General features: G+C 38.0%; 4 protein-coding genes across 15 annotated transcripts; 2 read left to right on the forward strand and 2 right to left on the reverse strand.

The window, feature by feature from the left end:
• Positions 1-9,521: 9,521 nt before the first annotated feature.
• LOC139765577 (uncharacterized) lies at positions 9,522-20,230 on the reverse strand. 3 transcript variants are annotated; one of them, XM_071693157.1, is made up of 8 exons: positions 19,985-20,230; positions 18,806-18,968; positions 15,415-15,502; positions 13,315-13,452; positions 12,997-13,144; positions 12,317-12,447; positions 10,941-11,071; positions 9,522-10,109 (listed from the first exon to the last, which is right to left on the reverse strand). In XM_071693157.1, exons 1-8 carry the CDS (start codon positions 20,034-20,036, stop codon positions 9,866-9,868), a joined length of 1,095 nt encoding a protein of 364 aa, XP_071549258.1. In that variant the 5' UTR covers positions 20,037-20,230; the 3' UTR covers positions 9,522-9,865. The 3 variants fall into 3 exon arrangements, with proteins under 3 accessions (XP_071549258.1, XP_071549259.1, XP_071549260.1); XM_071693158.1 differs by having other exon boundaries at positions 13,327-13,452; positions 19,985-20,228; XM_071693159.1 differs by lacking the exon at positions 19,985-20,230 and adding an exon at positions 19,700-19,930.
• A 1,187-nt stretch (positions 20,231-21,417) lies between these two features.
• Positions 21,418-68,922, forward strand: MED14 (mediator complex subunit 14). The gene is made up of 26 exons (XM_071693160.1): positions 21,418-21,703; positions 24,210-24,402; positions 25,871-26,003; positions 27,953-28,094; positions 29,645-29,802; positions 31,379-31,540; positions 33,477-33,608; positions 37,423-37,620; positions 37,839-37,986; positions 39,987-40,194; positions 41,988-42,147; positions 44,305-44,509; positions 48,673-48,836; positions 49,131-49,304; positions 50,473-50,704; positions 51,375-51,563; positions 52,266-52,453; positions 53,990-54,181; positions 55,786-55,995; positions 56,733-56,988; positions 58,215-58,321; positions 62,338-62,442; positions 62,825-62,983; positions 63,254-63,388; positions 66,029-66,163; positions 67,575-68,922. Exons 2-26 carry the CDS (start codon positions 24,239-24,241, stop codon positions 68,679-68,681), a joined length of 5,163 nt encoding a protein of 1,720 aa, XP_071549261.1. The 5' UTR covers positions 21,418-21,703; positions 24,210-24,238; the 3' UTR covers positions 68,682-68,922.
• A 5,743-nt stretch (positions 68,923-74,665) lies between these two features.
• Positions 74,666-96,291, reverse strand: LOC139765579 (uncharacterized). 2 transcript variants are annotated; one of them, XM_071693162.1, is made up of 15 exons: positions 96,134-96,291; positions 93,513-94,610; positions 92,459-92,607; positions 89,109-89,244; positions 88,256-88,440; positions 87,758-87,910; positions 86,990-87,137; positions 85,510-85,619; positions 83,736-83,870; positions 83,247-83,435; positions 81,780-81,933; positions 81,007-81,201; positions 78,884-79,023; positions 77,936-78,114; positions 74,666-77,654 (listed from the first exon to the last, which is right to left on the reverse strand). In XM_071693162.1, the coding sequence occupies exons 1-15, from the start codon at positions 96,258-96,260 to the stop codon at positions 77,162-77,164; spliced, it is 3,591 nt and encodes a 1,196-aa protein (XP_071549263.1). In that variant the 5' UTR covers positions 96,261-96,291; the 3' UTR covers positions 74,666-77,161. The 2 variants fall into 2 exon arrangements, with proteins under 2 accessions (XP_071549263.1, XP_071549262.1); XM_071693161.1 differs by having other exon boundaries at positions 76,582-77,654; positions 92,459-92,883.
• Positions 96,292-96,489: 198 nt separating this feature from the next.
• SecS (Sec synthetase) lies at positions 96,490-119,152 on the forward strand. 9 transcript variants are annotated; one of them, XM_071693164.1, is made up of 11 exons: positions 96,490-96,563; positions 103,174-103,317; positions 104,327-104,456; positions 105,248-105,391; positions 108,038-108,196; positions 110,574-110,737; positions 111,225-111,325; positions 114,016-114,137; positions 114,862-115,047; positions 116,302-116,433; positions 118,811-119,152. In XM_071693164.1, exons 2-11 carry the CDS (start codon positions 103,204-103,206, stop codon positions 119,035-119,037), a joined length of 1,479 nt encoding a protein of 492 aa, XP_071549265.1. In that variant the 5' UTR covers positions 96,490-96,563; positions 103,174-103,203; the 3' UTR covers positions 119,038-119,152. The 9 variants fall into 9 exon arrangements, with proteins under 9 accessions (XP_071549265.1, XP_071549270.1, XP_071549272.1 ...); XM_071693169.1 differs by having other exon boundaries at positions 96,520-96,550; XM_071693171.1 differs by lacking the exon at positions 96,490-96,563 and adding an exon at positions 96,711-96,729.
• Positions 119,153-121,896: the final 2,744 nt, after the last annotated feature.

Below are 121,896 nucleotides of genomic sequence, written 5' to 3' on the forward strand. Positions count from 1 at the left end.
CTCTCGCGTTCGGACAGTTACTGAGGAAAGCAGCAGGTGGGGGTCCTGGTGGTGATGCCTGACGCTGTCTACTGGCCTCCTATTGGCTCAGAGACTATGTGCGGTATGTATATAGACTTTGCTATTGGCTGCTGGAATTCTTCCATTTTGGCCCCTTGGTATTAAGACGAAATAGTGTGTGGGGTTTGGCTGTGTTCTGGTTAAGGTTGCATTACTCATGACAGCAAAAGGACAATCTTCGTCTGTTCCTGACGGAAACCTCGCTAAGGCGGAAAAAAGGGAAGTATATATTATAGAACCCCAGTGCTTTTCTCAAAGATGTCCTGGGGACTCCTGTAGTTTCAGGGGTATGCTACACTCATTGGCAGGGAAAGGACGGACTTCTCTGAAGTAAGTTCTCTAACGAGAATATTCTATTTCGTCAACTGACGATGCTGTACCCTCGTCAAAAGTAACTTTTCACTTATGGTGTAACCTCATGCAAGCGGAATCCGGTAACGGCAAATATATCTGTACCTGACTCTACCTGCTTGAGGTTTATATATATATATATGGTAATGTAATGCCTATAGGGAATATACATGTATGAAAATACTGTACATTACAAATACGGAGCCGAACTCGTGCCTGTTCAGGTGTTGAAATTCGTAATCACATCCCTGTAGGAAACTGCCGCGTTACCACCTTACACTGTTGGAGGTCCCTAGTCTCAACGTCCTAACTCTAGTAGTCCTGTCTCTTGTGCCATGTCATCATCTTCCCACAGCCCTCCAGCAGGTCAGGGCTGTAGGGCCACTTGAGCCGAGGTACCAACACTCTTATGATCGTTTCAGAAAAAAGCGATTTCGCTCGGTATCTATCATCCAGTATCTACCACTCAGCTACCACCTACCCCACCCGGTACATACCGCTCGATACCTACCATCTGGTACCTACCACACAGTCATTACATGGACGAGTAATTCCAAGCGAAACTAAAATCATGTTGTTGTTGTTTTTGTATGTGTAAGAAGAGGCGTTTGTAGGGATTACACGGGAAGGATCTTGGGCAGGAGAGGAAAACGGCTTAACCCACTTAGCTTGTGAAGATGTTAGAGGATGCTAAAGTACGATTTCCTTATAATCTTATTATTCATCATGTGTTATTTTCCTTCATTTCATATAACACTGCCTGCTTCTCCGCTTTCTCTCATAATCTAATACAATTATGAAGACCGTCGCGCGTTATGGCAGTGTTCCAACAAATTTATCATTAATGGATCATCTATACTGCTAACTGTTATCGCAATTCACTGTCAGGCTCTTTTACAAAGAATTTTCATCAGAGATGATATTTCTTATGGAAGAGCGACAACAAACCTTAGAAATTCATCTCCCAGTAGCCTAGTCCATTTGTTATGGCAACGGAAAAAATATCGCTTGATTTGAAGGTTAACAGATAAATAAACATGTCGAGTTCAGGGCATAAATTACAAAGCAATATTTCCCTCTTTGTGTGATATTTCATTCGGAATTGATAAAAAGGTTTAGAAATATTCAAGTAAATAAAACTGCAAATAGGACTTGCTGAAATGTTTACTGCCAAGGAACCCTACCTACCAGGTCTCCTCAACCTACTTCATCACTCTACCCACCAGCAGGTCCTCCCACTGTAAACATCAGCAGGTCCCCTCGCCCTACACACCAGCAGGTCCCCTCACCCTACCAATCACCGAAGTATTAGTAAGTTGTGTAGGATCAAACCTGGTCAGTTCGGATGCAGTGTGTTCTCTGTTGATAGAAGGTTCGACACTCGTAGGGAAAGAGGAAATGAAGGAAGGAATGAAAGAAAAAAGAATTGAAAGAAAGGAAACAAAGGGTGGGTGAGAAAGAATATAGAGGTCAAAAGACAAGAGATTGAAATAAAGAAGCGTAATATTACAACTGCATGCAAGAACTTATATATGTTTATACTCACGAGCTTGAGTGTTCACTCTCACAACTTAAATGTTTGTATTCAAGAGCTTACGTGTCTGTACTCAAACAGTTTAATTGTTCGTACTCAGGGGCCCAACTGGTTGTATCTAAGGCCTTAACGTTGCAACCAATGGCCTAAATTACAGTATCTAGGGTCTTAACTTGATGCAAACAAAGGCGTAAATTTTTGTGTTTAGAGGTTTAACTTTTACCGAATGGCTTATACTATAGTATTTAGGGGTCTTCAGCTGAAAAACTCGAAGGCTTAAGTGATCGTCCTTAAAGGCTACATAACAGCCACAGTTCCGAACATTGGGTGTGCTGTCTTCAACGTACATGTAACTCCATACAACACTTGCCGTTACCTAACCTAAAAAATGTATTTGCTATCTTTTATTCCACGTCGTCTATCGTTCCCCTCTGTGTCTTGAAGTCTCTACGCTCCTCCTCACGCACCTTTACTCACTCCCAGGAAACATTAACTGGTTATAGACACTCAATACAAAGCTTACTTAAGTGCCTCTCGTAAACGGGGAATATGGTCAACAAAGCAGCCCTCGCTATCCCATAAGAATATCAAATCATACGCTACCACTTTTTTTAAGTCAATTATGAGTAATGATATCCTATTTCGTTAAACTGATTATTAATAAATTATCACATAAGCCAAATTATTGATTCATACATTAAAATAGCATTAGATCTCCCGTCTTCTTAAAACGCAATAAATACACAAACTATCTCAACTTATTAGACATCTTACTTTTCCTTCCTTTCTTTTCTCGTCATTATTCAGTCTCATAGATCTCCCGTCTTCTTAAAACGCAATAAATACACAAACTATCTCAACTTATTAGACATCTTACTTTTCCTTCCTTTCTTTTCTCGTCATTATTCAGTCTCATTTGCCGTTGTCTGGTCCTGTGTGCTGACCTCACACCTATCAATTTACTACAGCTTAATAACTGTTGCTGCTTCTTCCTGAGCCTTACGTGATCCTAGTCAATAATCACACTGCCACATGGGCGTATGGGAAGATCATCCCCTCCCCCCTCCCGACCTAGTCATGGACAAACGCTTATTGCCATATCAGACATCCAATTGATAATGAGTCCACCACACACAATAACTAACCGGCTGATCCTTGCCAGTAATGGAACCGCGAGTACACAAAGAAATGAGGCCCCACAGGGTGTACAACTTCCTCCTCATACAGAACAAATACTTTAGTATACAAATAACTATATATAACAAATATGTAATGTTCATATGTAAATAAGTCAACAATTTTTCCATACAGCGCCTGAAAGTCGAACCCAGGCTATCGAGAACAGTATGGCAGACAATGTACCATTGCGCCACTGACGGTACAAAACCAATCTTTCCATCTCTCCTGAGCTCCTACACTACATCCCTAGGATTCCCGCCCACACTCTGTGGGCCTGCAGCGATAGACAACTCAGAAAATGGTAGAACGGATCCATCGCTGTCCGCCCATTTCCCCGGTAGCCTGAGTTCGACTCTGGAGCGCTTATTGGTAAGAAAAATTTATATACTAATATATTTGTTTATCCCGAAGCCCCCCCCCCCAAAAAAAAATATATCCATGCCAGCAGAGTGCATCAAACCTGATGATCTGGGCCACACTCAGCTTTTGGCCAACGGCAGTAATATCATCAAAGACGCTGACGCCATTACCTTCTCCAACTCCCACCAAAATTATACTTCAAACGCGCGCCAATAACACCTATTTTCATTAGGGCCGTTTACAGGCGTCCTTGGCAGCAACCATCCAGCCCTTCTCAGCAATTTATCCAAAAGTTGCCATCTATACACGCATCAAAACGCCACACATGGGAAACTTCATTACTAATTCCGGGAAGCGAGGCTGGCTGGCTGGCTGGCCTCGGCTTCCCTGTGGTCTTACCATACACGCTAGCTGAGTTCCTTGTTTCCCTCGTCTCGTGTTAGAATGGCTTCCTCCAGGCAAGTTTGTATAATATATATATATATATATATATATATATATATATATATATATATATATATATATATATCCCTGGGGATGGGGGAGAAAGAATACTTCCCACGCATTCCTCACGTGTCGTAGAAGGCGACTAAAGGGAACGAGAGAGAGAGAGAGAGAGAGAGAGAGAGAGAGAGAGAGAGAGAGAGAGAGAGAGAGAGAGAGAGAGAGAGAGAGAGCTGTGGTTTCGGTGCATTATTACATGACAGCTAGAGACTGAATGTGAACGAATGTAGCCTTTGCTGTCTTTTCCTAGCCCTACCTCGCGCACATTTGGGGGAGGGGGTGCTTATTTCATGTGTGGCGGGGTGGCGATGGGAATGAATAAAGGCAGACAGTATGAATTATGTGCATGTGTATATATGTATATGTCTGTGTGTGTATATATATGTATACGTTGAGATGTATAGGTATGTATATTTGCGTGTATGGACATGTATGTATATACATGTGTATGTGGGTGGGTTGGGCCATTCTTTCCTCTGTTTCCTTGCGCTATATATATATATATATATATATATATATATATATATATATATATATATATATATATATATATATATATATATATATAATTTTTTTCATACTATTCGCCATTTCCCGCGTTAGCGATGTAGCGTTAAGAACAGAGGGCCGAGCCTTTGTGGGAAATTCTCACTTGGCCTTCTTCTCTGTTCCTTATTTTGGAAAATCAAAAACGAGAGGGGAGGGTTTCCAGCCCCCCGCTACCTCCCCTTTTAGTCGCCTTGTACGACACGCAGGAAATACGTTGGAAGTTTTCTTTCTTCCCTATCCCCAGGGATAATATACATATATATATATATATATATATATATATATATATATATATATATATATATTCTGCGTGTCGTAGAAGGCGACTAAAAGGGGAGGGAGCGGGGGGGCTGGAAATCCTCCCCTCTAGTTTTTTTAATTTTCCAAAAGAAGGAACAGAGGGGGCCAGGTGAGGATATTCCAAAAAAGGCCCAGTCCTCTGTTCTTAACGCTACCTCGCTAACGCGGGAAATGGCGATTAGTTTAAAAGAAAGATATATATATATATATATATATATATATATATATATATATATATATATATATATATATATATATATCAGATTGGGGAAGAGCAGTGTGGTTTCAGAAGTGGTAGAGGATGTGTGGATCAGGTGTTTGCTTTGAAGAATGTATGTGAGAAATACTTAGAAAAGCAAATGGATTTGTATATAGCATTTATGGATCTGGAGAAGGCATATGATAGAGTTGATAGAGATGCTCTGTGGAAGGTATTAAGAATATATGGTGTGAGAGGAAAGTTGTTAGAAGCAGTGAAAAGTTTTTATCGAGGATGTAAGGCATGTGTACGTGTAGGAAGAGAGGAAAGTGATTGGTTCTCAGTGAATGTAGGTTTGCGGCAGGGGTGTGTGATGTCTCCATGGTTGTTTAATTTGTTTATGGATGGGGTTGTTAGGGAGGTGAATGCAAGAGTTTTGGAAAGAGGGGCAAGTATGAAGTCTGTTGGGGATGAGAGAGCTTGGGAAGTGAGTCAGTTGTTGTTCGCTGATGATACAGCGCTGGTGGCTGATTCATGTGAGAAACTGCAGAAGCTGGTGACTGAGTTTGGTAAAGTGTGTGAAAGAAGAAGGTTAAGAGTAAATGTGAATAAGAGCAAGGTTATTAGGTACAGTAGGGTTGAGGGTCAAGTCAATTGGGAGGTGAGTTTGAATGGAGAAAAACTGGAGGAAGTGAAGTGTTTTAGATATCTGGGAGTGGATCTGGCAGCGGATGGAACCATGGAAGCGGAAGTGGATCATAGTGTGGGGGAGGGGGCGAAAATTCTGGGAGCCTTGAAGAATGTGTGGAAGTCGAGAACATTATCTCGGAAAGCAAAAATGGGTATGTTTGAAGGAATAGTGGTTCCAACAATGTTGTATGGTTGCGAGGCGTGGGCTATGGATAGAGTTGTGCGCAGGAGGATGGATGTGCTGGAAATGAGATGTTTGAGGACAATGTGTGGTGTGAGGTGGTTTGATCGAGTAAGTAAAGTAAGGGTAAGAGAGATGTGTGGAAATAAAAAGAGCGTGGTTGAGAGAGCAGAAGAGGGTGTTTTGAAATGGTTTGGGCACATGGAGAGAATGAGTGAGGAAAGATTGACCAAGAGGATATATGTGTCGGAGGTGGAGGGAACGAGGAGAAGAGGGAGACCAAATTGGAGGTGGAAAGATGGAGTGAAAAAGATTTTGTGTGATCGGGGCCTGAACATGCAGGAGGGTGAAAGGAGGGCAAGGAATAGAGTGAATTGGAGCGATGTGGTATACCAGGGTTGATGTGCTGTCAGTGGATTGAATCAGGGCATGTGAAGCGTCTGGGGTAAACCATGGAACGCTGTGTAGGTATGTATATTTGCGTGTGTGGACATATGTATATACATGTGTATGGGGGTGGGTTGGGCCATTTCTTTCGTCTGTTTCCTTGCGCTACCTCGCAAACGCGGGAGACAGCGGCAAAGCAAAAAAAAAAAAAAAAAAAATATATATATATATATATATATATATATATATATATATATATATATATATATATATATATATATGAGGGCAGACTATGAATTATGTACGTGTATATATGTATATGTGAGTGTGTATATATATATGTATACGTTATGTATAGGTATGTATATGTGCGTGTGTGGACGTGTATGTATGTACAAGTGTTGGAAAGGATCACAATTTTGCATGTGATCAAGATATTCCTATGAGTCCACGGGGAAAATGAAACACGATAAGTTCCCAAGTGCACTCTCGTGTAATAATCACATCATCAAGGGAGACACAAGAGAGAAATATAAGTCAGTTGATATATATCGAAGAGACGATGCTAGGACGACATTTGGTAAACGAAAGTGCACTTGGGAACTTATCGTGTTTCATTTTCCCCGTGGACTCATAGGAATATACATGTGTATGTGGGTGGGTTGGGCCATTCTTTCGTCTGTTTTCTTGCGCTACCCTCGCTAACGCGGGAGACAGCAACAAAGTATAATATAATATACAATATTATATATATATATATATATATATATATATATATATATATATATATATATATATATATATATATATATGGGCTGTCTGACAACAGCCCGCTCGTGCCAGGCTTAATCTTGGAGAACTCTTACACAGAAACATGCAAAATAATGTACAATTTAATAGAACAGTTGAAGTTTCGATGTCCGTGTCTAGACCATCCCTTGTGATCAGGAGCTAATGTGGTTAACATCACTCCTAATGTAGAGACTAGCCCGTGAGAGGTCAGGAGCCGATGTGGCCAACATCTTCACCCACGATAACGTCTAGGCCAGCCATTATGTGGTCAAAGCTGATGTGGCTGATATCTAAGCCAGCTAGTGTGATGCCAAACGTTAGGCCTCTAACCATTCCTGCAACTCATCTCCTTTTATGGTGGTATCATCTTTGTCGCACTCCTCTGGACTTATTTCTGTGCTCCTTTACTTTCTCTTACCATTTCTTTGTACTTCTTGAAATAGTTTAAAACTGAAAAGAATTTCTGTTTCGGCCAAATGTATGATGTGCACATCCTGCAAAATATTTCCTCATCCATATACACGAATGCAGCCAAATGAATGATGTGCACATCCTGCAAAATATTTCCTCGTCCATATACCTGAATGCAATTCTATTTACCAGCAAAGCTTTTGTCCTTAAAGTGGTAGTCACCGTGATGTGCCTCATGGCTCGGACTGTGACCATTCCGCTTCTTCATACAAGAATGCGTCATGTGCAAAGTAGAGAATAATGAGAATTGCATCATCTTACAAGGAAACCTTGTCACATCTGAAAGTTCGTCGTAAGCGTGGTTGATGAAATTCAACCTGAGTAAATGCAAAGGAAAGAATGCCTTGACATGAATATTACTTTGAAGTCGAAATTGTAACTAAACAGTCGCCAATACGTCATTCTTGCAACGGGATGGGCGAGGAAGTACTTCTTCAACAACAGAGCTGTGGACTTGTGGAAAAACTAGGTGGGTAAAATATGTGCTGTACATATATTGTTGAAAATAGCATTCATCAATCCAATAGAAATAGCAAAGGTATTTATGTTTAATGAACCAATCCCTCTGAATAACAGGCTGAATTATATCATTACTGAAAGGTTACACTGCATACCTCCAAGGTCCATGGCTACCTATCACTTACTAACTATGGAGGAGAGAATATGTAATACAATACATACATCAGGAGAAAATTAAATATATATAATTCTTTCTTTCTTCTATACATAGTTGTCGCTGATTGACCAATCAAAGCAGGTCCCACTACATGAAATGGTACTTAACCACCCTTATGTGCCCTGCTAGTATGCTCTCACGAAATGAAGAAGAGAAAAAAGAAACAAAAGTGCATGTGTGAAGTGTCCTTGACTCAACAACCTGACAGAACTCTGGCATCACCAACACCTTCTGTCCACATTCTTGACATGTTTAAAGATATTCCTCCTCACACTAAGACACTGCCAGCTGTGGTTTGATAACTGTTATCTCACAAGTCACAGAATACAAGTATATATGGATCAAGGAATGGGGTAACTTTAAGCAAGTCGTTATGCAACCATACCTCCTTCAGTGCCCAGTGCTGGATCAGCACAAGCAGATAGTGCCTATCATGGTGTCCCTGGTTGAGCATTCCTACGACAAGGCCATTACTAGCGTGCGGGTCATTAACAACCAACCACCTGCAAGGAAGAAAAAGAAGACTGCAATTCGTGTGAAAGGAGTAAATTTCTTTTATGAAGACGAGAGTATCCAGGTGGTCAAATGGATAGAGCTACTCTTCTTACTTGGGACTGATAAGGTGTTCCTATATGATCTGAGTATCCATCCTAATGTATGCAAGGCCATGTACTACTACTAGGCACAAGGACTAGCACATGTCACATAGTTAACCTTACCTGGTGAGCAGCCCAACCTTCTTGAACTCATAAATTTGTATCTCAAAAGTGAGAGAATCCTATGTAGTTGTCCTTGATATAGCCAAACCTTCTGAAAGGATGTGGCATTGGGGATCTCATCTCTTAAGTTATCTCATGCACCTCAGGAAAATCTAGAGTTAAGAAGAATGAGCTATGTAATTTAAATGTTAACAAATGTTATAGATTACCAGAGATTGTATATTTGTGGACAGAATGCCAGAAGTACATGTGTGAGTGAGGCAGAGAGAAGACAGCTACCTGGGTCAAATGAGTGCAACTTGACAACAACTAAAGTGCTGACTCACAACACAGCTGTCACAAACCCTCCTATTACCAAGGCAGGTGGTACTGGTAATATAGCTCCATGGTCGCTGGCTGCCTACCAACTACAACCTACCTCTGTCTGATATTAGAGGCCTAACAGTCTGAAGACACTTTACCAAGCAGTTTCTTAAGTTTGAACTAAAACCAATGATACTACAAGTGAATATATAATGTTTAACTATCAGAGGTGTGTATACATTACCTTATTCAAAGAAAATAAAACATTTTTCAGAAAAATGCATTTATTAACTACGGTGACATAATCCAAAGCTCAGATTAAACTAGTAAATCTGCATTATACCCATTACCTGAATAACAACAGAAAATGACAAACAGCATAAATGAAATAGGTAAGCACTTATGCAGGCATCAGTCATCCTACTGCACAGACTAAATCCTAACACCACCGCCCATATACAGGAGGGTACACACAATTACTAATTACTCTTGCATATTAAGCCTCCTCATAAACATACTCCCTCATTGTCTACTTTAAGAGATGAAGAGAAGATGAAAGACAAAAGATATCAATGATCAAGCATTCCTAAATCTCTTTCAAAACAATATTTCATTTAAGATATTCCTGTGCTGACTTTCTGCAGAAGTGTATGTCTTCCTGAAGCCTTACATATTCCTTTAACAGATCTTGAAATCTTGGATCAAGTCCACTGTAGCTCTTCATCTCATGCTTAAGTCGTGTCAAAGCTTCATCAGTTTGTGTTCTGCGTTCATCCAGATGAGACGAAATAAGTTTCAGTGCTGGTACAGATTTGCTTGTATATGTGTTGACAAGGATTTCTAGTTCTATACACCTAGAAAATTCACATATCTTAGAAAGTTACATTATAGCCTGTAAACCAGATATACATTAGTGTGGCCTTTATATACAAAGATTTTCAGTAAAGAAGATTAAGCCTTAAAACAACTAAAACAATCAACACACACAATGTTGGCTGTACAAGGATTAAAGGACACTATTATACCAGAGGAATCTTAAGGCATGAGTCCCTCTCCTAGATGTGAAGCACTGTAAACAGATCTCAAGCAAAATAAATCTTTTGCCTAAAAATTTTAGTTTCTTCATCTGAGACAGCTAAGAGCTTGACTAAAAATTTTGTTTTGGGAGGCAGTAAATTCTTAATCAAATTCCTAATGCATAAGGTCTATCTGTCTATATCCCTGATGCCTGTTTCCTTCTGGAACTCCTGCAAGGGGGTGGCCATAGCAACAAAGTCTTCATAACTAGTGACCTCCAGTGCATCAGGTAACACAAAATGCTCAAAGAAAAGAGAGTTTTGTATTAAGAAAAACCAGTTCTCTCCACGAAGTAGCCTGCAAGCTAATGAAAATCTGTTTTCCTCTTCGGAGAGTCAATAGCTTCCAACATCCCCTATTCTAATGTAGTTTATAAATCTAACCTTTTGCAAACCAACCAAACAGTGGTTGCAGCACCAACTCATTCTAGAAGACCCATCCAGTCAGCTACCCCTTCCCAGTGATAATGCTATCATCCTGCCAACTGCCCAGCCACACAGGCTGACCACTACATAATTCCCAAGACAAGGATTTCACTCTGACAGTGACTAATCACAGAAAAAAAAAATTTTTCTGGCAGAAAACATGACCTTAGATGTGAAACCTACTTCAATTTGAGCAGTTGAACAGAGACTGTGAGAGTGCAGCTTGTTAGGTGTTGTGATGGGTAGCGAGACAATCTCTGTTTCGACATAAGTGCCTTGAGCACTTGCCCATACTCCAAGAGTAGAACATGCACCTGTAAAAGAAAATAATCACACTTAATTAATACTCTTCCTCTATCAGTCTCTCTCAGTCTCTGTCTACTAGTCCGACTCTCAATATGTCTGTCTATAACCCACTATCTTTAACTCATTTCTAAATCTATGTTCATATTCTTTCTCCCTCTAAAAACATCCAGAGGAAATTTAAATCACAGTAAAAGTGATATTCTAAGACCAATCTAGGACCATTATCAGGTGTGAGAATAATTCTTAATAAACTGAAGCAGCCTCATTATCCAGTAGTTCCAAGCTTTCTTATTCTGGTTTACTTTCACAAAAAGGCAGACAGGTATGATTTTAAAAACCCACAGAACTAAGCAATGGCACTGGGATTGATATGCTGTGGTATACAAGAGACTGAACCTGGGCATGTGAAGCAATGAGGGGAACCATGGAAATGTCTGTGAGGCCTAGTTGTGGAAAGAGAGCTGTAGTTTCAGTCCATTACATATGATAGCTTGAAATTGACCATAAGCAAATGAGGCCTTTCTTCATCTGTTCCCGGCACCATCTTGCTGACATGGGAAATGGCAATCACATATGAAAAAAATAAATAGAACAAAATGAATTAGATTCATTTGGTACACTGGGGAGGCTTGACTATGAACAGAACCATGGCATATGAAGTGGCAGGATCTGGTTTCAGCCACAGGATGGATAAATACAAATGAGACTGTTGGTCATTTATTTGCTCCTGATGCTATCTTGCTAGGATGGAGAAGCAGATGTGTATAAAAAGTCTAGGATTATGTCTACTAACTCAAGCAAAAGAACAAGTATATAATAAAAATAATTTTTGAAGTACAGTAAAATCTCCAGTCAGAAAAGAGGATAATACTTTTATCATTTGGGTTGTGAAAGACTTGAAGACTGCTCAACTGTGAAAAGAATGAAAGACAAAACGAATCCTAGGGAAGTGAGTGTCTTCAAAAACAAAGTATCATAATCTCATATGCTTTGGGAAATGGGGTAACATTAAATTCATGACCTAATGAAACCCACATATAACACAGCCAAGTAAGGGTAAAATGAGTTTGTGTTTGTATTGTGTATTCTGGATATGGACACAGTCATCTCTAGACCATATGATAAGCTAATTTTTAGCCTTGAAAGATAACATATTTTGTTAAAGGTAAAATGTATAAACTTTTAGTATCAATCTTTGTCCTAAATGAAATGAACTAATTCAATAACGTACTGTAAGAACAATATCCACTCACCTGCTGGAAGAGACAGTCAGTCTGTGTAATGAGATGCACAAGTTTGTTCCTCTCCTCAGCTATCTGCCTTTTCATGCTCTCCAGGTCTTCAGCAATTATGACAACATCATCTGGGTCATACTCAGAAAAACCTGTAATGAAAACATGTATATGTATATTAGTCAGCCTTACTCAGCATTGAAAATTAAATGAAAAGCACACCACGTTAAATGTGTCAGTGGTGAAAAGAATTTGCAAGAGGTTTTGGTTCAAGATGGATGGATTAAGAAAAGGATACATCTAGTTTTCATGGCTAGATTAAGAGATACAGATAATTCCCATGGCTAGATTAAGAGAGGAATACATCTAATTCTGTGGGTGGATTAAGACGGATTCATCAAATTCCAATTAAGACATGGAGACATTAAATTCCATACTTAAATTAAGACAGGGTTAAATAAAATTCCCAGGAATCAGTTAAGACAGGAATACATCTAATTCCATGGTTGGGTAAAGACAAGGATAAGCAATGTAGAGAATTTGCTTGGACATTTTTCTTCAATCTTTTGGGAAGTGCAGTATTGGTAGCCCCTTCCAGCAGATCTTTGTTCAGACTTAAAAATGAACATCATCCAAACAATGCAAAACTGTAACTATGGATCTATTGCCAAAATTTAAGCACATAACAGAGCAGTACACACCTTTGGGATCCTTAAATGATGCAATCTTAATCCATTCCTGTTCAAGTCTCTTCTCTAATATCTTGACAAATTTCTTAAGATGATTATCAGACATGAGGATCTCAGCTCGTGCCAACAAATGTTCAGTGGTTATGCCAAAGGCCGTGCACTATAGACAGAAAAACAATGTTATATACTACCTGCATACTGAATGCTAGATATCAAAGATACTGCTTTTATTTGTGTAAGAAATGTGTCTGCAAGAATCATACTGCTTTTATTTGTGTAAGAAATGTGTCTGCAAGAATCAATGAACTGTTGAACTGGCAAATTTCATACATGTATATGCACCTGTTTGTTCGTGGCTAGTGCTTCCAACTGACTCTCACAGCTACCTTCACTTGACATGTGCTCGACTAACTTCAAGTGATCCTGTAGCTCTGACACTATCAGTGCTTCCAACATCTCTTTCATGTCCTGGTTTTAAAGGAATCTATTAGCAAAAACACATGATATGATTTCAATATGATTGTAAATGGTTTGTAAGTAATTACTCTATGTAAGTATATCCCTGGAGGTCTCTTTTTTCTATGATACCTCAAGAGGACCTAGAACCCATTAAAAAGATATCTGCAATGTGTGTACACAACAATCTTAATTTCACATGACACTAACAGTAATAAGGTGAGCTAATAATGCAATCCTATCCCTAATAACATTGTAAGTAATGCCCTAATCTATAATCTGCTACATCCAAAATGAAAATATTAGGTACTCTCAGCTGTTAAATCACGTTAAAATCGTTTTCTTTTCAAAGTGACCATTAAGTAGCAACAAAACTGAGAATTATCTACTAAAAGTGAAATGGACATCAAATGAAAAGTTCTTTGATGTCTTGATAAATGGAAACTATTCCATACATCAAGAGTCTCCTGAACTGTAATAAAACCTCCATAACTAAAATTACTGTAGGCAAAGAAACTGTCGTTACATCAAAGTGATATCCCTTAACCATATTTTTTCAGAAGTGTATTTCTAAATATCTAAGTCCCCAGAACTCTGGTGTCAATAGCTTTACTTTTATCTTTATCTTTTATGACTGTCATTTCAAACTTAACAATCTGATTAAACTGTTCACATAAATCTAAACAGTAGACAGAAAGGGTTTAAGAACTTGCATTTGAGAATAAGAGACTGATGTTCCAGATTTTTTTATTTATGTAAGCTGAGACGGCATGGACAGCTGAGGCCCTAATCAAGGCCATCTCATTAATGTTTTATGTATATATATATACATGTGAAGCGTCTGGGGTAAACCATGGAAAGCTGTGTAGGTATGTATATTTGCCTGTGTGGACGTATGTATATACATGTGTATGGGGGTGGGTTGGGCCATTTCTTTCGTCTGTTTCCTTGTGCTACCTCGCAAACGCGGGAGACAGCGACAAAGCAAAAAAAAAAAAAAAATATATATATATGAAGAGGGATGAAGAATGTGTGGAAGGAGAGAACGTTATCTCGGAGATGGGTATGTTTGAAGGAATAGTACTTCCAACAATGTTATATGATTGCAAGGCATGGGCAATAGATAGGGTTGTCCAGAGGAGGGTGGTGTTGGAAATGAAATATTTTAGGACAATATGTGGTGTGAGGTGGTTTGATTAAGTAATGAAAGGGTAAGAGAGATGTGTGGAAATAAAAAGGGTGTGGTTGAGAGCAGAAGAGGGTGTGTTGAAATGGCTTGGTCATATGGAGAGAATGAGTGATGAAAGATTGACAAAGAGGATATAAGTGTCAGAGGTGGAGGGAACAAGGAGAAAGCAGGAGACCAAATTGGAGGTGGAAGGGTGGAGTGAAAAAGATTTTGAGCGATCGAGGCCTGAACATACAGGAGGGTGAGAGGCGTGTAAGGAATAGTGTGAATTGGAACGATGTGGTATACCAGGTCAATGTGCTGTCAATGGACTGAACCAGGGCATGTGAAATGTCTGGGGTAAACCATGGAATGGTCTGTGGGGCCTGGATATGGATAGGGAGCTGTGGTTTTGGCACATTACACATGACAGCTAGAGAGTGGATGGGCCATTTTTCGTCTCTTTCCTGGAGTTACCTTGCTGACACAGGAAACGGTGATCATGAAATTAGAAATATATATAAATATTATCCCATGGGATGGGGAGAAAGAATACTGCCTACATATTCCCTGCATGTCATAGATGGTGACTAAAAGGGGCAGGAGCAGGTGGCTGGAAATCCTCCCTTCCTGTATTACATTCCAAATGGAAGGAACAGAGCAAGAAGCCAAGTCAGGAATTTACCCTCTAAGGTTGTCATCAATTCTTCATGCTCACGTGGGAAATGGTGAGCATGTATGAAAAAAAAGTCCCAAGATAACAATTCAAATTTGACATTCCAATGCATAAAAAAACTTTAACTAACCTTTGTTTCTTTCTCTTTATTTGTGGACTCTTCACAGAGAACACTGTGTGTGAGACGATAAAGTGTGGCTTCCTCAAGGTATTTCTGCCTATAAATGTATATAGAAAATAAAATATTTCAGCAAATTGTAAGTAAGAAAAATATTTATAGTCAACTGACTGATCCTAGCTTTCTGAGATGGCATTGCTATTTATTAATCTTAAGAATGAGTCAAGATTTTATTAACTTGTCACCTGCACAAGCACCCTTAATCTTAAGGAGAAAATGAGTTCACAGTTCAGAGAGATATTTCTAGCATACACAAAGATTATATTTTAAGTTAAATTTTTATATTTTCTGTTTTTTTCTGAAGTTACAGGAACAAGTTCATTACACATATTTCCTAACTTCAATCTTACCTTACCTGAACTGCTATTGCTATTCAATGTATAAAGTATTGTTTGGTGTTTGAATAAACATCAACAAATAAAAATGAATACTCCATACAGTTAAATCAGATAGGCAGAAACCTTAACAGGCAAGGCTACTGAACTACCTGTCAGTATAGCAAGGCTTTCAGTCAAGATGATTTGGACTTAAAACATTTGAGAATTGGGATACATTGATTGTCTTGCAATACTGTGCTTCAGCTTAGACACGGAAATGCAGAAATTTTTAACTATATATCTTTAATTTGCTTTTCTAAGTATTTCTCACATACATTCTTCAAAGCAAACACCTGATCTACACATCCTCTACCACTTCTGAAACCACACTGCTCTTCCCCAATCTGATGCTCTGTGCATGCCTTCACCCTCTCAATCAATACCCTCCCATATAATTTACCAGGAATACTCAACAAACTTATACCTCTGTAATTTGAGCACTCACCCTTATCCCCTTTGCCTTTGTACAATGACACTATGCACGCATTCCGCCAATCCTCAGGCACCTCACCATGAGTCATACATACATTAAATAACCTTACCAACCAGTCAACAATACAGTCACCCCCTTTTTTAATAAATTCCACTGCAATACCATCCAAACCTGCTGCCTTGCCGGCTTTCATCTTCCGCAAAGCTTTCACTACCTCTTCTCTTTTTACCAAATCATTTTCCCTAACCCTCTCACTTTGCACACCACCTCGACCAAAACACCCTATATCTGCCACTCTATCATCAAACACATTCAACAAACCTTCAAAATACTCACTCCATCTCCTTCTCACATCACCACTACTTGTTATCACCTCCCCATTTGCGCCCTTCACTGAAGTTCCCATTTGCTCCCTTGTCTTACGCACTTTATTTACCTCCTTCCAGAAGGATCTGGATCTGGAGAAGGCATATGATAGAGTTGATAGAGATGCTCTGTGGAAGGTATTAAGAATATATGGTGTGGGAGGAAAGTTGTTAGAAGCAGTGAAAAGTTTTTATCGAGGATGTAAGGCATGTGTACGTGTAGGAAGAGAGGAAAGTGATTGGTTCTCAGTGAATGTAGGTTTGCGGAAGGGGTGTGTGATGTCTCCATGGTTGTTTAATTTGTTTATGGATGGGGTTGTTAGGGAGGTAAATGCAAGAGTTTTGGAAAGAGGGGCAAGTATGAAGTCAGTTGGGGATGAGAGAGCTTGGGAAGTGAGTCAGTTGTTGTTCGCTGATGATACAGCGCTGGTGGCTGATTCATGTGAGAAACTGCAGAAGCTGGTGACTGAGTTTGGTAAAGTGTGTGGAAGAAGAAAGTTAAGAGTAAATGTGAATAAGAGCAAGGTTATTAGGTACAGTAGGGTTGAGGGTCAAGTCAATTGGGAGGTGAGTTTGAATGAAGAAAAACTGGAAGTGAAGTGTTTTAGATATCTGGGAGTGGATCTGGCAGCGGATGGAACCATGGAAGCGGAAGTGGATCATAGGGTGGGGGAGGGGGCGAAAATTCTGGGGGCCTTGAAGAATGTGTGGAAGTCGAGAACATTATCTCGGAAAGCAAAAATGGGTATGTTTGAAGGAATAGTGGTTCCAACAATGTTGTATGGTTGCGAGGCGTGGGCTATGGATAGAGTTGTGCGCAGGAGGATGGATGTGCTGGAAATGAGATGTTTGAGGACAATGTGTGGTGTGAGGTGGTTTGATCGAGTGAGTAACATAAGGGTAAGAGAGATGTGTGGAAATAAAAAGAGCGTGGTTGAGAGAGCAGAAGAGGGTGTTTTGAAGTGGTTTGGGCACATGGAGAGAATGAGTGAGGAAAGACTGACCAAGAGGATATATGTGTCGGAGGTGGAGGGAACGAGGAGAAGAGGGAGACCAAATTGGAGGTGGAAAGATGGAGTGAAAAAGATTTTGTGTGATCGGGGCCTGAACATGCAGGAGGGTGAAAAGAGGGCAAGGAATAGAGTGAATTGGAGCGATGTGGTATACCGGGGTTGACGTGCTGTCAGTGGATTGAATCAAGGCATGTGAAGCGTCTGAGGTAAACCATGGAAAGCTGTGTAGGTATGTATATTTGCGAGTGTGGACGTATGTATATACATGTGTATGGGGGGGGGGTTTGGGCCATTTCTTTCGTCTGTTTCCTTGCGCTACCTCGCAAACGCGGGAGACAGCGACAAAGTATAATAATAAAAAAAATAATATCTTTAATGTCTAAAAGTCTCTCTAATTAATGCATTCTATCATGATTTAAGTTATTTGGGTACATACCAAATATATTCGAATTTTTTTTACTGTAAAATACTATTCAATTTGCATCCCACTCTGAAAAAGCGTGTTCATTTGTGTTCACTGCTACCCTATTATTTAATGAATCCACAGTAAATGTCGGTAATTCAATAACCATGGATGCACTACAGTTGAAACAATTGTTGGATCAGGGAGACAGCTTATCACCCCTCCCTCTAACTCTCAGTAGCCCTCATTCCATTCCAACGCCACCTCAAGCTCTCATCACTGCATTTTTTGCAAATCTGTTGGTCACTTTCTGTATTATCTCTAATATGGCATTGTTTGCTGAATCAGATTAATCAGGGGCTAATGTAGAAAACCCGAAGGCCTATCCCTTTCCCTCCCAGTAACCCTCAGTCCACCCTATCCCATTTACAGCAAAAAACTTCATCACCATATTTTAGTACAGTACCTTCCTCAGTAAGTTCTCTTTAAATACTGTCATAATTACATCATGACAGAGTGTGGCATGTTATGTGGGTGGAAAGCTGTCATTTCAGGTGCAGTATAATCTATCCATAGGAGCCACACTGAGAAAAATTTGGTCAGGAGCATAACCTTCTCACATAACATGGGTTTCAATAGTTTGACTTATAACAGATTTTGCTCGTAACAGGCTGTCCAAAAATGTAATCCTAGGAGTGACCTTCCTTCCTTAACAAAGGAAAAATCTTGCTACCCATTCAGTATTACAGTACCTGGCATACTTCATGGAATGCATGGCATGTGTAAACTGTGTATTCGTTGTCTTGTGCACACCAGTCGGTGTGAGACGGTGACTGAGGTCTTCCAAGAGATGGCTGAGTTTTGGATATTTGTTGACATCATCTGGTCCAATGTACAACGGCAGGCTTCCACTCACTGTCAAAAAATCAAAATTTTTCTGTTTTGATGTACATTCTTAATGAGTTTCCCTAATTTCATACGTACAAGGAATTACAGCCATGATAAACTATGGAAACAACTACTTAACATCAAAGTTTCATCATGAATTACTGGGCAATTAACTTATAAAATAAATTAAAATCTTAGAAAGTTACTGATCATGTTTCCAATAAGCCCCCTAAATTTGACAATCTTCCAAAAGATAAATTGCTTTTGATGCCCACACTGTGATTACTTACTGAAGGTCTATATAATGACATCATGTTACTTCTACTACCTGTCAGAAGTACATTTATATGCTTTTACGTCCAGCTTCCATAAGTTACTTCTGTTATCAGTACCTAGACAATGTATTACTTGGTAAGCTACTCTGTCACATAATTACCGTGTGGCTGTAGGTAGCTCAAGTATGGTCAGTTTCCTCTTTTCAACTTTAAAGGTTTGGAAGTGTCAACTCTCATATCTTCCCTAACAACTATAGCACCCTTTTTTTTAAAGGCAAGTTTCCATTTCCTCTAAATTCTCAAGATATCTTTCCTCTTCCCTTACTTCCCTCTCGTTGCGGACGCTAGTCCTTAACTTGAACCTTTAAGATGAAGAAAAAATGAAATCATACCACATACATATATCATGTATATCACATAACTTATGTTAGTAGAATAAGTCGAAAGGGAACTCGCGAGACCCCGGTTGGTTGAGTGACTAACCTGGCGTTGAGCTGGTATCCTACCATGATGATCATCATAGTTGATTCTACGAAATGTATGAGGGGTCATGATATAAATGAAATGTCAAGTGAGAGAATAAGGCACTGGTCTTATCTATGGACAGAGGAGGCAGCAGTATGTCCATTACTTGACACCTCGGACAATATTGCAATAATCACTAGGGACGTCTTCATACATACTGGCATTTATACCAGAAGACTCAAATAAATACACTCCAATTCCGCCAACCATCTGCACAATTTGAGAAGTTAAAAAGATACTTGCACTGGTTAGCGAGAGCCTCGGCCGAAATGACAGGCGAGTGGGAACGATTCATGGTCCTCCTTAATGAACTCAAGTGTCTTCAAGTTTTGTCCTACAATACATCAGAAGCCTCGGCTGCCACGTTATGTTTTCAAAACATTACAGTCTGCAGTGAGATATATATTGTGTAATTCGTGTCACGTCAAGTTATAATGCTTCTCACGGCCTCGCCCTTAAAAGAGGCGCGAAACTTCCTATTTTATACAGGACTATTTCTTTTTTTTTTTTTTTTGAAATATCAGGGTGCCATATCTTTTTCTTTATCATTCGTCGAAAAGAAAAAAATCAACACTATCATTGCAGTTATGCACATAAGATATCAATGATTACTGACGATACTAAAGACAATTTTGAAACGGATGTATTAAGAGAAAAATTTATCTGATATCGACTTTTGACTGACATATCCAAATTCTTTAAACATCATCAGTGAAATAATGCTTTAATGAATACTCGTTTGTATTCAACAACATGAATAGATTTGCAAAAAAGGTTATACGTCCATATTTCATCCAGCTAGCGAACAGCAAAATAGTACTGCATAGCACATATTTTTACCCCATTTGTGATCACCCTGGCCTGTCTTATTCCTGTAAAGATCCACACGGTGTTTACTGTGCCTGGATCTTCCTTTTCTTGTATAAATCTAAATTCCTAAACACTAGTTTACATCATCTAGATTCAGTTGTGAATTCTTTCTAAAACACGAAGCACAAAAATCCTCTGAAATATGCAGCTCATCGGAAATTACATGGCCACAAGGCCTCCAGTTTCTCTACATTATTCAGTCTAACACTGAAAATTTCCTTTTGGGTTGGTATAGTTCAGTTTAGCTCTAATTGATATATATCAAGGCTGAACAGTTATTTCTATCTACAAATCAAATCCAACTGTCTAAAGATATTCGAAGACATCTTGGGGTAAAAATATTTTTTTAGAACATATTCCTTACAGAATAATAGCTCTCTTTTTGTTGGTCATGGACATTTGTGAACAAATGCACATTATGCGTTGCTTCTGGTGTCACTTGTTCAGGATGGTCGTTGCCTGGGGTCGCTCGCTTGATAACTACTGAAAATGCCGGAAGGAGTTTCTGCAGAACTAAATGATATATATCATTATATCTATTACCACTTCTTGTTTTTTTCATTAGAAAGACACAATGACACAATAAGATTTTGACACAGACTATGGTTTTTCAAAGTTTGATTAAATCTTAAAACCTAACGTTTGGTAATTTTATTGGACATATTAGTGTAAAATTCGAATACAAACTTATATTGAAAAATACATTAATCATCAGAATGTTATTGTTTGTTATAAGCCTAAAACCTTTAATCTGTATTTATATATATATATATATATATATATATATATATATATATAGATATATATTTTTTTTTTTTAGATAACTAAAAGTGGAGTGTTGATGTTTACTATAGTGGCGGTGTAGAGTACAAGTGACGTGATCTTAGAGGCCGAGGTATGAGGGAAATTTTACGTTTAAGACAATCACAAGTCATGTGAAGGCGCCGGAACTAGCCAAACTTCTTGTGAACTGTGCAAATAAACCAGGAGAAGCATACCGTAAGCGGGTAGCCTTGTTCGCTGCCTCACTGTTCAAAATGTTCGTCCAGTGCAGGACAGTGAAAGGACTTCTCGAGGGCGAACACTGAACAGGTAAAGAGGGGTCAAGTTCTCTGTACAGACTCGACTTAACAATAAATGAATATTAAAATAGAACCAGGGGTAAGTGTAAAGAAAGGGCACGGTGAATTTCGCTTTAGAAATCGACGAAAATTTGTAGTTGTTTCCTTGCCATAAGTGGGCTCCAGTGGGTCGTACCGTATTATGCAGACTAGTTTGTTTTCTTTATTGATAAACAGCAATTAAGCCACACTCTGAAATTGTTTTAGGGTACTTGGTGATTTTATTGATTAGTGTTAGTGTTATGTATAAGAATGCAAAAAGTTGCAGAGTTTGATGTAGAACAATATGCCCAATCCAGCATCATTAATAAAGCAGTATTAGGAAAGGTTATGTAATGGTATTCATTATTATTACTACAACAAGAATCCCTTTACAGGGGTTCCTGCAGCTTCAGTAGTAGGTAGATGATGGATTCTTTAGTGTAATGGTCAGTGAGATTTGTATTCTGATATTAAAACCTAGCTTATAGCATAACCACAAATGCAGACATATAAAAATAAGGTAGAAATCAGTTCTGCCCTTACGGAATGATGTGGAAAGTTTTTGTAGGTTCTCGTGTTTTGAAATATGATTTTACGTTTTCCCGCATTTGTGCCTTTTGTGCCATGAAGTTATTTATCTTACCCGAAAATTTCCAGTATTTTCAGTCACTATCAAAGGACAACACTCTACCTACTTATTCTCCGTAATGTTTTGGTGGTTAACCTCATTACTACATTCCACTCGTGTTGGTTGTCCCAGGTGTCCCTGGGAAACTACTGTCTACCCACGTGGAGCATATGTTTGAGCCATGCAAGCCTGCATCATTGCTTTTCTCTTCTCTTATTCTTAAAAGCCCTGATATTCATCTTGGTGATCTAGGACTGAGATTGGCAATTGACAGTAACATTTAAAGCCATTTTGGGTGGATAATGAACAGTTGTTGGCCAAAAGGTCAAGAAGTCGTGGTCATGAGACAGTGTCTGGTAAATAAACTTTCTCTGATGTAAAATGAAGTTTGAAAAATCCTGCATAGAATTTTGATTATAAGATATACTATTTAGATAGGGAAAAGTTTCACAAACAAAAATGACAATTTTGTACATATAACTTCCAGTTTAAAAAAAAAGAAGGGAATACAAAATTGGATGAAAAATTGTGTTAAAACCGGGATTTTATTGCCATTGCATTTCTCTTTGCAAAAGGTCAAACAGTAGGAATTGGGTTAAATGTTTAGTTTATTTGTGTACATTTATTGATATATTAAGGAACTTACTTATGTGTCTGGAATGATTTTGTAAAGTGAATCATCTGTTTCCTAGTATCATCACTGGAAGTAATTCAGTGATTATGTACTTATACCACTCTTACCAAGATTGGTAGTTTTTAAACACTGCATGGGCTGGGATAGGTTAGGTTATGTGCCATGTACTCCAGTTTCTGTTTCAGAGTCCTCACCATTTTTGTGAAACTTTTATGGTTGGTAACAATATATGAAACTAAGACCTACATGTAATCAAGTGTTCCACTAAGGGAAGCAAACTGTTTCATATGGTTTCATCACTGTATTGATACATGAACATATTCTGAAACTACACAGTTGCATTTTGGTGGTAACTGATACAGCCTGCCATATTGTATGTTTTCAGTTTTTGTATGTTTTGCCTTTAGTGTCTACCTGAAGTTAATATTCAGATTTTTTCATGATTTTGTATTTGTTTTGTACAATCACCCGCATGTCTGATGAACTTGGTTAGAGATCACCTTCAGTGAAATATCTTACAGTGCTTGTTGAGCTAAGCTTACCATAGTAAGAGAGGCTTCTTCCTTAGTAGAAAGTAGTGTGACTTAGAATGATTGTGTAGTTTGTGTTGTACATTGATTGTTATGTTGGTCTTATTTTTTATGCCACTGTTTGCTGTTAGTTACCATAGTGTTTTCATTGTGTTTTGTGTCTGGGAATGTTTCAGTAAAGTATCATAATACCAGAGTTAGCCCGCTGGCGATTGCACCATGAGTGAAAAGTCATCATCGACAAGGCTGTGTCATTATCAGTGGATGGAATGGAGTACAGTCTTGTCTAGGACTCGCTCCTAAGGAGTCCATCATTTAACTAACCCTTCATGGAGATTGAGGCATGGTCTCTTGATATATCCAGATATGACATGGCTGCTGTCATCTAAATCCATGTGTGTAGCACCCTCCCACCATTTTTTTTCTTTCTTTTCTGGGTAACCGGGCCATGTGGATATTTCTCTATGCTACTTCATGGTGATATCTGACATCTGCATTTGCCTCTAGTTGGTAAAGGAACAAATGGTTCCTTTTAATGCTGGTAGGAAAATTCAATATGTTTGGTGGTTCATACCCTTGCTGATCTGTCATAATCTGTTGGCAGTTGGGACTTAAAGGATTAAGCATTGATGTTAAGCCTCACTTTACTTTTATTACTCCTTGGTTGACCTTTTTTTTTTTCTAATTATGTGTTGACTTTCAGATAGTTAAGGTGTCATCAACCAAATCAGAATGACACCCTCTCCAACACCAACTCCACTGGAGAGTGGGAGTGGTGCAGGCCCCATAGATACTGTGGGGTCTGTAGGAGGCCAGATGGGAACAATATCACTTGGTGTTCTCATTCAGTACATTAACCAGAGGACATATTCTGACCTGCTAAACTTGGCAGAAATGTAAGTAACCCTCTTTGTTTTTCAAGTTTACAATTGCTTAAGTAGAATCTGCATTTAATTCATTTTGTTTTATTATCGGAAATTTTGACTGAAAACCCTGATCAGAAAAAAAACATGAAAAGTTTTTCAATAAGAATAGTATGTATAAGTTTTAGGAAACGCTATGTCATTATCCTTTCACATGGTATGTCTTGGTATATTCATTGATTATCAGTGAGAAAATTTGAAGGGATCATTCACACATTAGCATATTTGTGTTTGACCTGGTGGTTGTTGTAGATGTATCTTTAATCAGACTTTATGGCATCTGGTTATAGGCCTGGATGACCCACACAGCCAGCCAAGCTAAGGAGGTATGATTTGGAGGAACTCTTAGAATTCACTGTTGAAAACTTTACGAGTTGACTTATGAAGCAACATTTGTTGAATGATTGAAAATCAATCCAGTTTTGCTCTGATTGTTGCCCTATTGTTGATTTTACCTTCAGACAAGTTGTAGATTAAGTATGGTTATGAATGATGTACAAGTTGTTGATAAAATATTTTTGTTATTGTCATCAAGCATTATTTAGTCTACATTGTGAGCATTTACTAAGAGCACTTACTCATCAGTCAGTGCATTCCATGAATGGCTGCATGAGATGGGATATAACTTATAATTTCATAATACATTATAGTATTATGTTACTGAGACAGTAGATACCAGCCTCTTTGATAAAAGATGATAGCTCAGTTGACTGAGTGAAATTTTGATCATGGCTATGCTCTATAGGTCCACTGGAAAATTAACTGTATAGTTTCTTTCTGGTAAGAAATCTGACATCTCATAATTTTTTTCTTGCAGAAATTTTGGATTCTTTAAAATTCATGAGAGGCTTGAAGATAAATCCAAGTTTTTTAACGATATTGCAAATTCTAAATAGAGAAGCTCATCATTTGATTTTTGGACATGAATGTGCCTGCTGTGTAGGTATAATGCTTTTCTAGAAAAGTTAAGGAAGCAAAATGGTTTATGTTATAGCAACATCACAAAAATTGATTTTAGATTTGAAAGGAACATATTAAAAGCCATTCTTTAGACCTTTACATGTTTTAGAGGATGATACCTACCAAGTGAGGAAGGTTAGCCTAACCCAAGGTCGTAGCACATAGTGATTAAATCTGGTATTTACCCTTGTGATTAACACATTTCATCTAGGTGGTTCTTCCATTGAATCTAATCTCATCTACTTTTAAGTCACCCTTTTCTTTTCACTATGTAACTTTGACATGGATGAAATCTCGTAGTATATAAGGATGTAAGGATGAATGAGCATTGGATTGCATCATGTCATCTTTACTGTGCTCTTTTGCTGAAAACAGATGTTATCAGCTTAAAAGAATGCATATGAAGTGTTAACAAAGAATACTGAAATTTGGTATCATTTATAATATACAATAGAATATAATGCCCTTTTTGTTTTATCAGTTTGCCAAGAAAGAGTGACATGGAGAAAAAAGTGGACATAGTTCAGTATGCTCAGAAAACGAGACAGCTGTATGTACGCCTCCTGGCACTGGTCAAGTGGGCAGCAAGTGCTTCTAAAGTCGACAAGTGCTGTGTAAGTTCTAGGTTTAGTTATCTTACAGCCTGTGTATAAGACTTACTTGATGTCTGCATACACACGTAAATAAAGATTAACTTCACTGAATTCTTCCCTTTTTTCTTTCTCCCCTTTTTCTTTAATCCTTGAAAGTGAGCTGGGGGTTGCACAGTAATAGTAGAGCTAGCCTTACATCAGCTTTTGATTGAAAAGATATCATGAAAGCCTCAGGAGTGCATCAAGTGGTGCCGTCGCCATACATTGATTGATTTCTTCCTTTCTTTCTTTGGCTTTTCCCCATTGCTCCGCAAACTAATTTCCACTTTTTTTTCGAATATGACCATGGTTGATGGCTTAACCTCAGTTTGTATATTATCAGCATTAATATTTCTTAAGAGTCTCTTCTATCATCTGCTCTCTTCCTTTTCTTTATCAGTTACTTATTCCTTCCCATAAAGATAAGTTATCTGAACACTGCCATTATAATTATGCCTTCCTGGCTTTGGAAGAGATCTTTGTGGACTACAAATGGTATGATAGATCAGCTGGATGATTAAGCAGAGATGGGAAAAGTTAAATCATCATGTGACTTTGGGAACCCTTCTGTAAGAATCGTCAGATGACAGTAAAGGTATCTTAAAGGTTCATAACAGGTGAATCTTTTGTCAAGGCATTTACAATGTGACAGTTTTATGCAAACTAGACTTCCTTTATTTGGCATTTCTGTTAATGTAAGTTCTTTGATAAATAGATTCCTTTTCATTTATTTCATCACAGTAATTGATGATAGAACCATTTCTGTTTGCGTTGGTGTCTGTTAGGATTTGTCCTGGCGTACACCATATTTCTATTCTTCATATGTGAAGTTTTTCAACTTCTAGTATTCTTTTGTACTTTGTTAACAATACCACTCTTATTTTCTGGCATATAAGATGCACCGTAATTTTAGAAGGAAACATCAGCAAGAAATCCTTCAGCTCATATATGCATTTCATATTTATTCGTACCTTCTTAAAAAGAAAATCCATTTAGCATGCTTAGACCAAGTTGTTTCCCAAATCTGTAACATTAAGATGATTTCCCTGCAAAATCACTGATACCACATACTGATCACTGATTCTCTCATACCTGCTGGGACTGGCCCATTTCTTTTGTGTAATGATAAGTTTGATGGACATAAAATTGCTAGTAACTTGACTTCAGATGACAACTAGGGTGCCCTTTAGCATGCAGGATGAAGGGTGACTATTATAGACATTTCACAGAGGAGTTGTATCATATGACAGAAAATACACTTCATATCACTAAACTCCCCTCATTACTGCTATATTCATTGTTTACATGCACTAAATGATTTTTCCTTCATTTGGACCTGTGCAGCATCTCAGTTTTAAAAGTCACTCATTTCTCATTATCAGATATTAATCCATCCCTTAAGTAACATAAACATGCATAGTGTGATGTCTCTAAACTTTGGAGAGTATTTTAGCCAGAGTGGTATCAGAAACCTTCCTTCTTATTAACTCTTACTTTATTGCTACTCTTCAGTCATCCCTTCCCACTACCATAATCTTGTTTCCTTCTCTTTGTTTTGCAGGTACTATTTCAGCCACTGACCTAACAGTTTGCTAGCCTCTTCTTCACATAATATCTGCTTGGAGACCATCCACATGAGGATTAAGGGTTATGGTATTTTCTTCTTTCCTCATGCAGCAAAACTTGAATTCTCTTCTTTTGTTTTGCTTTCCCTCTTCCTATAACCTTTACACCTTTGATCCTTTAACATCAGGCAAAATTATATAGACTACTACTCAGATGAGCAAAATATAGAATAGAAAATTTTCCTTCATGAATTGATAGACTGGTATACAAAAGTAGAAAAAAATAGAAATCAGACATAACTTCCTATGTGTTGGCCTGGTAATGAATTAAACATAATACATTTTACATTACTCTGTTACTTCCAGCACATAATGAACCTGCTGGAGAAACAGAATAACCTCTTCACAGATACAGCAGACAAGTTGTATCACATGACCAAAGAAAACTTGGTCCGTGCTCGCCTTCCACATTTCCACATCCCTGCAGCTGTTGAGACTCTTACTACAGGTAAGTTTTGTAGATACCTCTTCTGTGAAATCTGAAAATTTAATGTTTACTATGATGCTGCGTTGATGTCTAATATATACAACTTGTGAGACATTAGCTTAAGTACAGTGTCAAGTGAAATTAGGTGTGCATTCTTTATTGCTGTTACATGCTTATCATTTTTGCATGGGAGGATGCCATGGTAGGAGATAGAGGTATAACTATTGATGATTTACTTTTGAAAGCCCAAGGTGATAGAGATATATTGTTTTTTAAAGATGTCGATTTTCACGTGTTTAATGAATTGATCAAGTCAGTCCAGTACATGTTTGGTGGAAATTTATCTTTGTTTGATAGTTCATGTATTTTTACTTTTGAATTAGTTATAGCAGATCATGAAAGCAGATAATATTCAAATGTTATGAAGAGAAACAGTGGCAATAGAGAACATTCTGTTCGTGAAAAATGACTGGAATGAAAAAAAAATTCCAAAAAAGGCCCAGTCCTCTGTTCTTAACGCTACCTCGCTAACGCGGGAAATGGCGAATAGTTTGAAAGAAAGAAAGAAAGAAAAAAAAATTGTTATACCAGATTTTGTCTTAGATTCACTATCTGTGTAATGCTATTCCTCCTGTAGGAGATTTTGATGAGAGTAATTGATTTCTTAATTAGTAAAAGTTTCAGTAAGATTTAATGTTTTGAACATTTTAAGTGAACATTCAAGAATAAAATCAAGTTAGATGAACAGTTTGATCTTCCGTAAGAGTAGGAAAAGCCATGATTTGTGGGACAGTCATGCACTGGCATCATTCCTTCAGTTCACTGCCATTTTTCATAATCACACATTATTAACCACAAAATCTTATACTTTGTCATTTCTGCACTTATTCAATGACATTCATGTAAAACATCAATTCAGAAAGGTGCAAGTACAACATTTAGGTTTGATTACTGTAGAAGTCTCCCTTGATAAAAATGGGGTGTGTTCCTGGAAAAGATCATTTAATATGGTCTTGCTAAGCAAACTTAGGCTTCCATTGTCAGAGGGTTTAAGTTTCAGTTCCCATTCCCAGAAACCAGTATTCCCAGTTTTGGCTGTTTTAACACTACGCTAGAGTTGCCCTCTGCCAGTGGCCTGTAAAGGGTGAGGCTCTAAAGGCTAAGAAGCAGCACTAGATTGCATTATTTATGGAGACTTGTAATGTTGTGGCCACCCCTTTGAGGGAGTTCCAGATGGGACCAGATGTCAGAGATATAGAAAGATAGGATGTTTTGGTAAAAGCAAGGCACTGAAAATGCATACATCTAAACCGGTATTTCAAAATCTGCTTATCATGGGTTTTCTCAGCTTCAAGGCTTTGCTTTCATCAGTAGCAGGGAAAGGATGGGTTCTTCTAGAGTAAGAATTTCTTCGACAAAATAGTGCTTTAACAAAAGAACCATGCCAAATGTAACTCGCTCACAGCATAACCACGAACAGGCAGAGTGTAGTAGTGCCTCTGTGTATGTATGTATGTGTAACAGATAAGTTATGTATGTGTTTATGTCTGGCTTCATCAACTTTGTTTCAGGGTCATATGATAGGTTACCACTAACTATCCGTCAGCGTATTCTTCTTCCTGAACCTATAACCCCTATGGAGCGTAAGCAGACTTTAACCCGTTTGGAGCAAATCATTCAGCATCGTTTAGTAACATCAGAACTTCCACCACAAATGAGAACAAGCAGGGTGAGTAAGGAAGATAAGCAGTTTTTATTTGTAACTTTTCTCTGTGTATGCCAAACTTGGGTACCCAGCCTTATACATGCAGGCCAGGAAAAAAGGGCAGGGATGCCTGAAATCATGAGGTCTAAATACTGTCCTGCTACACTTGCCAAGAAGATATACATTGATAAAGGTACAAGATGCTGACTGGAAGAGATGGTGTGAAAGAATCGATTTGATTTATAGATTCTGGTGAAGATGCCAGAGGAATAATTTGTGATTGTATGCAAAAGTAGTATTTTCTGAATGGATAATATGGTGTCACTTGATGATTCAGCCTAGCCTGCAAAGTGAAAGAGAAAGAAGCAGTAATATTAACAGTCTTATGCAAAAAAACACTTTGATTCTAGAAAAGCAGCTAAAATTATTTTAATTGCTGATTGTTTGAGAAAAGGTTTGATGATAAATTATCAGTTAGCAGCCTTCCATTAAAATCAAGCTAGTAAGGGCATAATTGAATTCCCAGAGTTCTTTAACACTATTTTAACACTATTTATAGATGAATGGATTGTATTGGTACTTTGCAAAACTTTGATTAGTCAGCCTTCTAATGTGATAAAGTTTGCCATTCATTTGATTGATATTGCTCATTTCCTGTAGAATGGGTGGTCTAGCGATGAAGCTGGTGAAGATATTAGTAACTGGTTATTAAGATCTGGCCACAAATGGTAGGCTATAACAGGATGTTTATCCACATATTGTACATTAATGATGCTGGCCTCGCTATCTACACCTTCTGTTATCCATCAATGAAACAGAGATGTATAATTAAAGCACACTCATTGCTTATGCCATTTTGTGTATATTGGGATTGTGGGCGAGCCCAAATTTGTGGCAGTGTTATACATAAAACATTGTCGAGTTTTTGATTATTTGAAATAAGCTAAACACTGAGTTTCATTTTAAAACATTTAGGTATTCAGTTTTACAAAAAAGGAATTAGTGAGGAACTAGCACAACTGGAGACTCAAAAGACAACTAAGAATGTAATTATGATGAGCCAAATGATTGTTCATAGATGCTGCACGTTAGTTTGCCTATAAAGGTGTTCATAGATGCTGCACGTTAGTTTGCCTATAAAGGATTACAGAACAGGAGTAACAAAAGCTTCTAAAAAGTGTAAGAGTAAAGGATAGTTGAAGGTAACCGTTAATGAGAGAAAATCATTGTTAGTGCCAGGCAACCAGCATAGACCCTTCGCCTTTCATTTGGACTTTCTACGTCATTTTGTAGAATGCTTTGTCTCCCTTTTTGTGACATGGTGTCTTCCATCAAACTTTCCTGCTTCTTACGTTGTGAGTATATCCGGAGTGAGGTAGCACCTACAAACTTTATGGTCAAGAGTTTGGCACAAGTGTAGTGAGCTGCAGGCCTTCCACTAGTTGTTTGGATGAACTTTCAGGTTTTTATTTTTTTGCCATTAGCTGAATATAATGCCAAAAAGGTGTGTGCTGGTCACACATAGCACATATATATATATCTTGACAACTTGAGAGTCATGTTTTGTGGAGAAATAAACTTTTCCTTCATATTTTTTTAGATTGAAAATGGTCGAGTAAGGTTCACTGTTGAACATGAATTTGAAGTTAGTCTGACTCTAATGGGAGATGCACCAACTGAACCATGGAGACTCCTTGAGATTGAAATTCTTGTAGAAGACAAGGAAACTGGGGATGGAAAGCCACTAGTACATCAGATGCAGGTATGTTGAATTTTAGAATTTACCATTTTTATTCCTAGGCATGACAGACAGAATACTTCTCATATATCTCTTCTGTGTCAAGAGTTGAGGGATAGGTATAGGAGACTGGAAATCCTCTCCTCCACTACTATTGCCTTTGAAAATAAGTCACGGAGGAAGGAGCCCGGTGAGGACTTTTTGTCCATGTAAATCTCAGTCAGTTATTCCTGATCTACCCCACTATCATGTAATCATGCCAAATTTAAGGTCCAGTCAAAACAATGATTCTTTCATCAGTCAGTGCTGCCGCTGCCACCTGCATGGTGATACATTCATTGTTTATTTAAGTTTTCATTGTTTTTGCCAAAATTCTGGTAAGTTATGTTAGTTATAATGTTAATGTGTGCTGCATAATTGCATCTTATGTATTCTAATGCATAAATAAAGGTATACAATAGTATGATATATGTTTGATGAGTGCTCATGAGCTGGCAACACAGGGCTGCTTAATGCCCCTTTATATTCAGCACTTCCGATTTTCTTCCTCACCATATACAGTTAGTTCATGATTATAAAAGGCAAGAAGTCTGTTACATTTGAGGAATTTTAGGTAATTTTGCAGGCATCAGGCCATGAATGATTTATTTTCATTTTCTTCCTTTACTGTAATATTTTCCCCTACAGTTTGATGTTGTTTTAAAGTAAAATTGATGCCATATATGGAAACTTTATGGTTTTGCCATGATAGGAGAGTAGAGAAAAAGGACCAGTTACCATTTTCATATCTTATTGGAGAATTTACACTCCTCTGCAATGCAGCTAGAAAGTAATTCCATTGCTAAATGGTTAAGTATTGGTAGAAAAAGCTCATTTTCACTGTCTCATAATTGATTGTTCTGCAGTGGTATTGGGTCTCTGTAGATGCATGAAGGCAGAAAATTCATTTGTTATAGTTTTGTATAAACGTTTTTTTTTTACAATGCCTCTTCTGCCGTTACAGAATAGCATGAGCAATAGGGAAACACAGTGGTTTCGTTATCACATGTCTAGCCTTCAGCAATCATGTACAGTGTTCTGAAAGAATAATCATCATCCACATCCAAACCTCAGAGACTGCTCTGCAATTTGCCTTGATCATTTGATATGCCCTACTTCAGCCTATTGCTCCCCTCTCCTCATATACATCACTCCAGTCTCCCTATCCAACGAATTACTTATTCTCTCTCAGATGTTCACTACAAATCTCATTTTATTCCTTCCATCTATTTCCTCCTCAGTATCTTACTTCGCTGTGCTCACTCCAGTTCTGATATATCGATTCCCTTTGTTAGTATTTTTTTATGAAAGCATTTGTTGGACTATGCTACAGGTTACTCTGAAATTATGCAGATCTAAGAAAATAAGGAAAAGGATTAAGGTAAGCCTTTAGGAAAATGTCTTTTGATGTAGAAGAAAAGTAATTGAATAGTTAAAAACTTATGAATAGAAACAGGTATTAGACATTTTTTACTTGAATTCCCTGTCACAAACAAGAGGGTCAAAAGAGTTGTACCTGTACATACCTGTATCCACATGTCAGAAGGGGAGAGATCATTGGATAGGAAAAGACCAACAAGGATATAAGATCATTGAGTATGGAGGCCCTGGGGTATTAGGGTCTGAACATTCAGAAGGGTGATGTGCATGCATGGGGTAGAATTATTTGGATCAGCTTGGTATATAGGGAGAGGATGATGTGTGTCAGTGGACTGAACCAGGGCTTATGTCTGTGGGGCTTGGCTGTGGATGATAATTGTTGGTTTTAGTATATTGCACATGAGAGCTAGAGGGTGAATGTATGCAAATAAGGAAGATGTTTGTTTATTCCAATTGCTTTTTTATTCCAGTTGTTTCCTTGCTTAGGCAAGAAAAGCATTTATCCATATAGTAATATTTGTATGTTTTTCTTTCCACTTAGATTGCATTCATTCATCAGTTAATTCAGTCAAGGCTGCAAGACAATCCCAACCCTCTTCATGAGACTTACATGGTGCTGCATTCCTTCTGTCAGTCATTACAGCTTGAAGTCTTGTTTGCTCAGACCCAGAAGGTAAGTTATTCTTGTTTTACTAGTATTGATTATTATTATTCTTATTGTTACACTTAATCGCTGTTTTCTGCATCAGCGAGGTAGCGCCAGGAAACAGAAGAAGAATGACCCATCCACTCATGTACCCATATATATATACATAAATGCCCATACATGCACATATATATACATACACATACTTAGACATATACCCACATGTACATATTCATACTTGCTTGCCTTCATCCATTCTTGGTGCTAGTATTAATATGATCACATAATCAACCTTACCATGCCATGCCTTATAACATTGTCGAGTTTCATTTACCTCGAGAGCTTGGTCTCGGCCTAAGCTGCCTTGTTGCGCTTCAAAACTTGATTGGCTGCCAATAATTTGTAGGAATTTGTCAAGTGAGCTTATGAAGCTCTCAACTGGGTGATATTGTATATATTTTTTATTTTTTTATTTTGCTTTGTCGCTGTCTCCCGCGTTTGTGAGGTAGCGCAAGGAAACAGACGAAAGAAATGGCCCAACCCACCCCCATACAAATGTGTATACATACACGTCCACACACGCAAATATACATACCTATACATCTCAATGTACACATCTATATACACACACAGACACATACATATATACCCATGCACACAATTCACACTGTATGCCTTTATTCATTTTTTTTTTTTTTCGCTGTCTCCCACGTTTGCGAGGTAGCGCAAGGAAACAGACGAAAGAAATGGCCCAACCCACCCCCATACACATGTATATACATACGTCCACACACGCAAATATACATACCTACACAGCTTTCCATGGTTTACCCCAGACGCTTCACATGCCCTGATTCAATCCACTGACAGCACGTCAACCCCGGTATACCACATCGATCTAATTCACTCTATTCCTTGCCCTCCTTTCACCCTCCTGCATGTTCAGGCCCAGATCACACAAAATCTTTTTCACTCTATCTTTCCACCCCCAATTTGGTCTCCCACTTCTCCTCTTTCCCTCCACCTCCGACACATATATCCTCTTGGTCAATCTTTCCTCACTCATTCTCTCCATGTGCCCAAACCATTTCAAAACACCCTCTTCTGCTCTCTCAACCACGCTCTTTTTATTTCCACACATCTCTCTTACCCTTACGTTACTTACTCGATCAAACCACCTCACACCACACATTGTCCTCAAACATCTCATTTCCAGCACATCCATCCTCCTGCACACAACTCTATTCATAGCCCACGCCTCGCAATCATACAACATTGTTGGAACCACTATTCCTTCAAACATACCCATTTTTGCTTTCCGAGATAATGTTCTCGACTTCCACACATTCTTCAAGGCTCCCAGGATTTTCGCCCCCTCCCCCACCCTATGATCCACTTCCGCTACCATGGTTCCATCCGCTGCCAGAACCACTCCCAGATATCTAAAACACTTTACTTCCTCCAGTTTTTCTCCATTCAAACTTACCTCCCAATTGACTTGACCCTCAACCCTACTGTACCTAATTACCTTGCTCTTATTCACATTTACTCTTAACTTTCTTCTTTCACACACTTTACCAAACTCAGTCACCAGCTTCTGCAGTTTCTCACATGAATCAGCCACCAGCGCTGTATCATCAGCGAACAACAACTGACTCACTTCCCAAGCTCTCTCATCCCCAACAGACTTCATACTTGCCCCTCTTTCCAAAACTCTTGCATTCACCTCCCTAACAACCCCATCCATAAACAAATTAAACAACCATGGAGACACCACACACCCCTGCCGCAAACCTACATTCACTGAGAACCAATCACTTTCCTCTCTTCCTACATGTACACATGCCTTACATCCTCGATAAAAACTTTTCACTGCTTCTAACAAATTGCCTCCCACACCATATATTCTTAATACCTTCCACAGAGCATCTCTATCAACTTTATCATATGCCTTCTCCAGATCCATAAATGCTACATACAAATCCATTTGCTTTTCTAAGTATTTCTCACATACATTCTTCAAAGCAAGTCACAGGAATTTAAAGTTGCAAAAATATAGTTTCAAGAAGAGAGGCTTAAAGCTGATGACATACCCATATGATGTTTTGTGTGCTGAGGGTATAGGATTTTTATTGTATGCATGACTGAAGGAAAGGTGCATGTATATTGCCATTATTTTGTAAAGACAAGGGGGACAGAAGTGAATGCTCATGATTTAGAGGTATAAGATTGGTGAGTGTCCCTGATAAGTTGCATGTGAGAGAGGTGATTGAGAAAATGGTGCCATGCACAGAGCATCGGACTGGAGAGGGACAGTGTGGCTTCAGGAGTCAAATAGGATGTGTTGATCAGATGTTTGCTCTGAAGAATTAGTGAGAGAGACACTTAGAGAAAGAGAATGATTTGGATGTGACATTTAAGGATCAGGAGAAAGCATATGATAGGGTTGATAGAGATACTTTGTGAAAGATGTTACAGATATAAAGTTTGGGAGGAAAGCTACTCCAAGTAGCGGGAATTTTGTATCTAGAGTAAGGTATTTATGTTAGTAGGAAGAGAAGAGGGTGAGTAGTTCCAGATGAGGTTGGTTCTGTGACATGGTTGCATGATATCACCAAAGCTGTCTAATCTTCATGGATGAGATGGTGAGGGATGTAATTGCAAAGATCTTGGAAGAAGAGGTGGGTATGCAGTCTATTGAGGTAGGTGGGCCTGGAAGGTAAGTTAGTTACTGTTTGTTAATATCATGGCTGTGATGGCAGACTCAAATGAGAAGTTGCTGATACTTTTGTCTGAGTTTGGGAGAGTGTATGATATGAGTAAGTTGAGAGTTGATACAAATAAATTGAGGTTAGTAAGTTTAGTAGGGAATAGGGACAGTTTCGGTGGAAAATGAGTTTAGTTGGACTGGAGATGGAAGAAGTGTTTCACACACCAGGAAGTAGTTGTGGAATGGATGGAAATATGGGAGCAGATTTAACCATAAGATGGGTGATGGAGCTAAGGCCCTGGGTACATTGTGCAGGAGAGGTCACTGTGTATGAGGACAAAGATGGATATGTTTGATAGTATACTGGTAGTCCATATGGTGTTGGGTGTTGTATATATGCGAGACATAAGCCCTAGATAAGATGCATGGAAGAGAGCAGTTCTATTGCAAATAAAATGTCAGGGCAAAATGCATTGTGTGTAGAGGGTAGATCAAGTAAGAAATGAAAGGATAAGACACTTGTGCAAGTGAGAAGAGTATGTTTGAGATAAGCTGAAGAAGGTATGCATAAATGGTTTGGGCATAAGGAGAGGATGAGGAGAGAATTAGCTAATAGGGCATATATGTATGAAGGAAAAGACAGAAGATGATAGAAGGATGGAATGAAAGATACTTTTGAATGATCATGGCCTGAACAAATAGAAGTTTTTCTGTAGCATGCTTGAGTTAAGAGTTATTTGGTGCAGTGTGGTATACAGTGGTGAAATGCAGTCAGTAGACTGAACCAGGGCATATGAAGTGGTCAGAGGAAACGATGGAAAGGCCTATAGGGCTTGGCTGTGGACAGGGGGGCTCTGGTTTTAATGCATGATTCATAATAGCTAGAGATTGAATGGGAGCAGGCGAGGCCATTCATCTTTTCCTGGCACTGTGAAGGAAATTGCAAAGTGTGAAAGAAAAATTACTTACAAAAGAATGTGCTGAGAAGTGTGATGACCTGGAAGATGTGTTGAGTAACCTTGAATCACTTGTACAGAGTTTGAGATCATGTTAATAATTTTTTAAATTCTGTTACCAGTTCCCTTTTCTGTTATTCTTGATGTTACATATGAAAATGTTCCTTATTGATAGCTTCTAGAGGATCGACTTGATACTCACATTCGCATTGAAGAGTACCTACAAGGTCGGTCTCTGACGCTGACATACTGGAGAGAACTGACTCAGTGTGACCCGTCTGCTCAACTAGGATATAGATTAACTGTGCAAGTTGACCCAACTGAGCCTTCCAAACCACTTACAGTTCTTCACACGCCTTCCTTAGGATCAAAGGTATATTATGGTTTTCAGTTAAGCTGTTATAGTATTTGCAGTTTACAGTATAGTAACTATATTGTAACAGTAAAGGTTACAGTCTTAAAAGACATGACCCTTTTAAAACATATATTTTTGAGTTTTGACAAAAGAATTATTGTTTGATTATGCAGACAAGCTTTGATGAGTTTCTAGATCAATTACCAGTATTATTACAACCTTGAAATTTTTTCCAGGAATCAGAAATTGCTGAACGTGCTATACGCACTGATCATCTCTCTATTGAGCGACTTCTGGTTCACACAATTTATTTGCGGACAAAAGCTCGTCTCTCTGAACTTAAGCAAGACATGGATTCCAAGCTTGGTGTCGATGCTGAAAAATGTAGGTAGTATATTTTTCACAAGATGGAGGGCTCATGTATGTATACACCAATATTTTTTGTTAGTGTACATCACAGAAGATTTTTGTAGTCTTTGTCAGTTTTTTCTATCTGAACCCTATGTATAGTCTGGACATATGAAATTTTGAATAACAAAAGAGTTTTGTATTATATATACATATTTTTTGTATACCTTTTTGCCTTTCCCACCATAGCAAGATGTGTAGATGGACTTGATTAGTTTAACTCTTAAATTTTTGTGCATGTAGACATGATGTGCACAGTTAAAAGTTTTGACTTCTATACACTAATTAGCTGTACCTGTCAAAGATCTTGCACATGAAAATCATTATTAGGTGGAAGTACAGTGTGAAAACATACTTTCTTCACAGTTAGTAGTTAGATTTAATTGCTTTAGGAGATAAAAGCACTTTTAAAGAATTTCATTATATGCTTTTGAAAGGTGGCCAAAGATGACTCTTTTCTCTTTTCTTTATTTCTTTCAAACCTGCTCCTTCTACATTCATCCTGTCTCAACTGCTTTGTTAAATTTAGATTTAGATGCAACTACTCAATTAAGCAGGCATAAAACTGTAAAGTTCAGTGCTTTAAAACTCTTTACAAGCATTAAGGTCCACCAAAGTTGAAAGCTTAAATGTAAATTCTGGCTAGCTTCTTATGAATTTAAGATGTGAAGAACTTTTACACCATGTAACCCTACAAGTAAGTATGTAGTTACTGCTTAGAAGACTGAGTTATTTGATCAATATTCAAAGTTCTCTAAATTTTTTTATATAAGAATAAAAAGAATGCCATTAATAAGAGTGATATTTACAGAAGAGGAAGTAGGAACCCAAAATATGTAATTTTATACAACTATTTTAAGGTTTTAGATATCTTTTTGCTGTTAAAAAGTGCTTAATAAGTATTTGGTTTTAACACTTTACAAATACCACAAAATCAAATCAAATCCAAAACTTTTGGTGTTCTCATATTTTTTTGATGGCTGCCAAGTTCGCTCACTCGTTACAGGAAAGATGCATGCTGTTGCCTAAGTGTCTTTTCTGTCTTTGGAAATTTTTTATTGTACAAATAGAAAAGTTTGTAGAGAACTGATAACAGCCGTACAAATGATCATGAACTACTGTTTTCTCATATGAGAGGCATCATTTCTGTATGCCTTCTTGACAGATGAGAGTAAAGAAATTGAATTCTTCTCTTAGTTCAGTCTTTCCAAGTTTGAACTCAGAGCTTGACACATTTCCATGTAAAGCAACTCTTATTTCTTTTTATCTCTTGTATAGATACTATTCAGTTTTTACTCCCTAAAACTGGTTTCTTATGTGCCATCACTATTAGATTGACCAATCACCACTTAGCAAGCAACTACATCACTTAATTACTATATGGTTAAAGGCAACTCAAGGGTGGAGTGCTGCTTTGTCTTTTTCTGCACTGTTTGGCTTGTGAACTCAAACATAAGATTGTTAATTGATGTCATTATGTGCAAAGTCAGTTGAAACTGGTACTGTTGTAATGAAGCCACTTCAGTGTTCTTTGATGAGGTTTCCTTTTCTCTTGAGAATAATGAGTAAATCTGAAGTCTTTACCAACTCGTGTTTATTGTAACAGTTGTAACCAGTTGTTTTATAAAAATTATCCTCTTTTGTTCTTCAGAAAAACTTAGATTTTTTCCCCCCTTAGGCATGGCCTTGATGAAAACATGTTAGCAGTTACAACCATTGTCCCAAAATAGGATCTTTCTGATTTCATCACTTTGAGTCTGCTTATTATTCAACAAGAGATGGAGATGAAATTATTTTGGGAATTGAGAGGGGTTTCATACTCATGTGTTAGGTTGTTAGAAGTTGGGCCATTGTATACTATGTCATAAGTTGAACTCTTATTGAATACTTGTTATGATATTTTTAGAGTGCTACTCTCTACCCAGGAGGAATATCCGCCTTTGATAGCAGTGCCTAATGCAAAGATTTTGGTTCAGGTCAACTGAGTGGCTCTCCTGCAGTGCTACATGTGCCTATCCTACAACCCAACCTACGCTCTGAGCAGCTCTTGATCACTGTAGATACTCATACAGGGGTGCTCCTACCTCATGTCCCCCAATATGATGAATGTCTCATCATTCCTGACCTACAAAATGCTCTGAATCATGACAAGTCCAAAGTGGATGACTTGATCTCTGAACTCAGGTTTGTTCTGTTCTAATTCTGCTCATTTCCATCATTTAACCACAGCTGTATATTTCAGATAGTTTCAAAGTACAAAGTTGATGTGTGATCCTGGAGCTCAAAATCTCAACAGAGACAAGCTAAAAAAGCTTAGGAATAGTGTACTTACTGGGCAAGTGAAAGTAATGGATTTAGGAAGATCAGTACTGAGAACCTAACTGGCAAAATTGATATCAGTAGAAACTAGAAAGTCATTGAGGAAATTTTTGTGCCTGAGGGTAGCAAGCACTTTGCACTTTGACCATAAAGTGGCATATGAAGTAGCTTTTTAAATTGACAAACTTGTATTAATCTAACCAAATATGGCATATTGTACATATGTCCACAGAAATAGTTGTCTTTATCTTTATCTGTTGAGCAAATTTTCATGAAATGATATATTACATGCTTTAAGTATCTGAGGGCAGAGACCATGAGAGAGGGGGTGCATGGGCAGCTAGAATAGCAGGACCTAGGCTTAGAGATGACCTAGGCACAAGTTAATGTTTCCACTACATAATTGATACCAATAGGTCTGATACTGGCTATTAGTGTCCACTCTTGTATGACCCTTTATTTTTTAAGTTGTATAGAAGCATTTTATCCTTACAAAATGAGAAATAGACAGTGTAAAAGAATAAATTGTGCCAGTACCATCATTTCATAGATAGCAACCAACAGCGTTATATATCTTGATTATTTAGTACTATATATTTTAATGGAATGATATTTATTTTGCTTTTATTCTATTAAAATCACTATCCCATGTACATATATATTATCTATACAATGGTTTAGTAGCTCCTTCTCTCAATCCTGGAGGGGAACTGAGAATTATGTTACCTGTGAATGAATTCAACACCCATATGGCCCACCTTTCATACCTCCTCCTAGAACTTAGCCAAGGAATTGAGGCAGGAAATCTCAGATTAGAAAGGGTAGTGAGTGGTGGGGAGGTTACCCAAGTACTGTATGCATGTGGATGAGTGGTTGGAGGGTTAAATCCATGTTTAAGGAATATGTGGGAGGAAAGGTCAATTTTATAAGGACCAAGATGAGAATGTTTGAAGGTTTAATAGACTTGACAGCATTTTTTCTTGCTAGCCTTTAGCCTTGTATGCAAAGGAAAGTAAATATATGAATATGCAATAAATAAAATGCCAGAGGACACTATTTGGCTCAAGGTGGGTTGATCTTATGAGAAATGACTGTTAGAGATGGATGTGGTTGTGAGTGTAGTTTGATTTAGATGATTGATTAGGTTGTCCCAAAATAGTTTAGATATAAAGAGAGGATGAATGAAGAGAGATTTAAAATGAGGAATTATAAGTCAGAAACTGAGAGTAGTAAGGGAGAGGGAAGACCAAAGAGGAGATGAAGGGATGGAGTCGAAAAGGTCTGAGTGTTCCCCAACTGACCACACTGGAGGCTGTAAAGTTTGTACAGGATGGAACTAATTGGAGTGATGTGGTATATAAGGGTTGAGGTGTTGTCATTGGAGTGAACCAGGGCATAGGAAGTGGTCAGGGTAACCACAGAAAAGTTGGAGGGATCTGGTTGTGGATGGAAGACTGTGTTTTCAATGCATTGTACACAACAAGGGGTATGAGCAAATGAGACCATTTCTTTGATTCTGGTATGTCCTTGCTAAAGTGGGAAATGGCAAACAAGTATGAAAAAACTTTAAATTTTATTTCAAAAGTTAGGAAGAAATTCTGAATTGAATATATATATCACTGCTTTTAAGAGAAATTTATTTTTCTTGGTTGGCGCAGGTACTGGTTGATGCTCTGTCGAACTGAGAAGACATTACAACATTTGCCAGCAACTGCTCATGAACGTTTACCTCTTATGTATTACACCTCCCACCCACTCAATGGACTTGGAAAGCATAAAGTTTTCATCACCTTTCACAAACATCCTGGGTATGTTGTGGTGAGTATGCTGGAAATTTCCCCCTCCTGTATTACTTTCAAAAGCAGGAACTGAGGAAGGGGTAAAGCAAGGACTTTTCCTCAAAGGCTCAGGCTTCTGTTCATCTTACCTAGCTCATTCAAGAAATGGTGAACATGTATGTATGCACTGCATGTGACAGCTAGAGAATGGACGTGAGTGAATACAACCTGTCTTATCTGTTCCTGGTGCTAACTTGCTAATGCAGGATAAGAAAGAAAGAAAAGATATTAATAGATATGAATATGATTGTTTGCTGTTTTCCGCAGTAATGAGGTAGTTCCAGGAAGAGATGAAGAAAGATCTCATTCACTCATGTCCATTCCCTAACTGTTAGGTGTAATGACCTAAAACTGCATCCCCTTATCCATGTGATCCAGGCCCATGTGGTTCCCTCAACTGTTTCATCAGCCTTGGTTTAACCCATGGACATCACATCATCTCCACTATACCAAATCACTCCATTTTGCTCTGTTCCTTTCAAGCCTCTAACCTGTCTGCACATTTAGACCCAGAACCTTCAAACCATCTTTCACTCCATCCTTCCATCTTACACCTCCTTCTTGAGTTCCCTCTTTTTCTTGTTCCATAAACCTTTGACTTGTATACAGCACCGTCTTAGTCATTCTTGCCATATTTCCAAACCTTTTCAGCACACTCTCCTCAACTCTTTCATACATACTTCTCTTATTACCACATTTTTATCTTACCCTATAATTTCATATTCAATCAACCCTCTTCACACCACATATTGTCCTCCCACATTTCTTTCCCAACACACCAACCTTCTTTACAAATATATCAAAGGCCCATGCCCCGACAGAACTTAGGGAACTAGTACTCTGTCCAACCCATCTTTGCCATTAGAGATAGTGACCTCTCTTTCCACACACTCCTCAGTGCATCCTGGACTTTTTTACCCTCACCCAACCTATGACTCACTTCAGCTCCCATGGTTCCATTCGCTGCCATATATACTCCCAGGTAACTAAACAACTCTACTTCCTCATTCAAATTCACACTTCAGATAACCTGTCTCTCTTCACTCAAACCAAATGACCTTGCTTTTATCCACATTTACTTTCTACTTTCTCTTGTCTCACACTCTCCCAAACTCAGACATCAGTGTCTGTTTTCTCATTCGAATATGCCACTAGTGCCATGTCATCTGCAAACGACTTCTGACTCACTTCCCAGGCCTCCCCACCCCAACAGACTGTACAACTGCTGACTCATTTCCCAGGCCTCCCTACCCCAGCAGACTGTATACTTGTTTCTCTCCCAAGGCTCTTTTATAACCTTCTTCACCACCCATCTATGAATAAATTAAACTCCCATGATGATTTCACACACCCTTACCGTAGACCTATCTTCACATGGAGACACTCATCCTCCTCTCTGCCCATTTGACCACTTGCCTCATTCTTTTGATAAAAACTCCTTATTGTTTTTAATAGCTTTTCTCCCACACTGTATATTTGTAGTGCTGCACAAAGCATCTCTCTAAACCTTACCATATGCTTTATCAGAATCCATAAATACTACATACAAGTCTTGTTTCTTTATTTCTCACACATTCTTCGAAGAAACCACCTGAGTGATACATCCTCAGGTGTTACTGGACCGCACATTCTTGTGATTGCACCACGAGTAAGTTGTCACCTTCATCAAGGCTCCTAAGGATCATTATTTGCTGAAAGGATGTACGGCCTTGCTGAGGACGTTCTTGCTTCTTTGGAGCATCTTTTCTGCCATAGGAGTTATCATCAGGAACAATCAGTTAAGCTTTCAAAGAAAAGATCACAATTGGCTCATTATTTTGTCCTTGCTTTTAGAAGTTGATAATATGATTTTCAATTATTTGAAAGGATATAATATGTAATTATTTGTTTCTATTATGTAGAGAACAATTCAGAATGGATTCTGAGGTGAACTAGGGTTTCTCAGCAAATGCCAAAATTGTAAATTTTAAGGACTATCAGAAGAAAGATATTAGCTTATTATTTTGAGAGTAATCCCTCCTGTAATTGAAATCATGGAATGATATGCTTCAAAACATCCCCATTGATTATTTTATTGTATGGAAATACATAGCTTTGTAAACTGTTGATTAAAATACCAACCTTATTTTCTTTACAGATTGTTGAGTTTAGTGAAAAAGAAGGAAGCCCTTGTGAAGTTGAACAAAATTTATACTTCATGGTTGTGAAACAAGCTAGTATTGAAGATAACCCAAATGATGATACAGTTCAGACATCTGTGCCGAAGTCATACATGCGGGCTTATGATCTTGTGAAGCTAGATTCTTTTGTTTGTACCCATGGACCATCTACCAAAGTTGATGGTGAGTGTTTTATTTGATGTAAATCTTTGATCGTGGAAATAATGGCTTCCATGAATCTTAGAACTGTTATCATGTGGTGTTGTAAGAAATATATTTAAACTTGTGATCCTTTTTGTCCAGTCATTTTTTCTCCAACAACTTTCCTTGTGTATCTTCTTATCTCCCACAACCTCCCCTTACCCACATTATCCATTCTCTTTCTTTAATTAACATGCAAAAATTTATATTTGAAAAGTCATTTAAATACCTTTGTGTTGGCCAGATTCACTACTAGATAAGCAGTAGAGAGGATATGTTTGAAATGTCTGACAGCTCCTATAAGAGGGAAGGGTGTAGGGATGCTGTTTCTTTCTTTCTCTTGACATTTGTGTCACACTCTGCACTTATTTGATACACAGGCACACAGCCGTGGTTTATGCACAACTGAATGTTTTTAGACACATTACAGGTGCTCGTTAAAGATGAGTGTGAACAGGATATGTGGCTGTCTAGTGTGGAGAAGACTTTGAAGTCCTTTTTTTTTTATTTGTTAACACATTGTAGTCTTGTCTTACCCAGGGACAGCATTGTGTAATGAATAGTATGACACTAGAATATGTGTAAGTGTGCAGCACATTTGGGCTGACTTTTCATAATTCATTATCTGGAGATAAGAGGGTAAGACATGAAGATCCTGTTTGTTTGTTTCATACTTCACTCTTGTTAACTTAGGTCTTTAACATTTTAGTCTTTAACATTTTAGTCTGCTTTCCCAGTTATTTGTTGCTTTTTACCACATCTTTCTTTCTTACACTGTGATTTCATGTAAGATCAGCCAACCTCACATGACCTCATCATGAATTGTCTTTTGGAATTTCTTTTTCAACATGTCCACTTTTTTTTCTGGTCTTTTGCATTTAAGATGGAAGATTCAGTATCCATACAACAATGTCATGACTAATGCTCCTTTAAACATACCTATCACTGCCCCAATAGATGCTCACATCTCCTGCCACACACTACATATTTTGAAAGGGTTTCAGCTGGAACTTAATCCAGTATACTTCAAGGAAATTCCAACTTTGATCTTGAACCATAATACAGTTGTTTATGATATTTTCCAAACTGTATATTATCATCCCATTTTTATTTCATATCTGTTAACTGTTCTGCACTTCAGGCAGCACAGCATTCCATGGAATGCCCATCTAGTTATTACAAGTATGTGATTGGTTCATGTTTGGAGTGCTTCTGGTGTCAAACATAGCACACACTCTTTTATGGTGCTTTACCGCTCAGGAGTGATTTCCTTCATGTTATAGACAGCTCATTGTACATGTGTATATATGTATATGTCTGTGTGTGTATATGTATGTGTACATTGAGATGTATAGGTATGTATATTTGCGTGTGTGGACGTGTCTGTATATACATGTGTATGGGGGTGGGTTGGGCCATTCTTTCGTCTGTTTCCTTGCGCTACCTCTCTAACGCGGGAGACAGCGACAAAGCAAAATAAATAAATGTAGATATATATATATATATATATATATATATATATATATATATTTTTTTTTTTTTTTTTTTTTTTTATACTTTGTCGCTGTCTCCCGCGTTTGCGAGGTAGCGCAAGGAAACAGACGAAAGAAATGGCCCAACCCCCCCCCCCCATACCATTGTACTATCTACTCCACAACTCCCAATATACCCAATTATCCACACTTTCCTTTTACTGCCACAAACTTTATCTGAAAGTCTGATTAATCCCTTTGGTGCCAGATTCCTATAATAGCATGTAGAAGGATTTTGAAATGTCTCACAGCTCCTATAGAGGGAGTGTGTAGGGATGCGCTTCATTCTCTACATTTTTCACTCTGCATCTTATTTCACTGGCACACAGCCTCGTTTTGCACAACTCACTGTTTTGACACATTACGTATGTCGTTAAAGATGATCTCTACAGTATTCTTCTAGTGTGAGCCTAAATTCCTTCTTTTTTCTGTTAACCATGCTCTTGTCTTACCTAGGCACATCTCTTCTTAACTTAGTTACTTATCGATAAAGCGTCGACCACACAATTTGCTCCTCAAAATTCATTATCTGAGAAAGGTAACCTCATGAATCCTTTCATACTTCACCTTCTTAACTTAGTACTTTAGCATGTACTCTATTCCTCATTTACATTCCCAGTTATTTGTTGCTTTTAATATCTTCTACTTCCACTTGATTTCATGTAAGATCACCAACCTTCATGCCCTCACCACCATAGTCCCTTCGATTCTTTCCTGTCCCACTTTTTCCTCTGCATTTAAAAACATTCGTTCCAGATTTGTCTGACTAATCACCTCCTTTGAAACTCTACCCTGCCCCATACTGCTCACCATCTCCTCCACACACTATACTTTCTTGCTTTCAGCAACCTTAATCCATAACTTCAGAGCCATTCCCTTTTCTACACATGATACAGTTGTTTCACATCCACTGTATATTCAGCGAACCCAATTTGATTCATTCTCCTAACTGTCTCATTCAGCCACAGACTTCATGATATGCCCCCATTTCAGTGACATATTTATCGCTTAATATACTATATTTTAATTGTACTTTCCTCTCTTCCTACACGTACACATGCCTTACATCCCCGATAAAAACTTTTCACTGCTTCTAACAACTTTCCTCCCACACCATATATTCTTAATACCTTCCACAGAGCATCTCTATCAACTCTATCATATGCCTTCTCCAGATCCATAAATGCTACATACAAATCCATTTGCTTTTCTAAGTATTTCTCACATACATTCTTCAAAGCAAACACCTGATCCACACATCCTCTACCACTTGTGAAACCACACTGCTCTTCCCCAATCTGATGCTCTGTACATGCCTTCACCCTCTCAATCAATACCCTCCCATATAATTTACCTGGAATACTCAACAAACTTATACCTCTGTAATTTGAGCACTCACTCTTATCCCCTTTGCCTTTGTACAATGGCACTATGCATGCATTCCACCAATCCTCAGGCACCTCACCATGAGTCATACATACATTAAATAACCTTACCAATCAGTCAACAATACAGTCACCCCCTTTTTTAATAAATTCCACTGCAATACCATCCAAACCTGCTGCCTTGCCGGCTTTCATCTTCCGCAAAGCTTTCACTACCTCTTCTCTGTTTACCAAATCATTTTCCCTAACCCTCTCACTTTGCACACCACCTCGACCAAAACACCCTATATCTGCCACTCTATCATCAAACACATTCAACAAACCTTCAAAATACTCACTCCATCTCCTTCTCACATCACCACTACTTGTTATCACCTCCCCATTTGCGCCCTTCAATGAAGTTCCCATTTGCTCCCTTGTCTTACGCACTTTATTTACCTCCTTAGATATCTGGGAGTGGATCTGGCAGCGGATGGAACCATGGAAGTGGAAGTGGATCATAGGGTGGGGGAGGGGGCAAAAATTCTGGGGGCATTGAAGAATGTGTGGAAGTCGAGAACATTATCTCGGAAAGCAAAAATGGGTATGTTTGAAGGAATAGTGGTTCCAACAATGTTGTATGGTTGCGAGGCGTGGGCTATGGATAGAGTTGTGCGCAGGAGGATGGATGTGCTGGAAATGAGATGTTTGAGGACAATGTGTTGTGTGAGGTGGTTTGATCGAGTGAGTAACGTAAGGGTAAGAGAGATGTGTGGAAATAAAAAGAGCATGGTTGAGAGAGCAGAAGAGGGTGCTTTGAAGTGGTTTGGGCACATGGAGAGAATGAGTGAGGAAAGATTCACCAAGAGGATATATGTGTCGGAGGTGGAGGGAACGAGGAGAAGAGGGAGACCAAATTGGAGGTGGAAAGATGGAGTGAAAAAGATTTTGTGTGATCGGGGTCTGAACATGCAGGAGGGTGAAAGGAGGGCAAGGAATAGATTGAATTGGAGCGATGTGGTATACCGGGGTTAACGTGCTGTCAGTGGATTGAATCAAGGCATGTGAAGCGTCTGGGGTAAGCCATGGAAAGCTGTGTAGGTATGTATATTTGCGTGTGTGGACGTATGTATATACATGTGTATGGGGGGGGGGTTGGGCCATTTCTTTCTTCTGTTTCCTTGCGCTACCTCGCAAACGCGGGAGACAGCGACAAAGTATAATAAAAATAATAATATTTTAATTGCAGTTGTTGAGCCTGGTGAGAGAGCCTTGGGTGGAAAGAGAAAACTGCAGCAACGTGGAGAGCCAGCCAGCAAGCGAGTGAAGGTGCCAGCATATTTCTTACCAGATGTAGCACAGTGTGTTGCCATGAGTGACATGAAACTGCCCCTCACTCATCTGTCACTTAAGGTAGCTATATAATTATGTATTTTGATAGTTCTGCGAGATTTTTATGACATGATTAAACTGTTCATAAGTTGTTAAAGATGAGGTTTATTCATGTGATATATAAATCCTCACTTTTTCACTTAATTGTACTGTTTGTCAGCCAGCCCCTAACCCCTGTGCCATTTTAAATATAGAATCAGGTTATTTAGTGCAATTGGTAAATGAATGACATGATTTGCTACACATTTTTGTTAGAAGGCTAGGAGGCAGGCATGAGGCTCATGCTTACATTGAATAATGGATTATGATTTGCAGCTCCGTGAGCGCAATGTATTCAACACAGGAGAGCAAGTGGAGGAAGGTGGGATGGGTGTTCTTCTGAGATTGATAGATTTACCATCCACCATGGGACTCTCTACAGACACCATACTCTCCCTCCGGAAGCATTTATTGTCTGCTTCAATTCGCATACAAGTTGCTGTACCATGGGTATGTACAATAAGAGAGAGAATTATTGATACAATAAGACCAGAGGTAAGAACAAATGAAAGTGAGTGCAGTGGAGTAAATGACTTTTAACAGGTAGAAATTTTGCCTGAGGGAGTTGGACATCCATGGTATTTTTGCTTGCCTGCAGGGTATGGGCTTGGGACCCCAGCCTTGCAAAGATTCCTCATAAGAGGGGCAAATGGACTCAGATGAAAGTTGCGTGCTTGTAACTGCTTTCAGCTTGAAAAGATGCAGGTTCATGTGGATGAATTGGAATGGGATATGAATGAGTAATGATATAAGAAGCTGGAAGTTTTAGATTTTTTTTAGAAAAGGAAAATTAGACATGTTTGGCTTATGTATGACAGGCCTGAGGAGTAGTGGGATTGTAGAGTGGAATGGAGTGAAATCAAGCCATGAAGATAATGCATATAATTATGCAAAGAAGGTTTAGTATTGTAGATGTAATGTGATTGGCTTGAAAAGATGTTTCATAACAAGTGTGGCTGTGCACGATTAGTAGTTTCAAAGTTCAAGAATGAGATTTTGAAAATGTGTATAATGGTTGCATTTATGTCGTGTAATGATCGAAAAGAGGAGTTTAAGAATGCCCTTAGGAGAAAAATAAAGATCAATTGAGGATAGAGATCCTTGGGAAATTTGTGAGTGATGGGTGAAAAAGAGCATGCTCTTAATGGAAAAACCGGGGATGTAGGTGGAGAGGTAACCAACTTCATGAATACTTGTGAAACTGCTGTGGAGTGGATCTGGAAAGTGTGTATGGGAGCATGGAAGAAGTGCAGATTTTTTCATGATATTGTTGTAGGATTCAGAAGTGTAGCAGAAATTGAGCAAAATTCAAATGACAGTTAATATGGATAAGGACAACTGTTTGGAATTTTTGACCAAAGAAAATATTTTGGGGTGAGGGGGAGCTAGAGGAAAAGGATGATTATGGTGTCCAGAATTAAAAGTACCACCAGGGCTTGAGATGTTTCTCCTAAGCCCTTGTTATGAGCTGGGCTAATTCATTGTGCTCCACCTGTCCTGGCACGTAGAATGTGAAAGTGTAGGTATTTCTAAACTAGTCTATGAATAGTCCCATGTATAATTGAAGACTCAGTAGGAGTGAAATGTTTTTTAGATAACATAGACTTTCCTTTCACAGCAATTTACTGGCTCACGAGTGTTTGGAATGGAGTACTTGTTTACCAATTGCCCAGTAAGTAGCCTGCATTCACGAGAACAAGGTCCTCGTAGAGCTGTATACTTTACCTATGAAGTTACAGGTGCTGACCATGTTAATACCACGGTTGATGCTATATTGGCTGATTGGACTTGTATCTCAATGCTATATCAACTAGTTCTACAATTTGCAGCCCAGCTGTCAGCTTCCAGAGGTATGTCAAACAAGAGGCTTTTTTTTTTGGTTGATGATATATAAGGTGTCATTCTTTGTACAGAATTCTTATCATGTAAGAGATGAAATGGTTTGCTATCCCTAACATTTTATTAATGTCTGTGGTAATATTCATTCCAGTCTTCTTTCTACTTTACCTTGTATTTTGCCATCTTTTTTTATATTATCTGTACAGGTTACTACTTTTTTGTGTTTTTTCTCTACATTTTTGTTGATATGTACAATAACTGTATTTTAGACTTCTCAACTAAAAATTTCGGTAAAGCAGTCATAGTGGCATGCTTGGAAAAGTATCCTTCATCCCCAGTAACTAGTTATATAGATGAAGGTTATCAGAAAGCTATGCATCATCTTAAAAAGTAAGTAAAACTTTTCGACATCAGGATTATGTATAACTTCATGGGAATAGAATGTATGGCATATGATTGGATGAAATCAAATGAAAATGGTATTGACACCTTTCATTGAATGAAAACTTATCTCTTCACTTTGCCTAATCCTATGTTGTACATCTTTGTTGACTTTATCTTGTATCATTTCCACTCATTCATAGCATTATGCTATGTGGAGATTCTTCTCTAAACATCACATTAATAGCCAGTTTCACATGCTTTCTTCTCGTAATGATATAATTATGTTCATTGTTACAGCTGGTGTTGAATCAGCAGGAAGCAGCAGCAGTAGTAGCAGCAATGTAGCCAACCCAAAAACCTTGAGTGAGATGGTTCGGGTAAGATCATTCAACTATAAGAGCATCACCCTTGCATATGGGCCTAGCTTTGATGCATTCTGTGTTCTTCGTTACAGTTCAGAAAAGAAGACTTTTACTTTGAATTTTGGTAAGCTGGAATTATTTACTCTGTTGACATTTTATGTGAGAATGTAGCAGCATGCTTTTAAAACCACTTCATTCCCCTCTAATTATGTGAGCATTGACAACTTGAGGCTTGGTCGATTTGATGTTTGCATCTCTCCATCCATAATTAGACTGTAGAACTGTTTTTCTTACTCCTCCCATCTAACATGAAGAATTGATCACACTTTTTCAATTTCTTCCCATCACACCTTTTGTCAGTGTGGGTTCCTGTACATATGACTAATCCCCTTTTTATGTATAAAAAAAATAGATTTACACATAGAGAACTGTTCCCAATTCTTTATTGTATAATGGCAAATTCCTCAGAAAATTTTAACATCTCTCAAAGTATATTGAACTGCATTCAACATTTTTTTATTTCCAGTTGTCAGTCCATCTCTTATTTTAGGTGCCCTTATTCTTTAGATAGTATCATCTTTTGAAAGGCTGCAGATTCTTTCTCTAATACAAAGTTACATAGAGTTTATCAGAATTTTTTACGTGAATTTCTAGAACTATGTTGCTTAAAGTCTGATGAAGACAAACAGAATGCTTTGAGAGAATTTGGATTGCTTATGAAAATTTGTAATTGGGGTTAATTGATTTAATTAAAATAAGATGGTTGTATCAGCCATTTTGGTAATAAGGTAATTTTCTGTGATTTTATGGTTATATGTGTTCTCAGGTATGAGTGGTGAGGGAGTTTGGGCCACAAACCCTCACACAATTATGCAAGATCAGCTTCAGGACCTGGTGAATCAGAATGGCACCATGGGTCTTGTTGACTTAGCTACAACACTGCATCATACCTACCAGCCTCTCTTGGCCATTTCAAAGCTGTCCCCAACTCTTCATTTAGGAGTCATTGATAAGGTTAGTCTTTACAGTAATTGTATTGTCTTACTGTAGATTATGTTGCTTGCTTAACAAGGTAGCATATGCAAGTTAGTTACTTCACCCTTAAACCTCCTTACCCATTTACTTACATTCGCCTGTGCAACCAACCCATTCAGCTGTCTTGTATATGGGTTGAGACTTTCCATCACAATTTCAATTAAAGTTGTCTGTAGGGGTTAGAGTGGGAATATGGGTGCATGCCAAATATCCTTTGAGGACATTACCTTCACCCTGCTGACATAAGGGAGGCAGGCATTGTGCAATCTTTGCAGATCTTGCCCACACTTCAAAAAAAGTCCTCTTCTTTTGCTTTTGTGTTTTAAGATATATGTATAAATGTAGTAATGAGGTACAGTATATGTAAAAATGATATTAAGGAGGATAGAATAAAAGCTAGGGGAGATAGAATACTTCCCACGTATTCCCTGCGTGTCGTAGAAGGCGACTAAAAGGGAAGGGAGCGGGGGGCTGGAAATCCTCCCCTCTCATTTTTTTATTTTAATTTTCCAAAAGAAGGAACAGAGAAGGGGGCCAGGTGAGGGTATTCCCTCAAAGGCCCAGTCCTCTGTTCTTAACGCTACCTCGCTATCGCGGGAAATGGCGAATGGTATGAAAAAAAAAAAAAAAAAAGAATAAAAGCTGTATATTAATTATTACAGATGTTCCTTCCTGTAAGGATATATGTGGTAACTCTTTTCCCACAGCAACATGCTTAATTTGGTTCTTGTATAACAAAAATAATGTGTAAATAGTGTAACGTATAATGTTTAAAAAAATATCCCTACTTTCAATTGTCTTGTATGTTATTTCCCCGTGAAAAGACAATGTGCAACTTCTGCTGTGAGGAAAAAGGTCTTCCACATTGCCAACAGCCTAATGATACTCCCACATTGTTAAGCAACATATATTCCTATAGGAACAGATGTTTGTTAAGTTCTGTATAAACGTGGAAAAAAAATTCTTTATTTGGCTGGGAAAGGAATACCTCTATGTAATAGGAAGGTTTTATGAATAAGTTCCTGATATGTATTGCAACTTATTAGTGAAGACCCAGTAACGGTTCCATTGCCTGAAACATTGCCAGAGAATTCTTAACACTTTGGTATTGGCTCTTGTTCTCCTCACATTTTTCATATCCTTTCCAAACATTTTCCTATTCTCTCTGATGTTTGTTGATCTCTCTTATCTCGTCTCTCATTTGCCCCTTTTTTCAGCTATTGTGCCTTGCTCTCACCTCCTGTCACTCTCTCTCCTGCTCATCCCCATCATATACCATTCATATCCCTTCCTTCTCTCTTCCAGTGGTGATTTAACTTCATCTCATCAACGATTATTGTTTCTGATTTGTCCACAGCTCACTTGCTATATGCCACACACATTACCAGCACAGTTAGGTGATACCTCCCAACATACCCCCTCCTCTTGATTCATTCCCTTTGATTCACTTATTCTTAACCCATGCCATTCTGTTTTTTGAAATGTAACTGGTCATTGTACTATTTTATTTTACAGAAGCATCAACCAATTAAGAATTTCACAGTTTTGCCTCAGTCTCCCACACGTGTCAGTATTGTATACCGTAATGTATATTGCCTCAATGTTGACCTTTTGCCAAATGGATTGGTTGCTATTAGAGATGGAGCATATAGCAGCTTTGAAACTTCAAAACTGATTGAAGAATTTATCCAAATACAGGGCCTGAAGGTGAGTTTTAAGATTCTGATATTTTTATTATATATATGGTAGCAGATGTACTTTGCATCATTCATATAGTTTTGTAGAGATACTTAGTGTTGTGTAAAATGTAAGGGTCTAATTGGATGTATATCATAAACTAAGAAATAAAAAAGAAATTGATGATACAATTTATTTTATGATACAAAATGAATGCACCAAAGAAAGATTTTTGTCACTGAAATATTTACAGTATGGGGCTGCTGTTTATTGAATAGAAATTGATTGGTAAAGGAAATCTGTATATATTGTTATGCATCTCATACTCAGGTTGACTTCCTCATTTAAGGTAATTTCTCTGGTTTTGTATGTGGCTTGGTCTTGAAACAGGGTTTTGGTATTTTTTTTTATCTGAACTGTACACCTCACCTAAAAAGATAGGTCACTTTGTTGTATATTTGGCCATCTTAGATTAAACTGGTATCATGAGACTAGCACTTATTATGACACTGATATTTTTATTTAAGTTCAGTTCTTAAGCATTGATTTTTGTTAGAACATATATTTATGAATGCAACTTCATTACAGTTTGGTGATATTTAGTTGCATTACCGTAAGTGGGAGCATGCATGTCCTGTGGACAGTTTATTTTTCCATTTGTTTTAATTGTAAGAAAATTACTCATCTCCTTGGGGAATCTTAAGCTCCTTTGATAGTTTTAAATTTAATGTGGATTTGGATAAACCTTGCAATATTTTCATATATATTTATTTTATGGGTTGTGATTCAAATGTTTTGGAATTTAGGCTAATTTATGTATAAATAAGGAATTATCCCATTGGTGGATTTGAAACTTGTCTTTAAAGTTTCCTTGCAAGTCTCAATAGAGCCTTGTCATACTATGTGGATTGAAATTGTTATTGATTTTTTAACCAAATACAGTAAGCTGAGCATGGCTGACACTGGCAACATGTTTCATGTCTTTGGTTTCCAGTGTCTTTGGGCCAAAGAAAATATCAAAGCAGCAAACAATTTTATCAGGAATTCAACTCTTTGTCACATTTGTCACCAGTTAAAATGATAAAAGTATTACTTTTACGGTGAAATATACAATATGTTGAAGAAATTGGTTGAAAGTAAAGGATAGGCTTCTAATTTGCAATGAATACTGTGAAAGAATTAATGTAGAGGAAATGAATCTTATATTTCATTATGATGGGTGAAAGTAGTCATAGTAGAGAACAGCTGTCTTGTAGGAAGAAATGAGTTTGTCTTGTACAAGTGTTGATTATGCAGTAGTTACACCTTTGTTTACTTTGTAGTTTGAGGCAGAGTTGCAGTTTTCACCATGGTGCATTATTGGGAGGTGTTATCCTTGGTTATAGGAGGGAAGGAATGATACTCACGTATCCCTGCTTGTCGTAGAAGGTGATTAAGAAGAGTAGGAGTTGTATGAGCTTATGAATTAAGTTTCAGGGATCATAATGGGCTTGAGATTTACACAGCTGTTTCATTTCAAGAACTTTAGAAGAGTATAGAAGGATTTTATTGTATTAATGTTGAAAATCTGATGTATGTAATTGTTGGGATTTGATGCAATATTAAAACAGATTCATGGTTTTAAAAATCCACAGGCATTCCTCAGTAAATATGTGGATGAGACTGCCATCAACATACGGCGCTCACAGTCTGAAGATGATAATCCCCCAACTCCCATACCTCTGGATGATACACTTTGGCCCACCCCAAAAGCAGCCTCACCAGCCCGTCATGGACCCATGACACCGCCAATATCATCAAACCCACACACTCCAGCCAGCCCACACCCAGGTGGTATGACTCAGGTTTGTTAACTGATTTATTGATTTGCAGTTTCATGTAAAGGTTGGCCAAGTGAGGACTTCCCTCAAAGGCTCAGTCCTCTGTTCTTAACGCTGTTTCGCTAATGCAGGAAATGGCGAACAGTATGAAAAAAAATTCTTTTTAAACCAGGTATTCCCAGTCACTAGTCCTTTTTCAGCACACAAATGCACAAGCTCTTCACCATTTCCATTTACAACACTGAACACCCCATGTACACCAATTATATCCTCAACTGCCACCTTTGCATTCAAATCACCCATCACTATAACCCAGTCTTGTGTATCAAAGCTGCCATAACACTCACTCAGCTGCTCCCAAAACACTTTAATTATATATTCCTACAGTATGAGCTATTCAGCTAATTAAGAGAAGAAATATTTTGGATATTAAGGAAATAGAAAATTTACTGATTGAGAGTCATATTGCTTCCCTTGATAGGTGTTACTGAACTCCACTTGTTTGTGGTTACACTGCAAGTGAAAATTCTCTTTCATTCAGGTTGTATCATTGTTAATAGGCAAAAAGGAGTACAGTCTTATGGAGAAACTTCATATACTAGAGGAGTCCATTATTTTCCTGCTCCTTATTGAAGTATAGCCTTGAGGCAAGAGAAGTCCTATGAAAGTGCTTAGGGTTTTAGATAGCTAATCATTTATTATTATTCCCCATAAAACACCATTCACAGAGTTACTATGAATGATCTTTACCCCATCTTCAGACCAGTGGACATGGAGGATTTGTCTCCAGCCCTGCGACCAGTGGTTTCTCTCTAGCCTCTCCAACATCACTCCCTGGAATGAATCCATCTCCTGCCATGCTACCACACCCATCACCAAGTGGAGGATTCCTTGGTGGAAACTCTCCCTCTGCACCACAGCATGGTGTGTCCTCACCAGGATTCTTGGCTCCCTCCCCAGCAGGCCCTCACTCTGTACCCATGCATTCACCAGCATCTGCTATTGTGCATGGTCAAGGTGGGTTGGAGAGCCATGGGCTGAACAGGATAGTGGAGTCATGGAGTAATAATCGTAGATGGTTAGATAGATACAAATACCATACTAAAGACATATTTTGTATATGTATGCATGAAATATACATAAGTAGACAACATATAAAGAATATTATACGAAATTATGACTCCAGAAGTTAGTTTATCATTTATTGAGTCACTGTCAGGTTTCCTCTGGTGGTATCAGTACCCACTCTCTGGCAGCATTCATAATGTAGCAGAAGTTACTGGGTATTTTTTGATGGTTGCTAACATGATACAGGCAGAAACATGTGGACATCTTGGATGAAAGGAAGAATAAGGAGTACAAGAAAAAGAATGGAAAGTTTATTAATCGTAGTTGTTTATTCATCAGTCTCAAACTTAGAAAGGTTGTAAGGAGAGGGAAAGACAAAAGGATTATGAGACTTCCACAGCTGTGCCACATAAGTAAAGAAGGTGGTATCATAATGGTTGGTACTCATATGTGGATAGTCTCCACATAAAAACTGTGGGAAGTAGCTGCCTGTTGCATATCACAGGCCCAAACCTTCACGGTAGGGACACACACAGACAGCTCATGAGTGTAGTGGCCAATATAGTACCTTTTAGAAAGAAAAAGGGCAGTGACATCACTGAAAAGAATGGTTAAAGAAAGAGTTGCAGGAGAGTTGATATAAAGTGAAATACTTTTGACTCTTCCATGGCTAAGAGAGAGGTAGAGTAGAAACAACCCTAGATATATGAGTAGTATTTCATATTGGGGGCATGTTAAACCCATTTAGATAAGGAATAGCTTCTCTCAAAAATGACTCAGGCATATTTAGCTTTTGTGAAGCAGATTTTGTGATGTACATTATGTGATATATACAGGATAGATTAGAGGATTGGTATGCTTAACATGATTGTGTTATTACAGGGTTGAATTATTGTTCAGTTATATCTAGAGACATTATTCTGTAGCAGCTGTCAAAATAGTTGATAGTTTTGATTATATTCTAGAGCAGGTGAGGAAAATTCCTTGAATGACAAAATTTTGGTATCTACCACTGACTCATTTCCAACATTTGTGGGTACCTTTGTCTAATGAAGATGCTTTTTCTGTTCCTGTAAGTAACTTATCTGTTTATTTATTTCAGTCATGGTAGGTTTTATATGCAGAATCAGTATAAGATGTGTATCAAGTCAAATATTTCATATTTATTTTTGTAGCTGGACCATCATACACATCACGGATGTTGCCAAACAAACCATATGCAGCAGCTGTGCCAACAACTCTGACACATGATGCATTCCACACACTCTGTTCACCAGCTCAGGTTCGTGTATTTTAATTTTGTTTTCCGGTCTCCAGCTCAGGTTTGTGTATTTTAATTTTCTTTTTATTTCTGCTAAATAGTACTGTTGACTGTTAATTCCTTTCACATTCCATCTCATTATCATATAATGTAACTATAGCAGTTTTTTATTTTTTCTATGTTTAGTTATTTCATGGTTTCACATTTTATTTGCCTTGTCGCTGTCTCCCGCGTTTGCGAGGTAGCGCAAGGAAACAGACGAAAGAAATGGCCCAACCCACCCCCATGCACCATGTATATACATACACGTCCACACACGCAAATATACATACCTATACATCTCAATGTACACATATATATACAAACACACAGACACATACATATATACCCATGCACACAATTCACACTGTCTGCCTTTATTCATTCCCATCGCCACCTCGCCACACATGGAATACCATCCCCCTCCCCCCTCATGTGTGCGAGGTAGCACTAGGAAAAGACAACAAGGGCCCCATTCGTTCACACTCAGTCTCTAGCTGTCATGGAATAATGCCCGAAACCACAGCTCCCTTTCCACATCCAGGCCCCACACAACTTTCCATGGTTTACCCCAGACGCTTCACATGCCCTGATTCACTCCACTGACAGCACATCAACCCCGGTATACCACATCAATCCAATTCACTCTATTCCTTGCCCTCCTTTCACCCTCCTGCATGTTCAGGCCCCGATCACACAAAATCTTTTTCACTCCATCTTTCCACCTCCAATTTGGTCTCCCACTTCTCCTCGTTCCCTCCACCTCCAACACATATATCCTCTTGGTCAATCTTTCCTCACTCATTCTCTCCATGTGCCCAAACCATTTCAAAACACCCTCCTCTGCTCTCTCAACCACGCTCTTTTTATTTCCAGACATCTCTCTTACCCTATTATTATTTACTCGATCAAACCACCTCACACCACACATTGTCCTCAAACATGTCATTTCCAGCACATCTACCCTCCTGCGCACAACTCTATCCATAGCCCACGCCTCGCAACCATACAACATTGTTGGAACCACTATTCCTTCAAACATACTCATTTTAGCTTTCCGAGATAATGTTCTCGACTTCCACACATTCTTCAAGGCTCCCAAGATTTTCGCCCCCTCCCCCACCCTATGATCCACTTCCGCTTCCATGGTTCCATCTGCTGCCAGATCCACTCCCAGATATCTAAAACACTTTACTTCCTCCAGTTTTTCTCCATTCAAACTTACCTCCCAATTGACAATCCTCAACCCTACTGTACCTAATAACCTTGCTCTTATTCACATTTACTCTTAACTTTCTTCTTTCACACACTTTACCAAACTCAGTCACCAGCTTCTGCAGTTTCTCACATGAATCAGCCACCAGCGCTGTATCATCAGCGAACAACAACTGACTCACTTCCCAAGCTCTCTCATCCACAACAGACTTCATACTTGCCCCTCTTTCCAAAACTTGCATTCACCTCCCTAACAACCCCATCCATAAACAAATTAAACAACCATGGAGACATCACACACTCCTGCCGCAAATCTACATTCACTGAGAACCAATCTTTTTCCTCTCTTCCTACACGTACACATGCCTTACATCCTCGATAAAAACTTTTCACTGCTTCTAACAACTTGCCTCCCACACCATATATTCTTAATACCTTCCACAGAGCATCTCTATCAACTCTATCGTATGCCTTCTCCAGATCCATAAATGCTACATACAAATCCATTTGCTTTTCTAAGTATTTCTCACATACATTCTTCAAAGCAAACACCTGATCCACACATCCTCTACCACTTCTGAAACCACACTGCTCTTCCCCAGTCTGATGCTCTGTACATGCCTTCACCCTCTCAATCAATACCCTCCCATATAATTTACCAGGAATACTCAACAAACTTATACCTCTGTAATTTGAGCACTCACTCTTATCCCCTTTGCCTTTGTACAATGGCACTATGCATGCATTCCGCCAATCCTCAGGCACCTCACCATGAGTCATACATACATTAAATAAGCTTACCAACCAGTCAACAATACAGTCACCCCCTTTTTTAATAAATTCCACTGCAATACCATCCAAACCTGCTGCCTTGCCGGCTTTCATCTTCCGCAAAGCTTTTACTACCTCTTCTCTGTTTACCAAATCATTTTCCATAACCCTCTCACTTTGCACACCACCTTGACCAAAACACCCTATATCTGCCACTCTTATCATCAAACACATTTAACAAACCTTCAAAATACTCACTCCATCTCCTTCTCACATCACCACTACTTGTTATCACCTCCCCATTTGCGCCCTTCACTAAAGTTCCCATTTGCTCCCTTGTCTTACGCACTTTATTTACCTCCTTCCAGAACATCTTTTTGTTCTCCCTAAAATTTAATGATACTCTCTCACCCCAACTCTCATTTGCCCTCTTTTTCACCTCTTGCACCTTTCTCTTGACCTCCTGTCTCTTTCTTTTATACATCTCCCACTCAGTTGCATTTTTTCCCTGCAAAAATCGTCCAAATGCCTCTCTCTTCTCTTTCACATTGTTTGATTTTTTTAAAATAGTCTTTGTAGCAATTGTTCTAAGGCTTTTTAGTGTCCCACAGAAATAATGATACAGTGTATGATTCTTAATGGAATGCTGCTTAATTGAATTTCATTTTAAATTGATAAAAATTGTACTTTCTTTGGTTTAATGTAGTTGCTTAACATAGTTTATCACTATTTATTGTGATGAACCAAGGGTAAAGAGTATAGAATTTAAGCCTTTGACAAGAAGAGTTATAAAGGTTGAGTACTGGTATCCCTTGCTTGTACTGAATTCACAAGTGTCGAATTTGTTCTTACTATGTTTTATTTACATTTGCAGTCCAAGATTTATGTTTACTGAGCTAAGGCTTACACTTGCAGAGTCAGGCTTAAGTATCATATATTTGAAAAGGATAAATGTTTATGCTTGTCTGAAAGTGATGCAGCACTTTAGAAGTCTGTCACATTACTGATTCTGATTTTCTCTCTTTTTCTTTCATACATGTCCACTATTCCGTGGATCAGTGAGGCATCATCAAGAATAGTGACTGAGACTTAAGAGGGAAAAATCCTCACATGGTTCCATGCTTTGTTCCTTCTTTTGGATAGTAATACAGGAAGGGAGGATTTCCAGCAACTTTCTCCTGCCCCTCATAGTTGCCTTCCACAACACACACGGAATACATAGGCATTATTCTTTCTATCCTATCCCCAGGGTTATTGATAAGACAGTAGATATACATAGTAAACAATGAGAAATAAAATAGCTCCAGAACAGTGTGGACAGGGCAGGATAAAATAGAAAACAGAGAGAACACCATGATTATGTGAAACTAACTTTTCTGCTCTGATGTAAACAGACGCGCTGTTAATGTTCTACTTCTGCTCCTCCCCATGTTTGGCCTGGAAATTACAATGATTAATCACACCTTGCTTGGTTCCACTGACAGCATATCGACCCCAGTGTACCACATCATTCCAGTTCATTATATCCCGTGCACGCCTTTCACCCTCCTGCGTGTTCAGGCCCTGATTGGTCAAAATTATTTTTACTCCATCCTTCCATCTTCATTTTGGTCTCCCCGTTCTGCTTGTTTCCTTCAATTCTGACACATATATATGTTTTGTCAACCTTTCCTCTTTCGTTCTCTCCATATATCCATATCATTTCAGCACACCCTCCTCAGCTATCTGAACCACACTTTTTATTACCACACGTCTCTTTTACCCTTTCATTACTTACCCAATCAAACCACCTCACTCTTCATTGTCCTCAGACATTTCATATCCAGCAGATCCACCCTCCTCTGGACAGCCTTATCTGTAGCCCATGCCTCACATCCGTATGATATTGTTGGGACTGCCATTTTTTCAAACATACCCATTTTTGCCCTCCCAGATGATGTGGAACATTCCACAAGAGGTGCTGTGATTTTCATGCTGAAGTTGGGATTTATCATGTATTCTTGTTCTGCAAGGTTGATGAAGGTGGTGATAGCAGTCTGCAGTGCATTTTAGAGCAGTTCCTTGGGATTACCTACATCAAGAGGCATTTCCAGCAGCTGTGCGAGGGATGTGAAGTGGTAAGAGAGTCACTTTTTTTCTCTCTTAATTGAAATGTTCTGTTACTAATCTTCTCCTTAGATATAATTGACAGTTGTTTTCTTTTATTAGGTAGACATTATGTAGCTTTTGTTGCTTCAGACTGTACATTCTTTTACTGACAAGTCAGTTTTTTCTGTAACATTCTTATTCTAACTCTCAAAATTAGCCCTATATGTGGCAAGTCATGGTGTATCTTGTTTTACTCAGTGCAGTCTAAGTTTGCATAATCACTTTGTTGATGAATCCTGTTAACATTTTCATTTAAGACTTGTAGAATAGAATGTTAATTGGCAGATGATAGTGATACTGCACAGCTTAATGGGTGAAGGAAGGTGATTCATTTATTGTATTCTTTCACAGATGAAACCTGTGGGTGGTATTGAGCCTGGCAGTATCCAATTCAAAACAGAGACGCTTAGTTGCCAAATGTTGGTTCAAAGCAGTCCTTCATACAATGTTGTTCTAAAGCTGCAGCCATTACCAGAACACGTTGACCAGTGGACAAGTGATGAACTACAGGTATCCTTCAATTTTTCAGAGGTGTTGCAAGAGAGGGTTTACAAAATGAATGTTATTTTCTTGTATCGACAGGATGGTATAGTTACTCTTCATGTCTATCTTATCTGTCTGTTGGCATTATGAAAAAATTTTTAATGTTTAGTAATTGGTACATTCCCAAATCTAAAAGTTTAGCTTTAATTTTGAATTACCATTTGCATTACATCATCAATAATGCATCAGCTCTCCATTTACTATGTAATCTAATAGTGATTAATTATTTTTGTGCAGGTTCTTGAAAAGTTCTTCAGTGTTAAGGTTCCCATCCCACCTTACAGGCCATATGCAGTGCAGTCTTTCTACAGCATTTTGAAATTTTCAGTTCGGGTGCTGAAAGACTGTATTCGTATCATGCAGCTAGAATTGGTTGGTATCTAAATTCTGATATATGTATTTCCATAGGTATGCACTGTTACCTGCCTTCTTAATGCTTATGAATTTGATAATTTTATGCAAGTGCAGAGCTATGATTCATAGTGCTTTACTTTCACTTTCATGGGGCTCCTACTTTTTTAAACCCCAGAGAATTTTTTGCCGTGAGGCAGGAATTATATGCCAAAACTTCATTGCATTTACAAAATTAAAAGAGTTGCTGTTAAAGTATTCAGAACTTAACATCAAAATTGTATAAGCTATTTTTCCCTTCACACTTGATAGAGTTTCCTCAGAGTGATTGTCACAAAATATTAATTATATAAAAGATTAGATTTGGTAATTTTGGGAATCAGTTTTATTTTAATCATAATGAACAACTTTAAAGGCTTTTTTTTTTCTTTCTTTTTGCTGGGAAAGAATTTGATGGTCATAGATTGTGATTAAGCAGGCATGGACATGAAGTTTTTAATCTGTGAGGGTAAATGGTGCAGAATTGACAGAAAAGTTTCATAGAAATTTTAGGCAGAGAAATACTTCCTGTGGTATAAGTAAAATTCTGTACAAGACCTTGAAATTTGGTAACTTTGTTACAAATTGTATTAATGATGATTTAGCAACTGTGGTGTCAGATTGTAAGGTTTACTGTACAGGACGTTGAAGATTAAGAGTCTTGGAAAGAGGGGCAAGTATGAAGTCTGTTGGGGATGAGAGAGCTTGGAAAGTGAGTCAGTTGTTGTTCGCTGATGATACAGCGCTGGTGGCGGATTCATGTGAGAAACTGCAGAAGCTGGTGACGGAGTTTGGTAAAGTGTGTGGAAGAAGAAAGTTAAGAGTAAATGTGAATAAGAGCAAGGTTATTAGGTACAGTAGGGTTGAGGGTCAGGTCAATTGGGAGGTGAGTTTGAATGGAGAAAAACTGGAGGAAGTGAAGTGTTTTAGATATCTGGGAGTGGATCTGTCAGCGGATGGAACCATGGAAGCGGAAGTGGATCATAGGGTGGGGGAGGGGGCAAAAATTTTGGGAGCCTTGAAAAATGTGTGGAAGTCGAGAACATTATCCCGGAAAGCAAAAATGGGTATGTTTGAAGGAATAGTGGTTCCAACAATGTTGTATGGTTGCGAGGCGTGGGCTATGGATAGAGTTGTGCGCAGGAGGATGGATGTGCTGGAAATGAGATGTTTGAGGACAATGTGTGGTGTGAGGTGGTTTGATCGAGTAAGTAACGTAAGGGTAAGAGAGATGTGTGGAAATAAAAAGAGCGTGGTTGAGAGAGCAGAAGAGGGTGTTTTGAAGTGGTTTGGGCACATGGAGAGAATGAGTGAGGAAAGATTGACCAAGAGGATATATGTGTCGGAGGTGGAGGGAACAAGGAGAAGAGGGAGACCAAATTGGAGGTGGAAAGATGGAGTGAAAAGGATTTTGTGTGATTGGGGCCTGAACATGCAGGAGGGTGAAAGGAGGGCAAGGAATAGAGTGAATTGGAGCGATGTGGTATACAGGGGTTGACGTGCTGTCAGTGGATTGAATCAAGGCATGTGAAGCGTCCGGGGTAAACCATGGAAAGCTGTGTAGGTATGTATATTTGCGTGTGTGGACGTATGTATGTACATGTGTATAGGGGGGGTTGGGCCATTTCTTTCGTCTGTTTCCTTGCGCTACCTCGCAAACGCGGGAGACAGCGACGAGGTATTAAAAAAAAAAAAAAAAAAAAAATTACATTTTGTATTTAAGAAGCTTTAGCAACTCTGGAGTCAGATTGGAAGGTTTCTAAGATAAAGTATAGCAGATTTTGGAAGGAGAATAAAGTAGTTTACCATAGAATTTGGCAGTAGAATAGTTTGATTCTTTGACCATTGTAAGAAAGAAAGATGTGATTGTCTTACAGTTGTGGTGAATTTGTTGGTTTGTGTAAATGATTTTTCTTTTTGTTTTCAAAAGAGTTATGTTTTTGGCAAGAGAGGTGGTGCTTGTAAACATGTCAGGCAATGGGTATTTTCTGGTCATCTGCCACTTTTTCTCAGAAGCTTTTGTCTTCCAAGACTGTTTCTTTCCATTTTCCATATCTCTCATGACTCATTATTTTTACATTTTAATATTGTTTATTACTTCTTTGTGTTTGTTTTACACTTTTAGCATATTTGGGTAGACATTCTCCATATGTTTCCACCCAGTTTCATACTTCTTTTTTTTCAAGAAGTTGACAGTTGTTTATGGGACAAGCAGACCAGAGTACAAGAATGTGTTTTTATTATTACTTTTAGGTATTTATTTCTTGGTGTGAAAATTGTCAGTTACCATAATGTCTTGGGAATGTTGTGCATTTAACTCTTTACTTGGATTGTTAGGATCATTATTCATAATACACAGGATTTGCATGAAATGAATGGAATTAGAGCCAAATTAGTTGAAACAAAATACTGTAGGATATGATTGGAAGGACTGCTGTAATGATTCTCATTTGCTTCCAACCATCTATCTGTTTGATGTAATAGCAAATTTAGTTTATGTTCTAAGTGATTAGCTCATTTTCCATTACTTTGATATTCTTACCGTTACACATAATATGTAAAAGTTTAAGGGGAAGAATGGTGTGTATCATTACAATTAAAAGTATTTGTCTCCTATTTCAGATGCCAACACCACAACAACTACAACAATTGAAATGGAGTCTACAGTGGTGCTTGACTAACCCTCCTATAGGATCACAGATTGCACCTCCTGGGCTTTATGTGGTGGTTGTCTCCCGCAATAAGATTCTCTTCTTTGTACGTAAATTTTTTATTTCTCTTTTTTGTCCGAAAGTGCAAATCTACAGAAAGAATGCATGTGGAAAGAATGTATAAATGTGAGTGAAGTAGGTGGGAATATACAGAGAGGAACCAAAGACAGTAAAAGAGACTATGGAATTATGCATAAGAAGGATGACATTCTGAAGTCTGTAAATATATGCAGAGATCATTAATGGTTTCTAACCTCCATTATTTTAGTATCTGCCCCTATAGCTAGCTTTTTTCTGCAGTTTGCAGTTTTTTGAGGATGCATGCCACACAGTCATCTCTTTTAGATTGCCTCTGCTGAGATATGGAAAGCTCAACTCTCCATTTCCTCATCTAAAAAGCTAAGACCCACTAGAGAAAGAAAGATGATGATTTCCTTGGGAGGGTTAGGGGGCAGATGAACTAATGTCCTGAAGCTAGCTGTCATCATAGCAAATACCCTGTTTATGTAAAGTGAGGTTAAGGTATGGAAACTTCTTTTATGATATTAAGACAAGCACAGACAGTGTTTCAAACTGCAAAGGTTTAGTAGCAAGAGAAGGGATTGTGAGTGTTTCAAACTGCAAAGGTTTAGTAGCAAGAGAAGGGATTGTGCCTGTAAGATGTACATGCACATCATATTATGTTCATTACATTGAAATCTCAGAAGCACAATGGAGATTATTTTGAACATGTCAAATTGTGTTACCTATAGAACCTGCTTGGGTATGGGGAGGGTTAGTGACAACTGCATAGTGAGCCAGCGCTTCAGTAGTTGTCAGTAGATTCCTTCCATCTTTTGCCTCGTATACATTAAATTAGATTATTTCTTTCTTGTCTTTCTGGACTGTCTAATTCAAGTTCTTTCAGTTTTCTATGATAGTTCATGTGTTCCTCTCTCAAAGATGTGTTAGTGAAGTATTTCTGAATTCTTTTTACCTCTTTTTTAGATGGTGACCTCACAACACAGTAGTATCAATTTTTACTTCTTGAATATACTGTAAACATTTTCATCAGCTTTCAATCTTTTGTAGTGAAAGTTCTTATAATTCAAAACTCATTATATGGCTCGATGATATGATATTTTCTTTGTGATGCCTAACAAACAGTCTATTTGCTGTATATTGATTTTGGCTTTGTATCCCCACTGTAAAGGGAGTGAGGTGACAGATAGTTAGACCATTAGTGATGACTCTCCATACAGCTCTGAAAGTTTACCTTCTTTTCAATACTATCCAGTATTTTGGCATATAATCTATCTTCATTGCTGACAATTCTAATATTTTGGGTCCTCTTAATGTCATTTTCTTTTATCCATTGGGGTGTATGTTACATTAAGACCATTTTGGCAAGTACATTTGCCCAGATAATTATTCATTTCAGATATGTACAATACACTGACATGATGTCTTTGTTACAGTTCCAGTTAACGAGGACCAATGTACAATTGCCACCAGATACTGAGCCTCCAAATTTAATGTTGCCAGTTGTGTATGATAGTGTGACAAACAAGACGCAAATGGCAGAACGTCGTGACCATGGCAACATTCCCAGTGTCACCCTGCAGGTCATCAATGACATCATGAGTCGTGTTGTTGTGCAGCCTAATGAGATGTCTCTGTACCCTTGTATCAGAGAATTATTGTGTAGCTTAAGTTTGGGTCCAGATGGTAATGCTGTTGCTACTCCACCGACCTCAGCAGGTCAGGGTACACCTACATCATCAGGAGGCACAGTACCACAGTCATTAGGTTCACCACATCTCACATCTCCCCATATGGCCTCTCCACATACTCCTGGTTCATCTGGAGGAACACCAGTTGTCCAGGCCTCAATGGCATCTACCATGTCACAAGGCATGATCTCCTCAGGAACAGGCACTGTCACCACTAACGTATCAACTCTCAGCAGTCAAGGTATGGTGTCTACCATGTCTTCTGGATCACATTTCAGTGGACCAAAGCCAGCATCTGCTGTAGGACATATGCAACAAACACTAAGTTCAGTGGGGCCTATAGGCCCACAAAGTATGGCAAATATGCAGGGAGGTATGCAGCCAAGTCACATGCAACAGCCTATGACATCTATGGGAGGTGGCATGATGCAGGCTGGGCCACGAGGCATGCAGAGTGGACAAATAGGAGGGGGCCCTGGGGGTATGCAAGGTATACCTAATATGCAGACTGGAGGAATACAGCCCGGTCCTGGTGGTATGCAAGGTGGGCCAAATGCAATGCAGGGTGGTCCTGGTGGTATTCAGGTTGGACCTGGTGGTATGCAGGCAGGCCCTGGAGGCATTCAGGCCGGCCCTGGAGGAATGCAGACTGGTCCAGGTGGAATGCAAGGTGGGATGCAATCAGGTCCTGGTGGAATGCAAGGTGGAATGCAGGGAGGGCCTGGTGGAATGCAGGGTGGTATGCAAGGAGGACCAGGTGGAATGCAGGCTGGGCCTGGTGGTATGCAAGGTGGGCCAGGAGGCAGACAGGGTGGGTTTGGCGGTAATATGATGGGTCAGTTCAGTAGATAGGTGTGACATTAGAATGCACTTGTATATACTGCTGTAACACATTTGTTGCAAATTACTTTATAAAGTAATGAGATACAACATTTATAAGACTACTTTTCATTTATATCAAGTATTGTGCAACTCAGTATTGATGGCAGGAAAAAGAGGTAGTATTTTACTATTTTGAATATATATTTCATGTGATAGAAAAAGTATATGATATATGGATTTCTCAGTAAATTTAGTTTATGAAGTCATTGACCTTAGGTTCTTTTATTATTCCCCATATAGCAGTATAGGATTAAGTGTGTTTGCTACCTGAATTTGGTTGAAGCACAAGGCTCTGGTTTGTAAGATTACATAAATTCTTTGTAGATCAGGTTGTCCTTATTCATGCATTGACTGATTAGTTTGGTAGAAGTAAGAGAATGTTTCTCCTCACATTAACTATTCATTTTTCCTCACATTCACCATTCATTTTTCTGCATCTTATGGGAAACATGGGACCCACTTTGTGGGTAACTCGTCCCCTCCCTTCCCAGTGGTAATTTATTTATTTATTTGTTATTAGTCCTGGATCAGTTTCAGTGAAAGAGTACTAGTGTTACCCAGGATCTCTTTTCAAAGGCTCCCGGAGCCCAAGCCTGCACTATTTTAAGTAGCAGGGAAATGTAAACTCCTTTGGATGAGACTATACTTCCAATAATGGTGTCCCACCAAAGGTAACATTCATTCATCACTTGCATTGCAACCTTGAGCAGGTGGAGTCTAGTAACACTTCATGATGGTCAGGTGGTACTATATGTCCAGCTTACCATGCATAGCCATCAGCTAGTACTTTATTTCCAAACGAGAAAATAACAACTATGGGGAAATTTCTTACAGTTGATGAAGCTAGACCATGAATTATAGGCTGCTTGTGCTCATTTTGTACATGGTCAAGAGAATATAAGCTTTATCAAGCTCATCAGTTGCTTAATTAATATTGATTGTCTTGAATGAGAAATTTGTCAAGGCATAGATGTGAGTGCAGTTTGGTGAAATGATCAGGACTAAAGTCAAAACAGTAGACCACAACTCATCAGACTTTAAGCTTAATCCTAATGTGGACATTGATGACACTGAATGGGCAGATGCAGTGTAGGAAGTCAACTTTATTATGCTTTAATTCTGTGAGGTTGTCAGATGGGCCATAAGCTATATATCTCAATAATTAAGGAGTAGTTGGCTTTCTGACTAGCAGATGTTTTGTCCAAAGTTTGTCTTTTTAATACAGAAATTCATAACTATCCTAAGCATATCTTCCAAGGTATCATAGAAACAAATAAATAGTGACCTCACTTGCACACATCCACTCTCTAGTAATGTATAATACAGCAAAACCAAAGCCAACCATCAAAAGCCAAACCCCACAGACTCTTCCATGGTTTTCCCCTGGTTCAGTCCATTGACATAATAACACCCCAGCATACCACATTGGTCTAGTTAATTCTCCCCCATGTATGCTTCTCACCTTCCTGAACCTTCTTGCTTCTGTACTCGAAAGTTTCTTCTCTCCCTTCTTTCAACCTCTTGGTCTACTAATGATATTGTTTGGACTACCATACCTCAGGGCATGACCTATTTTTGCCTTAACAGTTACTCTCCCATCCTTCCACCTGCTCCTTAGCCTCTTAACTTATTAGTAATTTTTGTTTCCAACCCTCGAGTCCTTCAATTTTTCAGGGTATTTAAAAATTGTAACCTTACAATTTCATAGATATTCATATAATGAAAAAGAATCATTTCAGGAATACATTTGTACACCAATTTCAATCCAGTGCTGTGTAGAAGCTATGTAGATGTTTCAGCACAATGCAAGTGTACAGATAGGGCAACAGGAGGGTGGGTGGCTCCAGATGAAGGTGGGTCTACAGTATGGTTGTATGATATCACCATGGCTGTTTAATTTGTTTATCGATGGGATGGTGGGGGAGGTCATTGCAAGGGTCTTGGGAAGAGGGGCAAGTGTGGAGTCTGTAGGAGGTGAGGATGCCTAGAAGTTGTCACTTATTTGCTTCTGACATGACACTGATGGCAGATTTGAGAGAGAAATTGCAGAAGCTGATGTCTGATTGTGGTAGAGTGTGTGGAAGGAAAAAGTTGAGAGTAAATGTGAATAAAAGCAAGTTTATTAGATGTAGCAGTGCAAAGGAACAGGTTAGTTGGGTTATGAGTTTGAATGCAGAAAACTTGCAGGAATTAGTATTTTAGATAACTGGAAGTGGACATGGCAGCAGATGGAAGCTGAGATGAGTTATAGGATGGGTGGGGGGGTAAAGGGTCGAGTAGCATTTAGGAATGTGTGGAAAGATTGTTTATATCTAACAGGGCAATAATGGGTTATGAATGAAGGTATAGTAGTCTTGATGGTGTTGTATGAGTGTGAGGCATGGGCCACAGATGAAACTGTACAGAAGAGGGTGAATGTGATGGAAATTAACTAATTAACTGTTTGAGGGGAACATGTGATATGAAGAGAGTTGATCAAGTAAGCAAAAGAGATGTGGTAATGACAACACTGAAGAGGGTAAGCTGATATGGTTTGGAAGTATTGAAAGAATAAGTGAGGAGATGTGGACAAAGAGGATATGTATGTCAGAAGTTTAGGGGATATGGAGAATGGTGAGACCAATTTAGAGACTGAAGGTTGGAGTTAATAAGATTTCACATAGTCATGGTCTCAATATGCAAGAGGATGAAAGGTGTGCCCTGGATAAAGTGAACAGGAGCAATGATTATACAGGTGGTGATGTCCTGTCAGTATACTGAACCAGGGCATATGAAGGAGCTAAGGGAAACGATGGGAAGAGGTGTTGTCTGGGACTGTGGATTTGATACATTGCACATGATAACTGAAGGATGGATGTAAGTGAATAAGGCCGTTTCCATGTCTGTTCTTGACTCTGCCTCACTAAAACAGTTCTTTATTATCTCTTATCTTACTAACATTTACATTTGCAATGAGGAGTTTATGTCATTCAGACATGCCAGTCTCTACCACACAGTACATCTTATACCATCAGCTGTACTACTATGCATTACTTTTACTAGCCTGTCATCTGTCTTATGTATTATATGTCCATTTAATCTTAAAGTACTTGTATCCATGCATCTTTCAGATTTTTTTCCTCCGAATATTTCCTTTATCTTTGTTTTTTATACAGGCAAACTTTTTAGCAACTGAAGTGTTTCAGGTAAATTTTAACAAAATCTCCCTGCTTTGAATGTGAGGAAAGATGATATGGTTAACTTGATGTAGGTAGAGGGATGTATCAGAAATAGAATTTGAGTAACTTTGTGGCTAGAAAGGAATAAGCCAGCATTCGACAATGAAAAAACAGTGATTAACAATTAAATCAGCAGGGAACAGCATCCTTTCTGCCTGGTTCTGTAATCACACTTATTTGAATAGGGAAAACAGTAATATGCAAGGGAGGCATGTAAGGACAAAATGGAGACTTCTTTTATCTGTGGCTACCCCCTTTTTGGAAAGGAACGGGTGTCATGATGTAGTTAGAATATTAATGTGAAAAAATTTGAGTCAAGACCAGATTCTTTCCAGTTTACCATGTGTTGAAATTCACCATTTATAACAACTTTTGCCTTTTCTCACTTTTAAAGTATGAAATCATCTTGAATGTAAGGGGTTTCCTTTGTTGATACATGCCATGGAGAAAATCACCACTAGGACTGGCATTAAATACTTGCCATGATGAAGATCACCCTGCCATGCTTGGCATCAAAAACTCACCTTGGTGAAGGTCACCCTGCTTGGTCTGGTATCAAACATTTTGAATTTCTACTATACCCCTTTTTAGGAAAGAAAACTATCAAATTTTTTCTTTTCAATATGATGTTTTTTCTTTTCATACATTAGATATACACACGTGACTAAGTGTTCCAACTGTATCTTACACATAACTAAATATACTATACAAAAATATAAACTCATGAAATGCTAATAACAGAAGAGCCAACCAATATATTTAAAATAATTATTGACAAAATAGATACAGAATATATTATATAGTGTGCTATATTGAACTTTGAAAAATAGTAGGATATCTGAAATCATACACATATTACATAATAACATATAGTAAACACCTTACATTTGTCTTCCTCTAAATATTTTATGTTATTTGTTTATTATACTTTGTCGCTGTCTCCCGCGTTAGCGAGGTAGCGCAAGAAACAGACGGAAGAATGGCCCAACCCACCCACATACACATGTATATACATACACATCCACACACACACATATACATACCTATACATTTCAGCGTATACATATATATATATATATACATTCAGACATATACATATATACACATGTACTTAATTCATACTTGCTGCCTTTATTCATTCCCGTCGCTACCTCGCCACACATGAAATGACACCTCCCTCATATGCGCAAGGTAGCACTAGGAAAAGACAACAAAGGCCACATTCATTCACACTCAGTCTCAAGCTGTTATGTATCATATTTTATATATATTCTATTATTATACTTAATTGCTGTTTTCCCACGTCAATGAGGTAGCGCCAGGAAACAGATGAATGGTCCATCCACTCATATACACATATATATACTTAAATGCCCATACATATACATATCAATATATACATACACAGACATATACATATATACATCTGTACATATTCATACTTGCTTGCCTTCATCCATTTCTGTTGCTAACCTACCCCACAGGAAATAGTGAGGAAAGGTTGACAAGGAGGATATATGTGTCAAAAAAGCAGGGAACATGTAGAACATGGAGACCAAATTGGAGATGGAAGGATGTTTTGTGATCATTGTTTACATCATGATATTCTCACTAATCTTACTTATGCCATTTCATTTTATAAAGATTCAAGATGAGTAGATTATATTTCTGTGTAAACAATTAAATCCCATTTCTCACTTTGTGTGGATCATACAAAGAATCTTTCCAATCATGTCAGTTATCAAACACCTCTTTACCAACTAAAGACCAAATAGCAACACTTGTAATATTTTGATGGATGTTCTGCTGATACTGAGCTCAGCCATTACAGAATAGCAAGTCCTACAGAAATATGTAAGTATCATTTAGATGTAAAACAGTTTTATTATAAAAAATGAGTTTTTATTCAAATTTCCATTGCTGTTGTCAGGTTCCAACAATTTCTTGAACCAAGCACTAACTTCTCTGAAGAAACAGAATTCAAATATCTGGTAATTATTTCTGTATGCAGTATTATGTAGTGTACTATATAATGATATCTCTCAAAAGTACATCATGATGTGTTGTGCATGCAACTTACTTAAATTATGGTGAAAATATTGGGGAAATGTGTACAGTTATAAGTGCAATGGATCAGCCATGTTTACTTAAGTCCCTGATATGTTATGGTAGCACACCATGTGGTTTTTGAGGCATTTTAGAAGCTGTACAAGGTATAGTGATTAATGTAGCTATGGTGAAAATTTTTGGGTCACGGTAATGGTAATTTTTTTATTGCATATATGCAATTTCCATAATGAAAGGGATAATGACTGGCTTATGAGAAATCAGTGTAATCATTTACTGAATGTCTTGCCACACATGCAAGGTAACTGCAGGTTCTGAATATATCCTCTTTAGGTTTTTCTCCTATATTCAGCTTTTATACTATATTTATGTTTTAAAACAACATATTGGATTATAAATGGCAACCAAGAGAGACGGGAAAAGGTGTCTAAAAACCTTCCCTTTCACTAATATATTTCTGAATAATAGGAAAAGGAGACAAACAAGAATCTCTCCTTGAATGCTTATTTGTCTTAATATGAGCTTGCCATGGTGGGAAATGGAAGGTAAAAAAATAATAATTACATACCATACTTACTTGTAGTGATATTGTATGTGTTTATGTGCAAAGAGTGCATGGCAGTTGAATATTAAGGGCTAATCCTTTTTGTTTTCTTTTTGATAGTTGCATTGTGGTCATGTGTGATATGAGGAAATGGTGTTTTTAGTGTTGTAGGGATGGTGGCGCTGAGAATGGATGAAGGCAAGCAAGTATGAATATGTACATGTGTATGTATGTATCTTTTGATATGTATATGTACATGAATGTATATATGTGTGTATGAGTGGATGGGTCTTCCTTCATCTGTTTTCTGGCACTACCTCGTTTATGCTGGAAACAGTGATCAAGTATAATAACAATAAAAAGATATGTATTTATTTATTTATTATACCTGATCGCCATTTCCCGCATTAGTGAGGTAGCACCAGGAAACAAATAACGTTCTTTCCTCCCACATTCTTCATCACTCCCAGAACCTTTGCCCCATCCCCCACCCCATGACTCACATCCCCTTCCATGGTTCCATCCGTTGCTAAGTCCACTCCCATATATCTAAAGCACTTCTTTTCCTCCAATTTTTCTGCATTCAAACTTACATCCCTCTACCCTACTGAACCTAATAACTGGAACCTATATATATATGGAAAGAATGAGTGAGGAAAGGTTGACAAGGAGGATATATGTGTCAAAAGTGCAGGGAACAAGTAGAACATGGAGACCAAATTGGAGATGGAAGGATGGAAAGGAAAAGATTTTGAGCAATCAAGGCCTAAAGATGTATGAGGGCGAGAGGCATACATGAGACAGAGTGAAATGGAATGATTTAGTATACATGGGTGTCTTGGGTAAACTATGGAAAGGTCTGTAGGGTCTGGTTTTTGATAGGGAGTTGTTGGTTTGGTGCATTACACATGGCAGAGAATGGATGTGAGTGGTTGCAACCTTTCTTTATCTGTTCCCGGTACTACGTCACTAACGCAGGTATGTATATATGCGTGTGTGGGTGTTCATATATATACATGTGTATGTGGGTGGGTTGGGCCATTCTTTCATCTGTTTCCTTGTGCTACCTCACTAATGCAGAAGATGGCGATTAAGTGTAATAAAAAAAGAAAATAATAATGTACCATATTTAATTGTCATTTCCTGCGTTAGCAAGGTAGTCCCTGGAACAGACAAAGAAAGGCCACATCCGCTTACATCCATTCTCAAGCTGTCATGTGTAATGCACTGCAACCACAGCTCCCTATCCACACCAAGGCCCCATAGACCTTTTCATGGTTTATACTGAACGTTTCACATACCCTGGTTCAGTCCATTGACCACATGTTGACCCCAGTATACCACTCCTATCCAGTGCATACCTTTCACTGTCCTGTATGTTCAAGCCCCAATTGCTCAAAATATTTTTCACTCCATTCTTCCATCTCCATTTTGGGCTCCCCGTTCTCCTTGTTTCTCTACTTCTGACACGTGTATCTTCTTTGTCAACCTCTTGTCACTCATTCTCTTCATATGTCCGAACAATATCAGCACACCCTCTCTCAACCACACTATTTTCAAACCCACACATCACTCATCCCTTTTATTACTTAGTCAAACCACCTCACACCACATTTTGTCCTAAAACATATCATTTCTATAACAGCCACCTTCCTCCACACAGCCCTCTCTATATACAGCTCCTGCAGCACTCAGGAAGCTGGCCATATCCACCATTGGAGACCATAGTTCATAAAGTGTTGTGATGTGTCTGTGTGCAGATTGTAGGGCAACTGAGTAGTAAGTGCTCAGTGAATGCTTTATGGAAGTTGCATTTAGTACAGAAAGAGCCATGGGATGTGTTGAAACTGTGTTTGTAGTGTTGCAGTGATGGGTGATGTCCTGAGCATAACTGGGAGAGTGGGACTTGTGTTTATCTGGGAAGTGTGGTCTCTAATATGTCTGGTGGGTTAGTAGTTTAAGACTCAATTGATAGGGTAGTTGTTTATTGCTTGTTAGGTTATTCCCTTAAGTATGTGTTTTGTCATTGTTATATTTGTTGGGGGTAGGGGAATCTGTGGGTAGAGGTTACTGGTTGTTCTGAGTGCACTATTTTGTGTGGTTTGCAGCTTTGTTATATTGGCTTTGAGAGGATGGAGGACCAGGCAAGTGTTGCATAGTTTAAAGCAAAGGAAAAGAAAAGTCACCTTTGGTGAGGCTGTATCACCGGGATAACAGTCTCATCACAGAACGTCTCTCTCCAAGGAGTCCACATTTCCTTGATACTGGAAGTAGCTCAGCCTTGAGCTGCAGGAGCCTTTGCAAAAGGTCCTGGGTAACACCAGAATTCTCTCATAGAAACTGTTATTGAATATAAATAAATAAAATATAGATATAAATAATTCAATTGCATAGCTAAATTGAATATCAAAATCATATCTATACAAGAGGATAGTTTTTAATGTGGAAACCAACATAGGGTGCTTTTACAATTTATCATTACAAGTAACATTTTTGTATAACATTAAAAGTTGTCTTTCAATATATATTTCCATAAGTGTCAGTCCTTGATTATTAAGGTTTTAATTTAATCTATAATCATCACATCAATATCATTTTAATATTATAAAAGTTTAAACAATTCATCTTCTGAAAGGAGAGGACCTCACAAAGGTTCCCCCTGGGATCTTTGGAGGTGGACCAACTGGAGGCTTATTTAGTGGCCTGACTGTTGGGTCCATACCTGCAACCTGTTGGGAAGTAATGTCTACCACTGGCCGGCCACCAATTACACGAGGACTCTCTTGTGCTGTGCTTTGTGGCATCACATTGAGACCCGAATCCAATAGCGGAGGTACAGATGAAGAACTAGGCACAGGAGTAGCAAGCAATGGTACAGGGTCACTGGACTGTGGTACAGTAGCACCAAAATCAGCAGAGGTAAGTGATGCAGGATTAGCGACCAACAAAGGCGAGCTGGAAGGGCTTGCAGAACCAGAACCTAGGGCAGAGTCACCATCAGGTATTGGCTGGCTAGCTACTGGAGACTGTTGGTTGTTGATTTCTGTATCACTCAAAATTCCTTGAGGTCCATACAATTCTTTCAGAATGAGTAGCATTGTGTCTTCAGACTCCCTGTAATGAGTATATTATATGTGATTCACTTCAGCAATATTATGATGACTATTGATAACACTAAATCCTTGGCTCACCAACACACTAAAAAGAACCTTGGGTTAGGGAGCAAGTATTATCAAAATTCTTATCACTGCAGACCAGATAAGATCATGAGGTTAAGATTCATTTTGTACCTGTGGGTAAGTGACTTATACATGGGTAAAATGAGGTATACAAGGAATACATGCTAAATCAGTATATTAAATGACATTTATACTATGAATCGAGATCTCCCTTACCAATAGGTAACATGAGCTTGAAGAGCAAAGATGTATTCATTAAAACTTTCATATGGTTTCTCCTGCAGCACGTAGTCAATCCTGCAACCTCTATTGAGATTACCAACAGGGATCCTCATCTCACCTCCTCCAACTGACTGGCCCTCCTCATCTTCCAAGTAAAGTTGACTTGCTAATGCCTGTGAGATACAATTTTCATCACTGATTTAGTCATTTATTTTCACATTTTCAAAAGTATACAACAGGAAGAGACTGTGGGAAATCTTAAGTCAAAAGGTAAGGAAGACTGATTAACTTTTTCATGTTAAACCTAAAGTAAGATATGGATATGCTGTGTCACTTTGGGTATTTGATGAATATATTGATGAGGTGGTGAGAAAACTTATGTATAGTAATGTATGTGATTTACCGGTCTCTTATCAAGTAAACTTCTTAGCAGTGAAAGCAAGGTGGTTCATGTACAGTCCTCAAGTATTTTGATGACTAATTACAGCACTGCCAACCTTGCAAGGACTTTGAAACCCAACAACACTTGCTTAATATGTCTGCATGTTGGTTTGGTTGATTAATTTGAATGCAGCAGTCATTACTTGCTTGTATCAAGGTATATGAATGTGTGAAAAGAGGAATACATGTGTACATAAAAGGAGAGAAAAAAAGCATGGGAACATGAAAAGACAAAAACAAAAGAAAAACAAAAATTATGGATTCCAGGTTATTTACTATATTCATACTAATCTCATGAAAAAAGTCAATGTAGGAATTTTTTCACATAAATGAACACCATCCAAGCATCTAACTAAATAAAGTGAAAGGATATTACACAGATAAGAATTAGCTTTTTTCTGTTTTCACAAAGACTTCATAATTTAACTTATGCTGTGTTGGGTAAAATATGCCATTTCATTTACTTTCTTGTTGCTTGGACAATATGATAATGACACAAACCTCATCAACTTGCTGTTCCAAATTCTGATTTGTTGAACTACCACTGTAAAACTGATAGAGACGATTCCAGGTGTTCTGAATTGAATCCACAATTTTCTGTTTGAATTCTGTACCAACACGTTCAATAGTTTCTTTTAACTCTGAAGAATAAGAAATTCAACTAATTAGTATAATATGTTAAACAATATGTACATATGATAAAAATAGTTACAAATCATATGGTAAACACAAATTACAAAGCATGAAGTTGCTCTTCTATATAATTTATAATTCCTACTACATGTCATGGTGTACTTTGTCACTATACAGTCATACTGACTGGATAAAATTAATTCTTCTTTATATCCTTTTCCTTTCTGTGGTGTAGTAGTTAACATTCCAGAATAAGATGCATTCCTGGGCCATGCAGGGTCAAGCACATAGGTTCGTATCCTGGTTGCAGCAATTGGTCCACAGTCAACTCAGCTGTTCATCCACCCTAAGGGGTTGGTCAATAAAATGGGTACCTGGCTCATGCTAGGTTATATATGTATATATGCACTCCTTTGGCTCAGGTAGCTGTCTTTTCTTTCTGCCTCATCCACGCATGGACTGCTGGGATTCTGTCCACAAATATGTAATCTCTCCTTGTCACACATAACACTTGACAAACACTTCAACTTACACAACTCATTCTTCCTAACTCTAGATTTTTCTGCAGTGAGTGCTATGCACTAGTCCTACCTTTCGATAAAATGGTAGGAGCAATAGATAGAATGGATAGATGGAACATTACTTAGCCACATTAGGCAATAGTAGTTGGTGGGAACATTAGTAGAAGTCTCTGAAAATACCACCACATTAGGCAATAGTAGTTGGTGGGAACATTAGTAGAAGTATCTGAAAATACCACGCTAGAGTTGCCCTCTACCAGTGGCCCACTAAAGGTGAGGCACAAAAGGCTAAGAAGTGGCACTGGCGTTCACGAGCTATGGAGACTTTTGCCATGGCCACCCCCTCAAGGGAATTTCCAAAGGAAACAGGAATCAGATATAGAGTAGTTCCAACAATGTTATATGGTTGCAAGGCATGGGCTTAGGATAGGGTTGTGCAGAGGAGGAAGGATGTGTTGAAAATGAAATGTTTGGACAATATGTGGTGTGAGGTGGTTTGATCGAGTAAGTAATGAAAGGATAAGGGAGATGTGTGGAAATAAAAAGAGTGTGGTGGGGATAGCAGAAGAGGGTGTGTTGAAATAGTTTGAGCATATGGAGAGAATGAGTGAGGAAAGATTGACAAAGAGAATATATGTGTCAGAGGTGAAGAGAACAAGGAGTGGGAGACCAAATTGGAGGTGGAAGGATGGAGTGAAAAAGATTTTGAGTGATCAGGGCCTGAACATACAGGAGGGTGGGAGGCATGCAAGGAACAGAGTGAATTAGAACACTGTAGTATACCAGGGTCGATGTGCTGTTAATGGACTGAACCAGGGCATGTGAAGCGTCTGGGGTAAACCATGGAAAGGTTAAGGGGGCCTGGATGTGGATAGGGAGCTGTGGTTTCAGTGCATTACACATGATAGCTAGAGAATGTGTGAACGAATGTGGCCCTTTTTGTCTGTTTTCCTGGCGCTACCTTGCTGAAAAGGGGGAGGGGGGGATGCTATTTCCTGTGTGGTGGGATAGTGACAGGAATGGATGAAGGCAAGCAAGTATGAATATGTACATGTGTATATATGTATGTCTGTGTATGCATATGTATGTATATGTTGATATGTATATGTGGAAGTATGGGTAATTATGTGTATATGAGTGGTTGGGCCATTCTTCATCTATTTCCTGGCACTACCTTGTTGACGTAGGAAACAGCGATTAAGTATAATAAGATAAATAGATAATATAAATATCTGCCGTCTCTGGAAAGAAAATATTGTGTTTCAACTACACCAACTTAATATCAGTTTTCTGAGAAAGACTGATGGTATAAATCCATTCTTTGGAAAAGGGGCATTACAAGTGAGATATTTGTAAAAGACACCATCCTCAAGTCCCTTTGGTGCTTACAGGGAAAAGGTACATAGAATGCAGAAAATGAAACTGATAGAAAACTATAGAGAAATGATAAAAGATTTAACTTTACATTACCAAGATGCATCCTTTTCCTCCCTTTGTGGTGGGGGATAAGCACTGGTCGAACACTAGTGAGGTTAGGGTCAATCAGAGTTTCTAGTCGATAAGCCACAGGATCAAATGGATGGAAGATGTTGAAGACTCTCTTACAGGTGGGAAGCTGAAAATCCCTGTCAATGGTGTCTATACCTCTAACAGTGATGAACATAGCTGGAAAAAGTAATACATAATATGTAATATATCATTAGAAACACAGCAGATAATGTTCATACACTACTTCTGACACAGTGAGAGCTCCCTAAGACCTATCATGTCCCAAGATAAAAACAATCAGCTGCTTCCAAGGTATAGGAAGCATGAGGTGAACTAACACTATCTACTAGCAACCATTTATATTTAATATATATATAATTACCCCAGGACCAATTTCTAAGAAAGACCTCAGGTGTTAAGGTGTTACTCAGATCTATTTTTATAGGCTTCAACAGCCTAAGTTTGTGCTACTTCTAGTGGCAGGGAAATGTGAAGTGAACTACTTTAATGTGAAAAGTTCTTTGACAAGATTGTATTCCCAGTGATACAGCCTTGCCTTACAATGCAAACTCGAGTAGGTGGAGTCTGGTAACACTTAGTTATACCAAATTATACACTTAACAACCTTTGTTGTAATATTCTGTCTAATTACAACTTGAACAAGGTTAATGAGCAGTAGTGTCCTTGGTTTGCTGTTACCTCACAAAAAAGTTGTATCTACATACACTTGATTATGAAAATTAACTAGTACTTACCAAGTGGAGAGCCCATGAGGAAAAAGGCTTCAGGTCTGAAGATAAGCTTAGGGCATATAATGGAAGGTTGGCCTGTTCCAGCTCCTCCCATCACGTAGTTTACCGGTGATGTTATGGAATTAACACGACCCCTCACAAAATCACCATGATCATCCTAAAGCAAATTTTGTGTGTGTATTACTGGGGACATATCTTATAAAACGTTTGGTACACTGAAAATAAGTTTCTTAAGTACTTTGAGTTACCCATAAATTTAATATCTCTGTCATTATCCATTCAGCAATCTACTGATCTCCCTATTAACAAGCCTACATACTTCATCCAGATTTCAGTATCATGTAAGCAATTTACTGCCCTTCATACTAAATAAAAGAAACAGTACAGTTGCTCATTAAAATGCAATTTTTTTCCCAAAAAATATCCAAAGACCACCCTGCATCTCATATGCCAATGGTTTGACATTATTCTTTTCTATATTTTCCCTGCTAAATAAGGGGTGCATCTAATATGTTGGCAAATATGGTAAATAAGAAATATAGTTGATAAAAATTCACGAGACAACTACCAAAAGCCAGACAAATTTCAAGAAAACTAATAATACTAATTAGGGGAGTAATTTATGTGAGGATTTTTCATTAAAGGCTCAATTCTTGATGCTATCTTGCTAAAGTAAAGGGAGCATGTACGAATAGGAAAATGCTTGAACGCAACAAATTGTAAAAAGGTATGTGAAAAAGATATTTAGAACCATTAGAAAGCCAAGAGAATAAACATCTGAGACTGGACTTTTCAATTCCATTAAGATTACAAGAACCAGCACATCAAAAAATGACAGTTTGTGAATTTATGAAAAAAGAAATGGAATTATGACATGCTTAGGTAATATAAGAGTATGAGGAAAACAGCTTTAGTAAGTAATCTCAATGTTGGCTTCTTCATGAAATTAAAGGGAATAAGTAAAGAGTCGAATTAATCAAAAGAAGATTGAAAGCAGAGTATATGAGATTGGAAAAAAGACCTTGATCAAGGGCAGAATGACTGGTAAATATGAACTAGAAACAGGAGACCTACAAGAGCAGCCTAAGCAAGAACAAACTGTTGGCTGTATGTGTCTCATTCATCTCTTGAGTTAACTGGAAACCCATCCCTTCACATGCAAAAAAGTTAAGTGCTGGGGAAGATTCTACATTCACCACTTCTTACAATATCTTCTTCACTAAAGTATTTGATTAACTAAAGAGCAACAGAAAAGGCTACACCACTTGCACTACCAACCTGCTAGGTTGATCCAGTATACAAAATATACAAGCATGAAAATAGGAAAAAATCATCCTAGTATGTGTTTTACACAAATTAGGCGACACCATGCCAATGTGACTGCTCAATATTTCAGATGAAAAAAGGAATCTTTTCTAAAAATGGAGGAAAAATGGCTAAACTGACTACTGAAAATATAATGAATCATACCTTAGGAGAAGATAATGTGCTATCACTTGTGTTATCAATATTGGATGACTGATGCATGAGGAGGTCAAACAGGATAACTGACCCAAGGGAATGGCCACCAAGTGATACTAGCCCACCAAATGATGGGTTACGTTTGCAGAATAAATTGTACAAGCGATTTAGTTCAGAGGCTACTGTGTCCATGATGTGCTGAAAAATAATCTCCATTACCAAATCTCCTGAATGACTAGTATCTTTGGTAAATATTTATCAGTACAAAGAATACATATTCTGTATGGCTATGTACAAACACCTTAAATCTTAGTTAAATGAAATATCATTAATCAGCATGACTGGATTTGGTTGTAACAATAAACTGTACTCTTGATAAGTATGGGCAATATAGTAAAGAAATCTGGTTCGTGATGGATTCATCCACACCGTCTTTTTGTTTGTATCAAACAATAAACGATGGTGAAACACTTGCATAAGAGTCATGTTTTCTTGTACCTGGCAGTATATAGGACTATTGAAAAGAAGGACATCCAAAATGGTATCATTTGTAAATTCCCTCAATTTGGGTATTGAACGCAGTGTGATGGGCTTCAACTTTTCATCAATGCCTGTAGCATCTCCATGAAGAGCCTGTAAAAAAATATATCCATTATTTAGTTAGAAGGATACTGACATAACAAATATAAGGAATCTAAACTTAAGCCATACATACACTGAATATCCTGACTAACCAATTGACAACACTGTCACTCCTTGAAAAATTCAACGGCAATCCTATCTGCTTTGCCACACTTCCCTTACCCACTCCCCTGTTTATGTTTACTTTTGCCTTTTTCCAGTCTCTCCTAGCATCTCCTACACAAGTCTCTTTTCCAAGCTACCTCACGGCCTTATCATTTAAAACTCAGTACATTTATATCTAAAGTCTCTTCAGCCTGCCCATCAATAAGCATATTTGTATTTTGCTTTCTTTCATACTTTTTTGGTGTTTTCTGTATTAACAAAGTAGCAACAGGAACAACTGACTAGCCCTTAAAGTAAATATCCTTCCTTGGCTCCTTCCTATGTTCCTTCATTTGTTTCTGCTCCTTCTGTCACTTACAACATGCAAGAGACACATGGGTAGTATTCTTTCTCGTGTATCTCCTGACGCTACCTTGCTGAAACAGGAGATAGTGATTCTGTTTCCTGTGGGGCAGGGTAGTGCCAGGAATGGATGAAGGCGAACAAGTATGAATATGTACATGTGAATATATGTATATGTCTGTGTATGTATATGTTGATATGTATATGTATGTATATGTATATATATATGTGTATACGAGTAGATGGGCTATTCTTCGTCTGCTTCCTGGCGCTACCTCGTTGATGCGGGAAACAGCCTTTCTGCCTGTATTCCTGGCGCTGCCTCACTGAAGCAGGGGATAGCGATGCTGTTTTCCTGTGGGGCAAGGTAGCAACAGGAATGGATTGAAGGCAAGCAAGTATGAATATGTACATGTGTATGTATGTAATATCTGTGTATATGTATGTATATATATATGTATATGTTGATATGTATATGTATGTATATATGCGTATGTGGGTGTTTATAAATATATATGTGCATAAGTGGGGGTTTATGTATATATATGTGTATATGAATGGATGGGCCATTCTTCATCTGTTTCCTGGCGCTATCTCGTTGATGCGGGAAATGGCAATTATGTATAATAAAATGAATGAATAATATATACATAAATATATATATATATATATATATATATATATTTTTTTTTTTTTTTTTTATTTTGCTTTGTCGCTGTCTCCCGCGTTTGCCAGTGTTGCCAGGCTTCACCTGGTGAAGGTTACACCATGATTGAAAAATCACCTTTGATGAGGTTGTATCATTAGAAGGACAGTCCTGCCAAAGATATTCTCATCCCAAAGAAGAACATATTTACCTGCTACTGGGAATAGCATTCACATCCAAATCCTATGGTCACTGGATCAAAGTCAAATCCTGGCTTGATGATCGAGTATCCCTACCAGGTAATCTAATGGTAATTAAGTAGCAGCTCATGATAAGCTGGCAATTCAAGGACAACCAAATTTTCTAAAAAACTGGAGAAATTTTACAGCTAAAGAGTCCTTGTTTCATTATCAGACTTGGAGAAAATACACTAGAGATATTCACTTAATCCTTATTAACAATGCTCTCTTCTAATATGAAATGATAGATTCATTCCCTTAAATTATATATAATCTTAAATATCAAATATTAACATACCTTATGCCAAGATACAGGTAAGATTTCCACTCTTCCAACTGCACCCATATCAACTGACTGCTTGAAATGTGTGGACAAGAGTTGCTGACCCAGCTTCCGAAAATCATCAACTGGTAATAGGTAAAAATATGCTGAAATAATGTACCAACAAGAATGGTATTTCTGAACAGAAAAACATTAGAACTTGGGTTTATTCAGAATATCTACGATGATTCCTCACACCTGAGGAACAGGAATTTATTCATACATTTCACTCAGTTCATCATTTTGCAACTGACAGAAAATGATCTTAAAAGAAAAAAAAATTATAGACAAAAAGGCCATAATTAATTCCTGTACATTCATGTGAATTTGTTCCTCTCCTTATCACACAAAGTTTTACTCTATCAATCTAGCAAATTAAACAGGACCTAACACCAAACAGGAAATTTTCAGCATGTCAGCAAACTGGTTTAAGTAACAAAGGTGAAGTACTTGCTGTTTCTTCTGCAGTGGAAATTTAGTATTCATCCATACAAAGAATCGGGGTCAGTGAATAGATAAAGCAGGTGTGAGAAGGAAGTATAAGCAGAAATACTGAGAAAGGAATCAGAGCAGCTTTGTCAACTTCCCAAAGTAATACCTCCATGGATGATCATGGATAAATCATCCAAAAGCACTTTACCATCCAAAATTAGGCACCTTTTTCAAAAAATCTGAAATGACTGGAAATAAAGGATAAACTAAATATCTATCTGACACAAAGAACATTGTAATGTTTTTCATACCTATTATCCGTTTCCCATGTTTATGAGCTAGCACCAGGAAAGAACAAAGAAAGGCCACATTCCCTCGTATCTATTCTCTAACTATCATGTGTAATGCACTAAAACCACAGCTCCCCAAAACTAGGCCCCACAGACCTGACTGTATAATAAATAACTGAACACACACAAGAGGACAAAATAAATATAATACTATAAGAAATTTTTTTTTTTTTTTTTAATTTTCCAAAAGAAGGAACAGAGAAGGGGGCCAGGTGAGGAGTTTCCCTCTAAGGCCCAGTCCTCTGTTCTTAACGCTAACTCGCAAACGCGGGAAATGGCGAATAGTATGAAAAAAAAAAAAAAAAAAAATTGAAATACAAACATGGGTTATATATAAAGAAATCAACTTTTAGGGATTTCGCACAAAAAAACATAGTAAAACCATATTTAAGATAAAAGAATTTACAGCTAAGATCTATATCTCCCACTATATGAAGGAGCATCCATCTAACTGACTGTATACTATGGCTAGTAAAATTGCCATACCTACTTGGCTATGGATGCAATCTTCAGTCTAAAGAGTTATAAACACAGGGTAATTCACCTATACTACCCCATCTCCATATATCTATAAGTTTATATCAATATTATGAATGAAATTCCCCATATTCAAAACAAGGTGGTGAAAGGAAAATTTTCCCCTGTACCTTTGCAGTTTCATAACTGACACTTACCGCACTCTTCTACAGCTCTAAACCGGAGGTCACATACAGACCCTATGCCATGGACTAAGAACAGAAGATGATCTATTTTCTCAGCTTCACCATCATCTATCTCAAAATCCTCTGTTCCACGTTTTACCGTTAACGGTGCTTGAGATCCCTGAAATAAAATCATAGTTATGGAACACAAAAGTTGTTTTCCACTGGGTACAAGCTCCTGTAGGCTGCATAACATATTTATATATATTTATTATACATAATCACAATATACATACATGGCAATACAGAAAAACAGCATTTATCACATAGTAGCACATGCAATGGATACTATATACTAGCCCTGCCTCATGGCAAAATCTCATTTCAGGTTCTCTCAGTTACTCCCTTTCTCCTTTCTACATTGAATTAACAAGTAACTAAATACATCTCACACTTACAACAGACTTGCAAACTACAAGATCAGATGGGCATTATGCAAGAGATGGATTATCAACAATTTGCAGCAAGGCAAACTACCATTCTTAGAGGGTGGGATCAACACCCTGTGAAATAAGGTATGTTATCTCCTAATCAACTTGGCTCACAACAGATAAACTTTCAATAGGATGTTAGATGAAATGGCTACTTGCACTGGTAGTTTAACTTCCATTTCAATGAGTGTCTATGCCATCATTTCTAATAGCTCATAAGGAATGCATATTCCATTGTTAAATACAGCAAAAGTTAAGACCACCACAACATGGTATGGCAAATTCACTATTCATGATCTAGGTTACTTACATTAACAGACACACCGGTGGGAAAGTCTCCCTCTAGACTTCCACCACCATAGTGGATTATAGCACGCGTGGAGTGAATCATGATCCTATCACCACCTTTCAGATCCACTTGCCGATGCCAGTGACCAGTTATCACGGCATCCCGGTATTCATTCTGGAAGAAAACACTGTAATAGATTTCTTCCCAATACATCTTCAATTCCCAACAAGCCTGGCAGTGTATGCAGAAACATTGTATGAATTTCAAATTTGTCTTGAAAAATTCTATTGTTGATACAGCACTTGATACAGCACAAGTGAAAAAGTATAGGATGACAATTTCATTTTTGTGGTAGTACTTCCATGGGTGATCAAGACAAATCAATCTATCAATCAGAGAACACAGTAAGAGAGTGAAATGTATTAATGCTGATATCTCCCAGAGTGTAGAGACATGACACAGTGCCAAAAAACGATTATAAAGTGTGAGGGAAAACTGGCACAGACGTGTAATCCTTACTTCTAAATGTTCAGCAACATCCTCTTCATAGGGCAAAGGTTGAGCATCAAGCGAGCCTTTCTTAAACCAACTACAACGGCGAACAGCTCCTGGTTCAGTTTGTTCCCAATATACTGCTTTCCGTGTTCGTTCCTTAATGTTCACATCATATCGACCACCTTCAGTTGATACCAGCTCTGTGCTATCTGTGATTTAAAGTTGTTGAGACTTTTATGCTTTTCTTAATGTTTCTAAAGAAAATACAACTTATATATTTCAGGTATCAGTAAAACTCTAATCATGAAGGGATATGTTGTTCAGAACCAACTGACCTAATATATAATACCAAGAAATGGCCAAACATGCTAATAACAACTCCCCAACAGACCAACTAATTACCAAAGCTAGATAAGACAGAATGATACTGCACGTGATTTCATTCGTATTAAGGTACACTCTGTTTGTGTAACATATATGGCTGCTCCTGCACACCTCAAAGCTGCAGGAGCCCCGAATATATGGTCTTTCCAAGGATGTATAATAATATTCAGTATGTATATACATACATTCAATTCCATTATATAACCCCAGGATCACTTTCATGGGGTTCCTGCAGCTTCAAGACTGTGCTACAGTCAGCATATATATATATAAATAGCGCTAGGAAAAGACAACAAAGGCCACATTCGTTCACACTGCTTTTAGCAGCTTTCCTGCCACACAACTCTATATGTTGGATATAACACACTATGAAATTCCTTGGAATGCATACCACTGCCAGAGATCTTATTATCATTACTTTTAAATCCTTTGAGATTTTTGTGCACATAAACAGTAAATCTAAGGATGCATACTACTGTAATATTACACTAACCTTCCATATATGCTTCTTCCAATTTAAATGAATCAGCAAAACTGAATGGTCTCCAAATTTGGGGTCGACCAACTGCATAAAACCAGTGATGGATGACTGGGTGATACATACTACTTGCCAACACTGGGTTACTAGCCTGTCAAGAAAAAGTAAACAACATATCCATCTAATTTACATAACATAGGACAATTTGTACAATAAAAGAATATTTATTTATTTATTTATTTATACTTTGTCGCTGTCTCCCATGTTAGCGAGGTAGCGGATAGGGGAGAAAGAACACTTCCCACGCATTCCCCATGTGTCATATAAGGCGACTAAAGGGGATGGGAGCAGGGGGCTACAAACCCTCCCCTCCTTGTATTTTAACTTTCTAAAAGGGGAAACAGAAGGAGTCACAATAAAAGAAGTGTCTGTTAACCTTCCCCAATACTTCGGATATCAATGAAATTTTTAAGCAGCATTCATTTTTTTTTTTTTTTTTTTTTATACTCTGTCGCTGTCTCCCGCGTTTGCGAGGTAGCGCAAGGAAACAGACGAAAGAAATGGCCCAACCCCCCCCCCCATACACATGTACATACACACGTCCACACACGCAAATATACATACCTACACAGCTTTCCATGGTTTACCCCGGACGCTTCACATGCCTTGATTCAATCCACTGACAGCACGTCAACCCCTGTATACCACATCGCTCCAATTCACTCTATTTCTTGCCCTCCTTTCACCCTCCTGCATGTTCAGGCCCCGATCACACAAAATCCTTTTCACTCCATCTTTCCACCTCCAATTTGGTCTCCCTCTTCTCCTCGTTCCCTCCACCTCCGACACATATATCCTCTTGGTCAATCTTTCCTCACTCATTCTCTCCATGTGCCCAAACCATTTCAAAACACCCTCTTCTGCTCTCTCAACCACGCTCTTTTTATTTCCACACATCTCTCTTACCCTTACGTTACTTACTCGATCAAACCACCTCACACCACACATTGTCCTCAAACATCTCATTTCCAGCACATCCATCCTCCTGCGCACAACTCTATCCATAGCCCACGCCTCGCAACCATACAACATTGTTGGAACCACTATTCCTTCAAACATACCCATTTTTGCTTTCCGGGATAATGTTCTCGACTTCCACACATTTTTCAAGGCTCCCAAAATTTTCGCCCCCTCCCCCACCCTATGATCCACTTCCGCTTCCATGGTTCCATCCGCTGACAGATCCACTCCCAGATATCTAAAACACCTCACTTCCTCCAGTTTTTCTCCATTCAAACTCACCTCCCAATTGACTTGACCCTCAACCCTACTGTACCTAATAACCTTGCTCTTATTCACATTTACTCTTAACTTTCTTCTTCCACACACTTTACCAAACTCCGTCACCAGCTTCTGCAGTTTCTCACATGAATCCGCCACCAGCGCTGTATCATCAGCGAACAACAACTGACTCACTTCCCAAGCTCTCTCATCCCCAACAGACTTCATACTTGCCCCTCTTTCCAAAACTCTTGCATTTACCTCCCTAACAACCCCATCCATAAACAAATTAAACAACCATGGAGACATCACACACCCCTGCCGCAAACCTACATTCACTGAGAACCTGAGCCTCTGAAAATGATAATAATGTTAAGAAACTGAAATCCTTAAAAGGGTAGATTAAAGTAAAACGTATGATGGAATAATTTCATGCTATACCTAATTGCTGTTTACATGATAAGTATCACAAGGAATAACAAACAATGGTTTCTGGACTCTCTTAGATTTCTTATTTCAAGCAGATTTTTTTCAAGTTTCTATATTAGACTGAAGGAGCCTGAATATTAACTGAAAGGGAAAAAATCACCTTACATATCAAGCACACTGAGACTTCTTAAGAAAATAACAATCATCATCCTATAACTGGAAAGGCAAAGGGAATTTTTGTCAGTACAGTATAAAGGAAACAAATGCAAGATCTTTTTAATGATAATGAAGAAATGATACTAATAAGTATATTAATCCTAATGTCAATAAATAAGGGAGTTAGGCATGTGGATGAGTAGGAAGAAAGAAGGGCAAGTTGTTCCAGGGGAAGGTGGGTCTGCAGCAGGGGTGTCATGTCACCAGGGCTGTTTAATGTTTATGAATGGGGTGGTGAGAGAGGTGCACGCAAGTCATGGAGAGAGGAGTAGGGCTGCAGTCTGCTGGGGCAAGTGGGGCCGGGGAAGTAAGTCAGTTACTGTCTGCTGATGACACAGCACTGGAGGCAGATTCAGATGAGAAACAGCAGAAACTGGTTTCTGAGTTTAGGGAAGTGTTTAAAAGGAGAAATTAAAGAGTAAATGTTAATAAAACCAAGGTATTTATGTTTAAAACTGAGAGGAACAGGTTAATTGGTGTATGAGTTGAATGGGGAGAACCTGGAGGAAGTGGGATGTCTTAGATACCTTAGTGGACATGGCAGTGAATGGAACCATGAAAGCTGAAGCAGGCCACAGGAAGGGTAAGGGTACAGTGAGGAATGTGTGGAAAGGTGGATCATTCTCTGTGAGGGTAAAGGTGGCCATGTCTAATGGTATAAGAGTCCTGACAGGGTTGTATAAATGTGAAGTAAGGGTCCTAAATAAAAAAGTAAAGAACAGGGTGGATGTGCTGGAAATGAAATGTTTGAGAGCAAAATGTGGTATGACAAGGGTTAATCAAATAGGAAATAAATTGAGAGAGAGGTGTGGTAGCAAAAGAAGTATATACGAGAGGTGAAAAGGGTATACTGAAAGAGTTTGGACATTTGGAGAGGATGAGTGAGGTGATGATGATGAAGACGGTATATAACTTGGAATAAACAAAGAAAGTGGGGGGGACCCAAGGTGATAGAACTGAGTAAAAGATGCACTGATATATCATAGCCTGAACATGAAGGAAGGTGTAAGGGGCCCAAGGGATAGAGTGAAATGGAGCTATGTGATATTCAGGAGGCAACATCCTGACCAAGGGCATATGAAGAGTTCAGGGAAAACATGGAAAAGCTTATGGGTCTTGACAGTGGATAGGGGGATTTGGTTTCAGCGCAACAGACATTAAAACTAAAAAGTGATGTAAGCCAATGAGGTCAGTCTTTGTCTGTTCCTGGTGCTATCTTACTCTCATAGGAAACAGCAAATAGGTATGAAAAAATATATATTTCTAAGTGATAGTGTACTGGTAGCAAATGTGCATCACATCCTCAAGTGGGCTGTAATGTGAATCTGGCCAATGAATAAAACAATCACTAGTGATTCCACTGGTGACTAAATTCAACCAGTATATTACCTACATAACAGTCAATAAAGTAATATCAAAAGCATAAATTCCTTTCTCACCATATTCTCAAATGAGGTAGGAATCACTGCGCTCTGACTTGATACAGGGTAAGATGTTTCTGAAGCCTGTGTTGTTGGAGGTAAGAATGAAATTGGAGATGACTTTGCTTCGAGATTCACGGTGCTAAGCCCTGCATCCACTGAGGTTGCTGCAAAGGGCACACTTGACACTGGAGACAATATGCTTGATGCAAGTATCTGCTCACTAGTATTACCTGATATATTTTCATTAACAAGTGGCACATGTGAAGGATGAAGAACAGATGGTGAGAAATGTGAACTGTCAGTTTGCACTGCAGGTAAAGAAGCCCCCAAGTTTGCACGTAAAGGTTGTAGAGGCATCACACATGAGGGAGATGGGGAGGGACTGTGAGCTGGCTGTTGCACTACATATTTGTTCCTTGGTCGATGAAGGGCACTACTGCCTGGAACAATATACATAAGCTGATAAAGCCCACAAGCACTATTGATACTAAGTCTAAGTAACCCTAAATTTACAACTATCAAATATATTACTGTAAAAACACAGAAAACATCTCTAAATACAGAAAAGCACACCCAAAATCAACTGTTACAAAACAGCGAAACTTTCAAAGCTTCCAATATACACATATTGTATTTTACTGTACATTAAAAGCAGGAAGGTAAGGTAGGTAAATATGAATCCATATTGACAAAGAAATGGATCAGGGTAGTAGAAGAAACATAGGATAAAGTCTTGTTCACCCAGACTAACATGAAATGTATTGTTCAAATAGAAATCAAACTTTTACATTTCCAGGCATTTATATTTGTCTCCCCAAATTGGCTGGTTCAAACATTTAAAAATCAAAAAGGACGAAAGGCAGGTAGTTATGCTGGTAACATAAGAATATGATGAGAACATTAAACAAAAATGATTATGTTCCAAACTCTGAACAGCAAGCCATAGTTAAAGAAATATTCAAATCTACATATAATCTTATCTTCTAAACAGTGCAATAACACAACCTTTAAGAAACTCAAAATGTATGGTCACTTAAGTTACCCACTAAAGTAATGTTAGTTGACTTACCTCTTTTATCCTGAGTACCAAGACCTTCATCAGGTGATGAGAATCCTACTGGAGGTGGAGCCATTAATGGAGAGACCATACTTGGTTCAGAGGAAGGTAAACCAGGAGTAATATGACTTAAAAGAGATGGACCACTAGGTACTGCACCAAGGGAAGCACCAAGTGCAACAGTTGAGGATGGTTTGATGGAAAAAGTACTTGTGGACAGTGTGGCAGTGTGGTGTTGGCTATCAGTGATAAGGGAAGGAATGGTAGTAGGGCCTGGGTAAGGATCACTACTTTGAATTGGAGAAGTGGAAGATGATGGGCTAACTAGAAATGTTCCAGTGGGAAGGGGAGTAAAAGTGGTCGATGGTGGACCTTCAGGTAGATCACCACTTGATAATGTGGTGGTAGGTGGTAAACCCAAAGGACTATGAAAGGGTAGTGCATTATTCAGATGGGGATTAATGGCAGCTGCTGGACCAGAGCTACTATTAAGAGGAGAAGTGGAGGATTGAGAAACAGGAGTTCCAGCAGGAAGAGGTGTAGTAGTGCCTGGTGGGACAGGAGGACTAACAGAAGGAAAAGCAATATTGGAAGGTGTTGGGTGAGTGGGAAGAGTGGCTGTGTGAGTAAGGCCTGTAGGAAGTGTTGCAGAAGGTGATGAAGTAATGGAAAGAGAAGAGAATGGCAGGCTAGTTGGAAGTACTGTGGGAGGTTGCTCAACAAGAGGTGCACCACTAAGTGGTAGATTATCAAAAAAATCAACAGGAGGTGAACTGGTATTAAGTACATCAGATGAAGCTGCACTAACAGGATTAGTGTACTGGAATGTCATGGTTGCTGGTATAAGCTGTGGAGTAGTTGTTGCCTGAGAATGCATGGAAGCTGGGTTATGTAATGGGGTAGGTGAGCTTGATGATCTAGATTCTGTGGGTGATGAAAGAGAGGAAGTGACCACTGCTCCAATTGCAGATGTTTCTCCTAAAGCTGATTCTTGAATTAAAGAATTCACATTATCGTTGCCAGTGACAGATGTTGCATCAACTCCCAATGCAGCTGGTAATGTTGGACCTGAAGTGTTCTGCACCCCAAGGTTATTGGTACCTTGAATTTCTGGAAAAGATGAGTCTGTAAACACCTTTAGTAAAATACAATATGCAGAGTACAATACAATAACAGTTCTAAGAAAACCAACATTACTTTCCTTGAAATGAATGTTAAAATTTCTTTGATACTATTTTAGAAAACTATTCTTTTTAATAATAAATTCTATCTGATATCATCACACTGTTCAGTAATTACTAACTGTTACTCGACTGTGATTCGAAAAAGAAAAGTTGAGTACATTTCCATTAACTATCTATATGATATTGAAAATGTATATAAATCCATTCTCTGTTCTTCAGTCTGAACACAATTAGTGTAATCAAGGTATCACTGTACAAAAATCTTATAATTTCTCACTGCAAGATGCATTATCTCCAAATAATTCATTCTTACAATAATGAGATAATAAAAATATGACTAATATATAAACTTTTTCAATATCTAAGCCATTGTGTTCCTTACCAAATCTCCTATTTTACTTCTCTATAAAAAGAATACACTTTTACCACTTCCAAATCTTCTCTGCCAGAAACAAATATCACTAGCATACATTACAATAAGCTAAACCCCTCTTTCCAGCAGTCCTCTCCACAAATGTAAGAAAATTAGACAATATGAAGTGGGCCAGCAGCTATATCACTTCACATCACCTGTACAACCTACGCAATATGAATGTCCATGGACAATGATTTCATCTTTTCAACATCTTCCTTTCATGTGTTGTTTGTAAGAAGAAAATAGTGATGGTAATGTATCGAATATACAGTACCAAAACATTACTGGGCCATTTTTAAGTGATGAGATACAAGACTTAAATACCTACACATGATGTAATTATGGTGCACAACTTGGGTAACAATGATTTCTAATGGTGCTGAACTATCTAATTTTAACAGTCATGTCTTAGTGATTCATAACACTGAAAGGATAAAGGGAACTGATAAGGATTTTGAGCAAGTCACATTACTCTCAAAGCTGTCATAATCAGAAGAAATATCAATGACTGTTTCACTTGGTTCCTAAAGAAAAACCAGACAACTTCATTCTGATGATAATACTACCCATGTATCTCCTGCTTACTGTAGATGACCTACAGGGGTGGGAAGATGGGGATGGAAATCCTCCCTTCCTGAACTAAAGAGTAAGGAATGCACTGGGACAACCTTCGTCAAAATTTATAAACTAGATCCTAACCATCCATACAGGGATGAATTAATATTGGCTTTTACCACCTTCAGTACTATAGCCACCATATAATTTTTTAAAAAAAGGTGTTGCTCTAAATCATGCTACACATCTGTTACTGTTCTCTAAGCATATTGTGATGAAATCATTTAACATTATATGTTATCATTCATGCGGCGCTTATCTGACAAATTTCCCTAAAATACAGTGAATATGTTTCCTAATCTATATATACTATGGAAGAAGAAAAACTACAAGAGTTCTAAGCCAACTACATTCCCTTGGCCTTGAAAAAGTACATAACTACCACCATATTCATAGCAGTCTCGCCACAAGAAACTCACCATTAGCATCTTTTTGTGCGTCATTTTGTGATGGAGGAATCAGAACCGCTGGAGCCTGGAAACCGTCGAAAGCAGAACTACTGCTAGCTGAAAACAAGAGGGGATTGACGTTTGGCCTAGAAGTCATCTTTCGTGGAAGGGTATGACGTCATGTAAACCAAAGTAATAACAACAAGCATAATGAAGATAAAGCTAATAGCAATATGAGTGTGTTAACAATGTTTAAAGAATATGCATGCATAGATTCATTCATATGCTATCAAAATATAATTTATATAATATCATTTATTCAATAATTCTTATTTGATTTCTAAGTATCCCTTTTGTGACTATCTTTATCTTAATAGACCCTCTCAAAAAGAGTCAGCTGTTGTTTGTTGACAGAACTAACCATATGCCTGCTACTGTCGAGGAAAGGTATACTTTCAAAGTGAGTGTATGTGGTCTTCGAATTAACACCTGAAGAGGGTGTTAAAGGTTTTACGATTGGTAGATATAACATGAAAGTGACGGCCTTCATGATCCTGGCAATTGATAGGCCTGGCGCCCAAACAACCAGCTAACATTGCTACGTTGCTACAAAACGCATGTGATAGGTGAAGAAATAAGCTTCGTGTCAAAGAATAGGTTAGAAATCAGTTAAAGAGTAAGAATGACACTGACTGGAGTAAGTATAACAAAGTCCTACAAAATATCTTTCATAACTTTTGTTTCTAGAACAACATATAGTACAACAGCAAAACAAATAAAAAATGCGAAACATTGACAACAACACCTGCCGTGGATGACGTGCTGGCCATGTCGCCTCCTTCAGTTTACGTAATGGACCGTTTACTGACAATCTCTTTGTATTAGATATGGCTAGATCATCAGTAACCAGTCCCACCTGTGCATTAAGTAAGAAACTAAATTTCATTTTTTGAAATCTAGGCATTTACTGCCCACATAACAATTACTGGAATGATTAAGGTTTAGGCTGGAACTGAAGTAAAACTGTAAAGGGATATTATTTCTCGCATTATTACTGATATCTTTAAAATAATCGTCAGTATCAAAATTTCAGCCGTCTACAAACCTAAGGGGAATTACGTCAAAAAAGAATTAACGATGGGCTGTGGTTTCCTTATATATATATATATATATATATATATATATATATATATATATATATATATATATATATACACAGTAGGGTTGAGGGTCAATTCAATTGGGAGGTGAGTTTGAATGGAGAAAAACTGGAGGAAGTGAAGTGTTTTAGATATCTGGGAGTGGATCTGGCAGCGGATGGAACCATGGAAGCGGAAGTGGATCATAGGGTGGGGGAGGGGGCGAAAATTCTGGGAGCCTTGAAGAATGTGTGGAAGTCGAGAACATTATCTCGGAAAGCAAAAATGGGTATGTTTGAAGGAATAGTGGTTCCAACAATGTTGTATGGTTGCGAGGAGTGGACTATGGATAGAGTTGTGCGCAGGAGGATGGATGTGCTGGAAATGAGATGTTTGAGGACAATGTGTGGTGTGAGGTGGTTTGATCGAGTAAGTAACGTAAGGGTAAGAGAGATGTGTGGAAATAAAAAGAGCGTGGTTGAGAGAGCAGAAGAGGGTGTTTTGAAATGGTTTGGTCACATGGAGAGAATGAGTGAGGAAAGATTGACCAAGAGGATATATGTGTCGGAGGTGGAGGGAACGAGAAGAGGGAGACCAAATTGGAGGTGGAAAGATGGAGTGAAAAAGATTTTGTGTGATCGGGGCCTGAACATGCAGGAGGGTGAAAGGAGGGCAAAGAATAGAGTGAATTGGAGCGATGTGGTATACCGGGGTTGACGTGCTGTCAGTGGATTGAATCAAGGCATGTGTATGGGGGTGGGTTGGGCCATTTCTTTCGTCTGTTTCCTTGCGCTACCTCGCAAACGCGGGAGACAGCGACAAAGCAAAAAAAAAAAAAAAAAATATATATATATATATATATATATATATATATATATATATATATATATATATATACATATATATATATATATATATATATATATATATATATATATATATATATATATATATATAATGTATATATATATATATATATATATATATATATATATATATATTTTTTTTTTTAACTATTCGCCATTTCCCGCGTTAGCGAGGTAGCGTTTAGAACAGAGGACTGGGCCTTTTTTTGGAATATCCTCACCTGGCCCCCTCTGTTCCTTCCCTTGGAAAATTAAAAAAAAAAAAAAAAGAAACGAGAGGAGGATTTCCAGCCCCCCGCTCCCTCCCCTTTTAAAAAGTCGCCTTCTACGATACGTGGGAAGTATTCTTAATCCCCTATCCCCAGGGATAATATATATATATATATATATATATATATATATATATATATATATATATATATATATATATATATATAACATTAAGTAACGGAGTATGTTTGCCTTTGGGAATATAAGGACGAGAGAGGTATAAAGAAACGGAAAACGCAACAAATACTGCATCAGCAGGAATAAGGGCGTGAAACTGTCAGGACTGTAACTACTATTGGCACATTAGGAGAGGTGGTTGCATGATAGAGACAAAAGAGTTCTCGAGGTCCTTTTTCTGCAGAAGGCGTTGTTGACAAGGTTTCAAAGTTGTACTCAGGAGGATGGAGGTGTTACGAAGTCCAGTTGTTGTGCTGTAGGAGAAAGGTGGCATGACTAAGGTTGAAGTCCCTCAGGCCTTATGACCATCATAGGTCGATGGCTGTAAAACTCAACAACAACTACAGTGAAGTCCCATTGGTGAGGGAGTAGGCGGGTGGTCTTCCAAAGTCCTTTGGTTGTTTTTGTCAGGAAAGAGGCGTTACCGAGGTTTTTGTGGTACATCAGGGATGAGCATACACAAAACCCCTTGGCTCTTCTGCAGGAGGGACGGGGCACAGTTAGTGTCACAAGGTTGCTCCAGACATTTTCAGATGAAGTTACCCCTGGTGCCCATAATATAACCAAGCATGACATGTCAGCGGTGCGTGAATTACAAGACCCACAGGCACTACATCTGATACCCTAAGATTTTGCTTAGCACTAAAGTCATTTATACCATCTGGGATGTAAGCTATAGTCGTAAAGACGTGGGGAGCTCTACGTGAATCATGAATGCAAGCGGGAAGGGCTGTCAAGCGACACAGGGAGTACCTGTCCCATGACCTCATGAGATAGTTTAAGATACTGAACATATCCCTGTTATCTCTGGCGTTAACTGTAACTATAAACATTTGGTTGTGATAACGTAGGGAGTAGTACACCAACCATGATTACATGAAAGGGCTATGGATGAACGCAGGGAATGCGTCACTGTAGTACTCCTACTCCCAACCTTTCCTTTTTAGGGGACGCTTGATTGGAGTAGATGTTTCAGATGGCTGGACATCTAGTGCTGGCGGAAAGTCAGATCAGTGATGTCCACATGGGTACTGATGGTCTTGGTGTCAGTGAGAATGTTGCGTCGGAATGAATGTGACAGGCTGGTTGTATTCTTGAAAAGAGATAGTCATGCCAGACCTGTGAAACAAAAGCAGGGGCAGTTGACAGTAGAACCAGGTCTGGTTAGGTCTTGGAGAACGCAATAATATTGAATTGATATTGACAAGATCGTGAACCTACCATGCCAAGTAGGCACTGCTGGTTAAGGGGAGATAGGAGTCCCATAGTGCTGCCATGGAAGATAGGAAGTGTTGTCTGGGTCTCACAGTGCAACTGTAGGAGTTAGGAGGCGTTGTGAGGTCCTGTGGTTGTGTGCAGGATAGGTGTTGCAAAGGTCATGAGTTACTGTTTTAGGAAGGAGGAAGCATTGCAAAAGTCCTGTATCGCTGCTGCAAAAGGCGTTGCCGATGTACCATCGTGCTACTGCAGGTAGGAGGAGGCATTCCCAAGGTCCCGTAATCTTTTTCTGCTCGGGGCTGGGTAGTTATGCCAAGGTCCCGTTGTCTTGCTGCAAGTGGAAGGAATCATTACTAAGATCCTGTGGTGCCGCAGCAGAACGGACGAGGCGAGGCCCGTCATATGATGGCTCAAGATATCTTACATGTTTTACAGATGGAAGCGCTCTCCTTATATTCGTAATATAACCAACGATGTGGCAAAAATACATGGCTTATAAAGGCTGTTAGGGCCCGCTTTGCTGGCTGCGCTGCACCTGATACCGTGTGGTTGCAAAAGGCAGAGATGATTCACGCCATCTGTGCACTGGTGGCGGAAGCTATGGGTTGTCCACCTTGCCTAAGTAGTTGGCATGCTCTGCCTTATTAAGGTTCCACCACCGCTGATATCAGATGGATTATTTTAATTAATATTACATCATCAGCGAATGATTAAGGTACATATCATAAACGCAAACAACTTGATTTTCCCAATTCAGTTTTCTGAACACACTTCTAACATTATTACAGGTTTAAAGTAGAAGTATCACCAGCCTATGTTCTCCTCTCTTTGACAAGATGCTTTTTACTAAACAAAATGTTGGGAGAGTTTTCTACATGAAATGACAGAAACCATGGAAAGAGAGAAAAAGAATAGGATAGGTTCGCTTTCAATTAAGCCTTCCCAAATGGTAAGAGCTTCCCATAAATGGTAAACGTTCTTACTGTGTGTGAAGATCTACGTTAAGTATGACTATGATTGAGATGGGTTGTGGGACGACGATGACATAGGTTGTGGGACGACGGTGTAACCATTCACCTAAAAGTCCCTCATACAAGCAAGGTTGTGAAATACAATATTGTCGCCATGTCGGGAGGCGTGCGAGAAATTTGCAGACTTTAGACTGACCGAGAAAGGACGTCGCTACAAATACCTTAGAAGTTTTAGAAGAATCAAACCTGATAAACCTCAATAAATACACATTAAGCACTTAGATTGTGAAGCAACAATGCACACAAGAATTTCATTATGGATTGCATTACATTAAAATGATTAATGTTTGCTAAAATTCTGGTCCTCCATTAGATTCATACGCTGTCTGGGTCCGTCACTGAGTTGACAGTACCAGAAAAAATTAATGACATTTTGTGAAGTCTGTGGAGAAAGTGAGTTGTTCAGATTTCAGCAAGATCTATCAACTGAAAGATCTCTGTTGAGGAATCCATAACTGGACAATTTAAAAAGGTGGAAAAGTTGGTCATTCAGGTGTGGGTGTTGATATATTGCAAGTGCCTGTTACGCTAGAGGAGGGGAAGACCCCTAGAGTTACAGTCTTTATAATCCAGACAAAACAGTTAACACTGCTAATGGTGTGAACGGTGTAAAACGTGTTATTTATGTCATGTCTGGGTTCTAACTTATAGTTCCTAAATATCCGAAATTCTTGTACACAATCGAGAATGTGGGTAATTAATGGCTTTGTACATTTTTCAGGTTTTTGCTCTAATTTCCATGGTATTAGTGGACCTTGAACTCCAGATTTCGATACATATCTAGTTTAGGGTCACATCTTAATTAATTTGAATGTTACTAATTTGGTGGTATAAGATTATTTTATATCTAATTTGCTATTAGCTTAGAACATTTAAGAAATCTTGTTTTGCAATGCCTGTTTTTTTAAAGTGAAATATCAAGGCAATTTATCAGTTTACTTTCACATCGAAAATAGCAATGGAATGTATCTATCTGTGTTTATATAGTAAGATGTTTATATAGTTTGTTGTAATTATATAGTAAGATGTTTATATAGTTTGTTGTAATTCAGAAATACTTGCAGATTATACTTTCATTGAATGGTGTATAAGGTGACTTAATAAAGGAAGAAAAATATGGAGTTGAAATAAAAGTAGTTATTACACATAAAAAAATTAACAATATACAAAAGTTTTACCTAACCTCCCTTGCTATCAAGATTTATTGTGATTTTCTATGATTTGGCAGAATATGCCACTCATGCCCATGAAGATAGATTACCAGTGTGGTGTCAGATGTCAATAAAAAGATGACAATGCCACTCCCATTAAGAAATGAGTATAATGCTGGTATATTTCTACAATTATTTTGGGTACTGGGTAAGATTTTCATAGGTTCCATTGATATATTGATATTACCTACTTTTACATTACCTTCATATTCTCTCTGTTATGTGTAACTGTTTGCTTCATTTAATAGCTTAGAATAAAATGTAATGCTCCAGATACGCTCCCTGCAGAGCAAAATCATTTAATATTCAAAGCTAATACCGATGCAGAGCATGACTGTGAGCATTATATGTACTGAATGATTTTAGAAAAAAGGTGATAGTTACTTAACGTAATAAGAGTGGAATTACACTTGTAAAAAAAATTAAAACATAAAACCTCTCTCATTGACTGAAATTGTTCTGCTGCTGGGGTTAACGTGACTTCTCGTGATATCTGTTTGTTGAAGCCCATCTCCAATTTTACAAAATGCAGTTGGTGTGACAGCCCCACTTTAATTATAATATTAAATATTATGATAGATTTGGCTACTAGAGGGTTATATGAGATTTTAAGAGATCCTTTTGAATTTTTTCATTTATTGTTTACTTTGTCATTAATTAACTTGATATTTCCCCATTTATTCTACATTTCCTTTATTTGATAATGAACAGTAAGATATGATGTGTACTTTCATTCTGTGTGATTCTAATTTAAGCTCTGCACTAGCCTTGCAGAACAAAATTACTTGATATCCAGATCTAATACTGTTGTAGAATTATAACAGATTTTACTGATTTTTGCTGCACAATATCTACATTTTTTAAGGAGACTGAGAGAAAGGCTGGTCACAGCTGGCAGATTAGAGTGTTCCTTGTTTGCCTTTGGCCTCTCAGACATGAGTGTTTAACTCAGAAGCAATTGTAATTACTCTAGAAGCATGACTGGAGCGTATTTTGTTTATTGATGAACTGCACATTCTCTCTGATTTGCATAGCTCTCCCCACTTTTGAAGTATATATTATTAAAGGAAAATATAATGATACAAATTTGCTTCACATATGTTAATTAACCCTTACAATACATTACAATAATAGATATAATTTGTTTTAAATTCACAGGAGAAATAGCCTTAAAAGCGTTTCTTCAAGATGAATGAGACATCATTTAGGCTGGCTGAACGTATGGTTCCATCCACATACTTACAGCAGGCAGCAGAGACTAGAGCAACACGGGAAAAGAAGATTAGGATCCTCATTGATCAGGTATGGTCTGTGCATACTGTTGTTCTAGGACTAAGGTGAAAACTAAAACTCATAGGTTGCTGGGCAAATTATGACAGATTCACCCCTTTCCCATAATGGACCTTGGATTTCATTTTCATGTTTTTTCTTTCTCCTCCATAGCCATCCATCAACCTTACCCATTACTTTTGTTTACCCAATGTATAAGTCTAATGATTCCATTTATTTGCATTCTTTACCATCATCCCTTTTATCTTTCACAGTCACCCATCATTTCTCATGATAACCTGCACACCATTCTTAAGTCTTTGTTATGGATCTCACAGGGAGTTTGCTATGCTTTTGAAAATTGGCAGATTAAAGATTAATAAAACACTAACAGTAGGTCTCTCTAGACCTATAGCCTGGGTGACGAAAATAGATAAACCTAAACATTGTAACATGAAAAATAATGAATGTATTAGATATTATATGAAAACCTGAGAATGTTGTGTAACTGTTGTAATTATTTTTCTTGCAAGCAGCTGTTTCATATATACATATCATTCTACTATTAAATAGTGCTGCCATATGTGAGGGTGGAATTATAAATGTAGATATCATTCTTTCTTGATGAATCATCTAAGTATGAAAAATGACACACTAAGAAGTGCTTTCCTTGACAAGAAAGCTCATGTTAAGTATGCATGTGAATTGAGTGTTTATTCCAATTCCATCCCATATAATGAAGGGAGTTTAAGTGTCTAAAATATGATAGATCTGATCCTTTATCTTTACCTGTTTTAGTATTTCTGCTCTTTCTGACATGTAATATCTCTGAATATCTTTCCAAATATTCTTTTTCAGAGTACAAACAAATGAAAACTGCTTTGCATGTAACCACTCCAATGTGTAGAAAATTTTATCGTAACATTTTCAGTAATGGCTAGTATGGTAGCTAACTGTTTGAGTGAAAATTCTGCATGGACAATTATTACCATGGAATGATGTCCAGAGTTATTGCATTTAATAATGTAATGTTATTATACAGCGCAAGTGTCCCGAAGAAGGCTGGGATGATGCTACCATAGAACAGATACTGAATGATCTAGCTTTGATGGATAGTAATAATTTTCCTCATAACTGTGGAGTTGGAGAAAGAGAAGCAAGAATATATTCAGGTGAGATTTCTTTTAACCAGATTTTTCATTTATTGCAGTATTTCATCTTCCTTTTGGGTATGAAATACTGTACTTTATACATTCATTAATCCATATACCCTGATGATTGGTGATAAATGGCTGGGAAGATATGAATCAACTTTTGTCTTAATATTGTGAATGAATATTTGGTTGATGCTGCTTTTACCTGAAACATTAATAAACATAGATTATGATACATGACCATGATTATTAGAATATTTCAGATTATGATACATGACCATGATTATTAGAATATTTCTCTATTGCACATTTGCAAGTAAGGAATTTTGTCAACCAGGTCTTTTTAAGGATTTTTATATAATCTAAAACAATGTACACCTTATCCCCCTAAGGGTATTTCAGACAAATATGTCAGAGGAATGACAGGATTGGATGCAGTGGAGCCAATTTGTATAAGGAGGTGGTGTGCTAAGTGTATAAAATCTGCACCTATTTCACCCCCTGGAATAGAGAATGGATTTAATGATGATAGATAAAGTTTTAAGCAATGTAACCATATCTCTACATACAAGAACAACAGTTTTGTCAAAAAAGGATAGGTGATAAATGAAAACCCTATAAGAATATAGAGGAATGTGGGACTTTTTCTTTTAATTATTCAGATATTAGTTTTAAACAAGATATTGATCTATTGAGGTTGTTACATATATTAAATATTTTAGTGTGATTCAGGAGTATTATCTCATTGATAAATCATATGAGCATTATGAATGTAAGTATGCTAGTATGACTCTGTATATTGTTTCCAGGGCTTGTGGCACGTCGTCACTACCGTTTAGGTCATGGTGTGGGGCGATCTGGTGATATTGCAGAGGTTCAGCCTAAAGCAGCTGGTTCCAGTCTTATAAACAAGCTTACCAATGCCATGGTATTAGATGTTATAAGAAATATTGGTGAGACACCTGTTTTAATTCAATATTCATTTATTCAGATGCGACTGCTGGTTTTAGAAAGAAATATATTGTGAAGATTTACTCCATTGATATCCATTATGCCATTTCCCACTACAGTCATGTGACCTATTCAGAATTACTTTCAAATGCAATTGTCATAGATGATTTCTGTGGTGCAAATGCTTTTGTTAATCATTTTATATTCAGTATTCTGTGTTGATACTCTCCTTAGTACATCATCCTCAACTGTATCAAATTTTTTCACTTTGTTGTCCTTTGTGAACCTCTTCATACATCTGTGTAATATTACAGATGCTCCCAAACTTACAATGGTTTGATAACAATTTTTTTACTTTACAGTGGCGCCATAGCAGTACAAATTCAGTAGAAACTGTACTTCAGATTTTGAATTTTGATCTATTCCTGGGCTAGCGAAATGTGGGACTATATTCTCTTGTGATAATGCACAGCGGCAGCACGCCACAGCTTCCAGTCAGCCATGCGATCATGAGTTTAAGCAACTGTTACTCTACAGTGTACTGTGTTTCCAGTGCTTTTGTTTTGTGTTTTTGCATCCCACCATGTTTACAAAACACCCATCTGTGTCTCTTGGCTGTGGTGAGAGGAAGAGGAAGGCAGTTACCCTTGAGATGAGATGAAGTTAGAGATAATTCCCAACATGAAGTTATACCCAAAGCACCGAGAAAGTTCAGAGCGAAGAAACACTTTATTATAAAATAGGCTTTATCATAAGATAGGCTTTGTATGAGATTATTTTGTCCAACTATAGGCTAATGTAAGTGTTCTTAGAACAGTGTTTTTTTGTGTTTTGTGTTTTTGCATCCCACCATGCTTACAAAACACCCATCTGTGTTTCCTGGCTGTGGTGAGAGGAAGAGGAAGACAGTTACCCTTGAGATGAAGTTAGAGATAATTCCCGGCATGAAGTTATGCCCAAGGCACTGAGAAAGTTCAGAGCAAAGAAACACTTTATTATAAAACACTTTATTATGAAATGGGCTTTATTATGAAATAGGCTTCATTATAAAATAGTCTTTGTGTGAGGTTATTTTGTCCAACTGTAGGCTAATGTAAGTGTTCTGAGAACGTTTAAGGTAGACTAGGCCAAGCTATAATGTTCGGTAGGTTAGATGTACAGTAGTAAATCTATTTTTTACTACAATATTTTCAACTTACGATGATTTTATTTTGAATGTAACCCTATTGTAAGTTAAGGAGTATCTGTTCTTGTTTTTACGTATTTGCCATGTACAGAGAAAGAGTTCTGTGCTCATGGGGCTGAATCTGTTGAACATTCTTTGCCATCCAGTAATCTTTTATTCACTTGCTTACTGCTGGCATTCATAGTTGCATTCCTTAGTCTGTTCCAACCATCTGCCACCCTTACAATAGTACAATACTTCTTTGTGTGCTTTCTAACAAGCTTTTTGTCATAGCCTCTGATTACTCTTAAACTATCCTGCTACTCCTCATTACCCTACGTTTGTTCTCATTAACTTGCAGCTCCCTCCTTTCTCACAATCTTCAAAACTTAAGATGCCAGCTTCTGGACCTTATCTCTGGAGTCTTCCATCAAAGCTGTGTCATCTTGCCTTTCTCTCTCTCTGCCCTTCAGCATAATTTAGAGCTCTACCTTGATCATAGACCCTCTCATTTACCTCTCTCACCCCTCTGTCCATTGACATTAAACAGCAATGATGATATTGCATACCCTTGATACAGAGATATCCTTACTTGGAAACACTTACCCTTCTCCTTTCCCAATTGCCCTTATGTTTATTTCCTGGTAAAAACTCCTCTGTGTATTTTGTAGCTTTCCTCCTGCACCAAGTATTTTTAACATCTGCATGGTATCACTGCCAGCCCTATCATACACTTTCTTCAGATCCATAAATGCCCCATAAAAATCTGTGGCATCATGCTACAAAATGTGTGTTTGCATCTCTGCATAGGCAATGGTACTCTTTTTTCCTGCTCTCTCACATCATTTACATTCATAGATTCACGATGCTTTATGGATGCTTGGTTTTGTGACTCTTCATTCCTCATCCTACTTACATTCCTTAAAATCTTCATTCCTCATCCTACTTACATTCCTTAAAATTACTTGAGGTGGAATAAATTTTTGTTTCTGTTCACCTTTTTATGAATCTGCAGTTGTAGCCCCATTAGCATGAACAGAAGTTGTTGGAGTTGTAGCAGATTTCAAGGAAAGCACATTTACGTTCCACTAAAGATAGCATTTTAGAGAGAGAATGAATGGAGAATACCTAGCAATGTGAAGTAAGATGGAAAAGTTTACAAGAAAGCCATAAGTAAGCTGGAAAGGAGTGATGATAGGTTTTTGTGTGATGGGGATCCCATTCAGAGGTTATTAAAGATATGCAATCTTTGATGATGGAGGACCTGTGTATGAAGGCCATGTTTATAGCAAAAAGAAAGATTTTTAGGATATGGAAAGAAGTTTAAATCTTTTGTGTGTTAGAAACAATATTTGAGGTACATGAACATGAAAATGTTCATAAAAATTTTCTTTTAAGCTCAGAAGGAAGGTATTATAATTTATTTTTTAGTTTCAGGCATTCTTGTGAAATGGTATTTAGTCAAAAGATTTTTAATTTTTAGGGATGAAAAAAACTGCTGGGTGCTTAGTCGTTCCCCTAGCTACTGGTATGAGTATGGTGCTGTGCTTGTTGACCATAAGACAGCAGCGGCAGGGGGCTAAGTATGTGATATGGCCACGCATTGATCAAAAATCTTGCTTCAAAGCAATTATTACTGCAGGTAAGGCACAGTGGTATGAAAAAAAAATTCAGTATTAGAAAACTAAGGAGATGAAAAGGAGGCTTTGGGGGAATTTTGGCCTGAACACAGGAAGGCAAGAGGTGTACATTTTATGAAATGACTTAGATCAACATGGTATAATGAGTGCAGTGTGTTAAAAGTGGGCTGAACAGGAGTAAGGGAAATAATGAAGGTAAACAGTGGAGTAGTCTTTGGAGCTTGGCTATAGATGCTAAACAGTCGAGTAGTCTTTGGAGCTTGGCTGTAGGTGCTAGAGGCTGATTTCATTAACACTTTATAATACCTGACAGGAAGTGACTGGATGTTCACACTGAGGCCTTTGTCCATTTGTTCTTGATGTCATTGTACTAAAGTGCGAAAGGCAATTAGGTGTGAAAAGAAAACTTGCGAGACAAATTTTTAGTTTGGAAATGATAAAAGTAATCTGTCATCATATCCAAGAGGTCACACTTGTTCCTGTCCAATCAGAGAAACGGTATCTGTACTTGAGAAGTCCAAGCTTTCCAATACAAGAACGGTCTCCCCAGATAACTAACCCCACATGGGCAAACCAGTTACAGGCCCAAAGAATTGAAAACAACCTAGTTAATATTACCTTCTCACCCATAATGCACTGACAGCAGGTCACCCTTGTATATCATAACTCTAATTTGCTCCATCCTATGCACATCTTACATCCTCAAGCATGTTTAGGCCCTGGTTGCTCAAAGTATCTGACACTCCATCCCTCCATCTCATCCTCAGTTTACCCCTCCTCGAAATACAGTCTGTAAGAACTAACTGCAGTAGTAACTACAACATAATCAACACCTACACACCCTTTCATATATACTTCCCTGCTGCAGGACCTGGCCAACATACCCAACACCTATCCCTGTTGAGAGAATTCAGTGCCCACCATCCCACTTGGCTTGATATTCACACTTAAGATCCATGAGGTGAACTCATAAAATAAGCGCACCCTTTTAACATCATCCCCATAACCAGACTCCCAGACTCCCATCCCACCACCTCCAGTTGCTGACATCACAAAATTTGTACCTTTTCCTCACCTGCACTGGACACAAGACCACTTAGATGAAATGTCCATTGACTGCTTGCCCATAGTGTTCAGAGTGACATTGATTATGAGAAAAACACTGTAATTTCTCTTCATAAGATAAAGGTCATTAACTAGAAAAATAGTATGAAATTAATAGAAAGATGTGATATCAGTTTCAGCTAAAGCTTTTCCAGCTATAACATAGTAAAACATTAGAATGCACTACAGTACCACCAGATGTCAACATGAAAACTATTAATACTTTTGAATTACAGCCAGTCATATGTTTCAGTGATGAAAATGAGATGTAGATATGCCTGTCGAAGGAGGATAAACACACATTAATATCTCTTTTCTTCAGAAAACCTTGACATTTTTTGTTTCAGATCTGAGCCTCTTCTCATGAGTATCCAGCTTCAGATTTTTTTTTTTTTCTATCCGTTTCCCATTTCCCACTGTAGTGAGGTAGTATCAAGAATAGATACCTAAGCTCAGTCATTCAGAAATTTACTCTCATATAAACTTCCCATATCAGTATTTGCTCTCTGTACTGCATTGTGCATCTTCATTGTTTTTTATCCAGCTAACTGTTGTGCTGTAAGAAGAGGTGTTTGGGGAGGTGCCTTCTGATTTACCATCCTATATCCATCTCAGGATTAGTGAGCTCATTGCTGTTCTCCAGTAGATAACAAGTACCTTGATTTCTGTCTTTCCCATGTACTCCCATTTATTGCTTTGTCAATTTTCCCTCCCCCTTGCTCCCTCCACTTTTGATATTTTGTTCCCATCAGTCAGCTTGATTAGCTCTCTTAATCAGACCACATGTCACTTATCCTTTCCAGATGTCCAAACCATTTCAGAACATCTTGATCAGCTGATACAGTCAAACCTTTTTTTGCTACACATTCACATTATGATTCCTTACTATATAGCATCCACAGGCATTTTATTTCCAATATTTACATCAGGGAAATAGTACAGGATGTTTTCAGTGTAAGTTTGTGTGGATAGGATCTGGAGAAAGTTGAAAAGTCACCCTCAGTGAGTCTGTATCATCAGTTCATGAAAGTGAGCAGTTTTGTCAAAGAAATTCTCACTCCAGAGAAGTTCATCCTTTCCTGCTGCTGATTTTAGCCCATTGTTAGTGCTGCAGTAGCCCTCTGTAAGGGTGCTGGTGCTACATGATTAAATTATTTATAAAGTAGAGAAGTCCTTATAGTGTGTTATAGACATGAATATGGAGTCCTAAATGCAAAGGATAAGAAGAGGTTTAAATATACAACTAAAATTAATGAAACTGTGCAAAATTTTCAGGTCTTGAACCAGTTGTTATAGAGAATTGCTTAGAAGGTGATGAACTTAGAACTGACGTATTGGAGATTGAGAAACAGATCAGCTTGCTTGGACCTAATTCTATTGTAGCTGTCATGACAACAACCAGTTGCTTTGCTCCACGTGCTATTGACAAGTTGGAAGAGGTACATTTTTGCTTTATATCTTAAGAGCCTAAAGATTCATGTTTTATGTTCCTTCCTGGAGAGGCAGCAGCTGCCTGGAAAATATTAATTAACCAGTTCAGCATTTTGACATGTTTGTAATTCAATATACCACAGCCAGTAACATTCTTTCAGTTTTTCATGATAAATGATACTTTTTAAGTGGGCAGATCCTCAGATATCAGATATGAGAGTAATAGCACCATAATCATTCTTTGATAACAGCAAAAGATCCGAGCCTGTATTTAGTTAACTTGGTTTATGACTTTTGAAAAGTGTCACACTTTCATGTAAGATTAAGAAGTCTCATATGCTACAGAGCTCCTTTTATGTTAATAACTTTATCCAAGGTAGTTATAACTATCATTAGTTTTTTAAAAGTGAACTTCAGAAATGTTATGAGAAAATATAGAAAAACGATCTTTTATGTATTTTGTATGTGGTGATAATGCAGATTTATTTTTTGCAGGTAGCAGTATTATGTGCTAAGTTAGGGGTACCTCACTTAATCAATAATGCTTATGGTCTGCAATCTTCAAAGTGCTTACATCATATACAACAGGCTGTGAGGTAATTACAATAATATATCTTTTTTTAATGTTTAGGAATAATTATGCAATTGTACTTGTGCATACAACTGACCAAGGTGATTTATTACTCTGTAATATGTCACATTTCTCATTAAGTGTTCCATATTTTGGCAACTCCCATACATCAATACATGATTCATGATATGATGCTGATATTTTTAGAACTTCCTGCTCAGTTACATGAATGTTGCCTCATCTGTAATCTGGGGTGGTTGTCTTTTGCTTTCTTTTATTATTTTCGTGTATTTTGTCCTAGAGTGGCATCCATCAGAGTGTCCAAGATCTAGTACAATAAGAAAGCACATTACACTTACAGCTGTGAAAGAGATGGAAATTCTATTGAAGTTGATGAAGGAAAAGTCAATTCATAATCTGTTTGACCATTTTGATGTGTTTTTGGTGATATATTACTTGAAAAGCTCCTAAAGTTCTTTTCTGAAACTAAGAGTAGAACAATGCATGGGGCAATGATTAGAAATGAGTTAGCTTTAGAAATTCTTCACAGGGTAGTTATGTTTATTTATGTCATGTCATAAGCTGCCTAAAAGGAAGAGGTGAGAAGTTGTCTGCAGATATGGAGAATTACAGCATCCAGGCAAAGAAAATCAGAGAAAAGCCACTACCATTGCTGATACCATCACCAGTACCACCATTGTTATTAACACCATTGGTAGCACTCCCATCTCTAGAGTGACTGTTACCAGCATCATCACAAAAACCATCACAGCCACTGACACCACCTACATTATTGTTACCACCTCAACATCACCAGCATCACTCATACTATCACAGCCACCTCACCATCATTACTATCACCATTACCATCATTAACATCATGAAATCTCCCAACTGACTCTTAAAAACTTCACCAAATGCTTATTAACCATTTTTAGGTTTTGATGTATCTTTTAAAGTAAGCCAAAATATATCATTCTTTACAACTTGTTTTAAATATTCATATATCATTTTCATGCAAAAAAGTGTAGTATAGTCATTAGGTTTTTGTGATGTGCTTCCATGATTTCAGTCTGTCAGTATATCAGTTCCCAGCATAAGGAAGAAAGATTTAGGTGATGAAATTTTTTGTGGTGAGCATATCCTTACAAATAATAAAGTATCAGAAAAGGAAATGGTCAAAGCAATTAATCAACTTAAAAGGAACGCAGCACCATGACCTGATGGAATCTAGCTGTATTTCTGAAATGGACAAAAATGACTTTTGCAAAACCTTACAAGATTTTGTTGAGGCATAGCATAGACTAATCTAATATAGCAAATGTATGCAAACTGGTTTACATAACAAGGGAGGATCCAAAATTGATACCAAACAATGTAGACTAGTTAGCCTAATGTTACATGTAATCAGAATGTACAAAAGAGTGACAGAGAAACATTATGGAACTTCTTATTAGCAAGTTTCATAAATGAAGGCCTGCACAGATTTGTACTGGCTAAAAGTATGCCAACACACCCAGTTCACTATAATGACACAGTGAAACTCTTAAGTGCTAACTTTTAAACTTTATCTGACTCTAACCTTGAAGCTCCATCATTTAGATGTAAACTTATTAACTCATGTGTTCAAACTTTTCACCGCCAAATTCTTTCCCCATAGCTGATGACTGTTACGTATTTGTTGTTACCAGTTGGTAACATGATATTGTAATGTGTCTGTTAAGAACATGGTACTTTTACGTGTCTGTCAGGAACAAGTTACTGTCACCTGATTTTTAGGGACACTACTTTTCTTGTGCATTTGTAGTACATTGTTCCTATATATCTGTTAAGAAGTTGTTGCTATTTTCTCACTGAAAGGAATATTGTTCTTTTACATTCCTTATAGATAGAAAGAGAATGGGTATCTTATGATGACATACAGGACTCAGTTTAGACTAAGTGATTTGGATAAGGGTAGGGCTCGGTGATGTAAGTGGAAACTTAAACAGGAAAGATTGAGAGGATGTTGAGTTTGTATCTCTTTAATAAGAGATACATAGGTACACACACAGCATTACCCCACTTTGACCTGTGGTCCTGCCCTGTGAATGTGGTTGATGTCCTGAGCACTATGTCAGCTCCATAGAAAATAGAGGTTACTCTTGTATTAGGAGGGTATGGTAAGGTTTTAGATAAATGAAACATTATGAATTCTTTATGGCATTATCACAACCCATGTTCTTGCTATTTACAGTTCCACAGTGACTCAGTCCCAGGTCAGATTGGAGACATTAGAGTGCACAATGCATATTTTGTATCTTGATAGGCATGACGTTTAAAATAGGATGGTTTACGAGAACTAATTTCACAACAGTTCAATCTTCTGTGTATTTGACATAAGTGCTTGGGAAAGATTTCAATAGACATTTTTTGGCCAGATGTATGATCTGAATTTAAGATACCATTCCAGCATTTATCCATAGACAAGAATACCTTTTTTGATATTCAAAACAAAGGCTTTTATGAAGAATCTTTACCAAACACATTGGCTGTTGATGGTCATCAAAGACTTGTGGCATTAAATGAGATAGGTGGAGAATTATGTGTTCAAGAACTATGTGGATGGCTTTATCAGATTTTTTCCTGTAATTATTTTGAAGGGATTATCAGTGCCTTTTTTGCAGCATTACGCAGTACATTTTGTATCATTACCCTCCGTTATTTCCTCAACAGAGTGGGCCGTGTTGATGCATTTGTGCAAAGTACGGACAAGAATTTTATGGTACCAGTTGGAGGTGCAGTGATTGCTGGATTTGATGCCAAATTCATTGAACAGGTTGGCAAAATGTATCCTGGTAAGAACAACAAGCATATTTTCCGGCTTAGAAGCACATTTGATACAAACTTTATAATCATTTGATAGAAATTGGTAAGATTAAGATTAACATTTATTACTTCAGCCTCAGCATTGGCATCTTGTAAAACTTTTATAGTTTGTGTAGAAGGCTGACTTTTATATAGCATCTTCAAAATATAATATTTACATGATTATGCATATTTTTCATGTTTTTGTATTAGTCTTTCATCTTTCCTTATTTTTTCCTTAATACAAAGCAAGTAGTTACCCTATGCATTGTCTTTGTAATAAAGTTGGTTTCCCTATATCTCCAGTTTTAAGGCATTGTAACTGTTAATAAAAAGATACAGGTTAAAAGATAGCAGACCTTTAGGATTTTTCTTTTTCAGGCAATGAATTGCATTCCATGACCACTTATAGCGGTACCTTCATGGATGATCACATCACGTATTACGTTGAATTACAATATATTCCTCTAATCCTGCATCTTTTATGAAGATGTCCAATATCAAAGAGTTTTGTGTTCATATCGTGTCATTCAGCTACATTTCATTTTGAGACTTGTAGCATATTATGCTAATAGAAAAATTAGTCATTACAAGAATCTAATGAAGAAACTCATTATTCATGTCTTGAAAGATAGATAAGTAGTTACAAATTTCTCTGTAAACTTTGAACCATTACAAACACCATAGAATATACTTTTTTATGCTTTGTTGCAGGCCGAGCATCAAGTAGCCCAGTGGTGGATTTATTCATAACATTACTTTCAATGGGCTTGAAAGGTTATAAACAACTTCTAGAGGAAAGAAAGGTGTTAAAAACTCTCCTGTATGGACAAATGGTGTCTGTTGCTCAGAAACATGGACTGCATGTTCTCAACACAAAAAATAACCCAATATCTCTTGGTAGGTATTATTTTTGTTATTAGACTCTATTCAGCTCCCTTGTATTGAATATAATATTTCCTTGAGCTATGACATGACAAATTGCTTAAACATGGTACTTCAATCTACTTACTAAAGTAATCCCTTATCGTGAGTCACAAGCCTCTGAGAAGCTGTCTGTCTCAAGTCAGGTGGACTTAAGATATCAGTCATCTACACTTAGATATATCCAACCTTTGGTTAACTGCACCCTTATACCCCAGTGGTGTGTTCTTCAAGAAAGGCATGCACTCAGCACTATGCTGTTTTTTCTTATTTCTTTTTCAATTTGTTTAAGCATTTGACAGAGTGAACTATGTTGTTATTTGAGGAAGTAGTAAAAAATATATTTGCTTTGCTAGGCCATTTTACATTATAGACAATATTTATATTAAAAGAAAAAAACAAAGAAAATATCAAAGTAAATTGAGAGAATGGATCAAAAAGATTTTTATAAATAGAAGATTCAATACAGAAGCGAATGGGGCCATATCTAAACTGGAGGATAAGGAACATTATCAACATTGATGACAGAAGTAAAAGAAAGTATTATCAGATGTCTTTTTAGTTCACTTGAGAATGAGTAGAGTAATTGGATCAGAAGACAAAAAGAATGAGTAAATTATAGATCAGAAGACACTGAAGAATGCAAAATGACCTTTATGAAAATTTTGAATGGGGAGAAGAAAACCAGATGGAATTTAATGCAGAAGAATTTGGACAAAGGAGGTCAAGGAGTATATCAGTGATACCCTATAATGGCACAGAAGGGAAAAACAGAAAATGAAGCAAACAGCAAAGATCTTGTTATCATGATTGAGAAACTTGAATTCAAGGAACATTAGTAATAAGATAGTGCTCTCAAGTGAAATGGTAATTGATATGGTACTGACAACATTTGTTATATGAAACAGAAAACTAATGATGAAAATATTCAGTGTTAATAGAAGCAAGATTCAGTACTGCTGTGTCATATTGTAACAAAGTTAGTTTCTTGTAATATTGAATATAGGATTAACTGTATGTGCTGAGTAATTTGAAATTAAACCGTGACTATTTATTGAAAATCACTTCAGTGGACTAGCCTTTTCTTTTAAATTTTGATAGTGTTTGGGACTTAAAACATTATAGAGAGTAAGCCTTTTTCCCACTAAAAATTTGATTTGATTACAATTGAACTTTTTTACTTCATATTTATTTCATTATGCCATATTCTTTAATTTATTTTTGTTACAGCCATGACAGTTCCAAATCCTTTGGGCTCTTCATTAACTGAGCTTGGGGCTATGATGTTCTTGCGTGGTATCTCTGGCACTCGGGTTATTAGCACAACAGGTGTCAAAACCATTGCTGGTGTAGAATTCATTGGTGAGTTACAAATCTTGTTAGGAATAGAATGTGGATGTTTTGGCAATATACAGCCTAAAGAAGTATCCTTTTCGCCCCAGTTTTTCAACTTCCTGTATCTCAGGTATAGTAGAAAATTTTGCATTGTGGGCATTATGGTAAAGTATAGGATGTTGCTTAAGAAATCATTCTTGGGCTGGTTCAAAGTTAAAATTTTGCAGTATTCATTGTAAAATATAAATTCTTGACTATAAAAAGAAATATATGGTGTGGGAGGAAAGTTGTTAGAAGCAGTGAAAAGTTTTTATCGAGGATGTAAGGCATGTGTACGTGTAGGAAGAGAGGAAAGTGATTGGTTCTCAGTGAATGTAGGTTTGCGGCAGGGGTGTGTGATGTCTCCATGGTTGTTTAATTTGTTTATGGATGGGGTTGTTAGGGAGATAAATGCAAGAGTTTTGGAAAGAGGGGCAAGTATGAAGTCTGTTGGGGATGAGAGAGCTTGGGAAGTGAGTCAGTTGTTGTTCACTGATGATACAGCGCTGGTGGCTGATTCATGTGAGAAACTGCAGAAGCTGGTGACTGAGTTTGGTAAAGTGTGTGGAAGAAGAAAGTTAAGAGTAAATGTGAATAAGAGCAAGGTTATTAGGTACAGTAGGGTTGAGGGTCAAGTCAATTGGGAGGTGAGTTTGAATGGAGAAAAACTGGAGGAAGTGAAGTGTTTTAGATATCTGGGAGTGGATCTGGCAGCGGATGGAACCATGGAAGCGGAAGTGGATCATAGGGTGGGGGAGGGGCGAAAATTTTGGGGGCCTTGAAGAATGTGTGGAAGTCGAGAACATTATCTCGGAAAGCAAAAATGGGTATGTTTGAAGGAATAGTGGTTCCAACAATGTTGTATGGTTGCGAGGCGTGGGCTATGGATAGAGTTGTGCGCAGGAGGATGGATGTGCTGGAAATGAGATGTTTGAGGACAATGTGTGGTGTGAGGTGGTTTGATCGAGTGAGTAACGTAAGGGTAAGAGAGATATGTGGAAATAAAAAGAGCGTGGTTGAGAGAGCAGAAGAGGGTGTTTTGAAGTGGTTTGGGCACATGGAGAGAATGAGTGAGGAAAGATTGACCAAGAGGATATATGTGTCGGAGGTGGAGGGAACGAGGAGAAGAGGGAGACCAAATTGGAGGTGGAAAGATGGAGTGAAAAAGATTTTGTGTGATCGGGGCCTGAACATGCAGGAGGGTGAAAGGAGGGCAAGGAATAGAGTGAATTGGAGCGATTTGGTATACCGGGGTTGACGTGCTGTCAGTGGATTGAATCAAGGCATGTGAAGCATCTGGGGTAAACCATGGAAAGCTGTGTAGGTATGTATATTTGCGTGTGTGGACGTATGTATATACATGTGTATGGGGGGGGTTGGGCCATTTCTTTCGTCTGTTTCCTTGCGCTACCTCGCAAACGCAGGAGACAGCGACAAAGTATAATAGATAAATAAAATAAAAAAGAAATACCAAAAAGCTCTCAACTTACTTCTCACCATGTTAGAATCATTGATTTTGATTGTGGGTAAATTTTCACTTGATCTAACAGATAACTTAACGTGATATGCATTTCTCTTTCTTGAGTTCAGTTTCATGTCATTGATTCAAATTTATCCCAACATTTTAGGTAGGACATGTAGTAGGCAAAATGTTTTCCTTTATACACAATGTATATTCTTTAGATTTTGGGAATTGAAAGTTTTCTGAGTGAAACTTTGCAGCATTATCAATTTTTAGTAGTTTTGTTGTCAGATCATTTGTACTAGTTTTGTGCTCATGGATATTACTTGTGAAATTTTGCTCTTGCTTTGACCTTTTCAGTGCTATTGATGTAAATATTCGCATATGTATCAGGATGCTATTGGTATCTGTCTACACATGTAAACCCTTGCCACAAGTATGATCATTATAAAATCTGCTGGTTGATTATAGATGAAAACTCAAACAAAGGATGCAACATCTGGTTTTATTGTAGTGTACGATAATTCTCTGTAATCATGATGTTTCAAGATGTTATATTTATTGTACCATTAATAGTTCAATGGCCTCGATATTCATATTTAAATTCCAGGTAAATGAAATTCAGATTCTTTATGAAATGAAAAAATTTATCCTAATTAGAAATGAAGATTAGGGGTGTGTAATATTAATGTTGTAATTAGAATCTATGGCTTTTTTAAATTTGGTGCATATTCATTTGAATAGAACATAACATGAAGCATCACTAATGTATATAATGTATACACTATTTTCCATAGCCCATATACATGGATTTAAAGTCCCCTTTCATTATGTTTAGATTTCATATATTTGAATATCACTCAAAACCTAGTTTGATGATTTAAGTCCATTTTATTTCCATAGGTTGGGGCAGTCACTCTAAGAACTATCCGCAGCCTTATCTCACAGCATCAGCAAGTATTGGCATGAGAAAAGAGGATGTAGATCTCTTTGTTCAGCGGCTTGATAAATGTTTGGAAAAGTTCAAATGCAGCAAAACTTTAAAACCTTCTCCCAACTTGGAAGAAGATAAGTACATTGTAAACTTGAAAGAAAAGGAAGCAAAAACTGCAAATAACTCTGTGAAGTAGTGGATATATACCACATGTATCTGAAGTATTTTAGGTAGACCTCCATTCTGAAATTCTTAGTTCTGAACAGTGTTCACATTTGGATTTTTTCAGATTATAAATACTGATTTTTGAAGTGGGGAGTTTCAATATTCACATGTTACTTGTATGCAATATTGGTAATTATATGATGGATATAACATTTAATAACTCATGCCTTTTTTCATAACCAATTACTTTTTCCGCTCCATTGTGGTATCATTGGGATCAGAGACACAACAGCCTCACTTTGTACACATCCTTTCTCATGGTGTACTATGACTGCTTCATGTCTTGATTTTGCCATTTTAGAGCACATCATCCCCTGTATACCATGCCACATCTACTCAAATTATTGTATCCCGTATGTGACTCGCCCTCAAGACTTTTAAGACCCTGATGTCTGAGAGCCTCGTTCATTCCATCCTTCCATCTCCTTTGCCTGCCATTTTTGTAAAGTTTGCTTGTAGGTAGGTACTATACTTCCCCTTCCTCTCCAGTTCTGACATGTAAATCTTAGTCAATCAGTCTTTGCTCTTATTCTCCATTTATCCAAACCATTTCAGCACACCATGGTCAGCCCTCTCAGTCATACTGCTGTTACTGCAACACGTCTATTTTACTCTGTTACACTTTACATAGTCAGGCCACCTCACACCATGAATTGAACTTGGGCATTTTATTTCCAACTCATCTTCCTTGTTCTGCTCTTTTGCACTCATTGCCCAAGACTCCCATCCATGCAACAGTGTCAGGGCTATTATACCTTCATATTAATTTATGTAATTAAGTAACCCCAGGAACCCTTTTGTAGGGCTCTTATCTTTAAGGCTGCACAATCAGTATCAGAGAATTGACCTAATCTGCCCACTTCCCATTCAATTTAGTAACTGCCAGAACATTAAGGTTCCTCTCTTCAAACATGATATCTATTTCTCCTGTCTCATCCATGCACATTCAGACAGACCAGCCTGAGTTTTCAAGGAGGAGTTGTTGTTCAGCTTTTTCTTGTTCTTGTTTTTTGGAAAGTGATGGTACAAGGAGAGGAGAGGTTTCCATCCTCCTTCTGCCTCTCTTAGTCACCTCATACAATATATGGAACTTAAGTTTTCCTACTACCTTATCTCTAAGGATAAACGAAATTGTGATATAGGGTAAAGAATCATGCAAATTATGTGATATTAAGTGTTATGTAGGATATGGAGAGAAATTTTATGTTAATGGATTGATTTAAACAATCCCATTGTATCTGGGGCAAATAGAAACAAAAGGAACCAGGGACAAGGAGGGAAATTTTTTTTTTTTTTTTTTTTTTTTTTTTTTTATACTTTGTCGCTGTCTCCCGCGTTTGCGAGGTAGCGCGAGGAAACAGACGAAAGAAATGGCCCAACCCCCATACACACGTACATACACACGTCCACACACGCAAATATACATACCTACACAGCTTTCCATGGTTTACCCCAGACGCTTCACATGCCTTGATTCAATCCACTGACAGCACGTCAACCCCTGTATACCACATCGCTCCAATTCACTCTATTCCTTGCCCTCCTTTCACCCTCCTGCATGTTCAGGCCCCGATCACACAAAATCTTTTTCACTCCATCTTTCCACCTCCAATTTGGTCTCCCTCTTCTCCTCGTTCCCTCCACCTCCGACACATATATCCTCTTGGTCAATCTTTCCTCACTCATTCTCTCCATGTGCCCAAACCATTTCAAAACACCCTCTTCTGCTCTCTCAACCACGCTCTTTTTATTTCCACACATCTCTCTTACCCTTACGTTACTTACTCGATCAAACCACCTCACACCACACATTGTCCTCAAACATCTCATTTCCAGCACATCCATCCTCCTGCGCACAACTCTATCCATAGCCCACGCCTCGCAACCATACAACATTGTTGGAACCACTATTCCTTCAAACATACCCATTTTTGCTTTCCGAGATAATGTTCTCGACTTCCACACATTTTTCAAGGCTCCCAAAATTTTCGCCCCCTCCCCCACCCTATGATCCACTTCCGCTTCCATGGTTCCATCCGCTGACAGATCCACTCCCAGATATCTAAAACACTTCACTTCCTCCAGTTTTTCTCCATTCAAACTCACCTCCCAATTGACTTGACCCTCAACCCTACTGTACCTAATAACCTTGCTCTTATTCACATTTACTCTTAACTTTCTTCTTCCACACACTTTACCAAACTCAGTCACCAGCTTCTGCAGTTTCTCACATGAATCAGCCACCAGCGCTGTATCATCAGCGAACAACAACTGACTCACTTCCCAAGCTCTCTCATCCCCAACAGACTTCATACTTGCCCCTCTTTCCAAAACTCTTGCATTTACCTCCCTAACAACCCCATCCATAAACAAATTAAACAACCATGGAGACATCACACACCCCTGCCGCAAACCTACATTCACTGAGAACCAATCACTTTCCTCTCTTCCTACACGTACACATGCCTTACATCCTCGATAAAAACTTTTCACTGCTTCTAACAACTTGCCTCCCACACCATATATTCTTAATACCTTCCACAGAGCATCTCTATCAACTCTATCATATGCCTTCTCCAGATCCATAAATGCTACATACAAATCCATTTGCTTTTCTAAGTATTTCTCACATACATTCTTCAAAGCAAACACCTGATCCACACATCCTCTACCACTTCTGAAACCGCACTGCTCTTCCCCAATCTGATGCTCTGTACATGCCTTCACCCTCTCAATCAATACCCTCCCATATAGTTTACCAGGAATACTCAACAAACTTATACCTCTGTAATTTGAGCACTCACTCTTATCCCCTTTGCCTTTGTACAAT

The sequence above is a fragment of the Panulirus ornatus genome, chromosome 55, assembly GCF_036320965.1.
Source record: "Panulirus ornatus isolate Po-2019 chromosome 55, ASM3632096v1, whole genome shotgun sequence".
Lineage (NCBI taxonomy): Eukaryota > Metazoa > Arthropoda > Malacostraca > Decapoda > Palinuridae > Panulirus > Panulirus ornatus.

Bases quoted from the DNA above. Each gene is read 5' to 3' on its own strand.
- LOC139765577 (XM_071693157.1), bottom strand. From the start codon at position 20,036: ATGAATCGTTCCCACTCGCCTGTCATTTCGGCCGAGGCTCTCGCTAAC. The intron at 12,448-12,996 runs GTGTGTACTGCT...TTTTCATTACAG, and splicing joins ATCATTTAAGGATCCCAAAG to GTTTTTCTGAGTATGACCCA. The intron at 11,072-12,316 runs GTGAGTGGATAT...TTTCTTTTACAG, and splicing joins CTGACTGTCTCTTCCAGCAG to GTGCATGTTCTACTCTTGGA.
- MED14 (XM_071693160.1), top strand. From the start codon at position 24,239: ATGACACCCTCTCCAACACCAACTCCACTGGAGAGTGGGAGTGGTGCA. The intron at 40,195-41,987 runs GTTTGTTCTGTT...TGGTTGGCGCAG, and splicing joins GACTTGATCTCTGAACTCAG to GTACTGGTTGATGCTCTGTC. The intron at 54,182-55,785 runs GTGAGTTTTAAG...AAAAATCCACAG, and splicing joins TCCAAATACAGGGCCTGAAG to GCATTCCTCAGTAAATATGT.
- LOC139765579 (XM_071693161.1), bottom strand. From the start codon at position 96,260: ATGACTTCTAGGCCAAACGTCAATCCCCTCTTGTTTTCAGCTAGCAGT. The intron at 81,202-81,779 runs GTAAGTACTAGT...TACTTTTTCCAG, and splicing joins CCTCATGGGCTCTCCACTTG to CTATGTTCATCACTGTTAGA. The intron at 78,115-78,883 runs GTTTGTGTCATT...TGTATCTCACAG, and splicing joins TGGAACAGCAAGTTGATGAG to GCATTAGCAAGTCAACTTTA.
- SecS (XM_071693164.1), top strand. From the start codon at position 103,204: ATGAATGAGACATCATTTAGGCTGGCTGAACGTATGGTTCCATCCACA. The intron at 110,738-111,224 runs GTACATTTTTGC...TATTTTTTGCAG, and splicing joins CTATTGACAAGTTGGAAGAG to GTAGCAGTATTATGTGCTAA. The intron at 111,326-114,015 runs GTAATTACAATA...TTTCCTCAACAG, and splicing joins CATATACAACAGGCTGTGAG to AGTGGGCCGTGTTGATGCAT.